Source organism: Symphalangus syndactylus, chromosome 2, assembly GCF_028878055.3.
Source record: "Symphalangus syndactylus isolate Jambi chromosome 2, NHGRI_mSymSyn1-v2.1_pri, whole genome shotgun sequence".
NCBI lineage: Eukaryota > Metazoa > Chordata > Mammalia > Primates > Hylobatidae > Symphalangus > Symphalangus syndactylus.
The window spans coordinates 16,040,931-16,148,849 of record NC_072424.2 but is presented as its reverse complement, the minus strand read 5'-3'; the positions used below and the strand labels follow the sequence as shown (position 1 = coordinate 16,148,849).

General features: G+C 46.1%; 1 protein-coding gene and 1 non-coding gene across 3 annotated transcripts; both read left to right on the top strand.

Annotated features, from left to right (window-relative positions):
• The first annotated feature begins 4,841 nt into the window (after nt 1-4,841).
• On the top strand, nt 4,842-74,897 carry BTBD16 (BTB domain containing 16). Of its 2 annotated transcripts, none has more exons than XM_063625459.1 (16): nt 4,842-5,066; nt 8,589-8,648; nt 10,343-10,491; nt 17,362-17,435; nt 19,615-19,758; nt 23,399-23,488; nt 24,570-24,684; nt 31,215-31,284; nt 32,447-32,577; nt 40,630-40,749; nt 66,175-66,266; nt 67,861-67,943; nt 69,123-69,200; nt 71,613-71,711; nt 73,225-73,413; nt 74,751-74,897. In XM_063625459.1, exons 2-16 carry the CDS (start codon nt 8,631-8,633, stop codon nt 74,817-74,819), a joined length of 1,521 nt encoding a protein of 506 aa, XP_063481529.1. In that variant the 5' UTR covers nt 4,842-5,066; nt 8,589-8,630; the 3' UTR covers nt 74,820-74,897. The 2 variants fall into 2 exon arrangements, with proteins under 2 accessions (XP_063481529.1, XP_055102631.2); XM_055246656.2 differs by having other exon boundaries at nt 10,340-10,491.
• A 7,693-nt stretch (nt 74,898-82,590) lies between these two features.
• Nucleotides 82,591-82,694, top strand: LOC129477778 (U6 spliceosomal RNA). The gene has a single exon (XR_008655967.1). It is a non-coding gene; the product is annotated as a U6 spliceosomal RNA (small nuclear RNA).
• Nucleotides 82,695-107,919: the final 25,225 nt, after the last annotated feature.

Here is a 107,919-nt window from a genome sequence, read left to right as displayed (position 1 = left end):
ATGGCATGATCTCGGCTCACTGCAACCTCTGCCTCCCAGGTTCAAGTGATTCTCCTGCCTCAGTCTCCGAGTAGCTGGGATTACAGGCACACATCACCATGCCTGGCTAATTTTTGTATATTTAATAGAGACGGGGTTTCACCATGTTGGCCAGGCTGGTCTTGAACCGCTGACCTCAAGCAATCCACCTGCCTCAGCCTCCCAAAGTGCTGGGATTACAGGTGTGAGCCACCACTCCCGGCCTTCGTTTGTTTGTTTGTTTGTTTCTTTCTTCTTTTTTCTTTCTTTCTTTTTTTTTTTTTGATGGAGTTTCACTCTCGTTGCCCAGACTGGGGTGTAATGGCATGATTTCAGGTCACCACAACCTCTGCCTCCTGGGTTCAAGTGATTCTCCTGCCTCAGCCTCCTGAGTAGCTGGGATTACAGGTGCCCACCACCACACCCGGCTAATTTTGTATTTTTAGTAGAGACGGGGTTTCTCCATGTTGGTCAGGCTGGCCTCAAACTCCCAACCTTAGGTGATCTGCCCACCTCAGCCTCCCAAAGTGCTGGGATTATAGCTGTGAGCCACTGTGCCCGGCCGTGTTCTCCTTTCTTATCACCGAGATCAGCTGTGTTGCCACCTAGGACTCAGTTCCAGGGCAGGACCTTTTGCTTCTCCTTCCTGGAAGCCCCTGTCCGTCTGCTGGCTCATGCAAAGCCTCCGCCAGGGGCTAGTCTGGAGGCAGCACTCCCAGCAGCAGCCTTGACCCTGGCTGGGTGCACTGGGGCTCTCAGGCACAGACTCTCCAATCTTCCAGGCCAACTGAGGCTCCGGATTTTCTTTTTTCATCAATAGAGATTAAGGATGTGTCCAGGGTCACACAGCTATAGCCAGTCAGAACCAGGTCAGAATTGGGTGTTCTTTTCAGTGTACTCCACCACCTCCCCATGTGGGTGACTGGATGGAGTGGGCTGAAATGGGCTTTCTGGCAAGGTAATGGGCTCCCCATCCCTGAGTGTGCAAGAAGATGAATATCCCTTCATAATCCCCCTGCAACTGTGACACAGGAGATTTTGGCATAAGGTGATTCCAGCTAAGGGCAGTGCTCAGCGAGGTTTGATGTCTGAGTCACTGAAGACCTTTGTTCTTCGGATTTCCAGCTTGTTGGCTGCTTCATGGGCTGGGCCCAAGGGGTTCAGTTACTGACACCATCAGGAAAGAGCTCTCAGAGAAACATGCTGGAAGCTATTTCCACTTACTTGTATTCGCTGTCTTTGACTTTGGACAATAGCTCAGCTCCTGGGAGATCTGTGGGGGATGTATGTGTTGAGAGTTCTGGGGGTGAGCTGAAGGCCCCGGATCCTTGAGCTAGACCCTGCAGAAAGCGATGGATTCAGCCAAGGCCAGGGTTCTGCCTAGGGGCTGCTGGGAGTGTGGCATCCTGGGACGCTTCCCCAGAGTGGCCACTAGAGGGAGCCCGCTCTCAACTGCACCCCAGTAGTGATACCTGGAGGGCATCCGTAGGTTGGTCCATGATGGAGCAGGTGGGATGTCAAGCTGGTCCAGGGTAATGTCTTTCAAACTTGTTAATTGAAATCTTACATGGGGTCCCACATTCCAGGGACAGTTAGCAGGGAAAAGTTTGGGTTGGAGGTGAAGAGGCAGCATAGAGAGAGGAAATCTGTCCATTTGTACACAGACTTCTGCTCAGCCCCTCTCTGCCCCCATGTTCTTGGCACTGGGCTAGGAGGGAAGCCATGGACCAGACTCGAGGGGGAGTGGAGAGCAACACGATGGTCAGGGAAGAGAGAAGGTGCACAGCAGCTGTGTGTGCACACCCGTGCATGGGTGCCCGGATGAGCCTCTGTCAATGTCCCGGAGGGGAGCCCAGCCTGATGGATGGGCTGCACCTCCAGCTGCCACATGTCCAGCAGAAGGGGCTGGTTACCTTAATCCCCATCTGCCTTTGCATCAAGAAGCACAGCGTCCACGGTGAAACCCTGTCTCTACTAAAAATACAAAAATTAGCCGGGTGTGGTGGCACGTGCCTGTAATCCCAGCTACTGGGGAGGCTGAGGCAGGAGAATCACTTGAACCCGGGAGGTGGAGGTTGCATTGAGCCGAGCCTGCGTCATTGCACTCTAGCCTGGGGGACAAGAGCGAGACTTCATCTCAAAACAAAAACAAAAACAAAACACAGTGTCGCCATTAACAGTCATGCACAAAAACGCAGGAGAAAATGTCTAACATTTAGCCAACAACTCATGTTAAACAGCAAGTACAGCAGGACCGCGTTTTCAAAAATGTGTGTATACACACAAAATGTTGATGTACTATGAATGATGCTGAATTTGGCTATGGAATCCAAATGATTTTTATTGTTAAGAATTTTTGCCTCTGAATTTGTGCCTATAAATGCATTGCATTTGTAAAAGGAAAATAAATTAACAAGTGTTTGTTTTTCAAGCATGAGCGAGGGCCCACACCGGGATCAGGAGTGCAGCCTCTGCCTCTGGCTCCTGAGGCCCCTGCAGCAGCTGTTAGAGGCCTGCTTCCTGTCTCGTGCTGCCCCTGAGGGTCTAGGGATGGTAGGCAGACCTTGAACTGGGGTTCCTAACCCCCCTCTCTAAGACATGCCAGTGTCTTCAGCCCCTTGTCACCTACATTCTTCTCCCACTGGTTCTCTCATTGTGCACGTCCCTCCCTACCTCCTGATCTCCAGAAGAGCTAGGGCTGAGAGGTGAGCAGTAGTGGATTCCTTTGGGCCCCACCTCAAATCCTGACTGCAGCACCAGCTGCTGCTGCTTCTACTAAACACCGAAAACCTGATAATCAGCTGCTTCTCCAACCAGGTGGCAGTTGCTGGGATCAGTTGTATACTACCATGAAACCCCTGTCATCTCACTCCCAAACCCAAAATCCAATGCACAACCAAGAGACATTGCTCTAAGCTGAAGTGCACCTCTAGAAGCTACTAGAACAGCCAAAGATGCTCTTAACACATGTGCATACATGGATGCAGTTGCAAATGAGGACATAGGCAGGTGGGTACAAACACCAGGGCCATGTTCGTACCCAAACACAGAAGCAGACACACACACCTATGCATACATAATCACATGTGCACACGTATGCATGTGGCACTCAAGCAGGTGCACAGGCAGTGTGGTGGTTATGGACTAGGACATCCAATTACCCAATTCTAGAGATGTTTATTGAGCACTTTCTAAAGTCCAAGTTTGGTTGCTGGGGCTCTGGGGATGCCAAGATGGGTAAGCCACTCACAGAACATTCCACAGTGATCAGCTTCTCTGCAAAGCAGAATATGGTGTTGGGAGGAGTAGAATCACAGGATTTGAGGGCTGAGGGAGGAGATAAATTCAGGAGTACCTCCCATTTATAGAGTGTTTCGTAGTTTCTAGATCACAGCCACAGGAGGCAGCGCAGCTACTTTCCTGTTTTACTTTAGGATATATGTGACCTAGGAGAGGCTGGCCTCGGGTCATACAAGCTGTACTGCCTCCGGGTTCCTATTACTGTAACTAGGGATTTCTGTGATCCCTGGGGTGGTGGTCTAGGCCTTTGATGAACCCGTGGTGACCCATGTGACCCTGACCCATGTGGCCTCCACCTCCCAATCCCCTAGTTTGGGTCATGGGCTTCATAGGCTACGTTGTTGAGGACACTGCAAGATTGCACTCAGGGCCGGGCATGGTGGCTCACACCTGTAATCTCAGCACTTTGGGAGGCCGAGGTGGGCGGATCACCTGAGGTCAGGAGTTCAAGACCAGCCTGGCCAACATGGTGAAACCCCGTCGCTACTAAAAATACAAAAATTAGGCCGGTGTGGTGGCGGGCACCTGTAATCCCAGCTATTCAGGAGGCTGAGGCACAAGAATTGCTTGAACCCGGTGAACCTAGGAGGCGGAGGTTGCCGTGAGCCAAGATCACACCACTGCACTCCAGCCTTGGCAACAGAGTGAGACTCCATCTCAAAAAAAATCCAAACAAAAGAAGACAAACAAACCCAAACATTTCCACTCTGGATGCCAGCTTGAAGGCTCTTGGTCTTACCCTTGACTTTTAGGCAGTCCTTAACTCCCAGAGAGAGCAGCATTAAAAATCATCAACAAAGTACCTCATTAGGCATAGCTTTTAATAATGCAGAATGGCCGGGCGCGGTGGCTCACGCTTGTAATCCCAGCACTTTGGGAGGCCGAGGCGGGCGGATCACGAGGTCAGGAGATCGAGACCACGGTGAAACCCCGTCTCTACTAAAAAATACAAAAAATTAGCCGGGCGCGGTGGCGGGCGCCTGTAGTCCCAGCTACTCGGAGGCTGAGGCAGGAGAATGGCGTGAACCCGGGAGGCGGAGCTTGCAGTGAGCCGAGATTGCGCCACTGCACTCCAGCCCGGGCGACAGAGCGAGACTCTGTCTCAAAAAAAAAAAAAAAAAAAAAAAAAAAAAAAAAAAAAAAAAAATAATAATAATAATGCAGAATGCTCAATTTTTGTTGAAATATGTTTGTCAAAACACAGATAGAAAACGCTAGAAATAGAGCACCCCAGAATGCCAGAGCTGAGAGGCATCTGAGAAGCTTCTAGTCTAATCTTCTCCTTTGACAGATGAAGCCTGAGGATTTGGGGGTTGATTCTCACTGAGGCTCTGTCCTGGGTTGCCCCAGGTGCTGTGAGGAACAGGAATGGAGGCACATGGCACCCACACTGGTCTCTGAGATGCCATCACTCACGGCTTCTCCCCATCAGCCAGGGCCTTGCACACAGCCCCAGCCTCAGCTGAAACCTGGCCCTGGAACAGGAAGTGCTTGGAAGCTTCCCTGCCGTTGCCGTGGTGCTCACAACCACCCAGGAAACCAAAGGCAAGCTCCCCCTGTCAAAGCACCTTGGCCCATAAGAAGAAAAGGGTGAGCCCCAGATGTGATGAGCGCTTCCAGGCTTCAGGCTCAGAAGGCGCCCAGCCCCCAGCTCTCCTGTAACTCAGAGGCCAGTGCGATGGGAGTTCCTCCACTCCGCACACTTCCCCTGTAAACACGCCTGTGGTGGGCAAAAGGGCTTTGGAACGGTAAGTACAATGGGTACTTTTCAGCCACTTCAGAGACCAAGAGGGGTGTCCTAGTGACAGGTGCTGCTTAGACTTGGGTCCCTCTGGTCTACTTGCCAGGGAGGGAGTTTGGGGAATCAGGAGGGGTCTGGGAGCCGAGAGACCATTGTAGGTAGCTCCTGCCCACCCACAGGGACCTTGGCACGGGCTCTCAAAACACATGAAGGGGCGGATTGCCTGGTGGGATGAAGAAAGAACACATCTCCAGGCCATTGAGATGTCCCCGGATTTCAAGATCAGCTAAAAAACTTCTTAGATATTGATCTAAGAAAGCAGAAGCTTTGGGTAGCTGAGTGCAAACCCCAGCCTCCCTCTCTCTGAAACTGAAGCAGTGCTCCGTGGGCATAGCGAGTCCTGCGTGGGGTTTATTCTGTGCTGACAGGGTCTGCTTTAGAATGGAACCCTCTTCTCTCTTCTCAGATTTCTTTAGGCCACGTTGAGGATTTGGGGGTCTATGTCTAGGGCAGTGGGAAGCTGGTGAAGGGTTTTAAGCTGAGGAGTTCATCATCCTGGCTCCTGTGAGATAAAGGAATCAGAAAAGCAAGTGTGTGTTACCTGGGGTGGGAGAAGCCTCATCACGCAAGGTGGAAACTCAGCCATCAAGGAAAACACACATTGCGCTAAACCGAAGTGCACCTCTGAAAGCTACTTGAACAGCCAAAGATGCTCTTAACACACATGCTTACATGGATGCAATTGCAAATGAGGACACCGGCAGGTGGGTACAAACACCAGGGCCATGTTTGTACCCAGACATGTTTCTTTTTCTTTCCTTTTTTTTTTTTCCTTGAGATAGAGTTTCACTCTTGTTGCCCAGGCTAGAGTGCAATGGTGTGAGTTTGGCTCACTGCAACCTCCGCCTCCCGACTTCAAGTGATTCACCTGCCTCAGCCTCCCAAGTAGCTGAGATTACAGGAATGCGCCACCATCCCCAGCTAATTTTGTATTTTTAGTAGAGACAAGGTTTCATCATGTTGGTTAGGCTGGTCTTGAACTCCTGACCTTAGGTGATCCACCCGTCTCAGCCTCCCAAAGTGCTGGGATTACAGGCATGAGCCACCGGGCCTGGCCCCATATATGTTTTCAAATTAGAGACTGGCAAAGGAGATACACACACACACACACACATGCACACACACACACACACATACACACACTTGACATATTTTCATACCTAATGAAACAATTTGTTTACCATAAAGTCAAAAGACAAATGATACACTTCTGCAGCATGTATGGCAGACAAAATGTTAGTGTCCCCAGTACATAGAGAGCTCCTTAAAAAATGCTAAGGAAACTACAGTAACCCAGTAGAAAAATGCGGAAAGCCTATGATTAGGCAGTTTTCAGAAAAAAAAAAAAAAAAAAAATTAAAGGGCCAATAAATAGATAAAAGAATGCTCAACCCCACTGGTAGCCAGGAAAGTTCAAATTAAAATAAGAATCTGAAACCATCCAACACTCACCAGCTCGGCAAAAATAAATATGATGATACTACCTAGTACTGGAGATGTTGTGAAAAAAACAACAACACTTCTAAATTGGTGATAGGAATGTTAATTGCCGCAATTTGGGGGCAAGTGAATTGGTATTAACTATTTCAATTGAAGATACAGATCTCTGACATAACTATACCACTTGGAAGACTATTTCATAGAAATAAAAACAGTAACACAAAGATATATATATATACACACATACATACACATATACATATACAGATGCAGATATAGGTGACGTATAGATATATGTATATACATATGTACACAAACTGCCTTAATAATGTGTATGCATATTGTTCCCATTGTTTTTATTATGGGAATAAAATATAGGAAATAACCTCAATGACTTGGCAGAGGAATATTTTAATAAATAATGATGCATTCACTGTATGAAATATTATGTGGCCAGGCACAGTGGCTCATGCCTATAATCCTGGTACTTTGGGAGGCCAAGGCAGGAGGATTGCTTGATATCAGGAGTTCAAGTCCAGTCTGGGCAATATAGATCAGTCTGGGCAACCCTGGCTCTGGAAAAATTAAAAAATTAGCCAGGTGTGGTAGTGGACGCCTGTAGTCCCAGCTACTGGGGAGGCTGAAGTGGGAGGATCACTTGATCCCAGAAGATTGAGGCTGCACTGAGCCTTTATCATGCCACTGCACTCCAGCCTGGGCAACAGAGCAAGACCCTGTCTCAAAAAAAGAAAAAGTAATATTAATGCAGCTATGTTAAATTTTTCTTTCCTGTCATTGTATTGGTTCACTCGTTACAACAAGCTTATATTATTAATACTTTTGCAATTAAAAAGTCCAATTAAGGCAATTAAAAGGCAAAGAAAAGCCTGTCTGCCCAAGTGGAATGGAAACTCTATGAGGCAAGGATGTGCATTTTGCTCACTGCTGTCTCTCAGAAACGGCTAACACCTCTCTCTATATGGCGACTGCACAGGAAATGCTTGTTGGTGAATGGATGAACATAGCCATGGCTGTGATGCAGGTGAAGTGCTGTTTGGGGAGCAAAGGGAGGTCAACTGAGGTTCTTGGTCATCAAGTGCTGTGGCTTCTGCTGGTTTTACCAGCTCGCCCGCTTCTCCTCTTCTCCGATGTTGCTCTGGGGAACTACCCAGTCCCCAGTGCACGTTCTTGTTGGGAGAATTAGTCAAGGTGTCTGCCCTCAGGGGCCAAAGAGTGGGCCCCTGAGCTAAGCCAGGCCAGCTGGGGCCTCTTGCTGAGAATCTGGATTGAAAAGAACCCTGCATAGATGGACTGTGGGAGAGCCGACTCATGCTAGAGGCAGCGCCTGACAACAACAGCCACCAACTCCTGGTGCATGCCACCCAGGTCCCTGCAGCTGCTTCCTGTTCTTTCCCAGAGAGTTCTCCAGTTTCCTTTTGAGTCTATGAGACCCTCCTCTCATCACCATCCTTCCAATCAATCTTAACCTCCCCCCAACCCCATAATCAAATGGGTTTCTGTTGCTTGTAACCCAACAGCCCTGATAATGTTCAGAGATAGCTGGAAAGTCCTTCCACTCTTCCTCTTTCATGACCCTGTAAGCTAGGGTGACCATCAGTCTACAGGGCTCCAGGGCAGCCCTGGCCTACAGCCATTGTCCAGGCCTAATTATTAATATCATCCCTTTAGTCTCCTGGTCTGAATGATCAATTATGTGATCAGCCTACTTATAGCTATCTTTTGGTCTTCCTCACTTTGGCAAAGGATTATCTTCTGTTTTGCTTTATCTGAGCCACTTTCCCAGAACAACAGCAGAGATCTGTCTATTCACCTGCTTACAAAAAAAACAAAAAACAAAAAACAAAAAAAACCCAGCAACAACAAGATATTCTCTTGATTGATAAATAACCCACATTCGAGGCTTATTCATTATTGTTCCTGTGGCAAAATATAGATTCTTTAGGCCAATCTCCTCCATAATATTTTGAAAAGTATGGAAAATGTCACCTTTACCTCTTTTGTCTTCTAGGTTGCTTATCTTTTCTCTCCTGCGTAATTTCCACTTTCATTCATGATAATGTCGAACACGGTAAGTAGATCAGTTTCTCAAGAAGGTAGGTGATGAGAAGAAGCACTTGGTCATGGTCATTTTGACAAATTTCCACAAGGGGCTGGGTCCTGCACCACCGAGGACCTCAAGCGTTATTGGCTGACTCGGCTGGAAAGAGCGCGTCCAGGCAGCGCTGTCCAAAGAGCAGAGAGCAGGCTTGTGGTCTGAGCTGACGATGTTTTACTTCGACGTTTTACGTGACAGCAGGACTACATCTAGACTCAGATTCCACAGTTTTTAATCACCCACCCTCTTCTAGGCACTATACTAAGGCGTATTTCCCAACCTTTATTCTACTTTATACTTTCTACAACATTGGAAACAAGATGATATCCCCAGAATCCCCACCATCACCATCCTCACCGTCGTTGTCACGACGACCATTACTGTCACCACCACCACCCATCATTCCCATTACACATGAGACCTGAGAGCCTCAGAATGTTAAATAACTTGCTCAAGGTCACACAACTAGAAAGTAAAATTTGAACTCAGATGCTCTAGTCCGTGGCCCATGGTCTCGCCACCTCTCCATTGGTGCCCTGGGTGGCTTGGGATCAATGACATCCATTCCTGTGGGTCCCTTCTGGTGCTTTTTTCCTTGCTAGGTTGCTTTGAGCCTTCAGTCTAAGGTTTACATCCATGCTGGGTATCGTCCTTCTTTTTTAAGGAAATTGCTGAATTTCCCCTGGAGCCTCAAGAAAATGTCTAAGACTGAGCAGTTCTGCTCCTGGGCATATAACCAAAAGAATACAAAGACAGGTGTTCAAACAAAAACTTCTCCATGAATATTCACAGCACTCTTCACAATAGCCAAAAGGTATAAAAAAAACCCCAGTGTCCATCAGCTGATGAAGGAATAAGCAAAATGTGGAATATTTACACAACAGAATATTATTCAGCCTTAAAAAGGAATGAAGTACCAATACATGGATGAACCTTGAAAACATTATGTTATGTGAAAGATGCCATCCACAAAAGGCCACATATTGTGTGATTCCACTTGTATGCAATATCCAGAACAGGTGAAAACATAAAGTCAGAACATAGGGGCTAATCTTAGAAAGCAGGTTAGTGGTTGTCACGGGCTGGGGACATGGGAACAGGGAGTGACAATTTAATTGGTATGGAATTTCTTTTGGGGATAATGAAAATGTTCTGGAATTAGGTAGTAGTATTGGTTGCATAACATTGTAAATGTTCTAAATGCCACCAAATTGTACACTGTAAAATAGATAAAATTTTATGTTTTGTATATTTTACCACCATTAAAAAAAAATTCCTTGCCCAAGATCTCCACAGTTTAATATCTCTCTGTATGACACGTTAGGATAAGTACTCAAAGGACAGTACTTAAAGCATAATACTATCCCTGCTTGTGGATTCTTCAGAGAGCTACCTGCAAAAAACAATATTTCTCCCAGACCTCTTGCCCTCTGACACCTCTTGTCCTAGATCCTAAATTCCAAATTACCTTGTAGCTTGAGATCCTTGGTCTACGGAATACAGCGTCTCTGCCTTGAGATGTCTCGTGAGAAATATTAGCCATGTTCAAAAATTAACCAGAACTGTAAAATTTGTCTTGATTTCCTTCCTGCTATACAATTTGGAAAACCTGGCATTTATGTGAAGTTAGAAAAAAAATGTCTTCTCTTTCTTTGATTACCAAGCAGCACAAAGCTCGGCTGGAACGCTGGATCACTGGCTCAACCAACCGGTGGCGTTTCCCCAGACAATCTTTTTCTGGGGACCTGCTCTCACTTTCCCAGATGTGCAAGGCTCTGAGCATAGACTTTGAGGAAGCTCTGAGGAACCCAGACAGGTAGGGAGACTCAAAGGTTTGTGGGAGGGAATGGCCCATCATTCCTGGGAGGGGAGGTGCCTGATGACTGGGCCACTCTGATTGGCTGGAGTGGCTGTCAAGGGCACATCTGCAAGGAAGGCTCCCTCTGGAGCCAGCTCTCAGGCATGGACAGGGTCATAAGTGATTACTGCCTCTGAGAATCTGAGTGGTTACAAATGTACAGAGAAAGATTGAATTTTTTTTTTTTTTTACAATTTTTCTTCCCATTGGGAACTTTGAACCCAAACAGGATTCTGAGTTTATTATCCAGGGACCAACTGATTTTTGGACAAACAAAACTTACTTAGTCCTGGCTCAGTGTTTAGACAGCTTGTGAATGTCCATTTTCACCCAGTCAATTGATCTTCTCTCAATCTCATGGCATTCCGAGCAGTAGGCTAGACCCTCACTTCTCCATGTGATCAGTTCTCTCTTGCCTCTCCTGGAAACACAGAGCTGGACCCTTGCCTTAGTCTGTTCATGTTGCTGTAAAGAAATACCTAAGGATCAGAAATTTATAAAGAAAAGAGGTTTATTTGGCTCAAGGTTCTGCAGGCTGCACAAGAAGCATGGCGCCAGCATCTGCTCAGCTTCTGGTGAGGGCCTCAGGCTGCTTGTACTCATGGTGGAAGGCGAAGAGGAGCCGAGTGTGCAGAGATCACATGGCAAGCGAGGAAGCAAGAGAGAGGAGAGAGGGAAGGTCCCAGGCTCTTGCTGACAACCAACTCTTGTGGGAACTAAGAGAGAGAGAACCCACCCCTGAGGGATGGTATTAATCTATTCATGAGGGATCTGCCCTTATAACCAAAATACCCCCCATTAGGCCCCACCTCCAACATTGAGGATCAAATTTCTACAAGAGGTTTGGAGGAAACAAACATGCAATTTGTAGCAACCCTATTGCAGAAGGCACACCTCATTTCCCTGGTGCCATGGACCTGGCTTGATGCAACTACCATCCCTAGGCTGGCGCATCAGTCTTGTGAGCTCACAGCCAAATCAAAGTGAGCGTGGACTGTACCCCTGGAACAGCACCTGGCACAGAAGAACTGTCTGCTCAATCTTTCTTCAGCGAGTAGCCAAATCTTCCCTCTCTAGAGCCACTGGCCAACCCTGTTCCGTTGCCCAGTTCCTTAGTGCCAGGGCTGGGCCAGGGATGCAGGTGCTGGAGCTAGGCCTAGGAACAGAGGCAAAGTGATCCCAAAAGCTGATAAGAGGGTCTGGGCAGCAGGAACTAAGTCTCTAGGAGTCACTGAGCCAAACTGGAGGCGGTGGCCTGAGGGGTGGGGTTCAGAAATGGCATTTGGTGCTGGGCATTTGGACTGTTAAAAGCAGTCTATCAATAGGGCTGGAATCCCCACTTCTTCACTTACTAATTCTGTGACTTTAGTCAGTGGCTAACCCTCTTTGGGTCTCAGTTTCCTCATCTTTCAAATGGTTATATAGCACCTTCTTCAAGATGAAGAGTCATCTTGAGGATTAAATGAAGCCATATATTGAAAATGCTTAGCACTGTTTCTGGCAAATAGTAGATGCTTAGTAAACAGAACTATTTTCTTTACTGCCTGAGCAGCATTTTAGTAATTAATCCCGGTGATTTCATCTTGGGGTGTCTCAGCTCTGTGCTCTGCCAGTCAATACCCCCTTTATTTCACTCTGCCTCCTTGCACCTTCCGCAGTTCCTTCCTCCAGGACAACACCTTCCTCCAGCAGCACAGGGGCAGAGGAACCGGTCTTCTGGGGAGAAGCTTTTACACATCTGGCCCTCTCCTTTGTGGTATTGGGAAGCTGCATGTCCAGAGGCAGCAGATCCTCCCAGGTGTTCTGGGCAAGTCTACAGCCATGCATCTGGTGCTCAGCTGATCCAGGATTGGTTCTGCCAGGGCACTTGGGCTCTGTTCCATGAGCCTCTTGTCCTCCTCCTGAGATGGGCTAGCCTGGGCACATGCTTATCATGGTGACAGCAGAGGGCACGAGGGTAAGCCCAGGAGCACGTGTGTCTTTCAAACCTTCCACCATTTCACATTCACTAGGCCCCATGAACTGAGGCAAGCCACGTGGCCAAACTCCCAGTCAAGGGACAGAAAACACACTCCATCTCCTTATGGAGAGAAACTTTGCAGTATGGAGGCAAAAGGTTTGGACAGAGGGAGGGATGAAGAATTGAAGTTACTGGTGCAGTCTATTGAGTATGGGAGAAACTGATGTTCTGTAATAAACACAAACTTGTCTGGGCATGGTAGCTCATACTTGTCATCCCAGTGCTTTGGGAGGCCAAGGTGGGGGGATTGCTTGAAGCCAGGAATTTGAGACCAGCATGGGGCAACATGGTGAGACCCTGTCTTTACAAAAAATTTTAAAATTAGCCAGGTATGCTGGCGTGAACCTGTAGTCCCAACTACTTGGGAGACCGAGGTGGGAGGATCACTTGAGCCAAGGAGACTGAGGCTGCATGCAGTGACCTATGACTGTGCCGTTTCACTCCAGCCTGGGAGACAGAGCGAGATTTGTCTCTAAAAATAAAAAAGAGACAGAGAAAGAGAAACACACACACACACACACACACACACATCTTTTCTTTGTGTTCACAATAGGAATTTGTTCCATGTGATTGTGAGTAACTTCTTAGAAAGAATAAAGGTTGTGTGTAACATGAAGGGCTTATTCCTGGCAACCCTTGTGAACCTTCAGGCATCAGGCAACTCTCAGGTGGCAAACTCCACTGTCAGTAAGGGCCTGGAATGCCCCCATGCAACATACGTTATATCCCCCGAAGCACTACATGGCTGTTTCTGCCCCACCTGGCAAGCTGTGTTCGTGTCATGTTTGGTGTCGTTGCTGCCTTTCCCACCTGGGGGTGCTGTCTGCTTGGACAAGAGCTGGACCAATCTATTTCTTGAGTTACGGAAAAGGTCACTCATGGTGGAAAGCTGAGGGAACAGGCTCTCAGCTTCTCGTCTATTTCGGATATGTAATTGTGCCCAGCTGGCCAACACTTCCTTCTGCAGTGTCTGGCTTTTCATGACACAGGGAGTTCCTTGTCAGCCACTCAGAGGTGCTGATCTTCAGGCTGCTGATCTTCTTGCCTTGGTCCTTTTGCAGGCTCTGGGGCACCGAGTGTGGGTGAGGAGGCTGAGAGGAGGAAATGTTAACTTCCTTGCGAGTACCCTAATCTTTTCGTGCCTTGGTTTATGTGCAAAGCGGGGATGCTGTCTTACAGGGTTGCGTGAGAATTATATGACATGATTCATGTAAGGAGCTTAGAAAAGTGTCTGGCACATATACGCTCAATGCACACGTGTCAAGAATGTCCCTGGGGTCCACTGGCGTGTATGGATGCGTGCTGTCATGGAAACCCAGAGATCCAGCACGGGAGGTATGACTCAGGCCAGACTGGGGAGGGGGCACCCCCACGAAGGCTTAGGGGGTTGTGGCCCTCGGAAAGACCCAGAGTCCTCCCTGTCCCCAGCTGGTGAGGCTGCCTAGTGGTTTTCTCCCTTTCTGCCCGCAATGCCAAGTCCATTCAAGGGTGGGAGGAGTCATGCTTAAGAGGTGAGAATGGGAAGAAGGGACCCCTATATTTTTATTTTATATTATATTATTTTATTTTATTTATTTTTAACCAGAGAGCAGTTCTGGGATAGTGGGCCTAGAGACCAATGACCCGTGTTAACCTAAATAACAAACAGAGAGGAGAGGAAGACTCTCTAAAAGAGGCTGATGTTTATTCTGGAACAGGCATTGCAATGGAATACCAGTGCCACTGTAAACTACGTGTGTATTCAGGGAGGTAAAGGAAAACAAAGGTTTTTTTTGTTTTGTTTGAGACAAGTCTTGCTTTGTTGTCCAGGCTGGAGTGCAGTAGTGCAATCACAGCTCACTGCAGCCTCAGCCTCCCAGACTCAATTGATCCTCCTGCTTCAGCCTCCCAAGTAGCTGGGACCACAGATATGGCCACCACTTGCTAAATTTTTTATTTAATGTTTTGTAGAGATGGGGTCTCTCTATGTTGCCCAGGCTGGTCTCAAACTCCCGGGCTCAAGTGATGCTCCTGCCTCAGCCTCCCAAAGTATCGGGATTATAGGCATGAGCCACCGTGCCTGGCAAGACAAAGGTTTTTAAAGGAAAAGTGAGGAGGATGACATCATTGCTCTGAGATAATTATCCCTGGCTACAAGGATCCATAACAAGGGTGACACCAGTTGGAGTTGCTAGGCAGATGTCCTCGCAGTACTTTTTTGTGTGAGGTTGTGATGGCCTTTGTGTGCGGCTGTAGGTGTTGCAGAGTCTTTTGTGATTGTTCTTATTATCAGGCATTCATGTGTGAGAACTCCCCCTTCCTGGCCTTCCCCACCTCTATATTTGTTGGGTGGATTTTTTTGTTTTGTTTTTTTAAAGAGATTTAGAGATGAGGTCTCACCCAGTTGCCCAGGCTAGAAGGCAATAGCTATTCACAGGCACAATCGCAGCTCACTGCAGCCTCAAACTCCTGGGCTAAAGCAATCCTCCTGCCTCAGCCTTGCGTGTAGCTGGGACTGTAGGAGCATGATACCATGCCAGACTCCATCAGGGTTTTTAACACATCATAACTCCATTTTTATTTTGATACCTTTCACAGAGACAATGAAAGAGAGAATGCAAACTGAAGGCATGTCTGTGCCAGGCATTCCAAACATTCACTCTTTCACTCCCCCCTTCCTCTGGGACCAAGAAGCAGAAAATGGAAGGACTGGGGTCCAGCCCCAGGTCTATGTAACTCTTCCTAGTTAATCAAATCTTTGGATAGTTTGCTCCAGGAAGTCCGCATGTCCATGAGAAACTTACTTCCTCTTCTTCCCCTTCTGCCTTTCTCCATCATGGTCGTAACTTGGGGATGTGAGCTCCAGCCTAACAGCACGTTCCCAGCATCCCGCACCAGGCATTGCAGTGGAAGTTCACCTCGGACCACTTAGTCCCAAACAGTGAGAAAACTCACAGATGCCATGTGAGTTGTCTCACCCTTTTCCAGCGATCCTAAAATGAACCACAGCCCTTGGGAATGGCAGAGCCCACATGATGATTGGCGTATCTCGACAAGCAGCCCTCACACCCAGGAGAAGGCAGTGTGCTCACCTCTGTTTCCCGGCATCCCTTGGCTCAGCCGATGACACCAATGTTTGTGAGGGTAGTTGAGTTCATGGACCTTGCACCATATTTTCCAAAGTCTGTGGCTCCATTTTGGGATCACGGTCTGAACTCTTGACTCTGGCCAGCTCTTTCCAGACATGTCACCCAAGCCACGAGGGGGATCGAGGGAGGAAGCGAGGGTGTCTCGGGTCAGATCTCCACTGCTCCTGTTGAATAAGCAAGTCCAGCTCCCACTGCCTGCCTTAGGCTGAGTCATTGGCAGCCATCCTCCCCGCTTGGAAAGGGCAGCACGTAGTTGGTAATATTCTGGACACAGGCTCCCACCCATGCTTCCTGCATGCACCCTGGCCCATGGGGTCTCCTGGGATTGTTGGAGACAGCGTGGTGAAGTTGACACTGCATGACACAGAGCAGCTGTGGTCACAAATGTCTCTTGGCTGGCTGGCTTTCTGGGATGACTGTCTTTAAGCTGCGAATATGTGACTCAAATTTTGTTTCACTTCCTGGCTTAGCACGATGAGTCCATGGTGTTTATCTATGTGGTCATGGATTCATTAATGAATATTTGCTGAGCACCTGCACGATGGCTTGTGCCAGGGACATAGCAGTAAACACATGCCCTATTTGTCTTGCAGAGGATACACAAGTAAACAGGCAGCCACAAGACACTCCAGAAAGAGTTTTAAGGAGGAAATCCCAGGACGGGCAGGGGTAAAGCCACTGGCCCAGCATCCCCAGAGAAAGCAGCAATGAAGTTTATTCTGAAGAATGAGTAGGAGCTTAGCAAGGGGAAAGGCGAGGAGGAGAGCATTTGGGAGAGGGAGCAGTGCATACAAGACATGAAAGCAGCAGTTGGCAGGTCCAGGTGCAGGCTGCTGAGAAGGGCTGGAGTGGGGACCATTGAGGGACCAGGCTGCAGAAATATGCAGGAGCTGGTTAGCCATGCTAAGGAGTTTGGGCTTTCCCCCAAGAGCAATGGGGAAACAATGGAGGATTCTCAGCAGGAGAGAGACAAGACCAAATTTGCGTTTTGTGGGAGGCAGGCCTCCCAGCAGAGCAGGGCCGGAGGCTGGGAGACTTTGGCAGTGACTGGAGGGAGATCACAGGGGCTTAGACGAAGGTTATAGCGAGAACAGCAAAGAGAGATGGGCAAATTCGAAAGATCTAGGCAAGTGATGAGATGTAACAACACTCAGCACGCTGGCTTGGGCAACTGCAAGCTGGTGGTGCCATTTCCTGAAATGAGAATCTGAGCAGGGGAGGATTTGGGGTAGATGCTAAGTTTAGTTTTTGGACACACTGAGAGTGGGACCTGTATGACCTCTAAACAAAATTGTTGGTGAGTTCACATCCCAGAAATGAGCAGAACCCTCTATTCTTTTCTCCCAGCAGATATTTACTGAGTGTCTACTATATGCCAGATAATGTTTTAGACACTGAATAAGGTGTCATTCAGGCAGCCAGTGATGACCTCAGATATCTCCTCTGTAAGGCCTGCCCACACACTGAAAACAGGAATCAGCATTATGAGCCAGCTATCAGAAAGCCTACAGTTTTTCAGATCGGCAAATGGTGACCTGAGAAAGCTCTTCCAAAGGGCGAGATATGATTAGGTTGATCAATGGGTGCTTTAAGGACATTTATGCTAGAATAATGCATGTTGCAGTTGGAGAAAAATGTCAGTATTAACTCCTGGATTTTATGTTTGCATTTTCCTTTGAGGTTATGCATTTCACAAATCCAGAAGTTTTTCTGTGAGAATTTCAAGAACAAGGACATCCCAAGCGGGGAAGCAGGTGAGTTTGTGTTATCCATGGATTAAGCTAGAATGTTGCTGATTTCAGGGGCATCTTGTGGTCTTTATGGAAGGAAACCAGTCCATAAGCCAGGGTGCTAGTGTATAAGTTGCAATTCTTATCCACTTCCCAGCATCTAAGAAATAATAGGTGCCCGGTAAATATTTGTCAAATGTGCAGTGAGTGAAGCCAAGCTTGGTAAACACATTTTCACATGCTCCTCGCCATGATAAAGACAAACGTGTTGATGTCAATAAATAGCCCACAGCTGTAATCCCAGCAGGAAGGCCCAGGCGAGTGAATCACTTGAGGTCAGGAGTTCAAGACCAGCCTGGCCAACATGGTGAAACCCTGTCTCTACTAAAAATACAAAAACTAGCTGGTTGTAGTGGCATGCACATGTAATCCCAGCTACTCAGGAGGCCGAGGCAGAAGAATCACTTGAACCCAGGAGGAGGAGGTTTCAGTGAGCCAAGATTGCGCCACTGCACTCCAGCCTGGGTGACAGAGCAAGACTCCATCTCAAAAAAAAAAAAAAAAGTAGTCTTTGTATTGAAAGACTAAACAGAGTGCAGCAAGCATAAAGCAGATGTTCTTTTTCTCTTTGAGCTCTAACCAGTCATGACTTGGATGTTCACAGCTGCACTTGTTCAAGAGGACTTTTCTGAGGCAGGATCAAGAATCAGGATAGGTCCTTTTTTGCTAGAAAAAGGTTCATTGAGCCTCATGAGGAGGCAGCTTCTTAAAGCAGATTTTTTTTTTTTTTTTGGGGCAAAGCCTACTGCATGGTGTGACTGCCTGAGATCAGAGTCAGCCTCCTTTCCAAAGAGAGGCTAATAAATTCTTTTCTCACCTTCAACTCTGAACAGGAGAAGTAGTCTGAGACCATCTCCTGGCATGAGAGAAAGAGCTCTGAATTGATTAGTGATGGCTGCCATGCATTTGCCATCCTGAAAGTGGAAATTGACATCCAGTGAGTGAATATGCTGTATCCACAATTCCGCTCCTGCCTATAATCACCCTAATGGGCTGAGACTTTTTCTAACTCAGCATAACCAGACCACCTAAGGTGATGTAATATTTGAGATGCAAACCCCCCTGAACCCCAGCACCAAACAATATCATAACATTGGTGAATAACAATAATAATAACAGGAAGAAGAATCAGGTACCGAAGGTCACACCATGAAACTAATGGCAAAAATCAAGAAATATGTAGATGGGGCTAGTGGCCCTTCAGGTCCTGTCTGGCACTCAGATTGAGGGTTCTAGGCACCTCTCCTTCCCCCAGCTCTGTACTAACAACACAGGAGCTGAGCCATGCAGAGTCCTCTCCCCATGGCCTCTCGAGCCTCACCTGGCCTGGCATCCCTGGTTTCGCCATCTGCCCTCCTCTATCAAAAAGCCTCTTCTTTTAGTGATCACTGATTTTATCCTCAGGTTAGATGCCCCTGAAGAAAGTCTTCTACAGTTTGCAAAGAGCCTTCTTTATACTGTCAAAGGAGGGTCATGAGAATCCTACCCTCATTGGTGGGCCTGCTATTGCTTTTCAGATGGGTCATGCTTTTGATACTCATAGCCCAGTAGTTCTCAACGGGGAACTGGGGGGTGATTTGGCTTCACTGCGGACACTTGGCAATGTCTGGAAATATTTTTGGTTGTCACCGCTGGGGAGGGAGTGCTACTGGCATGTACTAGGTAGATGCCAGGGCTGCTACTGGGCATCCACAGTGCACGGGACAGCGCCCCAACAGGCATGTATCTGTCCCAAAATGTTGACAGTGCCGTGGCTGAGAAACACTGTCATAGGGGAAGCCAGAACGAGGCCCCCCAAGAGAGCCCCAGACAATGTCCTTCTTCCACGAAGCTTTTCCTCATTCCCACATTGGAGGGCAGCACGAGTGCCTCTGAAGTCCTACAGCTGTTAGCCGACAGCTGTCCTGGACACATGACATGTCCTGGGTGACCCTGTAAGACTGGTTCGGTGTCCCCCTCAAAGCCACTAAGCCCCTGAGGCCCACACTTCACTGCTTCCTTTTTGAGATGCCTGGGGAGGCTGCTTGCCTGCTTCATCTGCTTAATGATCCACTGAGCAAAGGAGTTGGGGGAGAGGAAGCTGATGCATCTTTGGGTGGGGACGTTACTGATGTGTTTGCTCAGCACCATTTTCTGTCCTCAGATGTGATTCTCGAGTGCCTGGGCTTCAAATGGGAGCTCCATCAGCCCCAGCTTTTTCAGTCTGAGACCTTGGCCAAGCTCTACTTGAAAGCCCTGAGGCAGGGCACCACACACCCCCTGAGGGAGCTGGAGGAACTTCTGCGAGGTACTTCCTCCCTGGCGCCCAGTGCTGGAGCCCCAGTGCCCTCTAGCGTGATGGTCCCAGCGTGGAACATGGTTATCTGTTTTGAGACCACAGTCACTCTAGCAGTCAAGAGCAAGGCTACATGGTGTTATCTCATCCTGTGACAGCCTCGGTTTCCTCAACTGTAAAATGGGGATAATAGTTCTTAGGATGCGGCTTTGAAGAGTAGAGGAGGTACTAGGTGTGAAGTTCTAGAACAAGGCCTGGCACACAGCAAGCACTCAGTACATGCCAGTTATTATCTTTGTAATAACCTGAGTCTTGTCTGGCCAGCCCAGACATAGAGACTCTACCTACTTCTTTGAAAAGAAAAAATGGGCTATGTGGAATTTTCTGAAGAGCTTTCCGGAAGGAAGGTGGAGTTCTCATCTCTGTGGCTCATTTGGCCCTAAGTATGCTAGTTCAAGTCCCACATGTGTGCATCTATTTTGTTGTTGTCTTTGCTTTTCTTGCCTCTTCTCTTCTCGTCTCTCTTCCACCTTACTCCAGAAAGAATGTAGGCCACTTCTTTCTTTGTCTCCTTTTCCAGTCCTGACCGCCCCAGCCTCCTCTCACCTGGTCTCTAAGTCATCTCCATCTGCACTGCCAGCTGCTGCTTTGGGCTACAGGTTGGCATCCCCTCGGGCTGACTCATAAGCAGGTGCCATGGAAAATTCGAGGCCCCCAAAGCCAGCCAGCATACCAGTCATGATGGACTTTCTATTTCCAAGACATGACAGCAAAGCCCTGTTATTCTAGAGCCAGACAGGCAGCCGGAGCCCCCAGTCACTCCCCCTCCCTGAGCCTGAGCCTGGAGGGAGAGCCCCGCTGCCTGCGGGAATCTGACTCATCCCTTCCCCGCTGTGCAGGCAGTGAGAGCCAACTGGGCTCCTGCAGAACTGCAGCAAGCTCGGTGCTGGCTCATGAGCCTCTGCTCTTCCGAAGCCTTTGTCCCAGTGTCTTCAAGAGCCAGACTGGGCTCTTCCATCTCTCCTGTACCCAAGTCAAAACATTCACCAGGCCATCAGTGAAAGGCTCTGGTGAGCCAGACAGTGAGTTCATGGAAAAGCAGGATAATTTGGAAGCGGAAATGGAGTCATTAACATTACGGTCTTTATCATGTCTAGAATGGGTCCCTAAAATGAAAACATTTAGCCCTGCTAAGACAGCCACTCTGATCCAAGCCTCTCTGCTAGAGGCTACGCCTGGCGAGAGACAAGAGGGAAGGTGCAGAGATGAAACCCCAGTGCCCTGGACTGTCACAACTCCAGGGTCTCCTCGCAAGCTCCATGGACCGATCAAGTCCTGGGATTCACGTCTTTCAATAGGAACAGTCACAGTCCTTCGTGTGCCTTTAAAAGCAAGCATATCTCACAATGGTGGTTTGCATACCTATCTCACGGTTATCACTTTCGTGTTCTTGAGATCATCTGTGTTGCTATCCTGGACCTTCTGGCCAGACCCTGGAATGCTGGACTCGGCAGAGATGCACAGGCTCTCCAGCTGCTCAATTTCCTTCCATGGAGAGTGGAGGAGCAGCTGTCTTGGAGACGTGTTTATTCTCTAGCATGGAATCCAAGGAGGAAGTGGCCCACTTACTAAAAACAAACTAACCACCTTGGCTTTGGAGAACTTTGGAGAAGAGTATGAGCAAATTATTGATATCTTATTCAATTTGGGGGTTTTACTCAACCTGGAGGGAATACTGAATTTCTGTCTTTCACTTACTCTGACATAACTGATTCCCTCCCTCCCTCCCTCTTCCTTCTTTTCTTCCTTCCTTCCTATGTGGAATGCTTAGCTTATGCCACGCATTGTGCTAGGAGCTTACCATCTGAGGGGACAGACAAGCCCAAAATGATGGGAAAGCATGACAAATATCGTGACACATTATAATATTAACTGCCACCTCCTGCATGCCTACTGTGTGCCAGGCACTCACATGCATCCTCCCATTTACTCCCTGCCATGGGGTGGATGGCAGGCTGGAGTGAGCAGATGGGAGGACTTGTAGTCATGCTGGAGAAGAATGTGACCCAGAGTGGAACAAGCCTGGTGCTTAGTAGGTTCTCAGTGAGTATTTGCTGAGTAAGAGCCAGTACAGAGCCAGGTGACGGATGACAGCGAGGGGAGCTGGAGGGGAAAGGATCCTTTGCTCTCTCTTTCTTTATAGTTGCACAAGATGATGGACTTTTTTGCTCTGGCTCACATCATTTTTCATTATCTGGAACCTTGAGCTCCCTGGTGATGGAATCCATGTGCTGCATTCATTCAGCTGATATTTACTAGCACCAGCCTGCGGTGGGCCCACGGGGTGGAGCGGCGAGTGAACCACCTCAGCTGAGCTGCTGGGGGGAAAAGCACAACAGGGACACAGAGTAGTAAATAGAAGGTCATGGTCAAGTTAGTCTCTGAAGAAAAATAAAGCCAGTTAGCGGGGGAGTGGGGTGCTACCTTACATTTGGGGTCAGGAAAGGCATCTCCGGGGGAGGAACATGTGAGAAGACCCCTGATGAGGCAGGGAGGGTGGGAGCCCCACACCATCCCGAGGAGCATGCCGGTGGGGGGGCAGGTGGCATGATGGGCAGAGCAGTAGGCAGGGGTTGCAGGCCATGTGGGAATTGGGGCTGCTAGTGGGGCCCTGGCTTTTGTGCCAAGGGTGTGGGGCACCTCTGGAGACCTGAGAGCAGTGCCACTCTGTAACTCACATTCTAGGATGACTGAGTGGATGGCATTGGCTAGCAATGAATTGGGCTAGCTTTTCCCTTCCTCCTGGAAATCCTCAGTGACAGGGGTCCCCAGAGTGGAGCTCTCTGGGGCAGAGTGACAATAGCCACCACATAGACACCTCAGTCCCATGTTCACCCTTCAGCAGGTGGCACTCCCACTGCCTGCCCGCACTGCTCCAGGTGCTCAGGGTACAGAAATGACTGAGGTTCACTCTGCCCTTAAACTGCTCAAAGCCTAATAAGAGCAAGGATGGGGGAGGTCATAAATATGCAAAATGCAGTGTGAGCATCAGTTTCTCAGTTTTCACAATGCACAGGGCTATGCAGGATCGTTGGGGGAAGTTAGGCGAGGGATACGTGGGAACTCTGCGCTATTTTTGCAACTTCTTATGAGTCTTAAGCTATTTCAAAGTAAATAAGTATTTAAAAATGCATCTATGGGCCGGGCACGGTGGTTCACATTTGTAATCCCAGCACTTTGGGAGGCCGAGGTGGGCAGATCATATGAGGTCAGGAGTTCGAGACCAGCCTGGCCAACATGGTGTAACTCCATTTCTACTAAAAATGTAAAACTAGTCAGGCGCGGTGGTGCATGCCTATAATCCCAGCTACTTGGGAGGCTGAGGCAGGAGAATAGCTTGAACCCAGAAGGCAGAGGTTGCAGTGAGCCTAGACAGTGCCACTGCATTCTAGCCTGGGTGACAAGAGTGAAACTCCATCTCACACACAAAAATTAAATTAATTAATTAATTATTTACATCTATGAAACAAAGAAAATATAGTGTGATACATGTCTTGATAGCTCATAGTCATGCCAGGGTGGTGGGTGCCTCCCACTGTGTCTTCACCATGGTTATCACATCCATCCATCGTCATCTCATTTCCTTTACTAGCTCAATCACCTAAGAAGACCAAAGAAAAATCTCCTGCAAAGAGGATCACCATTTCCTTGAAGATCAATGACCCACGGGTCACTAAAGTCGGTATGTATATATCCGTCTATATTCTGAGAATGCCATTGAACGAATGGTCCCCCCAGATTTAAAAATGAACAAGCAACAACAAAGCAAAACAAACCAACAGTAGACAGTGTTCACTGCTTTCCTGTTAAAAAGGCCCGAACATGCAAAGAAAGAAAGGGTGAGAAGGCTAGGGTGACTTGGGGAAATGGAAGAAGGTGGAATACTACTAAAGAGAGGTTCTTGTCATTGAGAAAGGGTGTGAAGGATGCAGAGATCGGGAGAAGATAGCGGCTTTTCAGAGACGGACCCAGCGCAAAAGGAATTGCTGCTTTAGGCTCACACCCACCCAGGGAAGCCATCATGCCCAGCCTTGCTCCCACATAACACTTTACCTGCCTCTTCCTGCCAAGGACCACCTCTCACCTCCCTCAACTTGGGCTCACTCTCTCCCCATCCCCTCACAGCAACTCATGGGCAGACTTCTTTGTTTGTGCAACATCCGTGATGTCATGTGATGGCACTTGTTTAGGAATCGCTTGGTGAGGAAACTTCAGCACTAGTTAGGCCATTTGTCGCCAGAGGACACTCTGATGGTGAATCAGCCAAGTCCATCTTGCCCATAGCCGAGGCAGTTCAGTTCCTAAACCATCAAATTATTCTGGCCCTTTCCAAGAGTCTTTTACCTTTTTGGAAGTCCCCAGACTCCAAGGAGAATCTGCTGTAAGATACACGTTGTCTCCAGAAAAAAAAAATGCACGACTTGCATACAACATTCTGCATCTATTTGGGCAGTCACATTCCTGCACAGGACACAGACCCCAGGTTAGGAGAGAACCCAAGACGGTCTCACCCCTGAGAACAGGCTTAAAGGAGGATCCTTTCAGCAGAAGCTCAGTTTTCTTTAGCTTCAGCCTCAAATCCTTTGGGAAGGCTGGTAGCACAGATCGTCAGCTTCTAGGCAGTGCCTGCATCCAGGTCAGAGATGGCGCATTTTCTCTAAGGGCACCTCTGCCTGCCCAGCTGCAGGAGTGAGGGAGGGCGCTGGGTGTTGTCCTGTGTGCAGAGCCCCACACTGACGGCTCTCTTGCCTATGCCTCCCCAGCCTTCGCCACGGCCCTGAAGAACCTCTACATGAGTGAGGTGGAGATTAACTTGGAAAACGTACTGGGAGTGCTGGCTTCCGCCCACATCCTCCAGTTCAGTGGCCTGTTTCAAAGGTAAGGAAACAAGGCTGACTTCGGGCAGGGTCCGGCCTGGGGGAAATCGGAACGGCAATTCCTGGCCCATTTGGTGGAACATTCCTCTTCACTGGGCTAAGACACCTCGGGTGTCTGTGCCAAGGATGGCCTTGAGCCTGGAAAGGAGCTGAGACACTAATTCACACCAACAGGTGAGCCGTCTCCAGCAACATGCTAGTTCTAACCAGATGATTCTCGACTCACAGGAATGAAATGCAAATGGGAGGATTTCTACCACTGGGAGAGACTTCATGTGTATACACGGTGACTTCCTAGTAGCCCCCAAACCAGGCTTGCTTATCAATTTCACCTCTTTTCATTGTTGGCTAAAAAAAGAACCAAAAGCTCTCTCCTTTAAGTCATACACACCCACAGAAGCTGGCCATTGGAGGACAAGCTGACTTTTCCATCACTGTTAGGCCTAAATTTTCCTGCTCATTTGAGATAAAGTCTTGTTTTTGCTTGGAAATAATATTTTTATTGTTATAAATGTTACGTACGGTCATTGTAGTTCTTTTGGAAGACAGGAAAATGCAAAGATCAAAGTTAGAATTGCCCTCAAATCCCCCTGCCCATTTTAGGCACAGCCTCTCTTTTGGACGCTCTGACCCCTCTGGCCCACCTGGGCTGCCCAGTGGGAGGGTTCATCAGGGTGTGTCGGGGGTGTGGGGAGGAGGTGGTGGGGGACTAGGACGCATTCAAAGTGGGTTGGCATTGAATGTGAAAGCTTCCTCATCCTGGCGAAGGTTGCGTGGGCTCATGGATGCAGAAATCATGAGCATGAGGGGGTAACAGACATTGCTTGGTGTTTCCGCCTGCATCCAAGCAGCTGAGGAAATGCACCCTGGAGGGGTGAGAGTCAGAGCTCCCAGTTTGCATTGGGCTTTTCCTGCAAAGTCAAAAGTAACCTGGGTCCATGCAGGGTCTGTGCTCAGTTCTGCAATAAGGTGCCCCTTAGTTTCTATGTACATTGGCGATCTCTGACATAAAACGTAGCTTATAACATTTGTCGCATCTACTTCCCAGGACTTTGTTGGGGATTAGGGGATGTCAGCACATAGGGCTTTGGGATGGAGTGTTTGCCTTTCAGTTCTCAGCTCCTTGCAGGGATGACCTCATTTCATCTTCCCTGCAACCCTAGGAGGTAGAACTATTACTATGCTCATTTTACAGATGAGAAAACTGGGGCTTTGGGGAGTAAGTAACTTGGCCAAGGCCACACAGCTGCCAAGTAGAGAAGCCAGGACTCAAAGGTCAAGGGGCCCCAGAACCTGGACCTCTAACACTGTAGTATTCCACTTCGCTCGGGTGAGGTAGTAATGTTGTCACTTGCTCATTTGTGGTTCTGACCCTCCCTTCAATGGCATCCGGTCAGGAGAGGTTTGCTTAGGGTCACTCACTTGTCAGTTTATTCACTCACACCTACACTCATTCATTCATCTGCCTCAAGGACAATTTCTTGGGCTTCTCTGGGAGGCCAAGGAGACAGTAAGGGACCAGATGGGCAGGATCCCTGCCCTCTCAAGTCTCCTGTCCAACAGTCTCCAAGACACCAGAAGTGAATAAAGGTGGATGGAATGAAGTTTGGGAATTCCTAGCTGGAAAATGTTGTGCTATGTATTATTACGTTCAAGCAAAATTAGTATCTATAATAAGAAAGAGCATTTCTTAGAATTTCTCCTCCCTTTTTTGTGTGTCCTGTAATATTCCTCCATTCCATTAATGCTTATGAAAGGGTAAGTGAACCAAGTCGAAAAGCATTCATGGGATTCATTTCTCCAGAATATTTTGTTTCACCTCCTGGGCTTTTTGAGGGATGTGTGCCTACTGCATTGATGTCCTGAAGACAGAGGTGGTATCTTGTAGCTTTTTTTTCTAATTCCTGATGCAATTCAGTATAAAGAAGAGGTCAGGGCAGAAGGTGGTCTGCCTGTTTTGTTTACTTCTTAAACCTCAGGCTCATTATCTGACTGAAGGAAGAAATGAATGAATATACCATCCAAGCCAAGAGAAGACAGCTGCTCTGCAGAGGGGAGAGACTGATCTCTCCTGGGGATCTTACAGGTTTCAATTCATTTTTTGTAGAGTTCACACAGTCAGATTCAACCCCATGAACGTTTCTGAGCTGGTGCCTCATTCTGGGGACTCATGAAATGACTGGGTCCAGGCCTTTGATCTGGAGCATCTGGCAGCCTCGTTGGGAACGCAGGTGCCTGGACCTCTCTGCAGGGGACACACATTGAGGAGGGTCTGAGTCTTGAAGAGGCACTCCAGTGTGTCAGCATGGTCAGACTGTGGGGTTAGGTGGCCGTGGTAGATGGGAGATGAATAGTTGCAGGCAGAGGCAACTGGTGTAGCGTCTTAGAACCATCTAAGGAATCTGGCCTTGACCCTGAAGGTGGTGGGGTGAAAAGTCCAGGTTTTCCTGAGATTCCCATGTCCCTTCCATTATATATATCACCCACTGTCAGCCCAGCATAGCCTTATGATGTATAACTATGAAATCATAACTCCTTTACACAGAGTATTTCTGAGCAGCTATTTCCTGGTGCGATCCAGGAAGTTATCTCTGACCTGACACTGGGAGGGTAGCTTCCCTCTTGAAATGGGGCCTCTGGCCACCTTCTGTCTCCAAGCCTCAGCTGCCCTACCTTAGGAGCAGACTGGAAGCCTCACCTAACCTTCAGAACTCTTGCCCTGGCTTATCCAGAGATGAAGCAAGAACGGCAGCTTCTTCATCCTCCTTTCCCCTCCCCCCACCTTGTTTTGAATGCCAGAGCAGGAAGGGCTTTGCAGCTAATGAGCCAAACCTTTCATTCCACTGATGAGCAAACACAGGCTTGCCTGAAGCTGATGGGACCTGCCCAAGATTCTCTAGATAATTGTGGTGGGGCTGGGATTCTAGGTCAGAGGCCAGGGCGGGCCTGCATACAGCTGGGCTGGGTCTTGCCTGCCTTTGAGAGGCTGATGGCGCAGTTGGCAGGGTGTGGCACCATAGGATACATGTGTGTTTGTGTGTCTGTGTAACAGAAGTGCCCCAGGTCACTCTGATAGCATCACAATGTTCAGGTGCTGAATGAGACCTCACAGGTTATCTCAGCTGAGCTCCCAGGCAGTGGGAAATTGCCAGATGACAGCTTAATTCTGAATCACACATACCCAAGGCCTCCCATCTTGAAGGGATGCAGTGTGCACACAGCTTCCACTGGGTGATGTTCCTTTGACTGTCATGTCAATATCTTCATTGGCACTTGGGCTGGAGTCACAGTGGAAATTATGGCTGTCACATGCATGTACCAGCACATATGTGCAAACACACGCTCACACACATACACATGGAGCACCTCCCTGGCTGTCACTTGGGTTCTTCCAGGCTCACAGGGCCAGAGGGGCATTTCCTTGCCTCCATGCAGGGCTGAACTTCCCCTGTGGGCAACTTCCTGGTCCTTTAGAATTTCCGGAAGTGGAAACCTCCCACCTCCCTGAGCCCAGAGGCCAGCCTGGGTGGCGTTCTTTGCTTCCTTTGGTCTGGGAAGTCTGATCATTTCCAGCCCAACCAATGGGTTTGACAGTGAGGAAGGAGAAGCATAAGAGAAGGTGCCAGCCTCCTGGGGCACTCATTTCTCCCCCGCGACTCCAAGCCCAGCTAGTGATCCCTGTAGGTTTCGACAGACAAAAGCTGGCACCTAAAGGCTGCTGTGCCTGATGAGGGTGGGGCCCGAGCCTCTTGTTCAGCCTCGTCACACCTTGGGCTTCACCCTCTGCTGAACGATGAGGCCATGAGCTCCAGGAGGAAGGGGCCTCCAGGTGGCATTTCCAGAACCAGCAGCACAGGTCAGCACAAAGCTGGCACTCAGGATGGATTCGCATGGGGAGCGCTGCTTCCCGGCAGTCTGTTGTTTCATGGGAGGTGGAGGAAGGTAAGGAACCAGGCAGAAGAAGGAAGGCATGGAAATCAAAACTAAGGCAGTGTGTGGGGAGGAGCAATCAGGGTGGCTCGCAAGAGGAGGTGGTGCTGGTCCTGAGCCTGGAAGAATTACAGCAGTCAAAGGGGGAGAGAGAGCGGACAGGGTGGAGCAGCATCAAACTGGGATGAGCCTGGCCACAAAGACCCAATGCAGCTGCAATGGCCAGAGGTTTGGATGAGCCCAGGTTATGCAGGATCTTGTAGCCACATGAGCAGGTCTTGGTTCAGTCAGCAGAGCGGGGAGCCTGGGCTTGGGAGGGGAGAGTGGCAGAGCCTCTGTGGTTTAGGCTGAGCCCCTCCTTGTGAAGGATGTGGTATAAATGTGGGAGGCTGCAGGGCAGGGAGGCTGGCTGTTGAGAGGCCATGCAGAGGCTCAGCCGAGAGACCAGGAGGGTCTGAACTAGGCAGGGGAAGTGGGAGCGGGAGGAGGGGCACGCTCAAGAGACAGCCAAGATGCAGGATTGACAGGACTCAGCAGTCTTAGAAGGCAAAATGCCCAGGGGATGACAGCAGCGCCTCATGTTTACTCAGCACAGGTTTCCCCAAGACAACTCCTTCGAATGGGTAGAGTCAGTCTCCCTGTCTGAAGGGCCGATCCTAGCACACAAGGGGGTAGAGTGTCTTGGCCATGACCAGATTATTTATTCATTTATCATTTCTTACCTTGTTCTAGTAAAGGCTTTGAGTGGCTTCCATGAATACATGAAATAAAGCCACAGAACACCAATTCTTTTTTCTTTTTAAGGAGGAAACAAAAAGATGGAGAGGCTACCATTGCATACTAACTCCAATAACCACACTCTTCGTAAGATGGGACATGCATTCAGCTCTGAACTGGCTAGCGGCAGATAAAAAGGGAAACTTGATCAGTAATATTAGATACAAACTAGATAATAGTTTAAAAAACAATTCACTTGGGAGAAGTACAGCTACTATTAGTATGAAAACTGTGGATGTCTTCAGCAGATGACCCCAAGCACCCTAATGGTCAATGTCCTCAATAATATCTGTAGAGTAAGTGCAACAATAAATCTTATAATGTTTTTTTCTTGATGTTGGCAAAAGCAGCACACCAAAATGCAGCTCAGTAAAAGCTACTCTCCAGGGATGTGGTTGTTGGTGGTAACGAGATCCCATCTGCCTTCTGGTCTGGCCTTATGGAAGGATACATTTTAGAATAAGTGCAAGGGGTACTTGATGTCCTTTAAGCCTCTGCCCATGAGCAGTGTGTATCTCAACTGAGTTTAGGACAACCATTGAGTCATAATGAGTTCAAGGTTGTGCTTCCATATGAGATCCCAGTGGCTACTCTCTGGTGCCTTGCTCAATGAAGTGAACATGCTTCAAAGCAATTTTGCTGCAGACAGGTTAGTATTAGCTGTGAAAGTTCAGTCACTGAAACGTCTGTGACCCTACCTGCCACATAGCACATCTACCACATTCCATTCACCTCGGCTCATGCCCTTCTTGGAGGGAGGCAAGGAACCATGTAGAAGAAGGAAGTCATGCAAATCAAAGCTAAGGGAGTATGTGGAGAGGAGCAATCAGGGAGACTTCCAAGAGGAGGTGATGCTGGAGCTGAGCCCAGACGAACTACAATAGTCAAAGAGGGAGAGAGAGGGGACAGTGTGGAGCAGTGTTAAACTCAACGGCACTGCAACTATGCCAGCCCTGACATTCCCTCAAAGTGTGGCACCTGCTCCTGCCCCAGGGCCTTTGCACATGCTGTTTCCTCTTCTTGGAATTCTGGTCTTCGAATTCCCTGGCCTGGCCAGTTCTTTTTCCTCTTCTTTCAGGTTTTAAGTGCTTCTCTTCTGATTTCTGGTCACTTTTCTGATTTAACCACACTAGGCTGAAGTCTCCATTTTCTGCCTTCCCATCCCACCTTGTTCTTTAACTGTTTAACCCTTAACATGACTGCCAAATGTGGTTATCTGTCTGAAAGTTGACTTAACATGTCACCTCGCTGGCCCAACAGTTTTGTTCTTTGCGCACCAAGGACCTCTCCGGGTGCCTAGCACACGGTGTGTGCTCAGTGAATAGATCTTTCGTGGGGGGGATGAGCCAAATCAACAGGTCCTAGTCATGAGCCACAGAGGCTTCACCTGAAAGCTGCTCTTTGATTCCATTTGTGCACAGAGAGGAATGGGACTTGAGGCCCCTGTGGTGACACCATAAGGGTCAGTACAGGAAGACAGTTCTCAGGCAGGGGAATGACCAGATGGCTGTGTCGGCTAAAATCAAACCTCCACTCAGCACCTGGTGGCACTTCAGCTTTGAGCAATAATCCTTGTTCCCTGCTATAGGGTTACTTTGTTTTCTCCTGAAGGATTTGATCTCTGCCCTCATCTCCCAGCCCAGAGCTATTTCTAACAAGCCATGTTGGTCTTGTCCTCCGGCCAAATGTCCATGGCCCTAAAGCGAGGCTCCCTTCCGTGCAAAAGTCTTCTGCTGTCCTGGAGTTGAATGAGAACCTCTGGGACTTTCCGCTTCTCCAAAAGCAGCTTGGGTTCCTCCAGAAACTGCAATTCTCTCTCTCCAGGTGCGTGGATGTGATGATAGCCAGACTCATGCCAAGCACCATCAAGAAATTCTACGAGGCCGGCTGCAAGGTGAGAACAACCCAGACAGGGCACATCGCCCCTTGAGGGGGCCTTCAGGAGCAGCCCAGATGCTGGGATTTTACCCACCAGGCCTGCTTCCCCCAGAATATCTATTTGAAGTCACCAAATATTTTATTTTGCCACATGAACACATTTTTTTTTTTTTTTTAAATCATTTTATTTTTAAAAGGATGTTTTAACACCAAAAAATAGAAAGACTTTAATCTTAGATAGGGGAAGAAGCAGCATAGCCTTTCTCACCGAAACAGCAGAAGACCTTCCAGGACATTCTTGCTGGAGTTGTGAGGTCTGGACTCACCTGGGTCTAATCAGTGTGTCAGGGTTAGGAATAAATTATAGAATCCAACCTCATTCTCAGAGGAGAAAACAGAGCCAAGGAGGGCAGCAACCTGTCCTGGGGAACCAGCTGAGTCCAAACCCCAGGCCTCCTGACTTCAGCTCTCTCTGTATGGCCACCAGTGACCTGGCGGGGGGATACCAATCAGCATGCCACAGTTCTCCCATCATCGCGTCCTCCCCTTCGCCCCACTGGTAATTCCAAGGCCACTTGTGGTGGCAACTGCATCCTGGTCAGCATTTCTCAGCAATGCTTGGGCTGCAGAAGGACCCCAGGCCCGGAAGCTATTCGAGGCATACTAAAGCTCTCTCAGGGTCCCTGGTTCTGGGAAGCCTTTTCCACTTTCTCTGCCCTTTAATTCTTGCTTTTTGGGTGTGTTCAAATCATAGCCTCAGAACTCCTGCAAGGTACACCCCTTGGGCCCTCCATGATCAGCCACTGACTTGAGCCAGTGGGCAAGGCCTATGGTCAGGCTGCCTGGGTTTGCATCCGGCTCTGCCACTTACGAGTTGTGTGACCACAGGCAATAGCAGGAACCTGGCAGTGTCAGTTTCCCCACCAGTGACACAGGGATAACAGTGAACCCACCTCATAGGTTTTCGATGAGGATTGATTTAAATCAACTGAGTGCAGCGCCTCGAGCATAGAAAACACTTAGAAAAGGTATCTGCTGTAATTCATGTATTTTGTAGAAAAGGTTTGAGCGCGTCTGCAGTAACTCTCCCTCTGAGCACACGTGTAGTGTCGTCGCAGGCCAGCAGAGGGTGCCAAGAGCTCAGGACTTCCTTCATCAACTGGCTTTTTTTGTCTTAGTACAAGGAAGAGCAGCTCACCACCGGCTGCGAGAAGTGGCTGGAAATGAACTTGGTTCCTCTAGTGGGGACGCAGATCCACCTCCACAAAATCCCGCAGGACCTGCTGCAGAAAGTGCTGAAGTCCCGCAGGTCAGAGCTGGCTCCCAGGGTGCGGCCGCTGAGAGGGGGATGGGAGAAAGTAGGGGCCAGGCTGCGGAGGGAGGTGCCTTGGTGGAGGCTGTACCCCCACCTTAAGCTTCCTGCCCTCCTGGACAGCTGGGCCTTGGCTGGAGCTGGAACTCAGGGTGCTGTGTGTGGGGTTGGGGAGAGGGCTCCCTTCACGCTCTTTCTTGTGGGTAGGGACCCTCTGAGTACCTGCTGTCTCAGGTATTTTCACCTGGGTGCGAAAAATGCAAGACTTAATTACCTAAGTAATTTTTAGAAAAAATCCTGACAACATTAATGCACATTCATTATAGAAAATAAAATCTCTCACCCTAAATCAGCCTACATCTCCGGCTCTGACTCCTCTGCTGAATAACTCTACACCCACATATCTGATCGCCTGCTTGACCTCTCTGACAATTAAGATTAAAAGCCATCTCTCAGTGCCCCTGCCCTTTCCTGCACCCCAACCCTGCCCCCAGTGTTCCTCCACCATCTGACTAGTGGATCAAGGTAGCGCCTTGATAGTCCTGGACGCCACTTTGACCACACCCCAACCCTGAGGTCATTTCTACTTCCAAATTAAGTCCAGCGCTATGGGCCTCGCTCCACAGGTAGCAGCCCCGGCTCAAGATCGGAGGTCCAATGTCTCTTATTTTGGACCAAGGTGACCTCTAACTGTCTTGCTTCTGTTCTGGACCCCCTTCTAATCGTGTCTCTAGCTAACAGCCTTTGCCTCTGGTGACCTGGCTCCTTCAACTCACACAGCATTAAGTGCAGCCACGGGGGCGCCCCCTGAAACTTCCCTGATGAACACCTCCCCATACCGGGCCTTGGTTCATGCTCATCCTCCTGCCTGAAATGCCTGTCCCCTGCCAGGCTCCTTCTCCCTTACAGAAATTCATGGAGATGTTTCCCAATGCTGGGCTTTTTAGGTTATTTCCAATGTTTTATCAACATAAATAGCACACTGGTGAACATCCTTCAACATTTATCTTCATCTCAGATTCTTTCCCACATTAAATTCCTAGAAATGAAGTTACTAAGTCAAAAGAACTTTCTATTTTGTGTTAGCCTCTTAAACATTTTTATTTGAAAATAATTTCAAACTTAAGAAAAGTTGCAAGAATAATGCATAGAATATATACACTATATAATGCATAGAATATATGCAATAATGCATAGAATATATATTCTATTCTATGCAAAGAATATATACATAGAATATATACACAATAATGCATAGAATATATAGTTACACCTGGTACTGCCAATCACCCTAGAGTTCAATTTCTGCCCTGCTTGCTATATCATCTGCATCTCTGTATCTACATATACACTTGTTTTTTCTGAACTATTAATATTTCGGGGTAATTTGCATTTATTAAGTTCCTTTACTCCACATGCTTCAGTGTTTATTTCCTAAGAAAAAGAATTTTTGAAAAATAGAACTGTAGTGAAGTTATCAACTTCAAGAAATTTACATTGATGTAATACTTTGATGTCATTTGCCCAATACTGCCTTTTATAGCATTTTTTTCTTTCTTCAGTGCCGTTTAGGACCACTTAGTTGTCATATCTCTTTAGGACTCTATATAAAAGGATCTTGGTACCCATTTCCAAGTTACAAAAATTTTATTACCTCTGAGTAAATTTCAAAAATGAAAACTAAATTCTGCTGAAAATCCTAGTAGAATATTAGAAAATGAGTGTTTACTCATGTGTATGTGTGGAAAGTGTTCTGATTTCAGAAATTAGATTTGGAAAGATTTATCCTACTGTTGATTTGAATTGGCTACGTGGCATGCAATGCCCTCACATTTATAGAGATGCGAGGCAGGTAGAACAGAGTTCTGGGACAGGCGGAAGGAGGCCATATTCTCTAGGAAGCCTCCAGGAGTCCCAGCCTCATGCCAGCCCAGGGCACTGGCTCACTCCTAAAGTCATTCCGTGGTGTTCTCTGCTTTTCCCCACTCAGGCGCTCCCCCACTCCCCAGCGGAGCAAAGGTTGCGCAATTGTTGAAGAAAAGATAAACATGGCATCCCTTAGACTTTTCATAACATTGTCCCTCCCTTGGAAAGGCTGAGCTGTCACACCCTGGCAGCATTAACCAAGAAAGGAGAAAAAAATGTCTGACCACAACCAGAAGGTTAGTGGTGGGATAAGCCTGACAAACGTACACTGGGCAGAAAAAGAGGTCAAGAGCATTACGTGTCAAGTGTCTAGACTCACCAGCTTGGCAGACATGACTGATGTGGAAAATGGGTCCTGCTCCTCCGGCCCCTCCCCAGGAGCTGTCTGCACAGACAGTCCAGGGCTATCACTGAAGGGGAGAAGAGCCCTGTGTGGCTTCAGGCATGTCATCAGCCACGTGCCCAGGCTGACCACTCCCCAGGCTCTGCTCACGTCTTCTGAGGTTGATCTCCAGTGGCTGCCTTTGTTAAAGCTTGAGGGAGGTGGGAGACAGGGTTCAGGAAGAGGGGGGCTTGTTAGAAGTTTCACCGGCAAGGGCTTCTCATATTAGGGTGCTTGTGAGTTTCAGGCTGCTGGCCGGTGGATTTGGCACCATGGCCCACAGCTGTTTCAGAATGCACCTTTCTCGAGCTAACATTTTGGGGTGTGCTGTGTGCTATGTGCACTGTCCCTTTCTATCCCCACCACCCCATGTGGTGGGCACAGTTATTATCCCTGATATAAGAGGGCTAACGATGGGCAGGGCGGGGCCTCCACTGGCTCCAAAGTCCACGTCTTGCCCTGTATGCTGCACCCCTCGTCGTTGGTCATGGAGGCCAAGGCTCCCAGCAACTAAAAGGACATAGCGAGAAGTGAGTGGTCCCAAGGAGCCACGTAGCCCCAGAACGGGATATGTGGAAATGCAGACTCCAAGGTCAGAGGTGGAGTGGCCCTTGGCCTGACTTATCTGCCCCTCCAGCTGTGGGGCCAGTCCCCTGTTTGTGGTCACAGGTGTTTGGAATAACGTCCATTTCTTAGCAGATGCTGCAGCTTCGGGGCCATTCGGCCGTCTCCATCTGAAGTCCGTCGAGCTCATCTTCCTTCAGGTTTTGCTTTCCATTTTGTAAACCACCTGGGGTAAAATATGCAACAGTTTTCCTGACCTCCTGGGCCTCCGGTTTTAATTTATTTGCCTGGCATTTGGTTTCCAGTTAATTTTCTTCTTATAGGTCACTGTTGGGTTACCCTGTTCTACTAACTCTAATATTAAGAAACTTTCATTCCAAGTTCTGTTTTTCTGGAAGCCAAGTTCCTCACGGACTTAGGAGGATGGAGACCTCAGAGCCCTGTCTAGCTCCCGTCTCGACAAAAGACTACCTGGCGACCAGGGGCACTGTATCCCTATGTTTCCAATTCTCCCTGACTGCCCACCTATAACCTGAGAAGTCTCGAGGTCTCAGGAATTCCCTGAGAAGAGCTATGCACGTCCTCCTCGTTGCATCTGTCCCACGCTTTGCTCTCCAGCATGGGACAAGGTTCCCATGGGTGTCTGGGACACCCCTGGGCACCCATCTCAAATATAATAGTGCCTAATCCAATGCTTCTTTGGCTAATACTAACAATACCCACCAATTATTCAGCACTATAGAATTGTTGTTGTATACAGAATACTCTGAGTGAGTTATCCAGACTGATTCCTATAGCAGCCTAATGATGTGGATACTGTTATTGGCGTTTCTTGCCTGTGGAATAGAGATGATAGGAAATGACGGAATCAGCTGAAGGTCTCCTCATGCAACATGAGAGTTGGGATTTGAACCCACGTCTGAGTGGCCTAAAGCTTGTGGTCATTACCAGCTCACTGATGTGCTCTGCATGAGGCCTTCTTTTTCCTTATTGATGGTCAAGAACAATAAGAATATTGATATTATTTTTACTGTTAAAAAAAGTATATCTCCTTGTAGTTTCTGAAAAAAAAAGTATAAAGGTAGAATTATAATACAAAACACAATTGTACTCATCTCCCCAAATGAACGAATATTAATATTTTGTCTTAAATTGAGAAATCAAACATTTCCAATGAAGCAGAAGTCGCCTATGTTCCCCTCCCAGTCCCATTCCCTTCCTCATTTCTGCCTCCTTCCCCTCCTAAAGACAACTAAACCACTGTTAGAAACTTGTGCAGGTTTAATCTACGTAATTTTACTCTTACCACACGAATAATACTGCTTTAAAAGATTTAAACTTGAAATACATGTTCTCATTGTGATTGTAACGTTCTGCAACTTACTCACTTACATCGTGTGTTGTGTTCTCTCCATGTTGATATTTGTATATCTAATGAGCATTTAAAATTTTAATTGTACAGGGTTCTATTGAACGAATGCACAACGATCTCTTTTCACTGCCTTCCTAATGGCCTTTTGTTTTGTTTTGTTTGTTTGTTTGCTGTGACAAGCGATGGAGCAGTGGGCATCCTTGTTCATATCTTACTCACATGGTCATGGCTTTCTCTATGGCCTACATACAAAAGAGGGCTTTTATTGTTTATATATAATTTTCTCAGTAAAAACTACAGGACAGTGTCTTATGAAAAGCACTTTTTCCCCTAAAGAACAATTACCATTTACATTCCAATGGCTGCTAGCGAGTGCCAGTAAGCACACATGGTACAGCCCATAGAGGGAGGTTCAAGTCCCTGTGAGTTCTGTCTTGATTGAGGCCATCAGAGCTCTTAGGTAAATGAAAAGGTGTATGAATGTCTTTGGTGTGGTTATCTGTTGCAGAAACGAATACTTTCAGGTCTGATATTGACCTAAAGACAGAGGAATTTAATAATTATTCTTCATAAATAATAGAACCAGGATTCTGATTCGTGGAGCTCCCAAGGACTCCCCCATGTTGCTGCTAGCCCCTCTTTAGTAAGACCTCAAAGGACATTCTGGGCTTGAGGACCTCAGGTGTGGAGTCTACACTGGAAGTCACACCACTTCACCAGCCCAGCTGACAAAGTTCTTCACGGGGACACGATACCAAGTGGCTCTGAGGAGAGTCTTCCTTTCCGGCCTCGCGACGATTGCCAGATGGTGACAAACTTGGTCCTGTCTGGCCAGAGTCAAAGTCCATGCATTTGTAGGTGGCCTGAAAACCAAAGGAGAGGAAAGAGACAGTTTTACTCTGTTCAGAAATAGCATGAGAGGTGGGTGACATTTTCATTGTCCTTTAGAGTCACAGTTTGTCTTTCGTGCCACCCACCATAACCACATACAGTGGTTGAATGTGGAAATGGTGATGTATTTTAAGGCCGGGGTGCTGTGTCCATGGTCAGAGACTGAAAATGTCAACAGGTTTAAGAAATGTTGAAATGGCTCCATAGATAACCATCAGAGGCTACTAGAGAAGGGGGCTGGGAGATAGCCACACTTACAGAGCTGACATTACAGAGTAGCAGCTATTCTTTTTTTTTTTTTTTTTTTTTTGAGACAGAGTCTCCCTGTGTCGCCCAGGCTGGAATGCAGTGGCGTGATGTCTGCTCACCACAAGCTCTGCCTCCCAGGTTCACGCCATTCTCCTGCCTCAGCCTCCCGAGTAGCTGGGACTACAGGCGCCTGCCACCACGCCAGGCTAATTTTTTGTATTTTTAGTAGAGACGGGGTTTCATCGTGTTAGCCAAGATGGTCTTGATCTCCTGACCTCGTGATCCGCCCGCCTCGGCCTCCCAAAGTGCTGGGATTACAGGCATGAGCCACTGTGCCCGGCCAGCAGCTATTCTTTGGCAATGCCCATTTATGGAGGAGAGGCCTCATGCTGCAGCAGGGACTGCACGGGCTCTGGAGCTAGGACCTGACCCTGCCACGTATCCATAAGAGCTTCCATCCGCTGAGCATGTCATGATGTGCCAGGCACTGTACTAAGCACTTTGTATGTGTGCAGTCGGTAGAATGATGGCCCCACAGATGTCCACATCCCACTGGCTGGAACCTGTGAATATGTTAGGTTGTATGGCAAAGGAAACTAAGGCTGCAGATGGAACTAAGGTCACTAATCAGCTGATTCTTTTCTTTCTTTCCAACTTTTATTTTAGGTTCAGGGATACATGTGCAGGTTGTTACATGAGTAAATTGCATGTCACAGGGATTTGGTGTACAGATAATTTTGTCACCCAGGTGATCAGTATAATATCCTTGATATAGTTTGGATGTGTGTCTCCACCAAATCTCATGTTGAATTGTAATCCCCAGTGTTAGAGATGGGACCTGGTGAGAGGTGATTGGATCATGGGGGTGGATTTCTCACTAATGGCTTAACACCATCCTCTTGGTGCTGTTCTCCTGATAGTGAGTGAGTTCTCTTGAGATCTGGTCATTTCAAATGGTGTGGCACCTCCTGCCTTGCTCTCTCCTGCTCTTGCTCTGGCTGTGTGACATCCTCCTCCCTCTTTACCTTTTGCCAAGATTGTAAGTTTCCTGAGGCCTCTCCAGAAGCCAAGCAGATGCCAGCATCATGCTGCCTGTACAGCCCATGGAAATGTGAGCCAAGTAAACCTGTTTTCTTTACAAATTACCCAGTCTCAGATATTTCTCTGTAGCAATTCAAGAACAGAACAGTACAACCCTATACATAGTTTTTCAATCCTCGCCCTTTTCCTACCCACCACCATCAAGTAGGCCCTGTGTCTATTGTTCCCTTAATGGTGTCCATGTGTACTCTATGTTTAAGCTCCCACTGATAAGTGAGAACATGCAGTATTTAGTTTTCTATTCCTGTGTCAATTTGCTTAGGGTAATGGCCTCCAACTCTACTCATGTTGCTGCAAAGGACATTCCTTCGCTCTTTTTTATGGCTGTATAGTATTTTATGGTGTATATGTACCATGGTTTCTTTACCCAGTCCAACATTGATGGGCACCTAGGTTGATTTCATGTCTTTGCTATTGTGAATAGTGTTCGCTGGCTTATGGGAGCTTATTCTGGATGACCTGGGTGGGCCCATGGTGATCACAAGGACCTTATAAATGTGAAGAGGGAAGCCAAAGAGTCAGAACCATAGAAAGATTTGAAGATGCTGAACTGCTGACTTGAAGACTGAGAAAAGGGCCATAAACAAAGGAATGTAGGTGGCTTCTAGGTGCTGGAAAAGGCAAGGAAACAATTCTCCCTTGAGCCTCTAGAGGGAACACAGCCCTGCTGACAACTTGATCTTACTTTGTTTGGTACTTCTGACCTCCAGAATGATAAGAAAATAAATTCGTGTTGTTTTGAACCACTTGGTTTGTGACAATTTGTTATTGGAGTGATAGGAAACTCATACACTCACCTCATCCACTCTGCACCACTCTCCTCTGAGCAGCTGCTGTGATCACACTTTCACAGATGAGGACATTGCAGCTGCGGGGCAGTTAAGCAACTCACAGGAGGTTCCACAGCCAGTCTGGTGAGGAACTGAGATTCTAACCTGCCCTGTACCCAGGTCTGAGCCCAGAATTGTATGACCTTGGATACGTTATTCAGGTTTCAGCCCTCAATCATGGCCACAAGTGAGTGAGGCACCTTGGTGCGAAATTTAAGGGAGCACCAAAAAAACTTAGTCATCAAGATGCAGTATATTTTACTGTAATATATCAGAATTAAAATTGATGCCAAAAAATGCCATAATGAACAAAATACTAAAATTTTAAATAAACATACGGTTAATCTCAATTTCTACATGTATAAAAGTAAGGACTATGTCCTAACTTCGCAGGATGGTTGTGTGGAATTAAATGAAAAAATCTACAGAAAACATCTTGGGAACACCTGGCACATAGTAAGAGCTCATTAAATGATGATCATTGTTTTGCAGGGCACAGAGGGTGGGTGAAAACATAGGCCCCAGTGTCAGGCTGCTGAGCTTCAAATCCTAGCTCCGCCATTTCCCAGTTGAGTGGCCTTGAGTAAGCCGTTCACCTGCTTGATGTCTGAGGCCACCTTCAGACTCAAAGGTGGTGTCACCTCATTCCCAAACTCATTCTAACCAGTTTTTTACAAGCAGCATGATTTTGTGCTATTTCTAAAATTTCTTCTCAATCTTTTTATTTTGGCCAGGTTGTTTACCTTCAGTGAATTCCATCTTCTGAAAACAATGCTTTTGTGGGTCTTCTTGCAACTAAACTACAAGATTCAGGCAATTCCGACTTATGAAACCGTGATGACATTTTTTAAGAGGTAATATAACTTAGTGTTGATTGATGAAATACACAAATACTGAAATGTACAAACACTGCTCATAATATCACGGGGGAAAGCCATCAGTGATATAATTTTTCATAGCATCATTCAGAGGGCAGTTTTTTTTTTAATAGGGCCTAAGATTATAGGATGCTTTCAAACCACCAAATTACCTGGAAAAGTAAACAACATGTAGGTGTTGTACTATGAGATAATCAGGTGCTTCTGGGAACTTGCTGTGTCCAGTAACAGGCATGATGCAAAAGGTACTCCTCTGTTCAGGAAAATGACCACGCTACCCTGACCTTTAAAATTTCATTAAAAAAAAAAATCAGCTTTCTTAGGTTGAATAAAACTCACTTTTTCTGTGGAAGTAACTGGTGGCATTACCTTGTTAGGTTTATGTTTCTGGTCCCCACAGCCTCAGGAATGAGGGCTTCCAAGCATGACGAGGCGAGTTTAAGGAAGTGGAAATAAAGATGCTTCATTTCTTTTGCATGTGTGAGTTTAGCAGATAAACACGTCTTCACGTAGTGACCTGTTTAAGCCACGTTTCATTTGCATTGTTTTGAAGCATGTAATTCATTTCTGGAACAGAACATCTGTGCACTGCGTTAAGTAAAGAGCCCACTTTTTTCTCTGTCTTGTTATTTGAGGAAAGCAGTATTCAGTGTCGGAATTATATGTACTTTGTTTAGTTTCCATATAATTTGCTTTGAACCCAAATGTTTTACCCACCCTCCCCCACTCTTTTAATAGCCTATGAGACACTTTTTCCAATGAGTCATGCACACCAGGAGGAATTGCTGTTTGGCTCCGGGTCAGCTCTCCTACTGGAAACGTCTTAGCACTGGGAGATAGGAAAAAGAGCTAGAATGTGGTGATTCATTAGAGCTGTGTTTTTAAGATGGAAGAAGCAAGAGAGGAGAAGGGAGTTCAGGTGTGGGCCCCCTGCCAAAGTTGCTGTTTCCGAGGCCTTCGCTTGCACTCCTGAGCCAGAGACGCCACAGCTCTTCCCCGGAGTGGCAGGCACAGGGGTGTTTCTCACCACCACAGCTTTTCCATTTTCCTTTCGAATCTACATGGATTTGTCCCAGACCTCACATCGCCATGCATTTCCCCAAGCCCCCTGATCCTGTATAATTTTCTTCGTTGGAAACCATTTGCCTCTTTCCAAGTCATGTCATTGCCCCGACCTAGGCAGTGATGACAAATCTTTCAACAGGGGCCAGAGTCCTCTCAGTGTAGAGTGGGGGTGACTCCAGACAGCCAGAGCCTGCTGTGTCCCTTCCCCAACCTCCCTCCTTCCCTGCTCGGCCCTCCCCTCCCTCCAGCAAGCTTTAGGTCAGACTGGGAGAAAAGATGGGAAAGGGTAGGGCTTGGATGCTTTCCCCTGCACACTGTCCAGGCCCACTCTGTCAGCACGGAGGACTCTGTGGCCCACTTTTAGCACCGTGGATGCTTCTCCTCCTGCCCAGCTCAGCTGCTCCAGAGTGCTAGCACCTCGCAGTTGTGTCTTTGTCATTGGCCTCCATCTCCCAAATGCATCTCCTGAGCCCCGGGCTCCTTCACCTGGGGGTCTGCTCTGGCTACTCCTGCTTCCCCCAGTCCCTGCCTGCTCTGCCTCCTCTCAGTCTATCCATGATGGGGGCCTCCCACCAGAGCTGCTCTGCTCAGCCCCTGATGAACCCCTCAGTTCATGTATATGTCCTGCCCCTCCCAGGGACATCATAAGCAGCTTCAACAAAGGGCTTATGATCCTTTCTCTTGCCCCAACTTGCCTGGCACCTTGCTGGACTGTGAGTCTCCATCAGACTTTTTTTTCTCTTTTTTTGAGATAGGGTCTTGCTCTGTCATCCAGGTTGGAGTACAGTGGCGTGATCATAGCTCACTGCAGCCTCAAACTCCTAGGTTCAAGTGATCCTGTCGCCTCAGCCTCCTGAGTAGCTGGGACTACAAGAGCATGTCACCACATCTGGCTAATTTTTAAAATTATTATTATTATTTTGAGACAGAGTCTCGCTCTGTCGCCAGGCTGGAGTGCAGTAGAGCGATCTCAGCTCACTGCAACCTCTGCCTCCCGGGTTCAAGCAATTCTCCTGCCTCAGCCTTCTGAGTAGCTGGGACTACAGGCAAGCGCCACCACGCCCAGCTAATTTTGATACTTTTAATAGAGATGGCGTTTCAACATGTTGGCCAGAATGGTCTTGATCTGTTGACCTCGTGATCTGCCCGCTTCGGCCTCCCAAAGTGCTGGGATTACAGGCATGAGCCACCGCGCCCAGCCTAAAATTATTATCTGTAGAAACAGGGCCACTCTGTTGCCCAGGCTGATCTCAAACTCCTGGTCTCAAGTGATCCTCCCACTTGGCCTCCCAAAGCACTGGGATTACAAGCAGGAGCCACTGTGCTGAGTACATCCTATTTTTTTTTTTTTTTTTTTTTTTTTTTTGTTCTGAGGCAGGATTTCACTCTGTCACCCAGGCTGGAGTGCAATGGCACGATCTCGGCTTGCTGCAACCTCTGCCTCCCGGGTTCAAGCAATTCTAGTGCCTCAGCCTCCCACGTAGCTGGGACTACAGGCACATGCCACCACACCCAACTAATTTTTGTATTTTTAGTAGGGGCGGGGTTTGACCATGTTGGCCAGGCTGGTCTCAAACTCCTGGCCTCAAGTGATCCTCCCACCTCAGCCTCCCAAAGCACTGGGATTGCAGGTGTGAGCCACCGTGCTGGGTCTATGTAGCTCAGTTCTTCTCACAGAAGTGGGTCTTAAATGCTGATGGAAAATTCAGAGAACGCCATGCGTGTGGCAACTTGAAATCAGAGATAGCAGACACATTTCCGTTTCTATTGATGGGTGGTGCCCGTTGAGTGCACTAGCCCAAGAAGGATTCTCAGCTTTTCTCTAGGCTCTCAGAAGAAGAATGTCGCAGTAGATTAGCGGTGTCTATCCTGGCTGCAGGAGCCAGGCTTGGTGGTGCCCCGGCTCCATGTTTGCCATCCCCTGCCGAGGATCCCCAGGGCTGACCAGCGACAGTGCGGGGGCTTTGTAGCTGCTGGCCTAGCGGGGCTGGTGGCCGGAGGGCTCCAGCTGCCCCGAGGCACCTCTGCTCCCTGTGGAGGTGGAGGGAGACTGCAGGGAGTCACGGACAGCCTGGGCCAGCATTGTGTCACCAGGGGAGTTGAGCTACAAAGTTCAAAGGGGCAAAGGGAGCAGCTAATCAAGGAAGCTCCAGTGGTCGCAGACAGGGATGTGCCAGGAGCATTTCAAAGTGAGACAGCGGAGCAGACCCCCGGGGAGACAGTAAACAGGCAGAGGAGCAGACCCTGGGGAAGACAGTAAACAGGCTCAGAAATGAGAAGAGAGGGAGCTATTTGGCCCAATTTTAAAAATTGCAAATATTGATAAAATAATTTCAACGACAGAGCAATCTACTTCCCGGGGAGGGGGACATGTTGAGGCCGTCACGTTATGGAAACTGACAAGTTGGAACTGCACTTTCCTAACATGTCAGTAGTGGGACAAGCTGAACAAATATTAGCTCACCCGGACCTTGACCCTACCAGGAAAGAAGCTGAGCAGCAACTGCGGGCATGGCCTTGGCTGGCCCAGAATCCGGAAAGGAGGGTCGAGAGCCATTAACTGAGTACAATGAGTCAGACGCCCCTTTCCTCATCTGTCTCAGCAGTGTCCGGAAGACAGGCCAGGAGGGAACGTAGCTGAATAACTGACTTCTCCAGCAACAACTATACCCGAAAATAAAGACGTACGTCCAAGCCATTTCTACTCTCCCATTTTCTTTTGTTCATTAATTTTTTTTTCAATCTTTCATTCATTCAACAAATATTTTTTGAACATGTGCTATGTGCCTCGGACACTGACATAATGTTGAAGGGGCAGTTTCTTTGCCTAGCCAGATGTTTAGAAACAACTTCAAGTTTATTTTTGTTGCTATCCAAGAACATCAATGTAAGAAGGAAACATAAACACACACACACGGTCATGTGTGGCTTGCAAACATGTACAAACACACACCTATATGCACATAAACGCACACACAACTACACACATCTAAAGCATACACACACACACACACACACACACACACACACACACCCCTCTACACTCTACAGCTTGTTTTCCTGGCAATAGCTAGTTGAGAAAAACAAATAGGCTGTCCTGAATTAAATTTAACATCTCCTTGTAGGAAAAACAAAAAATGTAAGCAAAGCTGTTGCCTTCATCCATGAAGGAAAAGTCATCATTTCATTCCACTTGGTAGTCTGAGAAGTTCAGGAAAGCTGTAAAAACTTGTAATTGGAGAAAGGGCAGAAGCAGGCAAATTTTCAACTTTTTAAAAGAACATTTTAAAGTCAAGGCATAAAATACAGAAAAGTGCATGAACCTTAAATGAAGAGCTCAATGAATTTCCACAAAGTGAACACACCTGTGTAACCAGCACCCAGACCAGAACAGGGGATGTGGCCAGTCTCTAAAGCCCCTTATCTCAGTCCCTACCTCTTCTGCCAAAAGTAAACAGTATCCTGACCTGTTTTACTACCGATACCTCTTCCCTTTTCCTGAACTTTGTATAAATAGAATTCTGTAGCATACGCTTTTAAATGTCTGGCTTCTTTCAAGCAATAGTGTATCTGTAAAATCCATCCACGTGGCTGCATGTAGCAATAGCTCGTTCATTCTCATAGGATATTTCATTATATGATTATACCACAATTTATTCAGATGTTGGTGGACATGTTCAGCCACTAGGAATAGTATTGCTATATACAACCATGTACATGTCTTGCGGTACACATAATTATGTGCTTCTATTGGGTAAAAACCTAGGAATAGAATTACTATGTCATAGGGTATGAATAAGTTCAACTTTAGTAAATACTGCCAAACAGTTTTGCAAAGTGGCTGTGCTAATTTATTCCCTAACCAGCAGTGCATGAGAATTCTGGTTTTTCCATATCCTTGCCAACACTAGGTATCTTCAGTCTTTCACTTTTCTTTTTCTTCTTCTTTTTTTTTTTTTTTTTTTTTTTTTGTTTTTTGAGACAGTCTCGCTCTGTCTCCCAGGCTGGAGTGCAGTGGCATAGTCTCAGCTCACTGCAACCTCCACCTCCCGGGTTCAAGTGATTCTCCTGCCTCAGCCTCCTGAGTAGCTGGGACTATAGGCATGCGCCACCACACCCAGCTAATTTTTGTATTTTTAGTAAAGACGGGGTTTTACTATGTTGGCCAGGCTGGTCTCGAACTCCCAACCTTAGGTGATCCACCTGCCTCGGCCTCCCAGCTGGGATTATAGGCATGAGCCACCGCTTCTGGCCAGTCTTTCACTTTGCTAATGGATGGAGAGTGGAACTAATTTGCCTATTCCCTTTTAATTTACGTTCACCTGCTAATGAGGTTGAGCATTTCTTTATATATTTTCTAGCCATTGGGTATCTTTTTAGTGAGGTGCCTGCACGAGTCCTTTCCCCATCTTTTCTTTGTTCTTTTCTGTGTTCTGCTACGTTCTGGTCCATGTCCTTGTTGGATATATGAATTCCAAATACCTTCTCTCTGTGGCTGGCTTTCTCACTTTCAGAATGGTCTTTTGTTGTTGTTGAGAGAGTCTCACTCTGTTGCCCAGGCTGGAGTGCAGTGGTGTGATCTCAGCTCACTGCAAACTCTGCCTCTCAGGTTCAAGCGATTCTCTTGCCTCAGCCTCCTGAGTAGCTGGGATTACAGGCACGTGCTACCACGCCTGGCTAATTTTTTGTATTTTTAGTAGAGATGGGGTTTCACTGTGTTGGCCACGCTGGTCTCGAACTCCTGATCCAGGTGATCTGCCTGAATCGGCCTCCCAAAGTGCTGGGATTACAGGCGTGAGCCACTGTGCCCGGCCTCATAATGCTCTTTTGATGAACAAAATTTTGAATTTTAAGGCAGTACAATCTATCAAGCCTTTCTTTTATAGTTAGTGCTATTTTTTTTCTTTTGAGATGGCGTCTCACTGTGTCACCCAAGCTAGAGTGTAATGGTGCGATCTCAGTTCACTGCCACCTCTGCCTCCCGGGTTCAAATGATTCTGCTCCCTCAGCCTCCTGAGTAGCTGAGATTACAGGCACGTGCCACCACACCTCGCTACTTTTTTATTTTTAGTAGAGATGGGGTTTCACCATGTTGGTCAGGCTGGTCTCGAACTCCTGACCTTGTGATCTGCCCACCTCGGCCTCCCAAAGTGCTGGGATTACAGGCATGAGCCACCATGCCTGGCCTATAGTTAGTGCTATTTAAGACTCTTTGCCTATTCCAGTGCCATGTGGATATTCTCCTATTTTCTTCTAGAAGCTCCGTTGTTTTACCTCGCATTTAGATCTAGAGTCCATCCAAAAGTATTTTTTTAAGTATGGTGTGAGGGAGGGACCATGGTCATGGTCCTTCTTTTCATAAGGATGCACAATTGATCCAGCACCATTTACTGGAAAGGCCATGCTTTGCTCACTGCTCTGCAGTGTCACCTTTGTCATAACGTATTTTACATGCTATGTGTTAAATGTTAGTGTCATACAACTATATGTATGACATATACATCATTTTCAGTATCTCTATTCTGTGCCATTAGTCTTGTCTATCCTTGAACCAATACCACACTTTCTTAATTACTGTTTCATTATAAATCTTGAGATGGATCCAAGACATCCCCCAATTTTGTTCTTCTCCAATATTACTTTGGTCATTCTTGGTCCTTTGGATTTTCACGTATTTACTTTAGAATCAGATTGTCAAATTCCACCAAAAAAGACAAGAGAAAAAAATGCTGAGATTTTGACTGGGAAGACATTGAATATGTAGATCAATTTGGGGAAAATTGACCTCTTTAGACTACTGAGATTTTTAATCCATGAAAATGGTAAAAATCTCCATTTATTTGTCTTTTAAAATTTCTTGTCCAGGCTCAGTGGCTCACACCAGTAATTCCAGCACTTTGGGGAGGCCTGAGGCCAGGAGTTAGAGACCAGCCTGGGCAACATAGTGGGACCTCTTTACAAAAAAAATTTAAAAAATCAGCTGGGCATGGTGGCACACTCCTGTAGTCCCAACCACTTGCGAGGCTGGGGCAGGAGGATTACTTGAGCCTGGGAGGTTGAGGCTGCAGTGAGCTGTGATTGTGCCAATGCACTCCAGCATAGATGGCAAAGTGAGACCCTGTCTCAAGAAAAATTAAAAATAAAAATAAAATTTCTCTCAATAAAATTTAATAGTTTTTTGTATAGAGGTCTTGCTTGTCTTCTGTTGTATTTATTCTTCAATGTATAATGTTTGCTGACTCTATTGTAAATAGTATCATTTAAATATTTTTATATTCTAATTGTTCGGTGCTGATATATAGAAGAACAATAGTTTTGTATATTGACTTTGTGTTCATATATTGATAGATTTTCTTATTAATTTTAATAGCCTGTACATTCTCTTGTATGTTTTCTACATATAATTATGTGATTTTTAAGAATAATACTAGATTTATCTCTTTCTTTCCAAATCTTGTGTCTTTCACTTATTTTTCTTCCCTATTGCACTAGGTAGAATCTCTAGGATCATGTTGAGTAGACATGAACATCTTTTGATAATGACATGAACATCATCTGATAATGAACGTCTTTTTTTTCTTCCCAGTCTCAAGGAAAAAACTATCAGTAATTCCCCAATCTATGTATGATACTTGCTGTGGGTTTGGTGTAGATACTCTTTATCAGATTTTGAAAATCTTCTTCTATTTCTAGAGTTTTTAATCACGAGTGAATATTACCAACTTTACTAAATGGTTTTAAGATTCTCTCAAAATGATACATAGTTTTCTCCTTTTTGCTGTGAATGTGGTAAAATATATTGATTTTTCAAAGCAATAAACTTTGAGGTGTGATTTAATTACAGCAAAATGAGTACATTTTAAATGTACAGTTTGATGACTTTGATAAATAGATATGCCTGTATAACCAGCACTGCAATCAAGATATAGAATTGTTGATTTATTTTTTAATGGTAAACCAACTTTGTATCCCTGGAATGAAGCCAACTAGGTCAAGCAATGTTATCCTCTTTCGTGTCACTGAATTCTATTTGCTGACTGTTTAGAATTTTCACCTATATATTCGTGAGAGATATTAGCTTGAAATTTTCCTTTCTTGGTTTATCCTTACCAGCTTTTAACTAATTTTGAGGTTATACTAATTTCATCAAATAAATTTCAAAGCAGTCCCTCTTTTTCCATTTTCTAGAAGAATTTGGGAGAGACTGCTGTTCTGTCTTCCTAAATATTTGGAAGAATTTATCAGTGAAGCCATTTGGGCTTGAGATTTTGGAAGACTTTTAGTTATAGATAGAATTTTCTTTATATATAGTATTATTAAGATTTTATGGGTCTTTTTGTGTCAATTTTAGTTATGTTCTGTTTTTCAAGGCATGTGTACTTTTCATCTAAATTGTTTTCAATTTGACACCAGTAATTAACAAACTATCTTTTTAGAGCTTTTTTGAGGAATAATTGGAACTCAATAAACTACACATAGCTACTGCTTCAATTTGATAGGTTCTAATGTACATAAGTACCCATAAAATGATCATTACAATAAAAATAATGAAAATATCCATCTCACACAAAGGTTTCCTTATGACATTTAATAGTCTACTCGTAAGCTGGGCGCGGTGGCTCATGCTTGTAATCCCAGCACCTTGGGAGGCCGAGGCAGGCGGATCACCTGAGGTTGGGAGTTTGAGGCCAGCCTGACCAACACGTTGGAACCCCTTCTCTACTAAAAATACAAAAATTAGCCAGGCGTGGTGGTGCACGTCTGTAATCCCAGCTACTTGGGAGGCTGAGGCATGAGAATCGCTTGAACCTGGGAGGTGGAGTTTGCAGTGAGCTGAGATTGCGCAATTGCACTCCAGCCTGGGTGACTGAACAAGACTCCAACTCAAAAACAAAACAAAACAAAACAAAAATCCACTTGGCCTCTTTGCTCCAGCCCCACCACCGCCATTGGTGGGCAAACACAGATCTGCTTCTATCACTCTAGATTTGTTTGCATTTTCTAGAATGTTACACAGTCATGCGTCACTGAACAACTAGGATGTGCTCTGAGACATGCATTGTTAGGCTGTTTCATCCTTGTGCAAACATCATAGGGTGTGCTTACACAAACCTAGATGGCATAGCCTACTACACACCTGGGCTATATGGTACAGTGTATCACTCCTGGACTACAAACCTGTACAGCATGTTCCTGTACTGAATATCATAGGCAGTTGTCACACAATGGTAAGTATTTGTGTATCTAAACATAGAAAAGTACGGTAAAAATATGATGTAAAAGATAAAAAAAAGGGTACACCTGTACAGGGCACTTATCATGCATGGAACTTGCAGGACTAGAAGTTGCTCTGGTGAGTCAGTGAGTGAGTGGTACGTGAATGTGAAGGCCTAGGACATTACTGGGCAGTACTGTAGACTTTTTTTTTTTTTTTTTCAAAATGGAGTTTCACTCTTGTTGCCTAGGCTGGAGTTCAACGGTGCAATCTTGGCTCACCGCAACCTCCGCCTCCCAGGTTCAAGTAATTCTCCTACCTCAGCCTCCCGAGCAGCTGGGATTACAGGAAAGTGCCAGCATGCCCAGCTAATTTTTTGTATTTTTGGTAGAGATGGGATTTCTCCATGTTGGTCAGGCTGATCTCGAACTCCTGACCTCAGATGATCCACTCGCCTTGGCCTCCCAAAGTGTTGGGATTACAGGCGTGAGCCACTGCGCCCGGCCTACTGTAGACTTTATAAATGCTGTGTACTTAGGCTACACTCAAATGTTCTTTATTCAATAACAAATAAACTTTAGCTTACTACAAGTGTTTATAATTTTTTTAATGTTTAAAACTTGACTTTTTCATAATAACACTTAGCTTAAAACACAAACATGTTATACAATTGAACAAAAATATTTTCTTTCTAATCTGTTCTGTAAGCTCTTATCCTGTTTCTAAGAAGTTTATGTTAATTTTTTACTTTTTAAACTTTTTTGTTAAAAACTAAGCCACAGGCGGGGTGCAGTGGCTCACGCCTGTAATCCCAGCACTTTGGGAGGCTGAGGTGGGCGGATCACGAGGTCAGCAGATTGAGACCATCCTGGCTAACACGGTGAAACCCCGTCTCTACTAAAAATAAAAAAATTAGCCGGGGGTGGTGGCGGGTGCCTGTAGTCCTAGCTACTTGGGAGGCTGAGGCAGGAGAATGGCGTGAACCTGGGAGGGGGAGCTTGCAGTGAGCCGAGATCGCGCCACTGCACTCCAGCCTGGGTGACAGAGCAAGACTCTGTCTCAAAAACAAAAAACAAAAACAAAAAAACAAGCCACAAACCCAAGCATTAGTCTAGGCCCACACAGGGTCAGGACCATCAATGTCACTGTCTTCCACCTCCACATCTTGTCCCACTGGAAGGCCTTCCAGGGCAATGACACCCATGAAGCCGTCGTCTCTTATGATAACAACGGCTTCTTCTGGAATAGCTCCTGAAGGTCCTGCTTGAGGCTGTGAACTTTTTTTTTTATAAGTAGAAGGAAAACACTATAAAATAAAGATTAAAAGTATATAATAGTAAGTACATAAGCCAGTAACAGTCATTTATTATTCATTATTAAGTATTATGTGCTGAACATAATTGCATGTACTACACTTTTATCCAACAGACGCACAGTAGAGTTTTTTTTTTTTACACCAGCCACACCACAAACACATGTGTTGTGCTATAGAATCACTAGCCAATAGGACTTTTTCAGTCCTGTGTTTTCAGCTCCATTATAATCCTTTGGGACCACTATCTTTTTTTTTTTTTTTTTTTCTTTTTTTTTTTTTTATTATACTTTAGGGTTTTAGGGTACATGTGCACAATGTGCAGGTTTGTTACATATGTATCCATGTGCCATGTTGATTTCCTGCACCCATTAACTCGTCATTTAGCATTAGGTGTATCTCCTAATGCTGTCCCTCCCCCCTCCCCCCACCCCACAACAGTCCCCGGAGCGTGATGTTCCCCTTCCTGTGTCCATGAGTTCTCATTGTTCAATTCCCACCTATGAGTGAGAACATGCGGTGTTTGGTTTTTTGTCCTTGCGATAGTTTACTGAGAATGATGTTTTCCAGTTTCATCCATGTCCCTACAAAGGACACGAACTCATCATTTTTTATGGCTGCATAGTATTCCATGGTGTATATGTGCCACATTTTCTTAATCCAGTCTATCATTGTTGGACATTTGGGTTGGTTCCAACTCTTTGCTATTGTGAATAGTGCCGCAATAAACATATGTGTGCATGTGTCTTTATAGCAGCATGATTTATAGTCCTTTGGGTATATACCCAGTAATGGGATGGCTGGGTCAAATGGTATTTCTAGTTCTAGATCCCTGAGGAATCGCCACACTGACTTCCACAATGGTTGAACTAGTTTACAGTCCCACCAACAGTGTAAAAGTGTTCCTATTTCTCCACATCCTCTCCAGCACCTGTTGTTTCCTGATTTTTTAATGATGGCCATTCTAACTGGTGTGAGATGGTATCTCACTGTGGTTTTGATTTGCATTTCTCTGATGGCCAGTGATGAGGAGCATTTCTTCATGTGTTTTTTGGCTGCATAAATGTCTTCTTTTGAGAAGTGTCTGTTCATGTCCTCTGCCCACTTTTTGATGGGGTTGTTTGTTTTTTTCTTGTAAATTTATTTGAGTTCATTGTAGATTCTGGATATTAGCCCTTTGTCAGATGAGTAGGTTGCAAAAATTTTCTCCCATTGTGTAGGTTGCCTGTTCACTCTGATGATAGTTTCTTTTGCTGTGCAGAAGCTCTTTAGTTTAATGAGATCCCATTTGTTGATTTTGGCTTTTGTTGCCATTGCTTTTGGTGTTTTAGACATGAAGTCCTTGCCCACGCCTATGTCCTGAATGGTATTGCCTAAGTTTTCTTGTAGGATTTTAATGGTTTTAGGTCTAACATATAAGTCTTTAATCCATCTTGAATTAATTTTTGTGTAAGGTGTAAGGAAGGGATCCAGTTGCAGCTTTCTACATATGGCTAGCCAGTTTTCCCAGCACCATTTATTAAATAGGGAATCCTTTCCCCATTTCTTGTTTTTGTCAGGTTTGTCAAAGATCAGATAGTTGTAGATATGTGGCATCATTTCTGAGGGCTCTGTTCTGTTCCATTGATCTATGTCTCTGTTGTGGTACCAGTACCATGCTGTTTTGGTTACTGTAGCCTTGTAGTAGAGTTTAAAGTCAGGTAGCATGATGCCTCCAGCTTTGTTCTTTTGGCTTAGGATTGACTTGGCGATGCGGGCTCTTTTTTGGTTCCATATGAACTTTAAAGTAGTTTTTTCCAATTCTGTGAAGAAAGTCATTGGTAGCTTGATGGGGATGGCATTGAATCTATAAATTACCTTGGGCAGTATGGCCATTTTCACGATATTGAGTCTTCCAACCCATGAGCATGGAATGTTCTTCCATTTGTTTGTATCCTCTTTTATTTCATTGAGCAGTGGTTTGTAGTTCTCCTTGAAGAGGTCCTTCACATCCCTTGTAAGTTGGATTCCTAGGTATTTTATTCTCTTTGAAGCAATTGTGAATGGGAGTTCACTCATGATTTGGCTCTCTGTTTGTCTGTTATTGGTGTACAAGAATGCTTGTGATTTTTGTACATTAATTTTGTATCCTGAGACTTTGCTGAAGTTGCTAATCAGCTTAAGGAGATTTTGGGCTGAGACAATGGGGTTTTCTAGATATACAATCATGTCATCTGCAAACAGGGACAATTTGACTTCCTCTTTTCCTAATTGAATACCCTTTATTTCCTTCTCCTGCCTGACTGCTCTGGCCAGAACTTCCAGCACTATGTTGAATAGGAGCGGTGAGAGAGGGCATCCCTGTCTTGTGCCAGTTTTCAGAGGGAATGCTTCCAGTTTTTGCCCATTCAGTATGATATTGGCTGTGGGTTTGTTGTAGATAGCTCTTATTATTTTGAGATACGTCCCATCAATACCTAATTTATTGAGAGTTTTTAGCATGAAGCGTTGTTGAATTTTGTCAAAGGCCTTTTCTGCATCTATTGAGATAATCATGTGGTTTTTGTCTTTGGTTCTGTTTATATGCTGGATTACATTTATTGATTTGCGTATGTTGAACCAGCCTTGCATCCCAGGGATGAAGCCCACTTGATCATGGTGGATAAGCTTTTTGATGTGCTGCTGGATTTGGTTTGCCAGTATTTTATTGAGGATTTTTGCATCAATGTTCATCAAGGATATTGGTCTGAAATTCTCTTTTTTGGTTATGTCTCTGCTAGGTTTTGGTATCAGGACGATGCTGGCTTCGTAAAATGTGTTAGGGAGGATTCCCTCTTTTTCTATCGATTGGAATAGTTTCAGAAGGAATGGTACCAGTTCCTCCTTGTACCTCTGTTAGAATTCAGCTGTGAATCCATCAGGTCCTGGACTCTTTTTGGTTGGTAAGCTATTGATTATTGCCACAATTTCAGAACCTGTTATTGGTCTATTCAGAGATTCAACTTCTTCCTGGTTTAGTCTTGGGAGGGTGTATTTGTCGAGGAATTTACCCATTTCTTCTAGATTTTCTAGTTTATTTGCATAGAGGTGTTTGTAGTATTCTCTGATGGTAGATTGTATTTCTGTGGGATCGGTGGTGATATCTCCTTTTTCGTTTTTTATTGCATCTATTTGATTCTTCTCTCTTTTCTTCTTTATTAGTCTTGCTAGCGGTCCATCAATTTTGTTGATCTTTTCAAAAAACCAGCTCCTGGATTCATTAATTTTTTGAAGGGTTTTTTGTGTCTCTATTTCCTTCAGTTCTGCTCTGATTTTAGTTATTTCTAGCCTTCTGCTAGCTTTTGAATGTGTTTGCTCTTGCTTTTCTAGTTCTTTTAATTGTGATGTTAGGGTGTCAATTTTGGATCTTTCCTGCTTTCTCTTGTGGGCATTTAGTGCTATAAATTTCCCTCTACACACTGCTTTGAACGTGCGGGACCACTATCTTATATGTGGTCTGTTGTTGACTGAAACGTTGTTAAGTGGTGCCTGCCTGTATAACTAGAATGTTATTTAAATAAATCATGGAGTCTCTACTCCTTTTTTTCTGGGTTGTTTCACGCATCATAATTATTCAGAGATTCATCCATGTTGTCGCATGTATCAGTAGGTCTTTTTGTTGATTGCTGAGCGATATTTCATTCATGGATTACCAAAATTTGTTTTTCTATTCATCTTTTCATAGACATTTGGGTTGTTTTTAGTAACTTTATAAGTGAAGTTACTATAAATATTCATGTACAAGTCTGTATGGGAGAATATACTTCCATTTCTTTTAAGTAAATAAATACCTGGGAATAGAATGGCTAGGTAAGACGGTAAGTGTATGTTCAACTTTTTAAGAATCTGCCAAACTGTTTTCCAATGTGGTTGCACTATTTTTTTCTTTTCGAGACAGAGTCTCACTCTGTTGCCCAGGCTGGAGTGCAGTGGCATGATCTTGGCTCACTGCAACCTCTGCCTCCCAGATTCAAGTGATTCTCCTGCCTCAGCCTCCCGAGTAGCTGGGATTACAGGCACATGAAAACACGCCCAGCTAATTTTTGTATATTTAGTAGAGACAGGGTTTCGCCATGGTGGCCAGGCTGGTCTCAAACTCCTGACCTCAGGTGATCCACCTGCCTCGGCCTCCCGAAGTGCTGGGATTACAGGCGTTTCATTTGCTCCACATCCTTGCTGGCATTTGGTCAGCCTTTTTAATTTTTGCCAATTTAATGCATTTGTAATGGTATCTCATTGTGATTTTAACTTACATTTCCCCAATGACTAATGATGGTGAGCATCGTTTCATATGCTTATTTGTCCTTCATTTATCTCCTTTAGTGAAAAGTCTGTTCAAACCTTTGGCCCATATTTTTAAAACCGGGTTGTTTATTTTTGACTTGTGAGTATTCTTTAAATATTCTGGATACAAGTCCTTTGTCAGATACATATTTCATAGATACTTTCTCCAAATCTATTACTTATATTTTCACTTTCAAAATAGTGTAGTTTGAATATCAGAAGTTTTTTATTTTGATGTTCAATGTGTTGACTTTTTTCTTCTTTTCAGTTCATTCCTTTTGTGTCCTACTTAATAATGTTGCCAAAGCAAGATGACTATGATTTTTCCTCTATGTTTTCCTCTGGGAGATTTATTGTTTTAGCGCTCACATTTATATTTCTGATTAATTTTGAGTTAAGTTTTGTATATATATGTGAAGTAAGGGTTAAGGTTCATGTTTTGCATATAGATATCCAATTATTCAGTACGATGTGTTGAAAAGAGTATTCTATTTCACTTGAATTGCTTTTGGCACCGTCGACAAACATCAACCATATGTGTGTGTTTATTTGGGGACTCAATATTCTGTTCCTTTAAACCATATTCCTATTTTATACTAATACATTATCTTGATTAGATAATTCATTTTTACTAAGTCTTGACATAAAGTAATGTAAGTTCTCTAGCTTTGTTCATTTTTTTCAAAGTTATTTTGACTATTCTAGCTCCTTTGCAATTTCATATTAATTTTAAAATCAGCTTGACAGTTTTCGTAGAAAAATATCATGGAATTTTGATAAGGATTGTCTTCAAAGTACAGGCCAATTTGGGAAGAATTTACATCTTAACAAGATTGAGTCTTCTGATCCATGAATATGGTATATCTTTCCATTCATTTAGGTCCTTTTAAATGTCTTTCATAAATGTTTCATGTAGTTTTGCACATTGTTTAGAAAATTTATCTCTAAGGCTTTCATATTAACACTATTGTAAAACGTATTATTTTAACTTTGATTTCTGATTGTTCTTTGCTATTATGTGGAAATACAAAATTAATTTTTTTACATTGACTTTGTATTATACAACCTTAGTAGAACTCAATTGTACTTCTAGAAACTTTTTTATAGATTCCTTAGGAATCTACATAAGCAATCATATCACCTGTAAATAAAGACAATTTTATTTCTTCCTTTCTATCTGTATGCCTGTTTTTGTTCTTGCCTTATTACACTGAATAGAATATTCGGTACATTGTTGATCAGAAGTGGTGAGAGTGGACCTTCTTGCCTTGTTCTAGATTACGGGAGGAAATAATTTAATCTTTCATTATTAAATAAAATTTTAACTATAGGTTTTTTATAGATACCCTTTATCATGTTGAGGAGGTTCCTTTTATTTCTAGTTTGATGACAAATTTTATCAGGAATAGATGTTTTATTTTATCAAATGTTTAGTTTGCCCTTCTTTTCCTAGTTTCATAGGTGGAAACTTCAGTCATTGGTTTAAGACCTTTTTTTTTCTAAGTGTTTAGTGCTATAAATTTCCCTCTAATTATTGCTTTAGCTACATCTCAGAAATTTTGATATGTTGTGTTTTAAACTTCATTCAGTTCAAAATACATTCTAATTTTCCCCTTGAGTTCTTCTTTGACCTATGGATTATTTAGAATTTTGTTCTTTGTTTTGCAAATATTTGAGGATTTCTAGATATCTTCCTGTTACTGATTTCTAACTTAATTCCATTGTTATCAGAGAAAATACTTCGTATGATTTTAGTTCTTTTAAATTATTGAGACCTGTTTTATGGCTCACAATATGATCTCTCTTGGTAAAAAATTTTTAAAAGTCTTTATGATTGTATTTTATGTCTATTTTTAAAAATTTCAACTTTTATTTCAGATTTGGGGGTACATGTACAGGTCTGTTACGTGGATATATTACATGATGCTCAGGTGCAGTACAATGGACCCTGTCACCCAGGTACTGAGCATAGTACTCAATAGGTAGTTTTACAGCCCTTGTCTCCCTCCCTCCCCACTCTAGTACTCCCTACTTTCTATTATTCCCATCTTTATGTTCATGTGTACCCAATGTTTAGCTTCCATTTATAAGTGAGAACATATGGTATTTGGTTTTCTGTTTCTGCATTATTTCACTTAGGATAATGTTCTCCATCTGCAATCATGTTGCTGCAAAGAACATAATATATATATTTTTTAATGGCTGTGTGAGATTCCATGGTATATATGCACTACATTTTCTTTATCCAATCCACCATTGATGGACACCTAGGTTGATTCCATGTCTTTGCTATTGTGAATAGTGCTGTGATGAACATACACGTGCATGTGTCTTCTTGGTAGAGCGATTTATTTTCCTTTGGGTATATACCCAGTGATGGGCTTGTTGGGTCAAATGGTATAGTGCAATCTTCGGTTCTTTGAGAAATCTCCAAGCTGCTTTCCACAGTGGCTGAACTAATTTACATTCCCACCAACAGTGTATAAGTATTCCCTTTTCTCCACAGCCTTGCAAACATTTGCTATTTTTTGACTTTTTATAATAGCCATTCTGGCTAATATAAGATGGTATCTCACTGTGGTTTTGATTTGCATTTTTCTGATGATCAGTGATGTTAAACATTTTTGCATATGTTTGTTGGCCACTTGTATGTCTTCTTTTGAAAAGTATTTGCTTGTGTTATTTTTCTACTTTTTAATGGGGTTGATTTTTGCTTGTTGATTTGTTTAAGTTCCTTATAGATTTGGGGTATTACACCTTTGTTGGATGCATAGTTTTTATGTTTACTCTGTTGATAGTTTCTTTTGCTGGGCAGAAGCTCTTAAGTTTAATTAGGTCCCACTTGTCAATTTTTGTTTTTATTGCAGTTGCTTTTGAGGACAATCACAAACTTCTTTGGAAAGACTGATATCCAGAAAGCTATTTCCTAGGTTTCTTCTAGGATTTTCATAGTTTCAGGCCTTACATTTAAGTCTTTAATCCACTTGGTAAATGTTTACTATGCTTTTAGTATCTGTAGAATTTGTTGTGATGGCCCTCTTTTCATATCAGATATTGATAGTTTGTATATTTCTCTTTTTTCTTTCCTCGATCAGCATTGACAGAGGTTTATTTTATTCATTTTTTTAAAAAACACCTTTTTACTTGACGCACCCGTTGATATTTTTCAATTGTATGTTTTCTATTTCATTAATTTTTCTCTTCGTTATTTCCTTCTGCTTTCTTCAAGAATTATTTGATATTGATATTCTTTTTCTAACCTCTTGAAATGGGTATTTAGACATCTGATTTCCAGGCTCTCTTCTTTTCTGATTTAGAGCTATACATTTCCTTTAACTGCATCCCACGAGTTTTGATATAATATGCATGTGTATGGTGTATTGGTCAGGAGTGGGGATGGCTTTATCAGACATTCTAGTAGGGGACAGGTGGGTGGAGAAAGTGAGGACGCCTTGGGAAGAGTTGCCACTCTCTCCATGAGGGGCAAAGGGTCTGAGCTCTGGTGATATCAAGAAGATGGAGTGGAAAGAGTGTCTGTAAGAACAAATACAGTAGCAAGAGAATTAATTCATTCATCTGGTTCACCTGGCTAGAGAAGGAGATGAAAGAAGATGGGAGAAGCAGCCCATTGCAGTTTGGAATCCATGGTGATTTATACAGAAATATGGCACCTGTGGAAGATGATCTTATTTTGGATTAATTATGGTGAATTTAGAGAGATCAACTCATTTATCAGGAGCTCAGGGGTTTGGTGTATTTCAAAAGCCATCTTGCTAGAGTGATCCACTGTGCCTCCACACTTGGCTCAGTTATCCCCAAGGAAACCTTCCAGGAGTACCCTCTCTCCCCACAGTCTGATTCAGATGCTTAGTCTCTGGGCTCCATAGTATTGCATGCCGATCTCTGTAAGCTTTCTCACTTGTAAATAAGATAATTATTGGGATTATCTGTTCCTAAGCATGGCTCCCACACTGGCCATTTGCAGCAAGGACTGTGTCTTACTCGCTTTACCCTCCCAGTCCTCAATCTTTCATTAAAGAACAGCTTCTAGCTGTTGACTAAGTACTGAATGAATGGTGCTTTGAATGTTCTTTAATGGTGATTTTAACCTCTGAAATATTTCACTTTAACTCTGAAAATTACTCTGCATTGCATGTCAGGTACACACTGTAAGAAGGAATATAGTGACTTTCTGGCCAGCTCTTTAGTGTTAAATGGAAACAAGTGTCGTGTTTGCAGAGTGACAGCTTGAAGTGCACAAAGCATGGGATGGTTTCAGTCCTGCTGAGTATGGATTTGACCTTGATTTGCAACTTTCTCCCTCCAGCCTTAGGCATTACAGTGTGTGTGCTACATTTCAAGTGGAACAGTCTTCTCAGGGCCTAGGGATGACTCTCCAGTTGCTTTGTGTATGCTCAGGCTCAGCAGGAGATTGACAAGTAGCTTCTTGTTGCTTCTTATGTGTCCTTTTATGGTATGTGGGACAGGGCTGGATCTGAATGACTGCTAGAAAGGTGGAGAATTCAGTCCTCAATCAGGTGAAATTGGTCACTATAATTAGAAGCAGAAAATGTCTTGCCACCTCCAAAAACCCCTCTGCAGGAGGATAGTGTAGAACTCTTCTTACGATTATACTAACTGAAATGAGTGGCAGTTTGGGAGCTACAGGACAACAAAATGCATTCAGTTCATGTCAGTTTGTAAATTGCTCACTTTACTAAATCAAAGAAGGTTGATCCTGCAAGGTCCCTTAGAGATCACCTGGTCTCACCCTTTCATTTTGCAGTCGAATAAGCTAAGGCCCAGGGATAATGAGGAGCTTACTTAGGCTCCTTTTGCAAACTGATGGTGGTGCTGGGGTTGACCTTGGTCTTCTAGGTCTTCTGACACTCTTAGCTCTTAGGGTCAAGGGCAAATCATAACAGACATGTAATTCTAATCCTTAGCTGATTTATTAATCACTAAATAGGTATCTCTCAGACACTAAAGGGTAGATTCTGGCAATGAGCTTCCACCTCACCAGAAGGAAGTAATTTGAACATAGCCAATGAACCCAATTCCCGTATGATCCCAACTTCCAGATTCCCCTGATTCTCCAGCTGAGTCTCTTCTCTCCTGTGCCCTACCCAAATCTGACCCAGCCTTTACAGAGCTGGACAAAGCCGGTTCCAGAAAGCCTTCTCTGATCTCACTTGTGCACTGGATAAATTCCTCCTCTTAGCTCCTCTTTGCAGAGAGAACAAGAGCATGTGCTGGCTGCATGGGTGTGCACTGGCGAACCCAACAGCACCTTCTCCCACCCATTCCCCCACATACCATTCCCAAGGGACCGCAGGGGGAAACTTTTAAGGAGAGCTTCCCTGCCATGCCCTGTACCGTGGGTGCCCTGAGCCCACTGATTTCTTGAGGGAAATGTGCTATGATGCTGTGTCCCCAGGGTGGGTGAGGCCATGTGCCTCTTGTGATTCATGAATGGCATTTGCAGATGTAGCCAGAGTTAGCATGAAACTGGGCAACCCTGGTGTGTCAACACTGATCTCTTTACCAGCACATTAATTTTGAAATATCCCATGAGTCATGGACATTAGGGCCATTAAATTGTTCTCTTTTAGAATAGTTCAGCAAAGCCTTGTGCAGGGAGGTTGATGTATTCTGGGTCAAGAGGATTTCTCATTATCTGACGTTCATGCTTCTTGCCTTGTTTGTGTCTTCTCTTGCTCTGAGAGGTGATGACTCTGCTCCCCTTTAACCTGGATCTCTGGAACCTGAGTCTCTCTTGTTCTCAAGGTCCCTAAATATTATGCTTAGTTCTTACTAACTTACTAGCTTGCCACTTCCGCCACATTGCTTCTTGGCTTTCCAAGCCTATTGAGAAGCACCAAAACATACCTTCAACAATAAGCATGGAGGAATGGAGGGAGCACAAAAGTCTGGGTGTAGGAGGTTCTTAAAAAGGGCAGCTGTGGTTATGATTAGACAGGATTTCCCTTTGTTCTAGGGTCAGGACCATCTTGACAGACAAAAGGACATTGAACTCGGTCTCAGTGAAAAGCTGATAGGTCATGGTGACAGCAGACAGGACCACATGGGCATGGAGATAGTGGCATAGACTGGCCTGTATGTGCAGCAAGTGTGTGTGAGCATGTGCACCAGGGCTGGCCCTACTGGCCTAGAAGATAAGTTGTGGGTGAATGGAGGGATGGGATGATGGAAATGAGGTTGTAAAGTTGGCAGGGACCAGGTCGTTCATCCAATTAATTCACCCAACATATTGCAAGCTAAGTGCCAGGCACTATAAAAGACACCAAGAGTGCAACAACAAACAATGCAGACACAAAGCCTGTCATCACGGAGCTTACAATCTAGGAGCAGAGACAAGCAATAAATGAGATGTATGTTAGGAGAAGTCAGCCCCGAGTCTCAGCCCCACATCTGCCATTCACTGCCTGTAGACTTTGGGCAAGCACCCTAACCACCGTGCATGGAGGTAACAACACACACTCACCAGGACTGATGGGTGGGTCAGCCCTGACTCCAAGAAAGGCCTAGGACAGCATGTGACAGGGGTTCTAAAATGTGGTGACCTTTGGTAAGTTATGATGTGGGGGTGGCAGCAGGAATTATTGTTTCATTTACCACAGCTGAGTGTTAGGAGCCAAGAGGACCATTTCCTGGTTATACATATAGAGATAGATAGATTTTTTTTTTTTTTTTTTTTGAGATGGAGTCTCGCTGTGTCGCCCAGGCTGGAGTGCAGTGGCATGATCTCGGGTCACTGCAACCTCTGCCTCCCATGTTCAAGCAATGCTCCTGCCTCAGCCACCCAGGTAGCTGGGATTACAGGCACCTGCCACCACGCCTGGCTAATTTTTGTATTTTTAGTAGAGACGGGGTTTCACCATGTTGGCCAGGCTGGTCTCCAACTCCTGACCTCAGGCGATTCACCCACCTCGGCCTCCCAAAGTACTGGGATTACAAGCATGAGCCACCTTGCCCGGCCTCCATTTCCTGGTTCTTTGATTTCAGGAGTGTCCCAAGTCTTCTATGCTGAGTTGTATTTTGAAAAAAAAAAAAAAAAAAAAAAAAAGCCATTTTCTTTTCTCACTGAGTTGTTGCCCTAAAATGTGTATTTTTTTCAAACATTGTCTTAAAATTTAGTATGTTAGTTCAAGTGTTTCTCAAATAAGCAAAGTCACTTTTAACCCTATTGTCTTTTTTAAACTGAGGCAAAATATGCATAGCATGAATTTTTCCCATTTGAACCATTCTTACGTGTTCAGTTCAGTGGCGTTAAGTTTATTCACATTGTGGTGCAGCCATCTCCAGAACTTTTCCATCTTCCCAAACTGAAACTCTACCCATGAAACAACTCCCATTCCCCTTCCCCAGCCCCTGGCAGCCACTGTTCTACTTTCTGTCTCTACGAATTTGATGACTCTAGGTACCTCATAGAGTAGAATCATCCAGCATTCACCCTTGCGCCTGGCTTACTGCTTCCAGGTTCATGATGCTGTAGCATATATGTATGTTAAGGCTAAAATCTGAAGTGCTGGGACTATCAGGGCTGTGGGCCTGATACTCGCAGGAAGGGTGGAAGGCTCCAGCAGATGACAGGGTAGAGGAAGTGAGAAAGTTGTGGCGAAGAGCACCTCTAAAATACAATATGTACCCATCAGAGGGAGACTTGTCCCCAGGTACTGTCTTTCTGAGTCTATGGGAGATTTGTCCCCAGGGTCTGGCAAGTAGGACCCAGAGCCAACCTGGATGTATCTTTCAGTAGCAAGGAACTGTGAACTGTCTTCCCTAGAGGGGTCACGCCCCAGGGTTTCTCGGTGAACTTTGGGAGGCATAGACCATCGCCTGAAGTTGTCTCAAAAAAGTAAGCACTAAACCAAAAGAAGTCTTTGCACAAACAGAACGCAGTACCAGGGAAACCATGCCAGTCTTTGAGTCCACCAGTGTAGCCAAGCGCAGTAGTCCCCAGACTTAGCAGCTGCTTGCTCCACCCCATCTTACGTGACACCATGTGAATGCACTCACCACTGGACCAGAGAGGAGCAGGTACCTCCGCTCCCAGACAGTTAAGTGGCACCAAGTAAAATGGAAAATGTGCTGGACCGGCCCTGAGCGGCCTGTGTAGGACACTGGCTCCAAGACAACGGACCTCGCTAGGTTCCCAGAGCCGGGTTATATTGATCAGTTCTGAGGGTGGACCACAACCCTTAGATCCTTTGAGATTTCAGGAAATCAGAAGCTGAGGACACCACTTTCTTTCTTTGAGGTGGCCCATAACTTGGGTGATTTGGAGGGTGGCAATGATGAATACCACCAAGAACAATTCCCTGCATTTGACCCTGCTTCAGTCCATTCACTTGCCCTGGGGCGGGAGGACAATGGTGGTGCTTATAGGTGTTGAGGACTCACTGGGTGCCAGCAGCCGGCCCAAGCCCTTCCCAAATACTGTCAGCTTTACTCCTCCCTTCTCCCCAAGGCATCACTTGTGGCTACTGCCCCCACTTGACAGAGGAGAGTGAAGCTCTGAGAGGCCTGGTCACAGGACTGTGGCTGGCTGGGCTAGGACTGGACCCTGGTCTGCCTGCCTCGGGGGCCCCAACTTGTTTGGATGATGAGATGACTCATGGCCTCTCCATGTCAGCCACAAAAGTGGGCATCATTGTCACTTCCCAGAGGCCCCAAGGGGTCATAAAGTCCAACCAGCTGTCTCAACAAAGCTGTTTTCAAATCCTCTGGGACAGGATGGCTGTCCAGAGAGGCCCTGGCTGAATGGCCTTCAGGTCTGAGTGCCTCTCAAAGGGAGGATTAGGGTCTCAGTTCCTCTCGCCCCTGCCAGCAGCCTTGCCATGCCAAGCGCATCAGCAGAACTGGCGTCTGGAGCTTCCTGGTGGAGGGCAATGCTTTCCTCCAGATGGGTCCTTTCCTTTCTGGGGCTGAATCTGTATTTTAGCCACAGTTCCAGCCGGGGCCCACTGCTTAGGGCAGCACCCTGCTGTGGAGCCCTGGCCATAGGTGCTGGCTTGTCCCCAGAGCACTGGACAAGGCTAGGGAGGACGGTGTCAGCTTGGCCCCTTCTTGCCCCTTGGCACCTGCTGCCCAGCCATGATGATGCCTCAGCTGTTCCTCCATGACATGATGAAAAATAGGCAGAAGGAGGAGGAGGCTCAGATCATCTGAGGAAAGGAAGTGAGGGAGTGTTATTTGTCCCATGAAGATGGCAGTGTTTTCAGGGCACAGGCACCGCACCCCCCAGCCCCGGCTCCACTTACCCTGGGTAATGGAGGGCTGGTTCCAGAACCAATAGTTCTGCACTCCTGAAAGCATCCGCCTGACCTTATTTATGGCTGCTCTGTCCACTTCCAGAGACAGGCACAGGGTAGATACTCGTAAATAACCGTTGAACTGAATCAGAACTCACTTGTCTTTGTGCCTACAACTTTTCTGCACCTCTAGGCCTATCTTCTGGGACCACTGGTGTGGAGCAGTTGGGCGGTCCCAGGAATTCCCAGATCTTATGAAAATAAACGGTTCCGGGAAAGCTGGTGGGCACCTCTGACAGAGGGGACCACAGGGCCAGTGGTGCCCTCTGGCCAGCTGGGACAGGGTGTGACTTGGACACCACTCTTGATTTACGGAAAAATAATCTACAAGTACCCTGGGTGGGTCCGATGCAGGCTCTGCCTTGAGGGAGTGACTGCATTTCCAAAGGGACTTGGAAACTTTGTTCCCCATTGTCCCCATTTATGAAAAGTGACAATTTTTGTGAAGTAAGTTATTTGAAAACAAGGGCAGGGAATGCGTGTCTGTGTGTGCATGTCTTCTCAAAAAGAACTGGATCTTCTCAACCCAGCGCTGACCTTCAGCTCCATGAGGAAGTTATTTGGAGCTTGGCATTAACTGAGTATAGCAGAACTGATCCTGAAACCAGCTGCTAAAACTAGTTCCCCACACAGCCATTCTCTTCTTCTTTTTAATTTTATCAGAAAGCACTTTCGCAGCGCCTAATTTGGTCGCTTACTGGAAGGGCAGCGTATGTACAGGGGGAGTCAGGAGTCCCGGGTTCCAGTCCGAGCTGAGCCTTTTTTTCCCATCTGTAAAATGGAGCTCATGATCCTTGCCCCGTCTGCCCCACAGGAAGTTTGTGAGACTCAAGTGAGAAAATGATATTGAGGTCCTCTGTAAAGTAACATGTGTTCCCATCAGTCATTTAATACACATTTATTGAGCAATTACTATGCCCAGAACTCAATGGTAGATGCTGAGGGGAATATAAGCATTTGTCTCCATTACCATCTCTGGGGCTGGACTTTATAAAATGTCATCTAAGCCACCATCTGCTTCCATGTACCTGACCCCTCCAGAGGGACCGAGGCCCCATCTCCCCCTGGCTGGTGAAGCCACTAGTCTCTACAACATGGCTTTCCCTAGCCCGAGCTAATTCCAGAGAGGAGTTTGCTGAAAGTCTGTTATTCTTCTTTATGCCTCTGCTAAGCTTTCCCGAGAACTGTTGCTTTCTGGACCGGGACATAGGACAGAGCTTGAGGCCGCTCTTCCTCTGCTTGCGTCTGCATGGCATCACCAAAGGTAAGCCCTGGTCCAGGCGACCGCATCCACGGGAAAGCTGCTGGGCACCTGCCCACCCCTCAGCCACTGCCGGGGGAGCCCCACCTGATGTTTCCAAGGGAATCACCTGAAACATGGCATTGTCACTTCCAAGCTGTGTGACTTTGGGAAAGTCATGCAGCCTCCTGGTCTCACTTTCCCTGTCTGTAAAATGAGGGTAATCTGAGCTCTGATGAAATACAGTGATGGCTAGAAGGGGCTTATATATTGTGAAGCAGTGTACAGCTGCCGAGGGCTGTTTTATTGGGATCTAATTGTATGTCCTGCCTCTTCACATGCTTCACTTCTAGGCCCCTTGTTCTGCAGTTTGGGAGAAAACTCTGGAATTGTGCTCCCTCAACCTCATGCTCTGGGCACAGGGGATGGTACCTGTAACTCGGAAAGAGGAAAGAAATGTTGGGGAGTATGTTTTCGGCAGTCCAGGAGGCCACCCAGTGAGATCTTTGCATCTGAAAGGACATCTGAGAACATTTTCAAAGCCATTTCCAGCTATCCAGACATAATAAGTAGCTCTAGAATTCAGGAATGGTTGATGGGGCCAGGTGGTTTTGTCCAAATTGCTTCTAAACACTCCGGAAACACTGATTACCTGATCTCAAACCTCCTTTCCCAGGCAGGATTGCAGCCAGGGGGCCGTGAATGTTGGGGTGAGGCGTGGTTGTGGGGGAACACTAACTCTTCCCCAGGGACCTGGGAAAGGAGATCTAGCGAAAAGTATGGGGAAAAAAATAAAAATAGAAATGTTAAATTGGAGCTATGTGCAGCCTAAATATCTTCTTCCTTTTTGCTTTGTAATTTCTTTGATAATATTGGGAGAACTGAAATATCTTTAAAGAATAAGGAGGACTGGTCAAAGCTGACCTTCGAGGGCCACTGATGGCTTTTCCTTTAAGTTCTCAGGTATCTTCCAGGGCTCACTGGGTAGCAATATCTTCTTGCAGGATTGCTAAGAGTATATTTCATTCAAAATAATATGTTACACTTAAATTGTACATTAATATGTAGTATAGACATTTTTTTAAACTGAAGTTGAAACGGCCATCCAATTTGGAGTGAATGTATTGGTTCCTTTGAAAGTTTATTTGTATAAGGTGGTTTTTTGTGTTTTTTGTTTTGTTTTGTTTTTTTGAGACGGAGTCTCACTCTGTCCCCCAAGGGAGTGCATTGGTGCAATCTCGGCTCACTACAACCTCTGCCTCCTGGGTTCAAGTGATTCTCCTGCCTCAGCCTCCCAAGTAGCTGGGATTAAACATGTGTGCCACCACGCCCAGCTACTTTTAGTAGTGACGGGGTTTCGCCACGTTGGCCAGGCTGATATTTCTGTATGTTTTTAAAAGAGAATTGATTTGGATTATAAGAGTAATTGACTCTGAACATAACCACAGTGACCCTGAGATGTTTTACTTCTACTTTGTCAATCAAACCTTAAAGGAGACCATCCACCCCTTTCCCTTCCCTCAGCTCCTGACTTCTTCCTTCTCCTTTCTGTAAATGAGACTTTTGAGGCTCTGGTGTGAATAAAACTAAAAAACATTCTCTTTGTGTTTCTTCCCAGGCAAGGATCTGGAGGTGCTGCGGCACATTAACTTCTTCCCAGAGTCATGGCTGAACCAGATTACAGCCAACCATTACCACGCAGTGAGTTGCCTGCTCTGCAAGGACACAGTTGTCGAAATTTATTGCCTCTCTGACTTTGTTTTTTCTGGAGACGTGTTTCACATTTGAAATCTCTAAAGCTCTGAGGTCAGGACACATCTGGATCGTCCTCCAGGGAAAGCGGGGAGAGCAGTGCCTGGGAAGGAGAGAAGGGAGGAGACCCAGCCTTGGAATCCGGGTAGTTCGAGCTCCCCTCGTAGGCATTTTTGTTCTTGATACAAATTAACAAATGTTGGGACCAAATTACTCTTCCTCCAGTAATAAATAAGCATTTCTCTCTCTGTGCACCCTCAGCAACATAGAGCATTTAAATTTCAAATCACTTTTCTTAATTGAGAACGGAACAACGGCATCTCATTTTTTAACATGCATTTCCTTTATTACTGGTGACCATGAATGTTTTCCATGTGGCATTTCCCCTTTGTGAATTGTCCATGCAAACTGTTGTAGTTCTTATGTGTTTTCAATCTCGCGTTTTTAGAGATGAAGAGGGGCAGTGTGTGAGTTCTGAAGATGTATGAGTCACTGGTTAAAATTCAATCCTGCTCAACAAATACCTATTGTAATGTGCATAGCGCTCAGCGCTCAGCGCTCCCTGCCCCATAGATCTTGACTCCGTGCAAGGAGGTGCTTTTCTGGGACATAACTCAGGACCATGCTCTAACAGAGCAGCAGAGGACTGACAGAGAGGGGACAGTCTGTGCAGACATCTCAGGAAGTCCCCACCTCCCTCTTGGTCCTCTGACTCTGCCCACCTCCTTCCTTTTGTCCCCTGCTGCCAATGCCACCCTCTCGAATTCCGCTCCCTCCCCTCCCCAGCCCTCACCTTGGAGCCTCCCATGAGGGGCCTTGCTTGTTCTTGATTTTGTGACCGTGATCATCTCTGCCCCATATACACATTTTATTTCCCAAGTGAGACTGCTCAGGTACTTTTCTGTCTTCTCCTTGCATCCTCTGAAAGCACTGGACACAGTACCAGACACAGTAGGTTTTCAATAAATGTCCGTGAACTGAATGAATGACTGAATGTGAGTCTAGAGGCAAAACTCTTTTTCATACCTGGTGAGGGGTGCAGGGATCAAGGAAGAGGCATGAAGATGAAGAGAGGCACTCGTGTCCAGAGGATCCCACCGTGGTCAGCTGTGTGCATTTTCCTTTCAGCTGGAGAATGGGGGCGACATGGTCCACCTGAAAGATCTTAACACCCAGGCTGTGAGATTTGGGCTGCTCTTTAACCAGGTACTGAGAACTGCACCCGAACAAGGGAAAGAACTGTCCCTCTCGTGCTTAGATAAGAACCTTTGGAGGGCAGCCACGATCACTTCTGGCTCCTGGTAGGAAGGTCAGGGGACCAGAAGAGAGAATCACAGGTGTCTCTCCTGCATGGTCATCAGTTCCCAGGAAATAAAATTCACAAGGCAGGGGTCTGGGACAGGCCGTTTAATAATTCCACCACTAAGGGGACCAGCGGTCCTGGTGGTACTGGGATGGAGGAGTTGCCCTGGGATGTAGGACTTCAATTCTAAAACCAGGAAAGGCCAAGGCAAATTGGGAAGGGTTGGTCTTTCTATTTCCCACAAACACCAACAGTTGCAAACTGGCTCAACAAAAGACTCCATGCGAAGCCCATGTTTAAGCTTATAGGGGTGAACTCAGTCTGGGCAGCTATTTTGATGGATCTCAGAATAAAACTGCAGTGGGTCAAGGAGCTTGATTGCAAGGCATCTTGGCACTTAGTGACCAGGGGGGCGTTGGGGTTGGTAGCTGTGCTCCGTGCTGGGTTCCCTGTGATGGAAACAATTCTCCAAGAAATCACTGATCTCCTTTGATTATTTCAAGGCACCCCCGCAGTGATCTCAAAAGAATTCACGTTTCAAGAACTAGGGGTGCTGAATGTATCATCAGAGAGTCCCCTCTGAGTCATCCCTGGAGAGGCTGGTTCAGCCTTTTGGTTGCAGAGACATCGTGCCTAAGTGGGCAGGTGGAGATCACAGAGCCAGGACTTCCTGCAAATGCTATAGTGGCTCTTGGGCCCATCAAATTGAAACAACAGGCTTTGTTCCAAAGGTCTATAGACCACAGGTCATCTAAGAACATACCTAACCTATTCTTTACCTCACTAAGGAGCATGAAGAGTAAATAATATTGTCACTGTTCAGTAGCTACTACTAAGTCTACTACCAACTTCTGCTAACTGTACCAACTGTTTGTAGTGAGACCAAGGAAAGGAGGGTCTAAACCCTCCAGAAACACTGATTACCTGATCTCAAACCTCCTTTGCCAAGCAGGATGGCAGCCAGGGGACTGTGAATGTTGGGGTGAGGCATGGTTTTGGGGGAACGCTGTAACTTTTGCAAACTCGATAGGTTCCCAGGGACCTGTGAAGGGAGATATAGGGAAAAGTATGGGGAAAAACATAAAAATAGAAGCAATTATAAATTGGAGCTGTGTGCAGCCTAAATATCTTCTTCCTTTTTGCTTTGTAATTTTTTTGTAGTATTGTGATCACTGAAATATTTTTAAAGAATAAGATGGATCAGTCGAAGCTGACCTTCAAGGGCCACTGACAGCTTTTCCTTTAACAATAGTTCTCAAGGTAGCCTCCAGGGTTCACTGGGCAGTGGTCTCTTCTTGCATGATTGTTGAAAGTATATTTCATTCAAAATAGTATAAGTTACACTTAAAACCATTACTATGTGGTATAGAATTTTTTTTTTAACTCAGGTTGAAATTGCCATCCAATTTGGAGTGAATTTATTCCAAATTGTTAGTAGCAATTACCACTACCAAGGATTTCAGTTTAGCTTTCCCCATGTTTCCTAGGTTAAAATTGCTGTTGTATTTTCACTTTCAAATCAGTTGCTGAATGAGTGACGTTTGTTATTGTTGCTATACTTTGTTTTACCATGCCCTCTTGACTTTTTTTTTTTTTTTTTTTTTTTTTTTTTTGAGATGGAATCTCGCTCTGTCGCCCAGGCTGGAGTGCAGTGGTACAATCTCGGCTCACTACAAGCTCCGCCTCCCGGGTTCACACCATTCTCCTGCCTCAGCCTCCCAAGTAGCTGGGACTACAGGCGCCTGCCACCATGCCTGGCTAATTTTTTGTATTTTTAGTAGAGATGGGGTTTCACTGTGTTAGCCAGGATGGTCTCGATCTCCTGACCTCATGATCCGCCCACCTCGGCCTCCCAAAGTGCTAGGATTACAGGTGTGAGCCACCGCGCCTGGCCTTTTTTTTTTTTTTTTTAATTTATTTATTTATTTATTTATTTATTTATTTATTTATTTATTTATTTTGAGATAGAGTCTTACTCTGTCACCCAGGCTGGAGTGCAGTGACACAATCTCAGCTCACTGCAACCTCTGCCTCCCTGATTCAAGCAATTCTCCTGACTCAGCCTCCTGAGTAGCTGGGACTACAGGCACGCGCCACCATGCCTAGCTAATTTTTTTATTTTATTTTTGTATTTTTGGTAGAGATGGGGTTTTGCCACATTGGCCAGGCTGGTCTTGAACTCCTGACCTCAGATGATCTGCCCTCCTCAGCCTCCCAAAGTGCTGGGGTTACAGGTATGAGCCACCACACCCGGGTGACTTTGAATACTAAATATTTTCCCCCCTTCACTTTGTTGTTTGTCTTTCCCAATTTAGGAGAATACAACTTATTCGAAAATGATTGCTCTATATGGATTCTTCTTTAAGATAAAGGGACTCAAACATGATAATACCTCTTATAGTTTTTACATGCAGGTAAGGATAGAGTGCATAAAAGTTATGTCTCTGAAACAGCCTTTTAGAGTTAGAGTCAATCCATGTTGAATTAATAATAATTGATTCATCATAAATTACTAATTGACATGAAATGTATTGTGAGTGCTAACCATGCTCATATATGCGATGTCATTTGATTTTTACAACAACCTTGGGAAGTAGGTATTGGTCCCATTTAGCAGATGAGGATCTAAAAACTGAGCGTCATTGTGTTCATATGGCCTCTATGGGTAAAGTCAGGATTAGATTCTAGTCTACTATCTCCACATATGGGGCTCACTTCGTCTTCAATTTATACATACAATTCAGTTATTCTCCCATGAAGATAACCGGTCATGCCCCCAACTGGGAGAGGGGGTAATTTTGTTTAGCTGCAAAGCGGGCTATGGGCAGGACCCCAGAAAAGTCAGGAGGGTGCTTGACTTCTCCGTAGTGCTCCTGCTGGATTTAGGAGAGGCAGGAGAATGTCCTATTTAGGAATGGAGAGTCTGCAGGCAAACGGCCTGCGAGCTATAGGACCTGGGCAAGTGCCAGGAACTCTCCTCTGTGCAGTTTCCTCACCTTTAAGACAGAGAAGGTAACAGGACATACCTCACCGGATTGTTGTGAGCTTAAATGTGTTAATCTGTGCAGGGTGGCTTGGAACAAGCTTGACACACAAAGCACCATATGCATTAGGGAAGATGAGGGTGATGATGTTGACGATGACAATGACAAGTATGATGAAAGATCGCTGTGTTCCACTTAAGATTTGCTTACAAGTCTCTTTTCTAAACTGCAAGCTTTTGAGAGGCCATATCTTATTAATCTTTTTATTACTACTGCCAATCACAGCACCGAGAACATAGAGGAGCTTTTTTTTAAATTATTTTTCTTTATGTTTTGAGATGGAGTCTTGCTCTGTCGCCCAGGCTGGAGTTCAGTGGCGCAATCTTGGGTCACTGCAACCTCCATATAAAGGGGCTTTAAATGAGTGACTGAATGAATGAATGGATAAACAAGTGAATTAATGCACGAATGAAGAAACCAGAGTTTTAGTCCCAGCTTTGCCAGTACCTCATATGTGCCCTGGATCAAGTCATTTCTCTTCCCTGGGCCTCAGCTCTTGGTCTCCACTGACTCAGGCATCTCCCTACACAATGAATTCTTCTGGGTGGAAGAGATGAATTATGTGACAGCAACAGTCCAAATGCCCTTATGAGTACTACATTGGTTTTTTAATTCTGGCAAAGGCATCATAAAGCTTGACTTAATGGTGTTTTTCTAGATTGGCCAAAGCCCAGGCCATCAGCCACTGGTTTATGTATGGTGGGGGCTCCAGTGACAACTGACTCAGCAGCAGCAACTTTTAGGAGATGGTGCCAATTGGGAAATGCCCTCTTGCTGCCTGCACACATTCTATACCAGGGTCTATATGCCAAGCGCCAGCTTTTGCTAACTCTGGGCCACCCCGATTGCAGTTCCACCTAAGGTGGAATCACTCTCTTTGCAGAGAATAAAGCACACAGACCTGGAATTCCCCGCCGCGGTCTATGAGCACAACCTCGTCAGCCTGCGAGCGGCACGCCTGGTGAAGTACGAGATCAGAGCCGAGGCCCTGGTTGACGGCAAGTGGCAGGAGTTCAGGACATACCAGATCAAGCAGAAGTTTGGGTTGACCACGCCATCCTGCAAAAGCCGTGCAAGTGTTCATGTTGTCTTTTTCTTTCATTTCCTTTTTGCTCTTTCTCTCCCCTATCCTTTTGGGGATCACTGGCTTCTAATCTCCAGTGCTCTACGCTGAAGATCCCTGGAAAATCTGGCTCAGTTTCTTAAGGATTATCACAGCCTCAAATAATGCTAAAGAGAAATCTCTTCTAGAATGAAAAACCATGGATACAGATAACTATAACCCAAATGAGACTACCTGATTTGGGTCACACCAGATCTATTTTATAAGCATCAAAGGGTATTTTTTTTTAGGTGAGGAGACTCCGTGGAATGTATTTGCCATCACTACCTCCACTGATGCCTGTGAGTGACACATTAATTTCCCTGAAATCCACAGCCCAGACCCACCTGCCTCACTCTGGCCCACTGGGGAAGGGTTGGGCCCATCTACCTCAGTAGGTGGTTGCCAGCATCTAGGCAGATCCACTGCCTGGCCTGGCTTCTGACCAGAATAAGACTTTGCTACAAGCCAGTGAGTAATTCCGGGTCCTGACTGCACATCAGAATCATCTGGGGGCTTTAAAACTACCAAGGCCAGAGCCCCACCCAGATCACCAGACCCAGATAGATACTCCATGTGTCGGGCCAGGGTATCAGCATTTTTAAAAGCTTCCAGGTTATTTTCTATGATGTTAGAAATCACAGTAACAATTTCTTTTGTGGGGGTGAGGGAGAGGGGCTGGGAAATTAACTGACAGGGAACATGAAGGAGATTTCTGTGGGGCTGGAAATATTTGGTTTTGTTTGTTTGTTTGTTTTGTTTTGTTTTGTTTTTGAGACGGAGTCTCGCTCTGTCGCCCAGGCTGGAGTGCAGTGGCGCAATCTCGGCTCACTGCAAGCTCCGCCTCCCAGGTTCACGCCATTCTCCTGCCTCAGCCTCCTGATTAGCTGGGACTACAGGCGCCCGACACCACGCCCGGCTAATTTTTTGTATTTTTTAGTAGAGACGGGGTTTCACCGTATTAGCCAGGATGGTCTCGATCTCCTGACTTCGTGATCCACCCGCCTCGGCCTCCCAAAGTGCTGGGATGAAATATTTTCTTGTTCAGGGTAATGGTTACACAGGAGCATTTACTTGGTGAGAATTCATCAAGCTGTCCTCTTCAGATTTGTGCACATTATTGTGTTTAAGTTATTCCTAATTTATTGGCAGTTTATTTCAAGTAACTTCTGCAGGTCATTCTGATGCGCAACCATAGTTGAGAGCCAGCATTTTCTACAACTGTTAGTCCTTCCTCTTTCTCCTTCTGGCGGGCAATTGTGTTTATCCTAAAAGTCACATTCACTTTGTTTTGTTTCACGTTTTAGGCCTTGAAAATCCAAACTGTGGGCACCCCAATCTACGTAAGTTTTGCATTCCTCTTCCCAGCGTCTTGACAGTTTCCAGAAGAATCTATGGGATTTCCCCCCCGACTGGTCTGCATAAAAGAAAATAAAATGACATAAAAGGGAGCACTCAAGCATTCCATTGCCTTTCCTGGTTCGTTATGGTCTCGTTCGAACTTTTGTCCACGTCTGTATCATTTGCGGGTGGAATGTGCCAGACCCGAGAGTGCATTTACCAGCCCTGCGCCACAGCACCCTGAGTCCAGCCCTGACTTTTTGCCCTCTCCCAGCACCGTGGAAGCACCAGCAGGAGCAACAGGCTGCAGCCAGGAGCATGGAGGACTTCCCTTAGATGCAGCTCTGCCTGCTACACAGAACAACAGGCCTGCCAATCGTCCCTGGCAGTTTGGGCTCAGACAGAACAAGAGGTAGGAGGGGAAGGAAGTGATTCTTAAGTACAGAGTGACTTATTTATTATCCCACCTTTTAAATTGAAGCTCTGCAGTTTGGAAAGAGGGAATAGAGAGCCTTCCTTCCCGCTTTATTTATTTTCTATTGCAGTGTCACAAAGGACCACAAATTTAGTGACTTAAAACAATACATTGATTACTTCAGTTTTTATGGTTGAGGAATTCATGTAGCTTCACTGGGACCTATACTCAGGGCCTCATAAGACTACAGTTTAGTGGCAGGCAGGCTGTCTTCTCATCTGAAGAGATGGCCGGGAGAATTCATGTCCAAGCGCGTTCAGCTTGTTGGCAGATTCATTTTCTTGCAGCTGTATGACCAAGGGCCCCGGCTGCTACCGGGGTAGAGAGAAGGCTGTGCAGGCCCTAGTGGCCCCCTGCAGTTCCCTGCCATGTGACTCTCTACAGACATTTCAAATCATGGCTATTTGCTTCTTCAAGGCCAGCAAAAGAATCTCTCACTCTAGTCTGCTAAGACAGCATCTTATATAACGTAAGGTAATCATAGGAGTGGCAGCCCCTCCCCTCTGCCCTACTCTCTGGACTAGAAGGAAGTCACATGCTCCACCCACACACAAGGGGAGAGAATTATACAAGGGGGCACCTGAGGGTGTGTCCACCACACTGTATTACCCATTGTCTTTGGAAAAGTGATGGAGAGTCGATGACGCTCTGCAGACAATGAGGTGGATAAGTTTAGTCTAATAATCACCTCAGAGTCAGGCACAGCTGTGGGAGCCTCCTTCCCAGCAGAGGAACCTGTGCAGTGTGACCTGGCAGGGAGAAGCAAAGGAACTGGGTGTTGGGAGCCTGTTGGCAGGTTCTCCCCGCCCTTCCCCAAGCCCTGTTTCCCAGGCTGCCTCACCAGCTTGCTTCTGGCCATGTCCAGTCAATGGGAGGTGGGGATGATGGGAGCTTGGAAGAGAGAGAACAGGAACGGCCTGGGTAGTTTGTACCCTCTGGGCTCAGAGGACGTATTCCTGCAGTAACTGTGTCTCCTTCCTCCGCTGCCCAGCTCATGCCCCAGCTCATGCCCACAGCCTCCTGCTAGGGTTTCAGCACCCATCAAAAGTCCCTGCTTCTGGTTCTGATACCACCTCGTCCCTGTGTCCCTCCAGGCTCTGGGGCAGTGGGGACTTCCTTCACTGCAGTCTCTGGGTTGTCTCATTCCCTGTTCAGCTTCTCAAGTTTTACTTCATCTGGGAACCAGTTCTCTGTATTATATTGATTCTGTTTGAAACCCCTAGAGAAGTTTATGTTTCCAGGTTAGTCCCTAATGTAAAGGGTTTTGGTGAGTTGGCAGATGTGGCTCAGTGGGGTGGATGATTGGATAACACGGCCTCAGTGATTCTTCCCATCCCTGCAGGGCGGGGTCTAGGGTGAGGCAAGCGAGGCACTTGCTCGGGCATATAACCTAAAGGGGCGCTGAAATACTCAGTAATACAGATAAGTAGTATTTTAATTCAATGTTTTAAAAAACCAAAATCAACACACACAAATCTATGATAGAGCTTGGTGAATTGTCATAAAGTGACCCATATAACCAGCACCCCAGACGCCCCCAGTGGACCCCCCAAAGTGAATACAACACCGACTTCCATCTCTATGAATTAATTTGGCCCTTTAGTTTGAATATCTTACAAACAATCTGACAGTGCACACTCTTTCATGCCTACATGCTTTTGTTCCACATCACTTTTAAAAGATTCATCCAGGTTTTCACCGGGAGATGTAGTTTATTTTCAAATAACATGATGGTTTCACTTTTTTACTTTTTAAAAACTAAACGTTACTTCAATAAAATAATACATGTTGTCACAGAAAAGTGAGAAAATACAAAGAAGAAAATCAAATGGCCTGGGACTGCCGTCACTGAGATGTTTGGTAGGTGACCTTCCAGGAGGAATTTTAGGTGCATTTATAGTTTTCTTTCCATTTAAAATGGGATTTGCAGTTCAGAGCCTCATTCTTCTCTTGAGAGAGCTAATCAGGATGGCAGGGTGTAGTGGCTCATGCCTATAATCCCAGCACTTTGGGATGCTGAGGTGGGTGGATCCCTCAAGCCCAGGAGTTCAGGACCACCTTGGGCAACATGGCAAAACCCCATCTCTACAAAAGATATAAAACTTAGCCAGGCATGGTGGTGTGCAGCTGTAGTCCTAGCTACTTGAGAGGCTGGGGTGGGAGGATCGTTTGCGCCCAGGCAGTTGAGGCTGCAGGGAGCTGCGGTTATGCCACTGCACTCCAGCTTGGGCAACAGAGCAAAACCCTGTCTCAATTAAAAAAAAAAAAAAGAAAGAAAAAAAAAAGGCAGGGGAGGTTAAACAGGATAACAGGATGATTTCTTTAATAGGGAGCACAGTATTTGCGGAGGAAGGAGACGGTGTATTTGTTTCACCTTCAAATTGCGGGGCATCAGAAAAGTCACTTGTCACTTACCTTCCATGACTGTCACTTTCTTATCTATAAAAGGGACATAAACTCACCCCTCTGCCTCCCTCTCAGGGGCTGTGAACCCCACAGGCAGCACTGTATGTAAGGCCTCTTTATGGACCAGCCCCTGTGCAGATGCCTTGGTGTTACTGGCTCAAGAAAAAATGCAACCTTGTGGCATTTTACCACAGTTCTGTAGGATAACAGGGGTGACAAGAACTAAAAACACTGACAAGCAAATCTGCAGATGTCTAAGAGAGGAGAGGCTGTTTGGAAGCGTCTCTGAAACGTGAATGATTGCCCAGTCTCTAGGGGAAGCAACTGTTAGGTATTTGAAATACGTAAACTCATGCGCCAGGAGTTTGCAAGAGTGAGAGAAACTTGCCAAGCAGCGATGCCAAAAATGTGTCTGTAAGGTGAGCAGTAAGCAGAGTGGGGAATGTTAGGGAGGGGCTGGGGTGGGCAGGAGAAAGGCAGCCCCAAAACCTGGGGTGGGGCTGGGGTGGCAGGAGGAAGGCAGCTCCAAAACCTGGGGTGGGGCTGGGGTGGCAGGAGGAAGGCAGCCCCAAAACCTGGGGTGGGGCTGGGGCGGGCAGGAGGAAGGCAGCCCCAAAACCTGGGGTGGGGCTGGGGCGGGCAGGAGGAAGGCAGCCCCAAAACCTGGGGTGGGGCTGGGGTGGCAGGAGGAAGGCAGCACGAAAACCTGGGGTGGGGCTGGGGTGGCAGGAAGGCAGCCCCAAAACCTGGGGCAGGGCTGGGATGGCAGGAGGAAGGCAGCCCCAAAAGGACAAGGGAAGGACTGAAGGATTGGGCTGCCTCCCCCTCCTCTTGGGCAACAGGAAGGTACTGGAGACAGTAGGATTTGGGGTGTCAAGGAGGGGCCCTGTGATGTCATTTCCACCTCCTAATTGTACAAGGGGGGAAGTGGAGCTCCAGCAAGCTGCCGTAATGATTCTGGTGGGAAAATGTTTACTAAGCACCGTCTCGCTGAATCTTCCCTACCCCATGAGGTAGGTGTATTTTCCACGTCTGATAAGAAGGAAGCTGAGGCCAGGCACGGTAGCTCATGCCTGTAATCTCAGTACTTTGGGAGGCCAAGGTGGGTGGATCACTTGAGGTTAGGAGTTCAAGACCAGCCTGGCCAACATGGTGAAACCCTGTCTCTACTAAAAATACAAAAATTAGCTGGGTGTGGTGATGCGTGTCTGTGATCCTGGCTACTTGGGAGGCTGAGGTGGGAGGATTGCTTGAACCAGGAAGGTGGAGGTTGCAGTGACCTGAGACTGCGCCACTGCATTCCAGTCTGGGCCCAGATAAAGTAAAGTAAATTTATTCATCCAAGGCTCCTCAGTGTGGCAGAGTTGGGAGTCCAGCTCAGGCCTGGCCACAGGCCTATCTGTTTCTATTTCCCCTGATGGCCCACTGAGAAGAGTGGAAATGTTTTAGGGTGTTTAATTCAAGTATTTCTTGAACATCTATCTGTTCAAAAGTAATGTGTACAGAGCATATGCTGCGCGCCAGGCCGCGGTGTGCAGGGTGTGCCTCATATGATAACTCATTCGATTATGATGGGGCCTTGAGCAGGGGCAAGGGTGGGAGAGTGGCACGTACCTGGGCCTGGAAGGATGGGAGGTTGTCCTTGTAGGTGGGGGTGGAGGGAAACGGTACACAGGTGGTGTTCCAGCCTCATGGCTCTAGGACTGAATATGCATCTGAATTACCTGGGACTTTGTGCATGTGCAGATCCGGGGCCCCAGCTGAGAGAGGCTGATTTTGAAGTCTGAGAGACACTCAGAAATCTGCACTATAACAGGCTTCCTGGGGGATGCTGATGCAGGGTGTCTGTGGATCACACCCAGAAACTGATCTGTGTGTCAATTCCACAGCAGGGTTTCTTACTGTGCTCCACACACCCAACTGTCTTCCTTACCCAGTGCCAGAACAAAATCCAAACAATAACAAAAAACCTGTGAACTGATTTCACCACACTGGCTGATTCGAAACAAAGCAAAACTGATTTCCTAGAATATGAAATAAACAGAACTTAGTAATGAGGCACCTCCTGTGGGTGAGCCATAATGCACAGTCCGCCCCTTTCCACTAGGGGGCATGGTCCACCTCAAAAATTTTAGTGGCAAAAATTTGCAACCTAAAAACTCATTTTACAGCAGGGAGTCCCCTTGCTTTGTGGTTGAAAGTGGAGCTGTACATCCTGGGAGAGGCTCTGTTTATCCAAATGTCCACAGTATGCACATCATAAAATCTCTGAACTTGAGAAGTGTTAGTCTTGAGACAAAAATTCTTAAGATAATTTTACAAGCTTTTCATACAAGGGAGAAATTCGTAGAGATTCAAGGGAGAACTTGAGTTTTAAAGCCCAAAGTCCCAATGCCCAAAGCAGTGGCCATGAGCACTGGTTAACGAAACATCTTATGTGCCATGTCTGAAACATCTCGTTCACTTCTCCTGATGCCCACCTTCTGGCTCACCTCCTAGCCCCTCCCCTCCAACAGGGAAGATGGCCCTGGACTCATTTGGTGCACACCAAGTCTTTCGGGTTCTAGAGTTCAACTGACCTGGGTTTGAGTCTCAGCTCTGCTCCTTACCAGCTGTATGGCCTTAGTCAAGCCATCTAACCTCTCTGAGCCTCAGAGACTGATCTGAGATGGGCAATCAAACTCATGGTAAGAATTAAATAAGTTGATGTGATTTGTACAGCACCTACCACATAATACGTGCTTTATACAATTTATTCCTTATTGTTTCACCCTTATTGCTTGGAGTCAGGTAGTACTTGTTGAAGGTCAAAACGGTTGCTGTGCGATCTTGGGCCAGTCCCTTTTCTTTCTCTGGGCCTACTTCCCTTTATGCAAAATGAAAAGGTTGACCCAAGTGCTCTCTGCAGGCTTTCCGGCTGCAATCATCAGATTCTCAAATTCTGTGATCACGGAAGAACAGATGTGAGTGGTTGAGCCTGTGAGCCAGAACGAGGAGGATCTGGGGAAAGGAACTGTCTTATTTTCCCGTGGGCTCATCAGAAAAGGAATGAATTGGAAAGAGTAGGAGAAGGTTTTTCCTCACCCCTCTTTAGAGGGTTTTGCATCCTGGAGACTGGTGCATCTTGTAATACCGGGGAGGAGAGAGTTTGTTCTTGCTCTTGTAAGCCTAGGGGTTCGCCAAGCTGTTGGGGAGAAGAGTGAGCTTCCCAGGAATGACCCGGATACCAGAAGTCCCAGGCCCTGCTTGCACATGGGTGTAGATGTAGGTCATGGGGGATTGGGCCTCTGGGCCCTGAGGCCTTGAGAGCTGGGGGGTGTAGAAGGAGGTTCTCCTGGAGGAGAGAGAGACAGAAGAAACCTCTGTGAGACAGACCCTGAGGGCAGCACCAGCCAACAGAACTTTCTGCAATGATGGGAATGTCCCATATCTGCTCCATCCGATGTGGTATCCGATGTGGTATCTGATGTGGTAGCCATTAGCCATGAGTGGCCTTTGAGCACTTCAAATATGGCTGGAGCAAACTGAGAAACTGAGTTTTCAATTTTGTTTCATTTTAATTCATTTAAATTTAAGTTGCCATAAGCTTAAGTAGAAAAGCAAGGTAACGACAGCACCCAACATGAAACCAGAACTGGATGCTTCCTGGCTTTGCAGACTCTCTAGGGTTCCAAGCCTCTCAGTCTCTCCCCAGGCCCCCGACGAATGGAGCCTCAGGGGCAGGCCGTGCCCATGACTGAGGCTCAGCCTGAGGCCGCCTCAGACTTCTTTCTGGGAAAAGTCGTGCTGCGGAAAAGGAAGTTTCCCATGCTGGGGAAGCGGAGCTCAGCTCTGTATTGACATTATTCTTATCTTGCTCCTTCTACTTGCGCTAACCACTTAAATTTAAATAAACTAAAATGAAATAAAATTTAAAATTTCACTCTTAGTCACTCTAGCCATGTTTCTTTCTTTCTTTTTTTTTTTTTTTTTTTTTAACTCCTCCTTGAAGGGGAGCCACGGCCAAGCCGCATTTCATGTGCTCTGTGGACTCAATGGCTAGTGGCTGCCCTGTGGGCATGGCAAATGTAGGACAAAGGGCTCCTATGGCTGCTCCTCATGACTTTGAGCTTTGTGACTTTGAATGAGTCATGTGACCTTTGTGCTTTCATTCCTTGACTTTACTCACGCCACAGATTGACAGCGAGCTGCTGCAGACCAGGCTTCGAGTGAGGCTGTGAAGGTGAACAAAACACACAGTCTCTGCCATCTCAGAGACTACAGTGTGTGGGGAAAGACAGTTATTAGTGGAATATGCACTAAAGAATGCCTGGGTGCCCTGAAGAGCACAGTTGCCTGGAGCACAGTTTCCAGATAGCATAAAGCAAAGAAAGCTGATCTAGATCCTGGTGTGGGGGTCAAGGCCCAAGGAGTGCCCTCCCAGGGGAAGCAATGCTTACACAGAGAGCTGAAGTCGGAGTGGAAATTGAAACAGGTTTAGGTGAGGATGTAGAGAAACGACTACTCATATGCTGCTAGTGGGAGGGTGAAATGGTGCAGCTGCTTTGGAAAACTGGTAGCTCTTCAAACAATTAATGTATAGTAAGTACCACGTGACCCAGCAATTCTCACCTCTAGTTACATACCCCAGAGAAAATGAAAATGTATGCCCACCCAGAAACGTGAACACGAATGTTCGTAGCAGCATTATTCACAATAGGCAAAACAGTGGAAGTTAGCCAGGAGTGATGGCGTGCACCTGCAAAAGGGGTGAGGCGCCTGTAGAAAGGGGGTTGGCGCGTGCCTGTAGTCCCAGCTGCATGGGAGGCTGAAGTGGGAGGATCACTTGAGCCCAGGAAGTGGAGTCTGCAGTGACCCATGATCATACTACTGGACTCCAGCCTGGGTGACAGAATGAGACCATCTTTTACCAAAAAAAAAAAAAAGTGCTCACTTTGGTAGCAGATATACTAAAATTGGAATGATACAGAGATTAGCATCACCGTTGCAAAAGGATGACATACAAATTTGTGAAACATTCCACGTTTTTAATAAATTTTTTAAATTAAAAAAAAAAGTAAAAGAAAAAAACGAGAAGTGGAAACAACCTAAATGTCCATCAGTGGATGCATGGATAAACAAAATGTGGTCTATCCATGCAATAGAACATTACTCAGCCCTAAAAAGGAATGTAGGACTGGCACATGCTACATGGATAAACCCTAGAAAAATCATGCTAAGTGAAAGAAGGCAGTCAAAAAAAAACACATATTATATAATTCCATTCATATTAAATGTCTGGAGGAGGAATGTCTACAGACAGAAAGTAGATTTGTGGTTGCATAGGGCTGGAAGATGGGAGGATGGCCACTAAAGGGCACAGGGTTTCCATTTCAGGTGATGAAAATGTTTTAAAATTGAATGATGGTGATGGTTGGACAACTCTGTGAATATGCTGAAAACCACTAAACTGTACACTTAAGTGGGCGAATTGTATGGTACATTAATTCTATCTCAATAAAACTGGGGTTTTTTTGAAAAAAAAAAAAAAAGGAGGAATTGGGGGCTCAGGAGAAGATTCAAGCCCAGACAACATGTGAAAGTGAGCCTGGTGCCTTTAAAAAACACAGGAGAAGGCCCCAGTGGTCAGAGCCAGCAGAGCCAGCAGCAGAGGCTGGAGATGTGGGCAGCTGGGACATCCTTGGATTTTGGTCTCTTTCTCAAGAGCACCTAGTATTCAAGAGTTTCAACCTGGGGCCAACCTGATGAAACCTGGGTTTTGAAAAAATTTTTCTAGATGCTGTTTGTCAGCAGAGGTAAGGGGGGCTTGGGCAAGAATGCCAGGTGTCAACATGGTGTGGGATGTGTTGTGGGTGAGCAATGACTATCTGGGCCAGTGATGCAGGGGTAAAAGAATTTACCAAGACAGTTGTAGATAATGAAAGGCAAATTTACTAGAGAAAGTATGAAACTATGTTGTGAGAAGGCAATGGGCAGGCCAGCAGAAGAGGAGCTGACTGCAAGGAAACAAAGGCTGGCTGGAGATTTCATAGAATAATGCTTATGCTATATGCCGAAGAGGGCTTTGTGCAATACTAATAATGCAAGGTTGCAGTGAGCCAACTTGTAGGTGTCTGGTGATAAGCTGGGTGCATGACGGGTACCTGTTCTGGGCCATGAAGAAAGGCAGATTTGCGGTTTACCTGCCTCTTCTTTTTGCTTTCCTTTGCTCCCACCAGCCTGACTCCTTTTCCCTGATTAGGACTCCACAGGAGGACAGGCTGGGAGAAATGTAGAGCCCCTGCCCCATGCCAGAGAGGGAGGGAGGATTCCTTAAATTCCCTGCATGATTCCTCAACTTGCCCTGGTCCTGAGTTACCACTGAGGGGTGTGACTGTGGCCCCTTGGGGCAGAAAGCTCCTCTGCTATCACATTTCACAAAGTGGTTGCACCGGTTTGTTTAAAGGCACACATTCCCAAAGGACACTGGCTGGTGGCAGTATAAATTGGCACTGCCTTTCTGAGGTCAGTGTGGCAGCATATTAGAAAAGAGCTTAGGATGTTAATTACTGTGGTAGTTGATGATAACGATGGCCTCGGTGAATCACACCTCCCTGTGTCCACACCCCTTGGCTTTGTGGTGCCATCCATCAACAGATGGAGTCTATTTCTACATCCTCTTGAGTCTGGGTTGGCCCTGGGGCTTGCCTTGGCCAATAGAGTGTGGCAGAAGTAACACGGTAGCATTCAGTAGTTTGGAGCTCAATGTGCCTTGCAGCTTCTGCTCTGGCCTCTTGGAGCCTTGGGACCGTGTAGTGCAGGGGCCTCTACTAACCTGCTGGAGGGTATGTGGCCATGTGGAGGAGAACCTCAGCCTGACCACCAGCCCCAGTTGCCAGACATGTGAGTAAGGCCATCTGGAACCTGCCAGCCCAGTCGACCCTCCTGTGGAATGCAGCCTCATGAGTGACTCCAGAAGAAACTCTGCAAAAGATTTCTTCAGCTAGCTGGCTGGGCGCGGTGGCTCATGCTTGTAATCCCAGCACTTTGGGAGGCCGAGGTGGGCAGATCACGAGGTCAGGAGATCGAGACCACGGTGAAACCCCGTCTCTACTGAAAATACAAAAAATTAGCCGGGCGTGGTGGCGGGCGACTGTAGTCCCAGCTACTCGGAGGCTGAGGCAGGAGAATGGCATGAACCCGGGAGGCGGAGCTTGCAGTGAGCCGAGATTGCGCCACTGCACTCCAGCCTGGGCGACAGAGCGAGACTCCGTCTCAAAAAAAAAAAAAAAAAAAGATTTCTTCAGCCAACCCTCAGAATCATAAGAAGTAATTAATTGTTGTTTTAAATCACTAAGTTTAGGGGTGGTTTATTACCCTGCAAGAGCTAACTGAAATACATACCTTTTGAATTAAGCAAATCCACTTTAGTAATTTATACTTGGAAAATAAAAATCCAGAAAATAGCCCATGATTTAGGTACAAAGGCATTCCTTATAGCACTGTTTGTAATACAAAGCATCAGCATGATTTTAGATGCCTAACAGCAGGGATTAAACAGAATAGGGTAGATCTGTACGTTAGACAATCATTAAAAAGTTTTTGTTGAAGCAACCTAGTGGCAAGATTTCCAGAATATACTGTTAACTGGAAAACTAAAACAATTTTTTAAAGTATGCAAATATGATCTATTAAAATATGCATATTCTAAATATATTTTAATGAAATTGATGGGTCCAAAAGCATATGCAACTTTGATCTGATAGTATAAAATCACTCTCTAATGTGGATGTGATAATTCGTCTTCCTCCCAACACTGAGGAAACTTGCTGCTGCTTTTTGTCGGTGATAATTCGTCTTCCTCCCAACACTGAGGAAACTTGCTGCTGCTTTCTGTCGCTGTTGATGGTGGTAAAGGGCCCTTGACTGACACATTTGAGAGGCTGGTCAATCCATGCACAGAGCTGATGTGAGTTAAGGCAAAGGAAGCTTCGACCTTTATTTCACTTAGCAGGATTCCCTGGTTTCTTGGCCACCCAGAGACACCTTCTCGGGACTCATTTCTCACCCAACCGAAGGGGCCTGATGTGCTCCTGGACTCCTTTAAGGAGAGAGAAACTTTGGGTGCAGCATCACGAATGGTAAGCAGGAAGCCAGGCTTCTGAGAGTCAGATGGAACTGCAGCCAGGAGCAGGGGGGTTGTCATTTGTCTGCCCTGAGCCACCAGCAAGGGTTCAGCGAGTCTTGAACACAATGATTAACTTCTCTTTAATCTACGCATCACTGCACAGCACAGCCAATTGCTTGGCTTCCCCAAGAAGAGTCATGAGTCACTCAGTGTCTTACTGTGGCCCAAGCATGTTTTATTCCAAGCAGGTGCGACTGTTCCTGTATGTGCCTTTGAGATACCCAGGAAATGAACAATGCTTGTTGTCCCCCTCCAACACCAACTAAACATTGAATCAATGGTTTACTATTATAATAACAAGTGAATATTGCTCTAAGACTTTTTTTTTTTTTTTTTTTTTTTTGCTGGTTCAGTGCCAGGGAGATAGGTTCCCATTTCTTTTCCTGGCTGTTGGGTCACGGCTGAGGGTCCCTGGGATGTGAGGCATCTCTGTAAGTAACAGGAAGTATATTAACTCGTGGGTTAATTGAGAAAATCATTGACGAAACCACATCAGTGTGTGCTGTGCAAGCGACCCTTGGACTGTCACAGAGGCCAGGGATAGGGAGGGAAAATTGGACCCAGCTGTGGCCTGCTTAGCTCTTTTCTTCCAATGTGGGTCACTCCTTGAACTAGGACAGTCTGCAGGTGTTCCCATTGTGCTCAGACAAACACTCAACTCTTAACCCTTGGAAGAAAGAAGTAGGAAAAAAGGCCTGCTCGGGCATGTTGGAGACGCAGAAATTGTGGAGGGAAAAGCAGCAGGCCCTTTTCACTTGGTGGCTGCCTTATCCTCTCTTACTCTATTATACAATCTGTTCAACTTAGTTAAGACCCTATAGATCTAGATTCCACCCCCTCTTCCCTACCACTCTCTTGCTGGGCAACTTTTGGCAAATTGTCTATCTTTTCTGAGCCTCAGTTTCTCATCCTCACAGAACCATTGCGAACACAAAATGAGGGCAGAATGGGGACATGTGATAGGCAGAATAATGGCCCCAAAGACATCCATGCTCCAATCCCCAGAACCTGTGAAAGTTAGCTTATGTGACAAATGGAGCTCTGCAAATGTGATGAAGTTAAGGATTTTGAGATGGGAAAATGATCCTAGATTATCCAGGTGGGCCCAATATACTCAAGGGGTCTTTATAAGAGGGAGGCACGCACTCAGGCAGAAGGCAATGAGACTACCAAAGCAGAGATGGGAGTGATGTGGTCACAAGCTGGGGGATGCAAGCAGGCCCTAGAGGAACAGACTGTTCCTTAGACTCTTCGAAGGAACCAGCCCTGCTGACCTTGACTTTAGTCAAGTGAAACTGATTTCGGACTTCTGGCCTCCAGAACTGTAAGAGAATAAATTGGTATTATTTTAAGTCATCAAGTTTGTGATTTGTTACAGCAGCTGCAGGAAACTAATGCAGGCTGATTTGTAAAGTCCTTCTGTGAAAATGGAAGAATCTCCTGTAATGTAGCCAGAGCCAGGTGAGGCCCAAAGGGGTGGGTGTGCCTGATAAGCCAGGAACGTGTCAGCCCGCAGGTGTCTATTTGCATGAGCTTATTTGCAGGGTGCTGCCTGTGAGGCTGGATTATGCCTGCTGCCTGACCCTGCCTAGTCACCCTGATATGAGCCCAAGCCCAGTGAGGAGAGACTCCACGGACAGAGGTGAAGGAACTGCTCTCCAAAGGACTCTGACAGCTTGTGGGTACAAGCTGTGCTGCTTTGGGGCCCAGATGACAGGTGAGATGTGGAAGGGGGCAGGGACATTTGTTCCATGTCTGTTGCACACTTTATGGCATGGCTACAGCCAGATAGACACCACCAGATGTATTCTGACACCCTGAAGGCTACAGACATCTCAAGACCACTAGCCGACCTCAGTGTTGATTGCTGTCCAGGTGGCAGTGGAGAAATGTCTTCCTGCAGGCAGCAGGCATCACCAAGAGGTTTGAGCCAGAGATATGATGCTCCCCTGAAGATACCATTGCAGGTGGTTAAGCAAAAGCCACTGGCATTTGGATTAATGTGTGTTGGTGCCCACCCACAGATAAGGCCTTGGGACCCCCAGGCCACTGCAGGGCCTGCCTTTTGGCAACCACCAAGGTTTCTCTCCGGGACACCTGTTCCCTAGTGGACCCACTGACCTGAGTCCCAGCACAGACATGACCACACCTCCCATTTTGCAAGGAAATCATATATGATTCTCCGGGAAAAATGCTTTCCAGTTCTTATTACTCCTCCCTACCTGCAACACATATTCTGAATCCACCTGGAGAGCCATGAAACTCGATGGCAAATGGCAGGCCAGATGCCACCAGGCTTCTCCTTCTGGCCCTGTGTCTTCACTCTATCTTATTTTCTTGCTTCTTGTGCCACTCTCTAGACTGATCTTGCTTATTTCTGGCTTGTTCATCATGACTCCACAAGAGCGTGGACTTTGCCTTTTCCCCCGTGGAACGCCTGGCTCTGACACGGCTGCACAACACGTCACAGCACTCATATCTCAGTGAATTAATTAGTTGACGCCTCAAGCATACTGAGGGTGGAGGGCGGATGCCTGGGACTTGAAAGACGTGTGGCACATCTCCAGGTCCACTGCACACTGGGCTGGAAGATTTCAGAAACGAGCCATGTGGAAATGGCACAGGAAGCCCACAGAGCGATTCTTCCCTTGCAGTGGCCTGAGGGAGGGTCAGTGGAAAGCTATGGGAGAAACTGACCTGGTCCTCCCGCCACGTGACAGCTTCCTCTTCCCTGAGGGTGCTGGAGAGACTGGGGATGGGGGAGGGAGGAGGAAGCAAGCGGGGTTTCTCTTTTGGGGTCTTTCTCTTCCTGCCTTCTCCTTGACCTCTTTTTGTAGCATCGTTACAGACTGCATCTTCCGTCCCCGCCGCCGTCCTGCCTGTCCTCCCTTCTCAGGCTTGACTCCTCCAGTCAAGTGTTAAGAGTGTTCTGGAAAGTTCCTTCTGGGTCACCCAGTGCTTAAGAAAATCTCACAAGAGCATCTTAGCATCACTGTGTGTTTTCCATCTTGAATCATTCTGGTACTAAAATTTGTGGGACCAAGATGGAAGGAGGAAGAAAAGGGGAAAGAAAGAGGCAGAGGACTTCTTCATTGATTCCAGGTTTTCTCCTTCTGGAAGTCAGTCCACAAAATCCCAACTGTTCTTGATCTCTGAGACTCTCAAAGCCCTACATGGGTAATGCTTGTGTGTGATAGGAACCAATTTTTTTCCCCTAGTTCATCTTAGATGGACACTTGTATGAAGTACAAAGAAAAATGAGTAACTCAAAGATATACAAAATACTGCCCTGCTCATGGTGCATTTGTGTGTGGCAACACCCCAGTGCTATAAAGGTTTCTAAATGCTTACTCCCCATTTCTGCAGCTATCCCATTGAGCATGGACAATAACTGTCTGTGCACTGGTACCAGTCCGTGAACACACTTGGAGCTTGCAGTGTAGATTCAGGGACAGACTGCCTGTTTAAGGCTAGAGTCCTGCAAGTGTTCTTTATTCTTTAGTATATGAATCTGCAGCCAAAGGCTTCCTCAGTAGAGAAGGAAAAAGAAACGCCACTCTGATGCTTTCCCACTCACCCTGGTCTTGCTACAGGGAAAAAGCGAGCTCCAACAAACAGAGGGTCACTAAGCCACTGTCTCCTTGGCAGCAGACAGAGAGGGCCTTGTTTGGTTGTCCAGGACTGTCGGAAAAGGGAGAAGCCACACTTCTGCCATGAGGGAACACTGGAGGTCATGTTGGGTGGGAAATGGGGTGTGTCATGGTGCCCTCCACCAGTCCTGGCAGAGAAGCTGGCCCATGTGAGAGGAATGGTTACTGCCACATTAGTTCCGAGGATTGGCATGAATTTTGTGCCATGATTTCAAAGTCGTGATGACTCCATTTAAAAAATGATATTGGAGGGCTAGGAATGGTGGCTCATGCCTGTAATCCCAGCACTTTGGGAGGCTGAGGCAGGTGGATCACCTGAGGTCAGGAGTTTGAGACCACCCTGGCTAACATGGCGAAACCATGTCTCTACTAAAAATACAAAAATTAGCTCGGCATGGTGACTCGTGCCTGTAATCCCAGCTACTTGGGAGGCTGAGGAAGGAGAATCGCTTGAACCTGGGAGGTGGAGATTGCAGTGAGCTGAGATAGCACCATTGCACTCCAGCCTGGATGACTAGAGCATCCAAAAAAAAAGGTCATCGGTACCTAGGATGGCTTCTTGAGTGTTTACTATGTGGTCGGCCCCCAAGGTGTCATCTTCAGCTACCCTATTTGGTTGTTGCCATTGTTATCATTGTCACTTCACAGATAAGGCAACTGGCCTCAAAGAGCCAGAGGGCCCAGCCAATGAGGTGAAGCTTGTACATGGCAGCTGGGATCTGAACAGGGACCATCTGGCTTCAGGGCACCCTTATCTGCTGCATCAGGCCACCTCCCAGGTCTGTAAAAGGGGCTATTCAGGACACTTTGGAAAAATATTCCCTAGTACAGGGCTCCCTGGAGTCAAAGGCAATCTCTGTGCATTGAAACTATGTAAGAGCAAGAATTCAGCCACAGAAGTCACGTAGAGCAATAGTTCTCAAACTCGAGCATGCATCAGAATTACCTGGAGGGCTTGTAATCACACAGACTGCTGGCTCCCAACCCCAGCAATTCTGACTCAGTAGGTCTGGGTGAGATGGGAGAATTTGCATTCAGCAAAGCAGCAGGTGATGTCGAGGCTGCTGGTCCCTGGCTCACACTTTGGGAGTCCCTGGTGGAGACACAGGACTGTGCTCTGGGACGTGGTCTGAATAGGATTGTTACTCCCTGGGTGAGGCGGTCCTGAGGGGGTGTGGGTGAAAAGCCTGCTGATAGCTCTGCTGTCCACTCCAGACATCCTCCCATCATCCCTTTGCAAAGGACCAGTCTCTCTAAATGCAACACAGCCGTACTCAGCTTTGGGGCATGAGGGCTCAAAAGCAGATGCTCTGATACCTCTTGGACTATGTTGCTAGCCCCGTGCTAGGTGCAGATTAGGTGTTTACTAAGTGCCCAAGTAGATTCTCTTTGATTAGCAAATCCTGTGAATTCCTAGATATCCCCTGGGTGGGAGAAAGAGCTGATACTTTTCCTCCTCCCCACATTATTTTACTTATTTTTAAAATTGGAGATGTACTGACTCAGCTCAGAAATGACAAGGTGATACGGTGTGGGTATTTGTCTCCTCCAAATTCCATGTTGAAATGTGATTGCCAGTGTTGGACATGGAGACTGATGGGAGGTGTTTAGGTCAAGGGGGCAGATCCTTTGTGAATGACTTGGTGCCCTCCCCATGGTAAAGAGTGGGTTCTTGTTCTGTTAGCTCATGTGAGAGCTGGTTGTTAAACAGAGCCTGGCTCCTCCTCCTTCCTCTTGCTCCCTCTCTCACCATGTGATATACCTGTTTCCCCTTTGCCTTCTACCATGATTGGAAGCTTCCTAGGCCCCCACAACAAGCCAAGTAGATGCCAGCACCATGATCCTTGTACAGCCTCCAGAACCATGAGCCAAATAAACCTCTTTTTGTTTGTTTGTTTTTTTGAGATGGAGTCTCGCTCTGTCGCCCAGGCTGGAGTGCAGTGGCGCGATCTTGGCTCACTGCAAGCTCTGCCTCCTGGGTTCACACCATTCTCCTGCCTCAGCCTCCTGAGTAGCTGGGACTACAGGTGCCCACCACCACGCCCGGCTAAGTTTTTGAATTTTTAGTAGAGACGGGGTTTCACCGTGTTAGCCAGGATGGTCTCGATCTCCTGACCTCGTGATCCGCCCACCTTGGCCTCCCGAAGTGCTGGGATTACAGGCATGAGCCACTGTGCCCGGCCATAAACCTCTTTTTAAAAATAAATTACCAGCCTCAGGTATTCCCTTATAGCAATGCAAAACAGACTAAGACACATGGGAAGGCAATGGAAAATGAGATTCCATAGGGAAGTTGAAATTTTATGTAAGAGAATGAATAAATCAACCCAGCACTCCCACAGCCCAGGCAGACAGGCTCTCAGTGAGCTAGAATCCAACCTGCACACAGTGGGTGACACTGTGTTGTGACAGGCGATTGACTTCTGCCTGAAAAGTTAATTGCTCTGTGCAACAAAACAACATCAGACTTGACAGATGACACTATTATTTTAGGAAGCTCTTGGACCTGATCTTACTTTTTAGAGGATCCACTTCATATCACAGCAAACATGTGAAAACTCAGCCCCTTCCATATTACATCTAACCTATTCTGTTGTTAATTTTGAAAGGATTTTTTATAATTGTGCTTTTGGAATTATTTAGCCCTTAGAAATATTTAATGTATAACTGGCCATGATTTCTTAGCAGTCTTGTATATTCAGGAACTTTTTGTGAATTGAAAGAAATCTAGGCTGGGCATGGTGGCTCATGCCTGTAATCCCAGCACTTTGGGAGGCTGAGGCAGGTGGATCACCTGAGGTTAGGAATTCGAGACCAGCCTGGCCAACATGGTGAAACCCCATCTCTAATAAAAAAACAAAAAATTAGCCAGGCATTGTGGTGGACGCCTGTAATCCCAGCTACTCAGGAGGCTGAGGCAAGAGAATCGCTTGAACCCAGGAGGCAGAGGTTGCAGTGAGCCAAGATTGCACCACTGCACTCCAGCCTGGGCGACAAGAGCATAACTCCATCTCAAAAAAAAAATTATGTGTGAATATTTAATTAAATATGTATTAATTCCAATGTTGTTATTTCTTATTTTGGAGCTAATATATTTTTTTTTCCTTCAGCATTTAATAATGTCCAAAGGCTCATAGGACCAGGCACTGGCTTTTTAGTTCCTAGAGGTTAAAATATTTCTGCCACAGGTAGGGATGCTCTTCCGCAAACGCCTCAGCCTGGGCGCTCTCCTGTGGACGTCTGTGAAGCTCATTCCCTCCCCTCCACCAATTGTGAGCACTAGCATCACCTTCACCATGAGGCTGGCCCTGGCCACACTCTCCCTTCCTTGGCCTCCCCAATCCACTTTACTCTGCTTGCCTTTGCCACCTTCAATAGATCATGATATGTACTCACTTATCATGTGTGCTGTTTACTATCTGTCCCTCCCAGCCCAGACCCACCTACTCCATTCAGATAGAACAGAAGCTGCAAGAGGACTCAGGGCTTTGTTTTTATCCCAAGTACCCAGAAACATGCCTGGCACTTAATATATATTTGTTGGGTAGAAGAGCACATCTAATTGCAGCTAGGGGGTCAAGATACTAAATGGGGGCTTTTCCTTATGTGACCTGAAGCCAAGGAAGGAGACAGAACCTTCTCTTGCATAACAATATCTGGGAGAGCTGTTGGCCAAGCTTTACCTGGAGGGTGAGGAAGGTCTGGGTGTTGTTTCAGTGCCCTAACTGCCAGAGCTTGAACTCAAAACTGGGGTTGTGCAGGCAGGATGGCTTTAGTTGGGTGCAGGGAAGTCCAATCGAGGTAAATGTCATCTGGTGCCTCCTTGACCTAGATGGCCTAGTTGCCTCTGATGGCCAGATGGCAAGGAGGTAACAAAGGGAGTCATACTTCTGGAATATACTTCTGGAGTCTTCATGAAGTGCCCCTTCCCAGACTTGTTCTGTCCCTCATGTGCATAGAGTGTTGTTGAAATCGTCTATGTCGTCTCTTCAAAAGTCACCATCAATTTGCCCTCTGGGCCATTATATGTGCATTAGTTTTAATATCAATAATTATTTGTCCCCCACCTTTACTGTGTGTTCTTGATGTACCCCAGGCATGCCACCTGGAATCCTAGGTGGGCAGTGATGTTCTCAGCTATTGGAAAAGCTCTGGACCCAAGGATTCTCCTATAGAATCTCTGAGCTGGGTGCTCATGGCCTCACTGAGAGCCTGTGGGGCTGAGGGATCCCCTGTCACTGAGCTCCAGGTACACCCGCCAGGAATCCACAGAGTCCATGGTTCAATTGCCAGCTGCATCTTGTACCGCATATGACAGGGAACATTTTCTGGTTTCCTCTGACCCCAAAATCAATGCATCCACAACTGGGAGGCATGGGAAAAGGGAGTAGCCATGGCATGAAGAACGAAAGAGAGACCCTAGTAACGACAACAATAATGTCACCTTTGTGTTAGTAATGATAGCTAAGATTCATTGACTTTACTACGTGACAGGCCCTGTGATGAATACCTTATATACAACATTTTGTTTAATCTTTAAAGAAACTTGTGAGGTTCCAGGTTCTATTTTTAGCTTCATTTTACAAATGAGGAAAAGGGGGCACAGAGAGATTAAGGAGCAGGCCCTAAGTCACACAGCTAAGCAGCAGCAGAGCCAGGATTTGATCCTGGGACTATTAGGCTGCAGAGCTGCCAGTCACTGCCTTGCTGGAGACAAAGGCCCACCCTTGTCATCCAGCTGCAACTGTGCTTGCAGCTGGCTTTGAGCAAGGTAAGAGATACTGCGAGAAAGTCAGGAGCTTTGGAATGTTGATGGCTTCCTTGGGATTGATGATATTAATAAAAAGCTACAGCCCATGACAGGGTTTAAATTCATTCTGGCTGTCATTCACTCTGTCATTACGAGGGCAAAGAATCACTATCTTCCTGATAGACCTAAGTTGGTCAATGTATTTAAAAGGCATTCTTGGTTAACTAAAGGACATTTTTGCCCTCTCTTCCTGAATGAAAGGCCAATGAAGATGGTGTAGAAGAGTTATTTTATCCTAAGGAAAACAGAAAGTGATCCACTGGCAGTAGAGGTGATGCCCACTAATGACCTTTCAGAAAAGAGCCTTTGGCCTCATTGCTCCCCTCCACCCCCAAGCCTGTCCCACTGCCTGGAATCCTGCCATTAGAAATCTATTTAAAACAACATCAGAAGACTGTGTGGTGGAGAAAAGAAGACAAATTGGCTAGACACTTTAGGACCCAAGGAATGACATGGTAGTGAGTTCCTTGGTCTTCTTTTTGTCTCCTATGTTCCAGAATGCACACTGGAGAAGCTGGCAACATGGAAATACCAATGGATGCAAACAAAGAAACCCCCAAGAAAAGCGGACTCTCTATAGCCAGAGGACCAGGGAAGGGGCAGCCAAGCAACACAGAAAACTCTTAGACATCAGCCACTCTACTGCAGCCAAACTATAGGAAAAACTGTGGTCCCGCTACCACTCAAGCCAGCAAAGCTGAGTGGAAAGCTTAGACTTCCCCCATCAGCAGGCTGCAATGAGTTGCTCCAATTCCACCCGCCTCCACACACACACTGGGGTGCCTACAGAACAGGCCAGATGGGAGGATAGGGCTTGCAGCAACAAGCCTCCCACCCCTCGCCCCACCCACAATGTTGGTTGAGAACACCCAGGGAACCTGGACTTCCACTGCCATCCAGAGATGATGGGGTGCCGCTCCCCTTCCTTACTGGTGTGGTGTCAGAGGAAGGCTAATGGAGAGCTAGAACTTCCACTCCTGCTCAGCAATAACAAAAGCTCCTCCCCTCTGGGTGTCAATGAAGGTCAAGTCAAGAACCTGGAATTCCACCCTTACCTAGCAGTAACAAAGTGACACACCTTGCCACCTGCCACAGTGGTGTCACAGAAGGCCTGCTAAAATATAAGGGTTAAATAAGTTCCAGAGTCTCATATCAAAATGTCCAGGTTTCAGTAAAAATTACTAATCATACCAAGAACCAAGAAAATCTCAACTTGAGTTAAAAAAGACAATCAAGGCTGGGCGTGGTGGCTCACACTTGTAATCCCAGCACTTTGGGAGGCCGAGGTGGGTGGATCACGAGGTCAGAAGATCAAGACTATGGTGAAACCCCGTCTCTACTAAAAATACAAAAAAATTAGCCAGGCGTGGTGGCGGGCGCCTGTAGTCCCAGCTACTTGGAGAGGCTGAGGTAGGAGAATGGCGTGAACCTGGGAGGCGGAGCTTGCAGTGAGCCGAGATTGCGCCACTGCACTCCAGCCTGGGTGACAGAGTGAGACTCCGTCTCAAAAAAAAAAAAAAAAGACAATCAAGAGACACCGACACTAAGATGACACAGATTTAGAATTATCTGACAAAGATTTAAAAACAGCCAGCATAAAAATGCTTCAACAAGCAGCTGCAAACATGCTTGGAATAAATTTTTTTAAATAGAAATTCTCAGCATAGAAATAGAAGTTTCAACGAATAGAAGATTCAAAGAAGAACCAAATGGAAATTTTAGAACTGAAAAATACAATAAGCAAAATTTAAAAGTCCGTGAATGGACTCAAGAACAGAATGGAAAAGATAGAGAAAAGAATCAGGATCTTGTAGTCCCAGCTACTCAGGAGACTGAAGTGGGAGAATGAACTGAGCCCAAGAAGTCTAGATTGCAGTAAGCCATGATTGTGTCACTGCACTCCAGCCTAGGTGACAGAGTGAGAACTTGTCTCAAAAAAAAAAAAAAGATCTTCATAATAGAAACATAGAAATTATCCGAGCAAAAGAGAGAAAATAGACTGAAAAATAAACAGAGCCTAAGGGACCTATGGCACTATAACAAAAATATTGTCATATGTCATCATAACTCCAGGAGGAGAGGGGAAAGAGGGTGGGGCAGAAAGGGACCAGAGAAATAATGACTGAAAATGTCCCTGATTTAGCAAAAGACATAAACCTAGATTCAAAAAGCTAGCTGAATGGACCCCAAATGGGATAAACTCAGAGTAATCCATGCCAAGAATCATCATAGCCAACTTCTGGAAACTAAAGACAAGTAAAATATCTTGAAAGCAGCTAGAGAGAAATGATGCTTTGCCTGTGGAGGTGGGGGTGGAACAAAAACCAAACAACTAACAAACAAAAACTATGTTTAAATGACAGCAGATTTTTCCATCAGAAACCATGGAGGCCAGAAGGATGTGGCAAACATTTTTTTCAAGTGCTGAAAGAAAATATCCATCAACCTACAATTCTATATCCAGTGAAATACCTTTTAAGAATGAAGAGAAGGCCAGACATGGTGGCTTACGCCTGTAATCCCAGCACTTTGGGGGGCCAAGGCAGCAGGATCACTTGAGGTCAGGAGTTCGAGACCAGCCTGGCCAACATGGTGAAAACCCATTTCTACTAAAAATACAAAAATTAGCCGGGTGTGGTGACGCGTGCCTGTGCCTGTGGTCCCAGCTACTCAGGAGGCTGAGGCCGGAGAATCGCTCGAATCTGGGAGGCAGAGGTTGTGGTGAGCCAAGACTGCACCATTGCACTCCAGCCTAGATAACAGAGCAAGACTCTGTCTCAAAAAAAAAAAAAAAGAAGAGAAAATCAAGATATTCTCAGATAAAGAAAACCAAGAGAATTTGTCACTTGCAGACATACTCTAAAAGAATAGCTAAAGGAAGTTCTCTAAACGCAAAGAAATGATGAAAGAAGAAACCTTGCATATTACACACCTAATAGAATAGCTAATATTTTAAAAACTGACAAGAACAAATACTGGTGAGGATGTGGAGGAACTGGATCTCTCCTATATTGCTGATGCAAGTGCAAAATGGTACAGCCACTCTGGAAAATGATTTTGCAGTTCCTTAAAAACTAAACATATGCTTACCATGTGACCCAGCAATTTCATTCTTGGGTGTTTAGCACAGAAAAATGAAGCCTATGTCCCCACAAAAATCTGTACATTATTGTTTATAACAGCTTTATTTATTTATTTATTTTTGAGACAGAGTTTCACTCTTGTTGCCCAGGCTGGAGTGCAATGGCACGACTCAGCTCACAGCAACCTCCACCTCCCGGGTTCAAGCAATTCTCCTGCCTCAGCCTCCCGAGTAGCTGGGATTACAGGTGTGCAACACCACTCCCAGCTAATTTTGTATCTTTAGTAGATACGGGGTTTCACCATGTTGACCTGGCTGATCTCGAACTCCTGACCTCAGATGATCCGCCTGCCTTGGCTTTCCAAAGTGCTGGGATTACAGGCGTGAGCCACCGTGCCAGGCCCGTAACAGCTTTATTTGTAAAAGCCCTAAGCTGGAAACAACCAAAATGTCCCTCAACAAGTGAATGATTAAGCACACTGCAGTATGTCTGTACCATAGGATGCTACTCAGCAATGAAAAGGAATGGACTATTAATACACACAACAATTTGGATAGCTCTCAAGGTCAATCTCAAAAGGTTACATGCTATATGATTCCATGTATGTATCATTCTCAAAATGCCAAAACTATGGGGATACAGGATAGAGATGTAGGACGTTAGTGGTTTCCAGGGGCTAAGGATGTTGGGGGATGGGGTGCGGAGGAGTGTTTGCGACTATAAAGTGTAGCACAAGGGAGATTGTTGTGGTGATGGACTAGTTCCACACCGTGATTGCATTGGTAGTTACACGAATGTGACAAAATGGCATAGAGGTATACACGCACATTGTGCCAATGTCAATTTTCTGGTTTTGCTATTGTACTATAATTGTGTAAGATGTAACCGTTGGGGGAAACTCGGTGAAGTGTACAGGGGGTCTCTCTGTACTATCTTTGCAACTTCCGATGAATCTTTATTTCAAAATAAAAAGCTTTTTGACAAATAAGTATTCAGAACATGATGTCCTTTTGTAAAATCTCTTAGCTTTATCTACAGGTGAATGTGTCTGTGTGGAGAGGTATCTGGAAGGATGTTTACCTAGTTTTTGAGTGATTATTACTGAAAGGTGACATCGAGGAGTGATTTTCACTTTCTTCATATTCTATTCATTATTTGAGTTATTTTAATTTAACATCTAAACTAGATAAAAGGGCCCTGACAGGCACTGGGATGAGGGAGGGAAAATGGAAAGAAGGACACATTCCATTTTGCCTTGGCCTGTGGTGGGGGCATGGACTATGGGTGATTGGATGGATTTGAGGCCCGGAGCCCCAGGAGGGATTCTTGCCACTTTCATCATGGGATAGCCTTTCTGAAGAGCCCAGTACAGCACCAATGGCTTTCCTGATCATCGATCAGGGCAACTAATTTCCTAGGCAATTAACCTGCGTCATCCCCTCACCCCTCTTCACTGTGCCCTTGAGAATGCCTCGGTTAATTAACTCAGATAATTTCTAACTCTCACTTGAGCCAGCAATTCTTAAATTTAGTTTAAAACCCAAATTTAAAACAGACAATAGAGATCCTGCTCTCTTTTTAGACTGGTGGATATTAACACTCCCAACTAGTAACAACACTAATAACGTAATCATAACTTTTTGAGCCCCCAGTGTGCTAAGTAATGTTACCACCAACTCTTAATACATTATAGAGGGATCCTTTCATGCAGGTTAATTAGATAAACATATGTAAATTTGATGGCATTTTTCTTCACTTTGAAGAGCAAGGATTTGTTTTGATTTTCCCAGTGGGGAATTTGTGTGTGCAGGATTATGGTGTTAAGTTGAACTGCGGTGTGTGTGTGTGTGTGTGTGTGCTTCTGTTAAACCCAGCACTCTTTTGTGTCTTTTAAGATTGTCATGGTAGACATGGCAGGAAATGCTAGACCTTGAGTCCCAGCTCTTCCATTTCCTAGGTGCATAATATACTCCTCTTTCCTCTTCTGTAAAATGAGACACACACCTGGCAGGGTTGTACCAAGCTCTAAATGAAACTACATGTGCAAAACTGAATCTAAAACAGTGTGGCCCACACAGTACTTTGGTTTTGCTCCACTTGTCTGAGGGTCCATCATCAAAGAAGAGATAACAAGCCCGTTGCCTTAAAGAAGTGGTAAAAGTCTAGGTGCAAAGATGCAAAAGGCTCTAGATGAGAGAATCAGGCAACAGGTGCAGGTGCATGGCTTGCAGAACTGACTGACTTTTCAATGAGTGGATAGGAAGCTTTAATTGAACTGGAACTGGGTCTCAGCTTTATCCTGTGAGTCTGTAGAGAAGATGGGGGCATCAAGGGACTCAAGGGGATTGCTCAGGCTCTGCTGTCACTCTCTAACCTTGAGCACATCGTTTCCCATGCAGGGGGCTCCTTATCTGTATAAGGGTGGAGAGAGAAGCTGGCACTCCCTTGCTGCCTCCCTCCTAGCATGGCTATGAGAGACAGCACTTGTGAATGGCTCCTCAGTTGGGGTGCCTTGCAGACATGCCAACTGAGGGTGATGCGGTGACTGACAGAGTCGTCTCCAACCCACAGGCTTACAGACAGTAGGATGAGGGCCGTGCCCCACCTCCAGACTCCCTCTTCCTGGGATTCTAACCTGCTTCCCTGGCTTGCTGATGTCAGTTGCATCTTCCCTAATGAAGCAAATGATGCTCTTTCTTTCCCAGAAGGAGAGTGGTGGCTGCAAAAGGGACAGCCCCACCTCAGGATAGGAGGGCACCTGGGCTGATGTTCTTCTCCAGTGGCAGCTTGGAGTGGGCACTTCCTCTGGTCCACATAGCCCCAGAATGTTTGCCTTTGTTACCAAGATAGGCCCAGATGCACTTTCAAATAAACCAGAAGCTGCTTCTCTTCAGGAACTTCGTTACCCTGGTTACCTGGCAGGGACATCTGTCTGCCACAGGGGGAGGCCCTTGACGGTAACTGGTGCTTTACACACACCACAAAGGCCAAGTCAGAGGGGCTTGGCCTCAGGGCCACAGGAGAACAGTCATTTACTGCCATGTCTATCCTGTCCTGCATTCGGTGACTCATTCTCTCCATTCATTGTTCATTCATTCAGGCACTCATTTGCTCTTTGGTTTTATTAAACTATCAGTTTGGTCATCCATCCATTGATTCATTCAGTTATTCAGTTAGACATTCATTTGTCCACCAATCTTCTCATTTATCCATCCCTCCATCCACCCATCTCCCCATTCCTCCATCCACCCACCCATCCATCCTTTCATTTGGTCAGTCAGGAATTAAACTAGCCAGGCAATCAATAGATGCATATATACTCCAATATCCAAAGCACTGTCTTTTGGGAGCAAGGAGGGAAGGGCACTAACATCCATTGCCAGATTACTATGTGCCAGGTACAGTGCCAACCTCTTAATGTATTTGATTTTCACATTAATCCCAGAGGCAAGTATTATGCTTCCCACCTACAGAGGAGGAAAGTAAGGCCAGGGAAACTGGATGACCTGTCTAGAGACGGTACCGTCGGAGACAGAGCCAAGGTGCCAACCCAGATCTTCCTAGCTCTTTAGCCCGTGTCTTTTCCAGTTTCTGTTTATCATCACTATTTACAAAGTGCTTTGGTATTCCTGTGATACTTACCACAATCCTGGGAGATGCATCATATTGCCCCACTGTGTAAATGACGAGAGCGTGGCTCAGGGAGGTTGTGAGATGCTGGAGGCCACACGGTGGCTAAGGACAAAATTAGAACTCAAACTCAGGTCTTCTGAATGCAAAGGGTTTGTTCTTTTCACAGCATTGTGTGCTCCAAGAATTAGCCACATGGAGTAGCAAGTTCTGAGTGGCTCTGCTTACTGGGTATATGGGAAAGAACCCTGGGTTCTCGGGAGGGGGTGATGATCATGTGCTGGGAGGCAGGGGAGGATTTATAAAGGAGAGAGAGCCAAGCCAGGCTTGAAGGACTAGGGAATGTTGCCAGGTGGAGAGCACTCCGAATGAGGCAGAGGTGTAGAGTCTGTTTAGGGGTTTGGCTACAGCAGGACACCTGTGTTGGGCAAAGGAAGATGGAATGTAGGTGGGGCCTTACCTTCCAGAAAGACTGCTCAAAGAGTCCAGAGGACTTAAGTAATCCACCAATCTGACTGTGTCTCTCTCTTACCTAAAACTCTTCAATATCCCCTCTCCATTTCTTCAGGATAAAACCCGCACCCTTTGCCTGGTTTACAGGGCCCTCTGTCCCTGTCCCTCTGTCTGTGCACCTGGCTGACCCCCAGCAGCCCTGCCCACAGGGCATCCTACCTCTAACATGTCTGTGTAGGTGCCTGGATGCAGTGGCTTCTCCCGGCAGTGACTCAGGGAGCAACTTTTGTTTCAAGGAACCGTATGGGCAGGCCCGCCACTCCCTGGCTGGCCTCTTCCATCCAAAACAAACAGTCTGGCAGGCAGCATGTGTGCCCCAGAATTAAGAGAAGGGCATTTCAGGATAACCAGGAGAGCTTCCAGAGAAAAGCTCATTTGTTGTTAGGAAGTAAAGATGATGAACCCAGAAACAGGCCTGGGTAGGCGTGGGTGTATGACTCCTTTAATGGCCCAATAGACACCATAATAAAAGCCACTTATTGAGCACTTACTGTGTTCTAAGTCCCATCTTCACAACTTCTATGCAGCAGAGGGATCATCTGCCCAAGGAGGAAACCGAAGCTCAGAACCCTTTAGCCAGTGGCTCAAAGTTCCACAAGCCAGCAAGCAGTAGATTTGAACTCGGGTTTGTCCGGCACCAACAGCACCCTTTGCAACAGCATCATGGGCCAAAGAGCTTAGATCGCAGAGATGTGATCATTTAGGTCTTTGCAAAAGATCAATCATTTTCATATTTTTAGAGCAGTTTTCCTAAACAATGTGCCAATCACCTCTTTAGGACAAAAAGCCTAAATGGATGGAGAACTATTGAACCAGGACATTAGGCTTTCTGAGTGGTGCTGCTGGGTTGCCATACTGGATTGAGAACTATACTGATGGGCTTATTTAATTGACAAGAGAAAGGACAAGAGAAATCAGAGAAGGAATCCCACAATGAATCCCAGAATGGTCCCCTCTGACCAGCTTCCTGGGCAGCTCCACATTCCCCAACGGAAGGGGGGCGGTAATGGAGAGATCAGGGCCATGTAGCAGTGCCCACGATGGAGCTCAGGGCAATGCCAGGACTCCAGCCGCCAGTCCCTTGTAGGTGGGCTCACTTATGCCCCACCTAGGGGCTCCATTCTACCAGGCTCTTAAGCCCATCTCCACAGGGGCCATATGGGGCTCAGCATCTGATGTGAAGCCTAGGGGCTTGGAATTAAGTCACCTGGAGCTGCTACCAGGAGTGAGCCCTGGGCAACTGCACATCACATTCAAGCTGAGTTTGTTCCACTGGATTTCCTGTCAGACTGTCCACAGGGGTCTCCAGTCCCTTACCAGGCCTGGGGCTTGCCTTGTTTCTGCCAACCTCCCTTCTGAAAGCCAGATTTGCCCCCAGGCTCATCCACCACGTCACTATCCCTTAATGACCGCCCCCCCACCGCCCAGTAGGGGCTGACGCTATTGAGGTAATTAAGACATGGTCCCTGCTCTTGAGGACATCATGATCCCCAGGGGAAAACACCACTATAATCTAAAAATGGGGAGCAGTGGGGTCGCAGAGGAGAGAGGGCCACTTCTGTAAGCTCAGAAAGATGTCTCGGAGTCAATGAGTTTTGACTGGAGTTAATGTTTGTGTTCTAGTGTAGGCAGATTTTATTTGTGAGAGGTTAGGGGGTGGGGTGGGGCTGAAGGAAAAACCCGTTCTGGGCAGAGGAAGCAACGTGAAAAAAGACACAGGAGAGGAAACAACCCAATATCCTCCAACAGATGAATGGAGAAACAAACTGTGGTGTATCCACACAAGGGAGTACTATCCAGCAACAGAGAAGAATGACTTGATACATGCAACACAGAGGAATCTCAAAATACTTAGGCTGAGCCAAGGAAGCCTCAAATAAATGAGTACATACTGTATGAGTCCATTTATAGAAAGTTGTAGAACATGCAAACTGTAGTAACAGAAAGCAGACCAGTGGTTGTGGGTGGAGGAGGTAGTCGGGGGGAACGATAAAGGGGCAGAGGGCAGTTCTGGGGGTGACAGAGGTGTTCACTGTCTTTTTTTTTTTTTTTTTGTGGCAGAGTCTTGCTCTGTCGCCCAGGCTAGGGAGCATAATCTTGGCTCATTGCAACTTCCACCTCCTGGGTTCAAGCAATCCTCCTGCCTCAGCCTCCCAGCTGTAATCCCTCAGCTGGGATTACAAGCGTGCGCCACCATGTCTTGCTAATTTTTGTATTTTTAGTAGAGATGGGGTTTCATCATGTTGGCCAGGCTGGTCTTGAACTCCTGACCTCAAGTGATCCACATGCCTCAGCCTCCAAAGTACTGGGATTACAGGCATGAGCCACCACGCCTGGCCTTGTTCATTGTCTTGATTGTGGCAATGTTTTCACAGGTGTATTTACAGGTCAAATCTTACCAAATTGTACTCTTTCTATATGTCCACCAGTTTATTGCATATCAAGTGTATCTCAATAAAGCTGTTTTCTTTTTTAAGGCAGGGAACCTGGAATAGCTGGGGTGTGGGGAACCCCAGGCAGTTGGGTTAGACTGAAACAAAGTGTCTGAAGGCTTAGAGGCCCAGGGGGAGTTGTGGCAAGGAGCTCGGATTTTATTCCGAGGCAGTTGGGAGTCATTGAAGGCTTTTAAGCAGGCTAGTGGCTCTATCAGGTTGGTATGGGAAAATGATTGTTCTGGAGACAGGCTGGTGAGGAGTCCAGGCACAGATGGGAGGACCTAGGGAAAGTGAGACAGAGAGGATTGATGGATTCAAAAGATGTTTATGAGTCAGAATTGGCAGGACTTGGTCTCTCACTGTATATGAGGAAGGAAGACGGGAAGGAGTCAAAGGTGGTGATTAGGCTTCTGTTTGGGTGACTAGGAGCTGGCAGAACTGAGATGAGAACACTTTTTTTTTTTTTTTTTTTTTTTTTGAGATGGAGTCTCGCTCTGTCGCCCAGGCTGGAGTGCAGTGGCGCAATCTTGGCTCACTGCAAGCTCCGCCTCCCGGGTTCACGCCATTCTCCTGCCTCAGCCTCCGGAGTAGCTGGGACTACAGGCGCCCGCCACCACGCCCGGCTAATTTTTTGTATTTTTAGTAGAGACAGGGTTTCACCGTGGTCTCGATCTCCTGAGCTCGTGATCCGCCCGCCTCGGCCTCCCAAAGTGCTGGGATTACAAGTGTGAGCCACCATGCCTGGCCGAGACAAGAACTCTTAACGGGCTTGGCTTTGCCAGGTGCTGCCCTCAGGATGCTGACTGCTGTCTCCAGGACTTCTCCAGGTACTGACGGCAGCTTGGAGTTTCTCTGCTTTTGGGCTGTGGTGCTTCAGACCACCTACATGCTCTCCCTGGAGCCAGCCTGAGGGGCTTTGCCAATTCCTTCTGCTCCCTCTCAGTGATGCTAAGATGCTAAAGTCATGTCCAGTTTCTGGCCCAGATCTGTCCTTGTTCTGACAGGAAGGCAGACAAATACTAAGCATCCAGGGAGAGGTATCATGGGAAGATTCCTGGACCAGGAGTGGGGAGCTCCGAGTTTGACTTTGACTCTTTCTCCTCTTATCTTCAGTTTCCTGTCTGTAAACTGAGGCAGATAAGATCCTTGGGCCCCAGCCCTGGCTGTGTATTAGCATCATCTGAAGGTCTTTTAAAACTACTGATGACACAGTGAGATTCCATTACACACATCTACTAGAAAGGCTAAAATAAAAAGGTTGGCAGTATCAAATGCTGGTGAAAATATGGAGCAACTGGAACTCATACACTGCTGGTGGGAGTAAAACTGGTGTACCAATCTGGAAAACAGTTTCACTGTTTCTTATAAAGCTAAATGTACTCTTACTATATAACCCAGCAACTCCACCCAATATCCAAGAGAAAAGAGTACAATTGTCCACCAAAGACTTGCATAAAAATGTTCATAGCAGCTTTATTCATAATAGCCCAAAACTAGAAATTCAAATGTCCATCAACTGGAAAATAGACAAATTGTGCTTTGTGTGCAAAAGAGGATATTACACAGCAATACAACACACATTGATGAAGATAAATTTTATAGACACAATCTTGAGCAAAAGAAGTTAGATCCAAAAGAGTATAATACATACTGTGTAATGACAATTATATGACGTTCAAGAACAGACAGAACTAATCTATGTAGATAGAAATCAGAATAGTGGTTACCTCTGGCTGCCAGAGCTAGAGGAAGCCTTCTGGGGTGTTGAAATGTATCTTGCCCTGGATGATGGACACATAGTTTATTGAGCTTTATACTTAAGAGTTGTAGACTTTACTGTATTTAAGTTATACCTCAAAACAAAGCAAAAAGAAAAGAAGGAAAAAATAATAGTAATCCCAGTTTCTTGTGACCAGAGATTCAGATTGGGCTGGGGTAGGGTCTTAAGAATTTTTTTAAAGCACTCCCAATAGTTCTAATGTGAAGCAGATTCTAACGTGGGTGACACCCATGAGAGCAGTCCCTCTTAAAGACCTTCTTTCCCCAAGGATCCAGGACTTGGTGCAGGAGAAGTCTGCTGCTAGGCTTATCCTGGAATGTGCAGACTGCAGTTTTGGATAAGGAAATAGGTAGAAAGCTTTCTTTTATGTGAAGGAAGTTTTGCATGAAGTGCTGGTGCAGAGATGGCTGCTGGAGTCTCCAGCGTGGGAGCAGTCTGGCTCTGTCACTGTGCCGCTGAACTGGCTTCTCAGAGTCAGCCCCATGTGCACACCTGCACTGGCTGCCCTTGGCTGGGGCCCAGGCTTGGCATCCCTTCTCAGCCCCTCCAAAGCCCCGCCAAGGAGTCAGGAAAGCCGTGATTCGCATTAAGTCGCAGTGGGACTGGGCAAATAATTGTGAATGGAATTCGTGCTTGTGACTTCTGGTTCTCACAGCTGCGGATGGGGGGGATCACCATGGGAATTCTGAGTATTGTTCAGCGCTGACTGCAGCTTCCATTGTTGGGCTCTGATTACAGCTTTTGTTTCACCATAAAGTACTGTTATTAAATGCCAGTCAGGAACAAAGATGTACTTACACGCCAGGGGGTCAGGGAAGGCATGCTATTTCTAAAGCTGCCCCTGCTGTTAGTCTAAGGGCAGGTAGGTTGTAGGGGGAGGAGGGCAAGCTGGAGGCTTTTAGATGAAAGTGAAATGTTTCTGAAGGAGCTAGACAAGATGGGAAATGATGACGTCATCACAGCCTTGCCCTACTCTTCCCACATCAGTTCATTTATACTTCTTTATTTTTGTGGCCAGGAGAGAGTGGGGGTCGGGTGCACAACCAAATATCTACTGCACATTAGAATCATTGGGAGTGCTTTTCAAAAGTCTTAGATTTGTGGGGAAACAAATTCAAGTGCCCCCTTAGCTTGGCGGCCTGAGCCCTTCTAAGTCAGGCCTCTGCTACGTCCCCAGCACCATATCCACATGGCCCTGTTCCCCCATTGCACCAAATTCTGCGAGATCCTACACCACAATCCCATCCCAGTCACCCTCATATGAACAAGGACCACAGCAGTCAAAGTACTTTTAGAACCTACCCACTGCCCACGTAAGAGACTCTGAATGTATTATTGCCTTGGTCAGGTGGGCTCAGGGAATCGGGCCAAACTAAATCATAGAATTGCTGACACTGATGGAGCCACTAATATGTGCCAGACCTTTATTGCATTATTTTATTCAGGATTAATGATGGGGCTGTGAAGTGGGAACTATCACCAGAGAAATGAGGTAACGTGTTCAAGGTCACCCAGCTAGTCGGGGCAGATGGACTCCAGGGCCCCAGCTTCTTACTTTCCTTTCCTGGGCTGGGGCCCATGACATCCAGGCTCTCCTGGTGGAAGCAGTGACTTCTGTGCTCCTCTTTCTTTTTTTTTTTTTGAGATGAAGTCTCACTCTGTTGCCCAGGCTGGAGCGTGGCAGTGAGGCGATCATGGCTCACTGCAACCTCCGCCTCCCAGGTTCAGACGATTCTCTTGCTTCAGCCTCCTGAGTAGCTGGGATTACAGGTGCCCGCCACCACATCCAGCTAATTTTTATATTTTTAGTAGAGACGGGGTTTCATCATATTGGCCAGGCTGGTCTCGAACTCCTGACCTTGTGATCTGCCTGCATCTGGTTCTCAAAGTGCTGGAATTACAGGCGTGAGCCACCGTGCCCTGCCTGGTGAGAGGAAGGGGTCAGAGGGTACAATTCCCACAGGCCAAGGAGCTTGTGAAGCCCAAGACGAACTTGTTCCCAGATCCTCTCTCCCAGCTTTGTTTGCAAGCAGTCTTCACTTTCTAGAATGCTCCCTACTTCAGTGCTGCAATTAGCAACCCAAGTATGGCCCTGGATGATCATCTTGATTCAGAAAATCTTGTTTTTCAAGTTTTCATACCACATTGGAGCAAGAGTCCATATGTTTGGATGACAGCAAGCATCC

Bases quoted from the DNA above. Each gene is read 5' to 3' on its own strand.
- BTBD16 (XM_055246656.2), top strand. The intron at 19,759-23,398 runs GTACTTCCTCCC...TTCCTTTACTAG, and splicing joins GCTGGAGGAACTTCTGCGAG to CTCAATCACCTAAGAAGACC. The intron at 23,489-24,569 runs GTATGTATATAT...ATGCCTCCCCAG, and splicing joins CCCACGGGTCACTAAAGTCG to CCTTCGCCACGGCCCTGAAG.